The sequence below is a fragment of the Gallinula chloropus genome (assembly GCF_964237585.1).
Source record: "Gallinula chloropus genome assembly, chromosome: 2".
NCBI lineage: Eukaryota > Metazoa > Chordata > Aves > Gruiformes > Rallidae > Gallinula > Gallinula chloropus.
In genome coordinates, this window is record NC_140086.1 from 121,243,513 (window position 1) to 121,387,691 (window position 144,179).

Here is a 144,179-nt window from a genome sequence, read left to right on the forward strand (position 1 = left end):
TAGCATACAATGCATTACTGGTTTATTGAAAGTCAATGGTATCTGAAAAGTCGTTCAGATTACACTAAACCAAAAAAATGGCCCGTTCGAGCTAGCTGCTTTGCAGTTCTGTAAGTGGGGTGTAAGCAGTAACATCTTCCAGAAAAACATGTGCACCACTGAGGAACACGTGCTGATACACTGAATAACTGGAGGAAGAGAGGATTATAGTTGATGACAGCACACAGAACATACTCTCTTAAAATATCCATAAGCTATTTTACATTCAGAATTCCAAAACAAATAAGACATCTATTTTGTATTTGATTTGTTCTGGCACAGATCTGGGTAAACTAGAGTGCAGGGCTACCCAATATGAAGTTATTAAAAGAAAATTATACTCACAGCCTAGTTGTTGGCAAGCACTCAAAAGCAGCCAAAGAAAGTGTCATGAGTTTTATTTTATGGTGAATATCTGACATTTTCATTACTATACACTGATAAGAGATGCATACTGATGTTCCAAATGTCTATAAAAAGCAAAAATGAACATAACCACACCAAAAAAATTACAATAATTGAGAAAGTGCTCTTCCTTTTACATATCAGTTTTAAGTTCCTAAGGGGTTGCCAGCAGAAAAATATTTTGGGGAGAAAAATTGAGTTTTATATTTAAGAACTTTGTCCTGCTAAAGCAGACAAAAGGTACACCTACCACAAGACTGCAGAGTAGCAAAAGGAAATGCTGATTAGGGAAAACATACATAACCTGTCAGTTTCTCCCAGCATACTCACACAGGGCCTACAAACATTGTGTTAGGGGTGCTAGAAGGCACTTACTGACCTACTCCTTTTCTAAGTTATCATTTTATGTATGACAACAATTCCTTTTTGAACCTACTTACCCTACCTGACTCTACAATCTTCAGTAAATTTCAAAAGTTCAATGCCCGCTGCATAAAGCAACACTTTATCTGTTTTAAATTCACCCCCTCTACAGCTCCAGTTTCCTTTTATCCACTGCCTTCATGAGCATAGAAGCTTCAATCATATTTCTGCACCTTCTTATTTCCAAATTGAACCTACAGCTTTGGTTACACAATTTGTTCTCACACAACTGCTGTAGACACACACACATGATCTATCTGAAATTATGCAAAGCTTTCATTTTTAAGTATACATTGTATTCAAATTTTCTTTTTAATAGAATCTTTTAATCCACTTCTAAAATACAGTTTAACTTTTCAACCTTTGACTTGACAGTTAAAAAAATCTCCACAGTATCTAAATAATTACCATACTGTTCTTATGTCTGTTAATACCTATATTATGTGTAAAATGAATTTCCAACTACATTTAGGCGTTAATAATTACAGCAACTCATATCTGAAAATATTGTAGCAGCCATTTGTGTGTAACAAATATTTTCCCCACCTGAAAGGAATAACTGTTCACATGTATTGTTGCAGCCCAAGCTCTGGAACAGTGACTAACCAGGAATTCAACATGACAGCTTTAAACAAAGCCACATAAATCATGCATCATGCACTATCTTTTCACAGTATTGGAACAAAATGTGTCAAGCCACCCTAAAAGTAACAGAAATGGGATCAGAATACACCTTCAAAGGTAGTCTATTTGGGAGACTTATCCACATCTTTCTTACCATCAACTACTACATGGAATGCATTAGGAGGAAGAAATACTTATCTTACTTGAAAGCTCTCTAAAGATGGAACAATTATAACATCTATATTGACTTCCTCTGAATTTTGTGATCAACCTCTTTATCAGAGAGCAAGCGAAATTGGATACATTTAACAAATTTAGTTTCCCATTTCACTGATATTCCTGCAGTGGCAGAACACACTAGCTTTTTTCTGTTTGGATTTTTTTCTTTATCGATTTGCCTATTATAATTTAAAACCACAAAAAAAACCCCACAGATTTAAAGCTCAGAAGATATTTCAGTGATCAAATTTTCAACTGTGATTGTCTTTGTAGTTATTCAGAAGTTCTTACCATGGATTAGAAAGGCCTGCCAATACTAAAATCCAATGGCACAAATATCAGAGTTGTGCAAATTTGCTCTTTTAGGGATCATCTTAATATCATCTGACCCCAGAATAAATAATGGCTGTAGAAATTCATTGTAAAGAACTTCCATTGGAATAGCATGCAAGAAGCATGTTGTATAATTTCTACATTCTTAAGATTGTTATAAAAGCAGAATTCACAAAAAGAATTAGAAAGCTTTCCTGCTCCACAGTAAAGGTCTATGCATTCTTGTCAATGCTACAATTGGCAAGCAAGAGCTAACCTTTGCTCCAAGGAGTGCCGCAGCTGCTTAGAATCAATGCAAACAGGCTTGGAAACTAAGCCAGGGCATATGACTGTCTGTGAGCACTATAAAAAGCAGTGCTGTAGGCGCTGCTTGGGAGAGGGTAGTGCTTGGTGTGAGGTTCTCCAGAGAAACGGACAGAAGAGTTGTCTGTGAGAGAGCGTCAGACAAAGGTTTGGAAGAGTTCAACATATTCATTTGTGGGCAAGATAATGGTATGGTTTCTGAGAGAGTAAAATGAATAGAAAGCCCCAAGGAACAGAAGGCTTTGAAAAACACAGAGGTAGGGTGGAGAGGTCAGGTCAAGTTTTGGGCTGTTGAAAGAATAAGACTGCCTTGCATGTTTCTATTATTTCTGTATACCTAAAAACAAGTCTTAGATCATCAGAAAAGTCATCTTTGCTCAAAGGCAGCTGGTACTAGAAACCGGAAATCTTTAACAAAGACTTCTTGCAAAACAGTAATGAAGTTAAATAGGTAACAAACAGAAAGTACAACCCAATAAAAAAAAAAAAAAATCACTTGTGATATAACTGAGCACAGGTTGAACAGTGATTGAGATGATATTAAAAAGATTTTTTACAACTCATTTTTCATATTAAAGCAGATGAGAAAAAGAGCACATGTAATGTATTTCTGCCCATAATACAAAGTTAGCATGTGAATGTCTCAAGAAAAAGAGGAGGTGACCAAAAAATTAAGATTATAAAACCTTTTCCCAGACCTATTTCCTAGAGGAAGCTCTGGACAGAAATATCTACTTCCAGTTTTATGAAGTTCAGACTCTTCAGTACAAGATCTGTCAGAAATCAAACATTTATCAAATCATGGATGAAAAGAAAAAACCCAAACCTACCGCAAATTCTCCTCCTTCCCCTATACTTTCTTAATGTATTTCACTAAATGTTATACAAGAGTATCAATAGAGAAACAGTCCAACAGTGGGAAAGCAAGTTCTTAAGATCCTTAGCTACAAAAGTAGCTAAATTTTCAATTCTAGAACCTCATAAGCAAAAGATGAGCACTTAGAGATTAAGCTTTTTAATTTTATTTCAGTGTTAGTCAGAAAAAGGTAACAGAATTTTAACTGCTTTTATCGTATTAGCATTCTGAATTTCAAAACCCTTGCAACTAAGAAGAATGTTCATGATCAGACCGTGTTCTCTTCCCTTAGCTGGAAGGCACCCAGAACACGTTGTCCTGACAGTCAGCAGCTCTCTCTGCCTCATACACTTCGACTTAGTTCAGAGGATTCCACTGAAGACAGTACTGATAGCTTTCTGAATGCCCTGAAATCAAAACCTACCATATTCCGAGCTACAACTTCTGAACGTCTCTACCTTGTATTTCTACATTTTTAACAGAGTAACAGTTTGTTACCGGAAATAACAAGACTCATACAATGTAAAGACTTACTTTAAGAAGGCTTATGAATAAAATGACACAAGATGCTAGGCTACTTATCCATAAGTCATTAACCTATACAGTAATTTAAATGAAGAGCTATGTAAGACAGTAAAAGTATTTCACAAGGAAAGAAAACATAATTAGCCATAAAAATTCTGTCTATAGAGTCAAGTCAACAAGAACAATTTACTACAGAAAGCTGTAATAGCACACTAGAATTTTCTGGGGCTATCGTTCGCTCTTACCATCATCTTCTACTGTAATCCTTGAAGTTAGCAGTGGCTTTAATTAACAACACAATTGACAGGCAAATTAAGCCAAAGCTAACTACTACCTTGATGATAAAAGTATTACTTACTCAGCTTATGAATTTCATAATACTAATAATTACATGTGTGTCTTCATCATACTGAAAATATCTGACTATTTCCCCTGGCCCGTTTGTGCTGTATCCTAATTGTCCTGCAGAAGAAAACTGAATGCACACATGAAGTAGGTAAGGAAAAAAAAGGAAAAATACATAAGTACCAATTAAAAGAAGAAATGCATAATCTGCTTGATTTCACTTGATTCCAAACTTAAGCCAGTAGCAAAATGCAGGTGATAGTCTAAGGTTCCTTCCTCCACCCCTAATTCCTTTAATAATCCAAAACCTGTTTCTCTAAAAACTCTATTAGAAGTTTGTAAATTGCTGTATTTGGAGTGGCAGTGTGTAAGGCCTTGAAGTTAATGCCTTTTGCTTGACTACGTTCTTTCAGAACAGGGTTTCCTTCATAAAAAGGACTGACCATTCTGAAGTACAGTGTTTACCAACAGATTAGTTCTGGACTCTTCCCGTTTCTTTTCACTTCTCATTCACACACATATTTACCTCCTGGCAACACTGAACAGCAGTAAAAATATGACATCTAAGAATCTTTTCAAGTCATTTGTAGAATTGGACAAAGCTTCAAACTGAGAGCTCTTTCTAGCCTATTTTGATACAAGCCTGATAGAAGTATGTACTTTAGCTACACAAAAATAATAGTGAAATTTCTTGAACATAAATAGGGGAAAATTTTGGTTTAAATCTCAAAACAGAGAAAGTAGAAATTTCTACAAATAATATTTATCTAATTTTATCTACCTAAATTATAAAAGTTCAACACACGAAACAATTTAGCATTTCAAAATCTATAGATATTAAGGGGGCAACAAAAGAAATTTAGCTCAGCTGAACTCAGTGGGAGGCTTGCCATTGATTTTTCAACAAAATACCCAACTACATAAACTATAGACTATAGATTCAAACTTCAGTGTTTGTGGGGGGGTTTTTAGCCTCTTTGGTACTTTCTTCCTAATAGGAGTTATTTTTTTCACCTGCCAAAGCATCTATTTTCTGCAAGGATTCACCATTTCCACCAAGGTGAGCCCCAAGGCAACAATTTGAGAGCTAAGGAAGATATACGGCTACACTGTGATGTAAAACATTCTCCAGCTCCCAGATCCTCTGAGGAGCTTCACGCCTACCCGGCTAGGAGCTGCTCCGCACCGGGGCGAACTGCTGCTTTCAGAGGGGACACGAAGGGGCCGCGGTCGCTGGCGTATTTCAGCAGCACTCACCACCTCCAGAACCACCATACCGGAGCGGCAAAGGGGCGCGGACGGGGCCGCAAGGCGCCTGACGGGGAGCCGGGTGAGTCGCGGCGTGGCGACCGTCTCCTTTCCGCGGCCGACGCCCTCATGCCGCCTACCTCACAGACAAACCGGGCACCACCAGCTCGCCTCCACCCGTGGGCGGCCAGCAGAGCCTCTGAACGACCCGGTCCCACCGCCGCCTCAGCGAGCCGTCCTTCACAAGCGCCGCCTCAGCTGAGCGCAGCCCGGGCTGAAGGGACTCGGCGCAGCGACGGGCCTCGTGCTGCGGACGGAATTTCCCGCCAAACGCCGCGGCAGGCGCGTGCTGGGCTGGGCGGTCGCTCCGCCGGCACGAACGGGGCTCGGCAGTATCGCCCCCCCGCCCGTCTCACGGACCCAAGCTCTCGAGCTTCCTCCCAGTCTCTGGGGGGATTCTTTAAGCTGTTAATAGGCCCGTTGCTACCGTAAATCAGCGCCCATCCGTCAGTGGCAGCAGCTGGAGCACACGGAGCTGTGTTGGCAGGTTATGAGGAGGGGAAAAAGTGGTAGAAGTCTGTGAGGCATGAGGCAGCCCACAACACCAACCAACAGCCCAGAGCTTCTCAGCTTTTTAACTCAGCTTCATCATCTTCTCTGGCAGCTGGGTAACAAAGTTATCAGGCAGAAACACTTCTCTTCCACCGCAGAACCCACTGGAGCCCAAGTCACCAAGCCCTACCTTGCAAACTCCTTCTCACATCCTTTTTTTCCCAAAACCTTTAGAAATTATTACTAATACATGCTGTAAGGTTCAAATGAAAGACACTGTCTTTTGCTACACTGCATGTAAAATGTTTATTTTTATTCCCACCTTGGTTCATTTAAAGTATCACCCATGGCTGTCCCTCATGAAGTACTGAACTCGAATGAGGGTTTTTTCAGTTGTGGTTTTCTTAAGGGACTAAGACCTTGGAACTAACTGTGGGAAATGCACCACCTTTGAAAGAAGATAAAAGGCGGGCCTTGCTTTTTTTCTTAGTCTTTCTCTGCTATGTTACCCAGTTATGTGTCTGCATTTCAATGCTTAACAAAAATCCTAAGTAACGAAGTACAAACATATCCTAAATTGCTTCCTAAGAGACACCTATCATATATATATGTGTGTGTGGTGTCAAATACTTCCTTCTATATCCTTCATGAAGAGGTCATGTAAAAATAGCCAGGACAGGGCAAGCTCCACCTGCCTGAACACCAAAAACATGAAGATTTACCTTCTAGCATGTTCTGCTGTCTCCCAAGATAGCCAGATAAATATATATATATATATATATATTGTCCTAGTCAGCCTACAAAGTGTAATGATTTTGGCAAGGGGTGCATAGCAGAGTTTTGCAGGGAGCATTACTGCTTGGCTATTTTTTTTCAGTATCTAATAAGGCCTTGGTTTTGTTACAAATCAATAAACAATGGACTGCAGAAATACTGCTGTAAAGTGTTTTGGGTTGTTTTTTTTTTTTCCTTTTCTACCTCCACAGCTAGGAACTAACCTTGAACAAAGCCATACTGGTTGAAGTTCTGATTCTGCTTACCACACTCCATGGGTGTAGAGCTACGTTCCCATCTTTTTCTCCAGAAGACATAGCCTGCAGAGAGGAAAAGTGCACTTCACTCTTATGGTGCTTGAAGGATTAACAGAGTAGCTTCCTGGTTTTGCATAGGTCTGTGTATATGTTATTTCTCTCTGAAAGGCTTTAGTTCATTTTGTTATGAATTTCTGTTGTGAGTATCCTGAAGGCCCTTGATGAGTTAATGAAACATAGTATTGTGGAAATACCTTCAGTCTAATTGGTGTTTGAAGAAAAAGTATACTGTGACTTTGAAAACTGTATTCAGTGCTTCAGTTTGAGTGATATATCTTGAAAAATAAATGAGTGACTCTTGTAGAATAGTCTATGCTTAACAGAATGCCTATAACTAAAATTCAGCAATTGCCCTTTGTATTTCAATGTTACTTGTCCTTTATCAGCAATCTACAGAAATACGTGGCAAGTTGAGCTGCATATATCAGTATTTAGTGCTGCAAAGTTTTTATGATATTGCAGCTATGTGTCCTACTTTGACTGGCAGAGAAGGATTGCAAAGAGAGTGTAAAGAGTGCTAAAGCATTACTTTTGTGCAGAACATGTTTTATGATCTTTGTGCTGCTTTTGTACAATGTCAAGTACAGGAAAGGATCTGAGGAGAGTGACTATCACTTATTTTCATGTTTGCAAGGATTTGCACTGTATGATGGGAGAGTAAAACCTATGATTACTCACATTTATTTTGGAGGCTTAGATAATCTGAACGAATAGATGGGAGTGTTTAAAACGGCTTTTGCATCTGCCAAAGTGAATCTAGCTTAATATGTTTTATAGCATGCTGATTTTTGTGTCACATTCATTTTATTCTAATTATATGCAATAAAAATTTTGTATCATTCTAATTACACATTATTTAAATCACACATAATAGGAACAGTCAAGAGAATTCAACACAGTACAGGGAGTAAACATACTTCTAATGCATCAGTTTTATTTAGTTGTCATCTGGGGCCTAAACATTTCTGAACCTTATAACTTCTATTTACAGTTTTCTAGAGGAAAATCTGATGTGGTTTGGTTTAGCATGGCTTATACTAAACAACTGGTTTAACATAGCTTATACTAAACAACTACATTTTATTGCTGATCAGTGTTTTTCCCATTAAAAATAAATTAACTTTTATGGTTTGTAGTAAAATGCACAGTCTTTCCGTGAATCTGAAAAACAAGCTATGGCATCAGTTTCTTTAAGGGACATACCTCTCAGTTGGGTCATCAAACTGGAATGCAGTTAGCATTGAGAAGTTACTGGTCTCAATTAAAGATACACCTATTGACACTGCATGTGCTGGAATGAGGATGTCAAACAAGTAGAGAGAAATGCCTCGCTAGTTAGGTAACTGCTTGGTAGCACTTGCAAGACCTGTGTAAGCTGGACATCTTACAAAAAGCTATATAACAAAATGATGGTATTTTAGGAAAAAAATCTATCAATCTAATGTTAGGTTTAATTCTTTTGGGTTTGTTTATTCAGCGGAAACATTGTATGCCTACATGCAGTTGATCTAAGTTTTTACACTTTATGATTCATGCTGGAAGAGACCTCGAGAGGCTGTGGATGCCCCATCCCTGGAGGTGTTCAAAGCCAAATTGGACGGGGCCCTGGGCAGCCTTGTGTAGATCCAGGCCTGGAGGTTGGTGGCCCTGCCTGGGACAGGGGTGGTGGAACTCTACGATCCTTGGGGTCCCTTCCAATCCAGACCATTCTATGATTCTATGATTCTGTGATTTGCTTTTTAATCCATACCCTATTCCAGTACTTTTTGTATAAACGGCGTGAAAATAAATGTTTTATGTCTTCAGAATTTAAGGTATCTCTTTTTTTTCAGAGAAGATAACTGACACCATAAGATGTTTTCCACTTACAAATTCAATATTAAAAAAAAAAAAAAGGCTTGACATTAATTCTAATTTTAATATTACTGTCTTTAGCTGATTTTAGATGTGTATCACTAGGTTTTGCTATATTGGCCATTGCTTGGGACATTTTTTTAAACTGTTCTGCATACATGACTGCAACTTTAATTTTTAGTGTATAAAAATGATAACAGTATTTACATAAATTGTGGACATATTCCATAAGCCAAATCCCTATATGGTTTTCTTATGCATTTCATAATGGAAAAAAATCAATGCTAATTTATGTAATAGAGCCTCTGTTCTGTAACTTAACAGTATACAAACACATTTGTATCCAGGCTATATTCGTTTTCATGAAGCGGTATTAACTTGGAAATGGTATTTTTGGACTTTAAAAGAATGACACTGTTTCGTAGTAAAAAGGATTTTAAATACAGCTGAGAACAGAGCTCTCTACTACTTTGGCTCAGAAAAGAAGTAGCAATATCTAACTTAAACTGGTTAAAGTCTTAGTAATGGTAGTATGCTGAAAACCAAAGTAATTTTGAGGTCTATGAACATGATTAATGGAGATCTTGTGGTTTTGGGGTTTTTGGGGGTTTTTTTTTGGGGGGGGGGGAGGTTGTGTGTGTTTGTTCTTTTTTCAAATGAGATTCTTGTCCAAATAACAATTCCCTACTCACAGCAGATTGTGAGGTCCTGTTTCCATTTGGTCTTTAAGTATTTAAAGAGAACACAATATTGCAATATTCTTCCATATATAGATCAATTTGGCATGCTAATACGCTTCCCTTGCTCCAGCTGACTTTGTGACACGGCTGCAAAAGGCCCTTTGGGACTCATAGGGAGAGCTCTCATCACATAAAAGCAAACCGCTTGTTTATTTAGCTGGAAAGGAAACTCCTGTTAAATTAAGTCTCGAACAGTACAGCTGCTCTCCCCTGTAGACCGGCCTACATTAGACTTGTTGAGTCAGCTTGTTTTTATCCCTAGAACAGAGGTCCTGAACTGTGCTTTAGATTCACTGTTGCCTCACTGTGAACTTGGCTGAGGAAAAAAAAAAAAGGCTGGTTTTGTAAGATGAGGTTACACACGGAGATCTTGCGTGTCCCCCCACTCCATGCAGCAACAGACTACCTCACCCCTGCCTTTGCGCTTCTCTGTGCTTGTTGCAGGGGGGAAAAGGGTATGGATGACAAATGTTACGCTGTGGCTCGCTAGCCCCTTCAGTCAGGCACTGGTGTAAGCTGTGGCTTCACCAGCCCCTTCAGTCAGGCACTGATGTAAGCTGTGGCTTCACCAGCCCCTTCAGTCAGGCACTGGTGTAAGCTGTGGCTTCACCAGCCCTTCAGTCAGGCACTGGTGTAAGCTGTGGCTTCACCAGCCCCTTCAGTCAGGCACTGGTGTAAGCTGTGGCTTCACCAGCCCTTCAGTCAGGCACTGGTTTAAGCTGTGGCTTCACCAGCCCTTCAGTCAGGCACTGGTGTAAGCTGTGGCTTCACCAGCCCTTCAGTCACGCACTGGTGTAAGCTGTGGCTTCACCAGCCCTTCAGTCAGGCACTGGTGTAAGCTGTGGCTTCACCAGCCCTTCAGTCACGCACTGGTGTAAGCTGTGGCTTCACCAGCCCTTCAGTCACGCACTGGTGTAAGCTGTGGCTTCACCAGCCCTTCAGTCAGGCACTGGTTTAAGCTGTGGCTTCACCAGCCCTTCAGTCACACACTGGTGTAAGCTGTGGCTTCACCAGCCCTTCAGTCACGCACTGGTGTAAGCTGTGGCTTCACCAGCCCTTCAGTCAGGCACTGGTGTAAGCTGTGGCTTCACCAGCCCTTCAGTCAGGCACTGGTGTAAGCTGTGGCTTCACCAGCCCTTCAGTCACACACTGGTGTAAGCTTCCCCAGAAGCCAGGAATAATTTCAAGAATCTAACACGGGGAAACAAAGTAAAACAGCCTTTCTGCTCAGGACGGCCCAGAGCCAGCTTTTCCCACCGTCCGTGCTTGTTGACTGGGGTCAGCTCCCCCGTGGAAGGCACAGCTCTCTACTGCCTTCACGCCGTCTGGTTTCGCATTCAGTTGGGGGATTCAGTAGGCCGCAGGAAGGGAGAAGGGGCTTTATACCGCCGCTTTCTAGCGCGCATGGCCGGCACCGACGGGCGGGAGATCCGCACTCTCGTCAGGGGAGCGTGTTGGCGGCGGAAACACCGACCTCGAGCACTGTGTGTATCTGCCCACCCCTCCGAACTGCTGTGCCGTGCCGGCTGTCGCTTCGCATCCCGGTTACGAGGCGGGAGGAAGCTACTCGGGAGTAACAGCCATTCCCGCGGGCGGAGCCGGACCTCGGCCTGCGCCCTGGTAGGGGAGCGGCGCTTCCCAAAGTGCTCCGCTCCGATCCCGCCCGCTTGCATGCCGGGATTGGTAGTCCGTCCGTCCGTCCGCCCGCCCGCCCCCGGTCAGGCGGTGGGGCTACCGCTCTCCTTCCGGGAGCAACGGCTGCCCGTTGGAGGGGGAGACGGGCTGGAGGACCGAGCTCTGTGTCACGTGAGCCGCTTGTTGACTTCGAGAGGTGGGGCTGGGGCCGGCGCCACGGGAGTTTCCTGCCGTGACGGAGGCCGATACCGGCACCATGGCCGGGCCGGCTGGGCGGAAACGATGGGAGTCTGAGGGGGCCTGAGCGGGTACCGCGACGGCCAGCGCTGCCTCTCCGCTGGGGTGGCCGCCCGTTACTGACGCGCCTGGCCCGAGCGGGGCCTGGAGAGGTTGGTCCCGGCGGGGCGGTTCGGGGGCTGCCGGGGGCATGTCGCCTGTGAGTGGCCTCGGTCCTGCGGCCTGCCTCTAGCAAGGGCTCCCCGGGTTTCCTGGGGAGCTTTGCACCCCGTTGCCCGCTGGAGAAGGAGCGGTTCTCCCTGAGGACAGAGGCGGTTCTGGCCCATCGTCCTCGTAGAAGGAGCTGGGTGACAGAGTCTTGTGCGATGTCTCTCTGCCTGCTTTTGCTTTCCAGGCAAAGCGTTACCGGGTAAAGAGGGGCATCTCTGTTAAGGGTAGGTGAGCATAGTTCACAGATTCTGCTAACGAGTTGGTTAAAATAGCTAGAAAGCTGCACCTAATTAATCTGAAAACCTGGGTGAGTTCTTAAAGCACCAATTTGAGTGTTAATAGCGGGGTGTCTGGTAAAGGAAATGAGCAAAGTAGGATTACTGGCACAAGATGTGAGAACAGAAACATGGCGAAATGCTGGAGCTGACTCGAATACTGGTATTGCAGGCCGTGTTGGTTTGGAAGGAAGTAGTACAGATGAGCATTGAGGTAGCCCTTCATGGTAGTGATGCTTTCAACTTTTAAGACATTAGAGCTTTAAATCCTGGTGTCTTACCTGGTAGGGAGATTACCCTGATCTTACATAAATCTGTCCCCCAGCAATGTGCGAGTGGGAGTGGGTTGAGCTGTAATCTGCTCCAGTGAGTAGCTCTAGGTGCTTTTGCAGTACTTGAGGAATCCTGTCGTTTCCTTGCTGTGTGTATGCAGTAAAATCGGCATGCTGGGAGGCAGCTCCGGAAAAAGCCGAGTGAGGGAAGAGTGGCCGTCATAGCAGTTCGAGTTTGCTCTTGGCTCCAAAGGTCAGGGGCTCTTCTGAGGCAGCATTTTCTGAGGAGTGCTATTATGGACTATGGGAAATGTCTGATTTAGTGAACTTACATCTGTGATCAGATGCTGCTGCTACCAGTTATCTATTAGCATGTGCATCCTGAAATTTATATTCTAGAAACCAAAAGAAATCTAAGCTACGACTATGTTTTGGGTTTTGAATAGCTGGTACTTTATAAAAGTGATAGAAGTTATCTACTTAAGTTATCTACCTAAGTAGATTACTGCTCTGAATTCTAAGCACAACTTTTGAGTTGGCAACTCTGAAATCAGAAGGCAGAAAACACTGGTTGAGTGAGCTCTACATCAGATTATAAAGGGATTATAGCTATTTTCTCTCCCAGTATAAAAGCGACCATTGCCAGAATACTGGCTAGGTTATTTTTTACATTGAAAATCAAATAGTAGAAAGCTCTTTAAAAAAAGCAAGGTGACATCTTTGTGGAGCAAAAAATGAGTAGCAAATAAATTTTAAATTTCAGCAAATATTCTGGTTCAATTTTCAGTATTTCTTTGCTTTCCATATGATAGTTAAAAGGTGGGAAAAGCGTGAAAATTATCAGGTCAAATATGTGAACAAGCTGTATTTAGTACACTCAGGGTCGAGAAATAGAGTAACTACATGTCATAATGTGGGAAAAACTGTACCTGAAGTTGCCAATCTAGTCACATTTGATCTCAAGTTATCAATAGATGCATTGGATTGGGGACTGTGTGTTATGACTGGAAAATGTTAAATGTGGGATGTCTGCTTAGGAAGGTGAAAACTGCCCAGGAAAAAGCTCAGACCTGACACTGCATGCTATTGTTACCTGAGTTCTTTACAACAGATTTTGAAGAAAGTAAGTGAGAAGGTGAAAGTAAGTGGGATAAAATGCAGCATGGACTTGCCTGTTCATATACGTCGTCATTCTTCCACAGGTATTTTCTAAGCAGAGGAAGTGTAGATAAGAGAGTCCATACTCAATAAAACAGTTACAGTGCCGATGAGATGTGGTTTGTGAAAATGGCGATGACAGGATTATAACAGGAGTCAGGCTGGCGACTAGCTTGGTCAGTGGTGGGGTCTCCTGAGGGGGATGTGCAGCCTTTCCATACATATGTGATTTACTCACCGTCAACTTTGCAAGCAGCCTTATGTTTTTGCTGTATGTTTATGCTATAGTTGCAATAATTAGCTAGCATTAGATAATATTTTATGTGAAGTTCTTAGAGTATTAAATGGAAGATGCTACTAAAATTTGACAGTACTTCTGGGGAGAAGAAATGAAGCTCGAGAAGGGAAGTGAAGCATAAGTAACTTGAACTTTCCAAGTCATCCACTCATAGACTGCTAATAGGACCTTGTGTTCAAATGGCCAGGTTTATCTGAAAAAGAGATGTATACCTGAAGATAGAATCATAGAATCGCAGAGCGGCCCATGTTGTTAAGGAATTGGAAAGACCATCTGGTCCAACCTCTGTAGAACAGGGAGCCTAGGTGAGATTATCTAGCACCCTCTCCAGTTGTGTCTTGAAAACCTCCATATGTTATGCTGGTGCAGGATGACCAAGGGCCACCAATGTGACTCCATTTAACTCCCCTTTTAATAGCTGTAACAGATGAGGTATGTTTCCAGTTGAATTAAAAGCTAATGTAGTTATGCAAGGCTTTCATAACATCTTATAACTCAGCTTTGTGAACTTGGCGAACATTAATTAATCTGGCAGTTTAGCTGTGTGGGAGGAAACTTACTACTGGGAGGTAGGATCTACTGTTTGTTTTACAAAAGAGGATTTAAAGAAACCCAAAACAAATCCTCTTAGGTTTCATAAACAGTTATTCTTTATAAGCGTTTTGAAATGCGAAGGAATAATCACTAAAAAAGTGTCTGTTAAAATAATATTCAATGTTAGCGTGAGAACATACAGGTTTTTCAGTGACCTTTGGGTATATGCACTCATATTTGATGCTAGAAAGGTTTAACAGCCAGAAGCCATCTTGCTTCTACTTGTGCTTCTTTGGCAGCATTGCTTCTAAGTTAGCAATAGCAATTAGTTTCAACATTAAATGTAATAGTTTCATAAACAGGATTATATGACGCTGAGAGGAAGCTATTTAATTGATTCCAACTTTCGGAGTTTCCCCTCTCCTTTTCTGATAGTTGTCTCAGAGGAAAGTGGCTGTTGTGACAGCTTCCACAAAAAAGCCAAATTGAATATATTATGTTGAGGATGCATAGGGTTTGCAAACTAGTGAAGAAGATCCGTGAGTTACAAAACTGTCCAGAGAAAGTAAAATTTACCAAGAACTGTTGTCATAAAATGGCCTTTTTACTCCTTTTCTAGTTCTTTTCTAGTAAATTATTTATTGTAAAAAGCTTGAGACTAAAAAAAAGAACCTCCCTGTTGTACCTAAGGAGATCTTGCTTGGCTCCTCCAGCTTACCCAGATGCTGATGTTTGGTGAACTACAGTTGTTTGGTTTGTGAGCTTAGAGATGGTAACTTTCCATTTCCTGGAGGCAGCAAAATGAAGGCGCTTTGGAGGTCTGATGTAGCTGATGTGCTGACGTGTTTCTGAAAGATCAGCAACTATGCTGAGGCTGCAGGGCCGTGCCCTTGTGCACATGGAGTCTCAGGGAGCGCTTTGGGGCTGTGTACTCAGTCTGTACAAAAGAATGTGCAGTGGCCAAAGCCACGTAGATGCATGTATGCAGATTTTTTGCTCTAAAAAGGGAACAAGTATCTGTAAAAAGCACTGTCTCCCTCTGTGGAACAGACTTCATGACTGGAAGCAAAGAGAACCTAAGATTTTGGAGAAATACAAAATGATAGATGCTTAAAAAGAAACTGGAAGTCTCTTGTTTTAGCATCATGTGTCACATACCCCATATATTATGTGGAGTTTTTGATGCTGACTGCAGGAGTTCTCTTATTTTTTGTTGCTGTACTGGAGTGTCTTTTTAAAAAAGAAAGGGGGGAAAAAAAAGCAGTACAACTTTTCTGAAATTCTGGTGAGGTCTGCAACACACTTATTCAGGATTCCTGTGGATCAAAGGCATGCCTTGAATTTAATGTTTTATTTTTATGTCTGTGTGCATACATCCACCCTTCTGTGTAAGGCAAGGTAATCCCATGCAAAAACTATACACTTATTATTAGCAGCTGGAGACTGTTCATACTACCATTATGAACACAGACCCCTCAGGTCTGGAAGGTAAATGAAGTAAAATGGTTCTGACTCTCAATAGCCTTGAAAAAAAAATATATCAGGATAGTACCATTTTGAATTTATTTTCATTTGGCGGTATTTTGAAAACCGTTCTCTTTCAAATCAAAAGGCAGTGCTAAGTGGGGAAAATGTTATGTGATCCTGCCTTTACTGTCTCTCAATTCAAGAATAAGAGAAGTCTGTTTGTTATTAGAGCTTCTGCATCCTGTGTTCCTCATATGTAAAGTTTTATATTTAACTACCTCCCATGGTGTTAATGACTGATATTTGTAAAGCTCTATGAAAAGAAAAGCTGTAGTTCTGCCAAGAATTAGTAAGAAATGGGAAAACATTCTTACTCTCAAGATATTTAATACATTAAATTAAAGCTGTTCTGTAACCTACATTAAGTGTCAATGAAATACAGGAGTGGTTTCTAGAAGCCATTCTCTCCTACAGTATGTGAAAGAAAACTGCTGTAATCTCATCAATATCATACACAGTAGTGGGGTTTTTTAATTATTTAATGCAAGCATCAATGCTATTCCATTATTGTATTTATTTTTTTAGAAGTAAAGATTAATGCCTTTTTAAATAGGCTGGTTTATGTGCAAATCATAACAAAGTAACATGCTTCTTTGTCACAGCAAAATTATTAGGGAGACCTTTCTTGGGATGTATTAAGTGGGACGGTAAAGCCTTTAGATAGGCTGAGATGAGCATCAGTTGTCTTTGTAGACATTAACTTGCCTGTATATTGCTCTAAATATTTTAGTGGGAAATCTTTCGCTTTACTTGGTTGATCTAGTACAGATTATCATATGAACTGCAACTGCAGGGAGATTAAAATTCACCCAGGCCCTTGAGTGCCTGCTCTGGGGTGTCTGCAGCAGCGCATAGGGGTGTGGCGGCCTGAACTGGAGAAGCCAGACAGAATAAAACACAGGCAGAGAGCTCTGCGCTTGGACTCGGCCATCGCTGCCAGCCTGCAAGCCCTTCTGGGGCTGACAGCTCTGAGGGGTGTTGACTTGTGGGATGCTGTGTCAGACAGTGCTTCTTTGATTGGTCTGTACAGGTCATTTTTTAAGAATGAGGTAATATAATACTGGAGAAACTAAATTTTGATTCCTTAAAGAGTAAAATTAAAGGCTGCAGCTGTAGTCAGGGATTTCTTACAGATATAGCTGGATTTTTTTAAGACTTTTGTCTTCTGAGAGTTTTTATCATGATACATTCTGATAGAGCTTCTTATGGAGAAAAAGGATGCTCACAAATACTTTTTTCTCCTTCCTCTTCTTTTTTCTTCTTTTTCCTGACAGCAAAACGAAGGGGGGAAACCGCATTTCAGCGTGACCTTTATAGAACTGTTCATCTCACACAGTGTAACTGCCTGGTTTTATTCCCCAAAGAGCTTATATCTTTTATTGGCCCTTTTAATTGTCTTAGCAGGTGCTGGAGAAGTAGCTTTGCATTTATTTTTTTTTTCCTCTGGAAATGCTTGAGAAAGTTTGTTGCAGCCTAATTGGGCTTTTTGTGTTCTTTCTTTTTTAGGTTGTGTTGGCTTATTTACGTATATCTAGCAATGCTGCTTTAACTTTTCTAATGTGACTTTTTCTTCCTGCTCATCTAATGCATACTGCAGTTAGCAGTGTCTATATTGTAAATTTGTTTTTGAGTTATCATGCACCTATCCAATACAGAACTCAGCACTTTGTTTTCTTAGGAAATATCTATCATATAGTTCTGTAGACTATATGTAGACTTCTGTGAGATCAGAAGTCTTAAAAATGTAATAAAAGGAATATTTAGTAAGCACAGGCAACAGACTAATGTTTACTAATAGAATTAACTACTAAAATGACTATGTATCAACTCATACCTGAGATTTGATAAATGCTTTTTTTTTTCTTAAGTCTTCTCCTCTTTTAGAAATTAGTTACAAATTTTGCAGTATTTTTAAAAAAATTAACTGCGGTTTTGTAGAATTGCTATTATGGGGGGGGGGAAATGGGGAGCTATTTAGAATAAAATATATGAAGACATTTCCTTTTCAGATTGACTGACAGTTGCATCATGAAATCTCTTAGATTTCTGTGTGGTTGCTTATTTTGTGAAGAAAAGCTGCTTTCAGTTTCAGGAGTAGCGTTCCTTTCCAAAAGCAAAAACGTCCTGTAGGAGGTAGGGGAAAATCTCAAAATACCAACAACTTCTGGGTTTATGAGCATCTATTCTATCTATGGCTTTTTGAAGTGATCTTATACTAAATTTAAAGTAATGTAAATATTTTATGATTAATTTCCTTTGTGGGATGCTCTAAAAGTCTGAGTAAATCGGTGTTCAATGGCATTTAAATTTCAGTTTGTATAAATCTCTCAGCTTATTTGAAAGTGCTGTCAGTCTGAAGTCTCAGATTTTTTTTCCATGTTATTTGGTGTGTGGATATTATTAATAATTTATGGTAATACAGATAATTTAATTTATGTTAATAGAGATAATCCAGTACCTGAAAGGTGTCTGTAGGAAAGCTGCAGAAGAACTGTTCCCAAGGGCACATAGCAATAAGATGAGGGGTAATGGTTTTAAACTCGAAAAGAGGAGATTTAGGTTGGATATTAGGAAAAAGTTCTTCAATGAGAGGGTGGTGGATCACTGGAACAGGTTGCCCAGAGATGTAGTGGAGGCCCCATCCCTGGAGATATTCAAGGTCAGGCTTGATGGGGCTCTGAGCCATCTATCTAGTGAAGATGTCTCTGCTTACTGCAGGGGGGGAGTTGGACTAGATGACCTCTAAAGGTCCCTTCCCAGCCCAACACATTCTATGATACTATAATGAAAGTATGTACCATGGAAAAGACACCACAGTGTTCAGTTTTTAACCCCAGGCTGTTGCTCCCAGTGCAGAGATGCATGCTTAATGATAATTTTATATGTTTTTATTAATTGAAGCAAAAACTTTGAAAATTGCACAATTCCTTCCAAATATCACACTTACCTCATTAAGCCTCTGTAAGATGTGTTGCCACTTTCCCCTCTTAAGCGTTACATCATCAGATCTGTTCCTTGAAGGGATGAGCAAAGTGACTACTTTGGGCAGCTGTCTCAGGAGAAGTAGCTTTGTTTTCTGACAGTTTGTTGTCATTTAGTATCCAGTAAGATTAGTAAAAAAAGTGTGTATTTCTGAAATAGTTCTCTTGTGTGTAGAAATGTGGAAAAACATGTATTATGAGCCCCTTTGAATTATGTGGCATTATATGCTTGTCTTGTAAATAGCATCTGGTACTGGCTTAGAGAGCTGCATCAGAAGAGAGTTGAATAATCCTATAAACTGAATGAGATGTTTCAAGTTAAAAAAAAAAAAGTTAACTGTCCCCCTTTGGTAAATGCAGGTTAAGTGTGTACCTTGAATTGATAAAATAGTATTTGTGTGACCCAAGTCTTACTTATTTTGGAAGGTCTTGCCCTTTTGGAAGGAAGCTCATTAGGGCAGTTAGTTTTAGGTAGCAAAATACAGAGTAAATACTGTCTCCTCTGCTGATGCTGTTTCCTGTTTTCCCTTATTGCCATCTCCTGGTGGAATTGATGAGTGCAAGAAATAGAGTGTATGATGCTCAAGTTTAGGAGCTGTAGGAAAGGGAGGATAAAGATATATTTTATGTACAAGGTCAAGCAATCTGCTGCTTTCTTCAGGAGATAACGATAAGCTGTGACACTTTAATGACATCTGAGTCTAGTGTTCAGAGAAAAGGAGCTGTGTTGCCTTGAGAAGGCAAGCTCTTGGAATTTGATGAGATGGGTATGAAGACTTGCAGGGCCTTTGGTAAAATGGGGGAGGAAAAGATAGTATGCTGAGCTCATCTTAGAAGACAAAATGAGCAATTCCTTCAGTCAGTTAATGCCGTTTGAATGATGTAGTGCTTTTGGTCAAGGTCACCTTGTGCACAGTGATACTATTCTTAGAATGAAACGGAAGCAAAACCTTTTTTGCAAGGCTCTTTCTGCTGAAGTATGAGGCAGAGCAACAGGCAGGGCAAGCTTAGGCTGCCTGTTTCGTTAGAGTGCATCAGGCAGTAAACAAGGCATCTCTTCAGCTCCTTAAGCTAACCACTGAAAGGACTTCACTTTTGGTTTGTAGTTTTCTTGTCTTTCTGCACTGCTGCAGCTCCCTCGCTGTCTGTTTAGTATAAACGAGCTGTCACAGTTTTTTATCACGTTTTCTAACTGGCTGGGAGCAAACTGAGACAAACGTGCTAACAGCCCCATTGTTCAGCTGCAGCTGTACTGCATCCCGAGCAGCTTTTGCTGTGGGAGAAATTTGACCATGTCGATAAGCTCCTGGGCAGTTGATCCCTTTGCCTCTTAGTCTCAACAAGCAAATGGAAGTCTAGTTTGAATTTAAAGAGCAAACACACAGTAGAGGCAGCGACTGTGGGGGTGTGTGTCCCCCAATCGATTCCCGTCTTCCCTGGCATGTTCTACTCACTGGGTCAGTTTTCTGTTGAAATAGCTTTTTCCTGCAATACAAACTGTTTCATTTTGCTTACTTCTTTCCTTCCAGCATTTCTGTTGGTTCAAGGGGGAAAAAAATTAAAATTACTTTTGGAAGAAGTAGAATCATTAGGCTTTCTTAAGGGTGTGTGTGGGGGACATTAACAGATACTGTATAGTATTTGTTAGTATTGTAAATAAATACAAGGAGTTATGAATCTTCATAACTAAGAATGAGCTGTGTCTTTTATTTTTTGATTGGGTTTCATTTTTAGGGGGATTTTGTTTGTTTTAAAATCAACCCCCAAACTTGTTCCTGATAACCAGTATCATTAAGGAAAACTTGTTTGGGTTTTTCCTTTAAGGCCTGGAATTATGAACGTATAGTTTTTTCAAGGTGCTAATTTCTTACTGGATGTTTTGCTGTGCCTAAATGATGTGTGTTACAACAAAAACTTGACCCAGTGGTTATTTTGCATTTGTCATTCATGTGGATTTGCCTGGTATCTCAGGGCGATGCTTTCCTTACAGTCAGATTATTGTCTGTTTTCTCCATGCATGCTGAGGCAGATCATGTTATTGTTTTCATCCTCACCATATTTGCAGTTAAGAATTGCTATAATTGTTGTTCAGCAGGATGTCTTCTACTGTGACCAAGTAACAAAAAGCTACTCAGGCTGCCTCTTTAAGAGCTAATGCAATTGTACCTTCAGATTCCATTTTAAAGTTTGGGAAAAGTATAAATATTTGCATTCAGGAATGAAGAAAATTGGCTTTTGTGCTCAGGAATCACAGTAATTAGTCAGTTTCCTGGAACTACTCTCTTCTTACTGCACAGTGCTGACTTGCAGGAACTCTTAATAGGACGTTTTTTTGGAGTTCAAATATTTGGTAGCAGCCAAATTCTAAGACGGTGTTAAACCTTAATGAAAATTAATTTTCGGACTCATAAACTTGATACGTACTCAAATTATTTTTATTGAGTAACAGTGAAAGATGCTAAGTGTATTTATCAACGTATAATGGGGTTCAAGGTTTTCCTGCAAGATTAAGGCATTTCCTAATTATTCAGTCTGGCCATACTCAGACAGAAACATCCTCCAGCATTATTTTGGAAGGTTTTTCAGACTTAAAACTCGTGATGAATTTGTCTTTCTGAAAATTTCTCACTCATCTGTCTTTTTAACAGCTGTCATGGAGGAGTTGATAGAGGATGACATCTGTATTTTGAAACATGAAAAAGCAGACAACGCTCATAAGAGAGACGTGGAGATTCCTGTTTCATCTTACAGTGGAGATGAGTCTGTTGCCTCACACTTCGCACTTGTCACTGCATATGAAGATATCAAGAAACGGCTAAAGGAGGCAGAGAAGGAGAACTCCTTCTTAAAAAAAAGAGTGAGAATTTTAGAAGAGAAGGTAAGAAAAAAGTCGATTCACCAGCTTCTCCTGGCAGCTACTTTTTTACTCCTGTCTGCATGGCAGAGCAGATGGTTTAAGTATTTAAAATACGTACTTAAAATAATTTACCAACTTCTTTAAAACATACTGGTAAATTGTTCTGTTTGTTTCAGGTAACCTAGTTGTGTCATACTGGGATTTTTGATTCTTACTGGGCGCATATGTGGCGCAAAGCAGTAGTGCCCTGCAAAGACACTGGCTTTAATTCAGAAAATCATGCAGTTGCATTGGATGGTTACTGTATTTCATCTACCTCTTTATGGTGTTTATTAAGTTGGGCACATGTGACTTAATATTCTTGTATAGGGAGGTGCCAGGTCTACAGACTGACTAGGATTTGTGTATCAAAAGAATCTCTTGGGCTCAGCATACCGAAATGTATAAAGAAAACTTGGTTGTTAAGACTGCATGGCTAGGTGTAGCTAATTGCGGCCTCAAACGTGAAATACAAAATTGTAGGGCTCAGTGTAGAGGTGTTGACTGGCTATTTGTTAATGCAGTAATTCTAAAACGTAAAGGACTGTAGGAATTTGTTTTATGTGCAGTTTCTCATGGTCTTAGTCTAGTGAAGTTCATTAAAGCTGAAAATAACTGAAAAAATGGTGCAGGCTTTTCTCCCTCATTGAAAATCAGGTGTTGTCATGAAACCTATATCCATCATTCAGTATGGAGTGTCTTTGTGCTGCGGAAGGTCTGGATTTTGATAGACTGCTTTCCTATTAATATAAGATTGAAAGATCTGGCATGAGAGCAGAGACATTTATAAGGAGTTAGCCCTAAATATGTGCTGCTGTCTCTTAACAACTTACAAAGTAGGTATTGTGGCATTGTAATGAAGGGCTTGAGTCACTCTGCCATTTTTGAAACAGTCAGGAATACTTGGTTACTGGTTGGACAGGATTAACTTTTTGTTTGAAGCAAAACTTTCTCAGCACTTTCTCTATATAAGGTCCTGAGAACTGATGGGGGTAGGAATAGAGCTCTAGATTGAGTACTCTGAACTGTGCAGAGCACGACATCTTTTACATGGTTACTCGAGATCACAATGAACAGGACTTGACCTTGACAATCCTTTTTAGCCTCCTCCTGGCTTTTGTTTTGCCCTGGTTCAGCTTAACTGGTTTAAAGATGATGCTTTGTTTTCCATAGAGAAAAAATTTGGTTTAGTATGTGAGTACCAGAAAAATGTTTCTTTGAAAGAGGGGCATTGAGAAGGCCTAGACCATGAAGTAACGGAGATTTCAGTCTTTGTTAATGGCTAATTTCAAAGCATATGGAAACTTCCATAAAGTTTGGTGAGGCTTATGCTCTATTTAATTGGCTTTATTAGGGGCAGAAAAATGTAAAAGACAAAACTGAAAATAAGTAGTATGCATACTTTGAGGGTCAGTGTAAAAAGCAAAGGGCAGAAGCTTCTTGTCTTTACGGCTTGCCTTGCTCTCCCATACTTTCCTTGGAGCGAACACATGAAAGAGGAGATACTTAAGGTAGATGTATGACTGTTACCTTGTAGATTTTTGTGTGTGAGAAGATATATATAAATCTGTCACAAATCCCTGTACTAGGTATACTGAGTGGGTTTAAATGCCTCCATTTAAAGCAAGTGTATCGGATAAGCAGAATGAAAAGGATAATACGATGCTTAATCAAAACAAAAACCTTCTATGTGAACGAATGTCATTTGATGCAAGAGTTCTTGCTGTGGTCTTCAAAATACTGCATACATTTTACCTTTCCTCCCCTCCTTCGGACAATCTAGTTGGCAGTGCTTATTCCCTCTTGCTTTCCTCTCACAATGTTTGGTTTCCTCTGAACTTTCTGTATGTTGTGTCTTTGTGTGCTTAAAACTCTTTTTCCAAAAAGAAGTCTGCATCTTCAGAGCCTGGAAAAAGTGTGATTAAGGCATTATGAGTGTGAGTAATCACAAATCATGGGTGATTTTCAAATACTCATAGCAGTAAAGTAGTGAGCATTAAGTACGTTTAGAGTTTGCAGGCTTTGTAGACAGCCTTTGCTGAGCCTCTGTAAAAATTTTGGTCTGTGTCAATGTATTTGATTAATTTATTTTCAAAACTTGCTTTTTCTTTAAAAAACAAACAAACAAACAAACCAAAACTGTTACTGTTCCAGTCTGTACTATTGCACTTCTTTTTAAAATTTGCAGGTTTTTATAGAACATACAAAAACTTCTTATTTCTTATGTCCATTACGCTTTTAGCTGCTTGGCTCCCGACTGGAAGAGGAATGTGGTTCAGTTGGACGTGAACAAGTCAACAAGGCATACCAAGCCTATAGAGAGGCCTGCATTGAGAGGGATAATCTGAAAAGCAAACTGGATAAAATGGTATGTAATTACTTAAGTGCATGTTATGTAAGTGCTGCAGTTTAGTCAGTGTTTACTGTAGAATTACTTTTATTTGCAGAAGATTTGTGGGGTTTGCTTTATTACTCCTTTAGGGTTTTTTTAAGTATACATGGTGATACTTTATGTAGGGATAACGGTTTTAAGTTTCTCAGTTCTATCAGTGGGCTATGCTAATGCTAAAAAAAAAAACCACCCATTTTTTTAATGTTTTGGGTTTGTTGTTGGCTTTGGGGGTTGAGGTTTTTTTGAGGGTTGGGTTTTTAGTTGTTTTTTTTAAAAGTTGAATTGTCAAACATAATAGAAAAAACCTTGACAAATGGTTTTGGGTTGTTTCCCCTCTCTGCCCTCCCCCCCCAAATCCCAAAAATAGATTAAAGAAAATGCCGAATCCTTGAAAACTGTGAATGAACAGTTGCAGTCTAAAGAAGTAGAGCTGCTACAGCTAAGAACGGAAGTGGAAACTCAACAAGGTATGCATTTGGTTACTTCATCTCACTGTATGTTGACTACCCTTACTGGTTATATTATGATCTCGGGGCAAGAAGAGTTTATGGACTGGACCTCAGATTCTGTACAAGTGCAGTCACTGGAAGGGCACCTCTAAGTATGGCTGTGCTGGAGTTGGATTACTTTCAAAGATGACCTCAAGCCTGTAACGCACTATGTGAATTGCACAAGTTTTTAAACCTAGAAGAGCAGGTCACGTGTAGTACCAGTAGTATCGTTGAGGACATCGTGGTTTAAGGAGGTAAGAAGTGCAGTTTATAGAGAGAGCTCTGAAAATGTGGTCATTTCAAGCCTTATTTAGTAATCAATATTAATTGTAAGTTGGATCCGAGTATCTGGTTTAAGAAAAATCAGTGTAGCTTAAGGTTGTTTAATCTGTTAGGTCTGGAAGTGAGCATACTGTGCAGTTGAAGATTTGGGGGGTTTCCTCCTGTCATGTGCTTTCTTGCTGCCTGACAAGCCTCCAGCCACGATCTGAATCTCGGATTGTCTTAGGCTGCTTCCCTCTAGCAGCCATGGGAATTTGTTCCATCTAATAAGAAGACTTACAGAACTTGCAGACTTTACCCTCTTGTTTTGATTGTATCTTCTGTAGTTCCGTTTGGAACTTAATACTAAATTTTGGAAAAACTTACGGTAGATTATTATGTAATGATACACATTGAGGGGAGGGGGGGGTGTGTTTTCAAAGCATCTTAAGAAGCATGCAGGTTGGTGTATCTATCGTGCATGTTCACCATTAACAGATTTTTGCTTTTCCAGTGCCTTTTTATGCTGTTATTTCCTTTCTCCTTCTATAAAACTCCCAGTGCATTCCTGGAAAGTAGGGATGCATACTTTAAACTCACTAACTAGGGTAATTCTCTGCCAACAACTTTACCAGAACTACTGTATCTCTGTTGTCAGAGCATGCAGTTGCTTCAGAATGCACAGGATAACCTTTTTGTAGGGCATGGGCTGGCTGAGGTTAAACCTTACATACCCGGTTACGCTTCCTGAACTGAGACTGAAATCCGATGGCTTTGTTTGTCTTCTCACAGTGATGAAAAATCTGAGCTGTACTCAGTCCAGCTGGGAAATAGAGAAGCTGAACAGTTACCTGAAAGTGCGTAGTCTGGAACAGGATCTAGAAAAGCTCCAGCAGGAGTGCAACAGTCTCAGAAAGGAGTCACAAAAATCCAAGCAGAAGGTACTGTTGTTTTTAAGGGGTTTTTTGTCTTAATAGATACGACAGTGTTACAGCATTATTTTAGATGCCTTGTTCAAGCAAAATACAAGGTAAACAAAAAGATTTCAAGTATATAATGGAGAGAAAGATTAACACCCCAGTAAAATTAACCTTAAATGTTCTCATAGACTGGCCTGTACCTGGGAAATAGCACCCCTATATCAGAGGGTATGTCACAGCTGTTGCGCATAAAACAACAGAAACTCAAGCTCTGCAGTTTTCTAGAAGTAGTGGATCAGATTGGAGTGTCCTGTGCTGGTGTTTGTCTTGGGCTGGACTTCCTAGAAAGTTTTGGCAAACCTAGTTTGGTTTTGTGTGTGTTTGTGGGGTGTTGTTTGGGGGTTTTCTTCTTTGAAAACAGTAGAATGCTTATGTTAAAAGGTATGGTGACCCTTGTTTCAGGAGCTCTAGCACTTTTCTTTAGGGTAATTGCACACAGCTTGTCAGGAAAGGGGATTTTTTCTAACAAGGTTTCCAGAATCTTGTTAATACTCCCTCTAGCCTGGGGTAAGTGTCTGAGGGCCTCACTATGTAATGTAGATGTGGTTAGGGTCTCAAAAAGGAAATTAAGGTAGCATAACAGCAATAAAACCCACAAAGCCCTTCTTTTGGGTTTAGTCTGTTTTTTCCACTAGGTGGGGATAAAGCCCGTTACCTGGAAGGCATGTGAGGTGTTAGGTTCCCTTACTGTTGGCTCCTGGTTTCACTTGGGAAGTCTTCAGGAGAGAGAGAAATTGTCAGGTGAAATACAGGGAACTGAGACCAGTGGGCAATGACAAGTCAGCTTTGTTTACATCCCAGTTCGTTTCTTTGTTATGACTGTTTTTAATTACATTAGTTAGCACGTTCAGATGTTTTCTACCTTAGGCAAGTATACCTTCTGGGGCTTTTTCTATTTTTAGCTATTCAGGTTTTGCGTTGTGGTTGATGTAGTGTGCATGTCACACTGACAACTTGCTTGAAACGTATATAGAGTATCGCAGTATGGCTCGTGTGAGCGGAAATAGGAAGGGATGTGAACGGGAACTCGTGACTGAGGAGGGTCTAATAGAAACACAGCTAATGAAGAGCGCCCAGTGTTTGATTTGTTAAAAGGTCCTGTTATCTGGAGCAAGGCTTCAGTCTTTCAGACAAGGGATGAATTTCTGTGCTACCATGAAAGTAACTTGTGGAAGTAAATCTATACTGAAACATAGTAAAGGTCCTTGTATACTGGGTCAGGGAAAGAGAACGCAGGTTATTTTTTTTCATATTTTTAACAGAAGTCAAAAGCCTTTCTCAATTTTTGCTTTTCAAAGAATCAAAAATTCCAAGAGATCAGGTGTTAGAGAGAGTATGGTGCTGGCTAAGCAATGCTTTCATGTAAGTAGGTAGTTTCAGCATTCTACATGGAAACGCGTAGTAGAAGCCTTTATGTCCATTTTGAAAACCACTGCAGCCAACACAGATGAGTACAGCTTTACTTCTGAATTTTAGTATTAGCAAATGTTATTTCACTGTGGTATTTTGAGAGAGAGAAGGAACAAACATGTTATTTCAGATTATCTATCTTCCACTCACTGTGTTACACAGGACCAGGCTCAAGAGGAAGATCCATTAAATGGAGACCTCCTTCAAAGACAAGACATCCAGAGGTATGAATTAGCAAGATTATTGTTGGTTTGTTCTTTTTTTAATCTTTGTCATGTTGATGGTCCAGGATGATGATGCTATGAAAACACATCTTCAGATTCACGTACAGAAAATGAAAGTTAAATTATCTTGCATTTAAAAATCAAAAACGAGCTCTTTAATGGACTTGAGGAGGTAGTAGATAAATTTTCAAGGCTCATCCTAGCTATATTTTAAACTAGATTTTAATTTTACTTTTTTTAAAATACTGAGGAGCCATTGTGTGACCAATTCAAAAACAAATAGTAATTTTCCAGAAGAATGCTAAAATATCAGAAAGCGTTTGTGATTGTTTTGCAGCCATAAAAATAGTGCTTATGATATAAAATTCTGTGTTACCCTGTTGTATGTGTGCCGTATTAGCAAGTGTATATATACCCTTTAATTCCTTATGTAAAAGAACAATTAATGAATGCATGGAAGTTCCCAACTGTTCCGTCTTGTGGATACTAACGGCATCTCTGACACCCGGTTCTGCCTCCTCGTGTACTTACACGATTTTCCACAAGAGGGAAGAGTGGCCCTTCAGAACGACAGACTGTTCTGGGTAATACTTTGCTGCTTGCTTGGCTACCGAAGAGATGGGAGAGGAAATCGGTCACTGAAAGAGAACAGTACTGCTAATTCTTTTCATATACTCTCTGGTGTAATGAGGAGAATACTGTGCACGCTGCACGCAAATTAGACTTTCACCTTTCACCTAGACGGGATAGCTCGCTAGCTAACACTTTTTCTTGTGGTTTCTGCTGGAGCTTTATAGTCAGGCTTGCACGCCTGAAAAAAGGTGTTATCTCAAGGTATAGCACTTAGCTCTTTGATCCTCCAGAGCAGATTTATCCCACAAAGTAACGTTCAGGTGGCAACCATGTGAATTAGCATATGTACTGTAGAGTGTTTATTGTAATGTGACATAAATAATCAATGTGTAATGTGTACCGAGTATGTGAGCCCATCAAAAATCTGTGGGAAAACACTTGAAAAACCTTCCTGCAGGAAACATTTGTGGTAGCAGGCAGTCCTGCTGTTTGCAGGAGATGGAGGCATGTGCAGTTAGCCAACTTCTTGGCTGCAAATCTGATCTTAAAAGTCTTGGTCTGCATGTCTACTTCACTGTAGATTTTCCCAGGCTGTTGTACTTAAGGTTTATATTCCGTGTCAGAAGGCAGTATGGTGTAAACTTCTGAACACCAGTAGCAAACTTCTGGGGAATTAGGCTTTGCAATGGGATTCTAGGTCAAGATCCACAAGAACAGTTACAATAATTTACATGTGATTTAAGTGGAATTCTGGTACTTGCATCCCTTTGCAGGGCACTTTTAGAAGCGCTCAGTGCACAGTAAGAAATCTGTCTGAGCACTTTCCTTCTAGTTGGTGACAGATGCTGAGCTGTCCTTACGTTTACCACTTGTGTTAAACATTGGAGAGTTTTGGTTTGATGTAACTAAAGTTTGGTCTTGGTTTTGAGACCAAAACACATAAATAAATGAAGTGCAGTTGCCACATCAGTGTAATTTTTAAATTATAATTTCTTAAAAGTTCAAAAGCAATCTGCAGTAAAAAGGCCATGGGTTTCTCTGGACTTCTGGAAATAATCAGCTCTGGGTATTGTAATGCACTATCTGTCAGTAGAGCTGAAACCCATACATTACCTGTTAAGCTATCAGCATCCTCTGGTCTGTATTGGAGTTTTTGAGGTTTTGAGTCTAGATGTTTGTATTCTGGAGTAATATTTTGGAAGAAAGCTTAATTTTTTTTGGTTTAAGGGAACTTGGAATTCTAAAGTTAATCTGCAAAACAGAGTAATGGCTCTTTCTCAGAGCGCTACTGAACTCATTCATGTCCAGTAAATTTCATGCAGGGCTGATCCAAATTGCTGGTTTAGAGGGATGGAAAATCTCAAAACTTCAGTGCTGGAACAGTGCTGCTGTGACTAAATACGTTGCTCCTATTTTACGCCATCTCAGAGAGTGAATTGGGTGGCTCTGTTTTACCCTAAGGCAGCGTATCAATCTAAATTAGACAACTTGAATAGGAAGCAGTATGCTGTGTGTTTCAGTTTGGTCTGGGGGGAGTGGACTCAGTTTGAACCTTGGGTATCTCAGTCTGAATTCAGTGTCACTAAGGGAACACTGTAAAGACCCAAACACTGATTTGGATTGAGTATTTAGAAGTCTGATCAATTAATGTTACTCAGATAATAAATGACCACACACACCACAATGTTACCAGAAGCCATTCAAAGTTAGTAATCCTACCTTGTTTGCAGTCCAGTGTCTGTTTAATCTATTTATTTTAGAAATACTTCTTTGAGATGAGTAATTTTATGGGAAGCTGGTTAGCTTCAAATAATGAGATCGGAGAATAGGCTTCATTATTTCTTTTCCATTCAGGGAACTTGAAATTACCAGTATTATCTAGTTTGTTAATATACAATCCAGTATATAATATGCAAGAGTGAAATGATACAGGGTCCCTCTGTTTAAGCTCATTACCAGCACTGCTCACTTCATTTTGAATTGTGGTACTCTAGCACCATTTGCAGTGGGTGGTAAGCCAGAATGATTTCTTAACAGTTAATGCTGGCTAAGCCTGTTAATAGGCACGAGGGTGCTTTAGAGGTGGCAGCTCTTTAACTTGTAAAAATTTTTGTTTTCAAAGCGTGCAGCAAGCATACTGGGAACTGAAGAGAGAAATGTCTAATTTGTGCCTAGTGACCGAGATGCAAGCTGAGGTTCTACGAAAACTGAAAACAAACCCAGCAGCAACCAAGAAAGGCAAGTCGGTGTTTGCACTAACAGGCCTCCCGAACACAAACCCTTGACTCAAGCTGTACCATTTTTAAAAAGAAACTAGCTATCATATCTTATCAGAATCTCATCGATTGAAGTTGATAAGCTAGACTATGTTATGGTTCCAGCCTACCCATTTTCTGCTTTTGCTTCTGTCTCATACTGGTCAACTTCACACATAAAGGTGTTGCTGATGTGTTTTTTCTCCAGTACTGTATTCTGTTCCCCTTGTGGCTTTTTTCTCAGTCAAGTGTTGCTTATGTGCACAAGGCTGAGGTGTTAAGTTTACTCGTATTTGACCTTTTACCACAACTACTTCGTATTGGGAGGGGGGGGGGGAATCTTTTTGCAAGCAGTCTTATTTTCCCAGTAAGAAGTCTTAATTGGGTAGCAGTTTTAAGTCAGGCACTTAATAGACTGAAATTCCCCTATGGTTGCATATTTCTTGATGCTGGTGTTCAGAAAAGTTGTCTTTTCTAGCAAAAAGATGACATTTTTCTGAATGTCAAAATCCTGGGGCAGCAAAACTGCCTCGTTTTCGCTGCTACGCTGCAAACAATTAAAGGGGAAGTAATTTCCAGAGAAAGCAGGTGTCCTTTCTGTGTTCAGTTCATCAGCTGGCTCTGCTGCTTCGTCCGCGCTTCTCTCCAGCCGCGTGCCTCAGGAGAGCGTGTTCTTGCTGCGGTGGGGCCGGACTGTGGGTCCGGCTGTTTATCGCAGTGTTCATTTCCTTTGTTTCCTGCTTACCTCAGTTGTGGTGTTTACTGTGTTCAGAATACAGAAGGTGCCAGTGAAAGACGGTGAACTTGGATACAATCAATGCACTGGTGAGAACCTCCGATGTCCCTGTCCAGTTACAAGATCAAGACACTTTGTTTCTAAACAGCTTTGATTGGCTCGGTGAGGTAATGACAGGATTCACCTCCAGGTCAATCACTGCCTTTGTCTGTGGCCAGCAGTGATTAATGATCACTCCGTGGTACTCAAAACACATTTTGTAGGCTTAGTCGTGTCATTTAAGGTGAGTCCCTGTTCCTACATTCGAAGACACGTTTGTCAGAAACTGGGAGCTGAGTCAGTTCTTAATCCTCCAGTCTGTGCAGGGTGGATGTGATGTGTAGTGAGTGCCTTTCCATCCTTACCTTTAACACAGAGTTCCCTGGCTTTGCCACAAGTACTGATTTTTCTCCTATTTGAAGGGTCTGATTTTCTGCAGTTGCTCATGTAGTTGTACACCCACAACTACAAAAGGCATTACTGATCGATTGATTGACTGGGAAACAGGCTTTACTCTGTAGGCTTTTCCTCAGTCACTTTTCAGACGTGTGTGAAAGTGGACAGACTGGGCAGAAGCAAAAACCACATTTATTTTTTCAGTTTTATCTGCCTGTCAGCCACACTTGGGAGTGCAGCACAGATACTTCTGTGCTTGGATTTAATTGGAAAATCTTGGCTTGTATAAAATATGGGTAGGATTGACTTAAAACTTCCACTTCCTATACCTGAAGTGCTGTTTTACCATCGTGAGAGCTGTGTGCAGTCTGCAGAACACGCTGTATGCATTGTTCTGTGTGTGCTGGTAACAGTACCAGTTAATGTGCAGATTCTACTGACCTGTCACATATGGATGGGGATATTTTCAACAAACCTCTCTCTGCCTTTTTTTCTTTTCCTTCTCCATTTTCAGTGGTTCCCATTTTTCTTAACTTTCTAAAGGTCTGGAGACCTCCAATTGCTTTTTACACCTGTCAGCACAAAGAGGCCAAATCTGGTGCGTGCGTTAGCATGTCTTTCAGATATTGATGCCTGTGTGCTTGGAAAGTGCTTTTGGCTGACATTGTGAATTGGGTGCCTGCCCAATTAATTTAATTTCATTTATAGTGACAAACAAAAGTTGTATTCTTTGACCAAGACACCAGCTCCTTTCTGTCCCTTAAGAACTAAAGTTACAAATCACCATTTCTACTCAAGATTCATGGCCATTACAGGAAACTTCCTGCAAGATGTGAGTTTCTTTAACTGCAGGAATCATTAATCTGCTCCCATTCCATGTTACATACACTATCGCTACCCTCCCAAAAAAAAGACCTGGTAGTATTTGGGCACCAGCTCAGGTGTGTGCTGAGGGTGCAGCTCTCTCAGTTCGGGTAGATGCTGTTCTGTTTCTAAGTCCTCCCGTTCCTCGCGTGGTTGAGCACTCCCCTGGGGTTTCACATGCCTCAACGCTGCAGTCTGTCGCTTGACTTTCAGAAGTCAGGCGACAGCAGAGCACACAGAACCTGTGAATACTGTGTGTCTCCCTCTTGCTGCTTCATGGACAGTGAGAATTTGGGTTCTTGGCAGCCTGAGAACACAACTTGTTAACGGGATCAGTAGAGTAGGAAGAAGTGCGCTCTGTGGATGCAGCGCGCTGAACCCGGGCGGTTTCTCCAAGCACCTGAAAATCCTCTTGGTTTCGGCATTCGTTCCAGTCCTCATCTCTGCTCAGGTGGGAGCTGGGAGGTTCCCTTGGTGTCAGGTGTGTGTTAGACATCACCATTTCAGGGTCTCTGGTTCACCTCACGACATCAGACTGTGAGGAGCTTAGTCCATTCAGTTTGTAACTTCACTTACCAAAGTAAAATAGGGTCTGAAAATGTGCAGCTTGAAAGCACGGGGTTTGATGTCCCCGCTGCGCTGTAGTACGTTTGGAGCGTGTGAGAAATGTGCCAGATAACATAGTTTTGAAATCTTTTTTATCTTCTTTCTTCAGCTGCCTCTACTGCACCAGTGCAGTGTGATGACTTCGACATTTCAAAGCTGGGTCTGACCTCGCGGGTATTCTATAAAAAACTCTTGCAACATGGTAACGTACTCTGCGATGCTGCGTCTGCCCCGCTGCCCAGAGATGTAAAAACCCCGTCTGAAAGGGTGACTCTGCAAGCATGGACAGATGAGAGACCCATTCTACCTGACAGCAAAACGTTTCAGGAACACCACTCTTACGGAAAGAGCTCTCTGGAAGATAATTCCTGGGTATTCCCAAGTCCTCCAAAGCTTAATGAGAACATGTTTTGGGAAATGAAAAATAAAGCAACTTTGTTAAACTGTCCAGCAGATTACCTGGATCAGTGTAATCAAAACTGTCTGCACAAGAGTTAAACCATTTTCTACAGTGAACTGAGGCGTTTTTAGAATGGTTCTGGATAGGCACCTTAACACTCAAACTTTTCAAGAGGGAAAACAAATTGCCTGAAATGTTCATTCCTTATTTTGAATTCTGATTCCCAAACAAAAAGTCTTCCTCTGCTGTAAATCAGGAGCAAGTTCCTTGAAGGTAAAGCTGTGCATGTATAAAGTAAGTAGACAGGAATGTAGCACGGGGCCTGGCCAGGCTGGTACTGCAAGGGGCATACATTTGCAAAAGATGATGCTGAAAAGGGAGGTCTCAGAATAAAAATGAAGTAATCCAGTGCTGTATTTGTTGGCTGTTTGTGTGTTAGCAGGAAAATACTGGCTGTCCTGTGTTAAAACTCGCACCAGCTCGGAGCTTGCTTTTTGATGATGGTTTTGGGGTTTTTTTTTGGAGTAACACACGAAGTGAAGAATTGGATTCTCCCTCTCTTCCTCTCTTCAATTAACTTCCTGATCGCTCTGGCTTAGAAGTGCATTTTTAGGTATATTTTTAACTAGGAAACGTGAGATTTTTATTTTTCGTTAGAATCTTTATTTGTATTAGATAAGAAGAAAGGCTAAAATCACGTCTAGGCTGTCCTGTTTAGAGTGCCCCACTTTGGGGCTTGTGGCGAGTTACCGAGGGTTGGGTTGTAAGTAACGCCCGAGCGCTGCGACTCCTGACGTGCAGCTCGTTTCCCTCAGTCCCAGCCGTAGTGACCAGGCTTCACTCTGCGGGCAGCAGCGCCCGGCCACAGGACCCCCCTGTCCGCGGTGCGGCTCCCCTCACCGTGCCACCTTTGCACAGCGCCAGAACCCTGACGTCGTATTTGTGTGGTGGTGAAGGCTACTAACCTCTCTTTAATTAAACAAAGCCTTAATTTAATCGACTAGGTGTTTGTAGCAGTGTTGATATACTTCAGAAGTATTTCTGTGGTATCTTTAGTATGCCACTCAGAACTAGAGTTACTTGAATTGCCACTGCCTGCTTTATGGCTTTATGGAGTATGGGTGTCCGTGTCTTTTTTCCTTCTCCTAAGGCCAAGAACTGTTTCTAGACAAATACAATTTAAGGCTTTATTTTTTTTTCTTTTCTTTAAAATGCTTTGCTTCATATCTGGTGTAACGCAGCAGGGTTGGTTAAGTGAAATATCTTTACTCAACACCCTGAAGAGAAATGCTTTGTACTTTAGATCTGTGATACCTAACTTGTAGCGGGGTGGGAAGATGACACTGTTGTTCATAGGTGGGTGGGCGAGCTATTCAACTGCGCAGGTCCAGCCTAAGATCGGTGTAATAAAAATTAATTTCTCAGCTTTTTAGTAGAAAATTACCTTAAAATTGCTTGCAGATACATGAGGAAGCTCTGACTGCAGCACAGCAGTAGTAACAACGGGCTGTAAAGGTGTTACCACAGTGCTACACGCTATGTGTGGTTCCAGACGCTTCCTTCCCTGTGCAGTAAGTACTTCGTATGATGCCCCTCATCTTCTCCTCTTCCAGTTTGTCTGTCAAAGCTGGAAAAATGCCTTCCAGCTGATACCTTCTACTGAATTAGTGAACAGCACAGGCAAATCATGTTTCCCATTCACCAGATACTGGTTTTATCTGTTATCTTGCTCACGTATACTGGCTTGTCTGTGATTAATGGAAATGGTGTCAGATGCTGGAATTTATTCTGACCAATGAACAGAGCTGACTCAGGGGAGCACAATCTCTTGGAAAGTAATAGAACAAAACCCAATATGCATAAAACAAATCCAAGTCGCTAGGCTTTAGCTGATAGAACCAACTACCTGTGTAATAAGGAGGCAGCAGCAACCATTTCTCATGTGGCTGCATAAGCTCGATGGTATCTAGTTGGAATGTAGCTCACTTTTGGGGGTTCGCCACCTCAATGTTTGTTTCAGAGGGGTTTTCATTAAGTAATGTATTATCCAACAGACATGGTGATTAATGCTTTGATGTGTGCAATGAAGGAATTTACTGTGTAAGATTGGAAATAAATTTATTTTTGTTTGAAATGGGTTTCACTTACAAATCTCCTTTTGTTATTGGCACAATTTTATTTTTTTTAACTCAGTTTTAATTTCTTAATTGCAGAGAAAGGTCATCTCAAATACAACCCACTCATTGGAGGTTCATCCCCCGCTCCACTCAAGGGGAACAAATGCCCAGACAGCGGCTGTAGCCTGCTTAGATGTATTCTGGGAAAAACATTCCCTTAGGTGATGAAACCTGAAGGGCTTTGTTACGTTAAGCTATGGCATGTTCCTGTGGTTTAACTGCTGCTGTCAGAAGGTTCCTGGTCAGCCTATCCTGTCCAGAGGAACAAGGAAGCTTCTCTGTGCAGTGTCCCAGAATTTCCAGGCATTGCCTTTGGCTTTTGGTTAATCTTCTCGGTGCTGGAGAAGGGAGCAAAGATGTTTGCTGAGGGGAGAACCTGAGAAGAACCTCTGGAAGTGGGGAGAGGAGTGCAGGGTAACACAGAGGTTTCTGTGGGCAGCACTTCCCAGCCACTTGCTCGTTGCTGTGGCCAGAGCTTAACATGCAAAGGCAGGGCCCAGCTGTGAGCTCTCTTGGGAGCAAGCTGCCTGGTGAAGCAGCTGTTGGGCTGGAGCACACAATCAAATCCGGACTCGGGCTGGAAAAGCCATTTAAATCCATGTCACGAGTGGCTTACGGTGCTTTTTCCATTTTCAGCAGCAAAACTTTTCATCGCAGGAACAGCAAATGAGAGGCAGGAGGAGCTGTATGGAAGGGGCTGGTGTGTGCACACAGGTGTGGTTGCTGTGTAGCAAGGACTTCAGGTATGTTAAATGACACCCCAAAAGCATTCACGTGAACGCAAACTTTGAACACTTCAGAACGTCCCCCCAGCCCCCTGCTGTGCCAGCTCTGAACTGAAGCACACACCAATTCTGTTTAACAGAAAGGGAAGGTGGCTTTTGGGGCAGGAGGCGGCTCCTGCTTTGCCCATTCAAGGGAGTACAGAGCAAGCTCATGACTATGTTTGGATGCCTGGAGAGTTGCTCCAACACCTCCTATGTAAAAATAGAGCGAACAGGGGAAGTCAAGGTCTAAGATCTTTTTAATCTGATCATTTTAAGTCTCCCTGCTTGTTCTGTGGATTTACAATGGATTAGCTTCCTCTTTGGTGAAGCAAGCAAGCTCCCACATCAGCTGTGATGTGCTGTCTACCTTCTACAGCTGGAGAAAGACAAGAGCAGTACCAGGTATAGGGCATAGCCCCAGGAAGACAGTACCCATTCCCAGTAACTGAAGAGAGGCCTGCAGCAGTATAAAGTAACCTATACAAGTGCTGGCTCGCAGATGTAATTTTACTTCAGACCCCACTGAGAGATTCCTACACTCAGACATCTGTATTTTAATGATGCTGTGGCCTGGTAAAGAGGGAAGAGCTCCAGGACCTGAGTGATGCACCTCTCCTTTGTGCCGCTGTTCAGCCAGGCCCTGTGAAGAACAGAAGTCCCAGAGCAGTAAGGTGCTTTGTGGTTGTTATCTGGAGTTCGAATACAAAGAGGCATCTGAGGTGGTGGACTGTTTTGGGGTTTAGGGGCTTTTGCCCCTTCCTGTTGGGGGAGGTGGGGGGAGTGGTGTGCTACTTGCACCTGTGTGAACATAGGACTGTGGGCAAACACATTGCTTTAGTGCCAATAGTTAAAGGCAAACCCCTCACTTCAACTGACCTACTGTTGAACTGTTTATTTTAAATCTCTTCTGTCGCAAACAGGCTGTGAACCAAGATCAGTAGCCAGCACAATTGATACCCTTACAGATTAAAACAGGAGAGACAAAGTGGTTCAACCATCAAGTAACACCTAAATCGTGTCAGATGACAGCATTCTGGTATGGCCGCTTGTTCCAGCGGAGAAGTGTGAAAGAAACAGCCAGGTGGTCACCGATACCAACCCCATCTTCATGGAACATTGCACCTGCACTAGCTCATCTGTAGAGAACAGCTACCAGAGGAGGAGTAAGGCTGTACTACATCTGAGGCAGAATGGGTTTCTGGCTTACCCATTAATCGCCGGGTGATGCCTCGGAGCACAAGGGGAGGTGTTTCCGCTCACCTTCGCCACCCCTGTGCTTTACAAACCGCAACTCATCTGGCCACAGTTCTCATTTTACTTTGTGAGGGCAAACTAATAAGCATGACACCTCTCCCCTCCTTCCTTTTAGATCTCACAGCTCTAAGGGGCTTCTCTCAGGAGTCTGAAGAGAGCTTTACTACCCTGAAAGAGTGCGGTCTCAAGTGGAAAACGTGGGTGTCCTGGGCACTTGCCAAGTTCCCCTAAGTGCTATGACGAGGCAAAGGTTGGCCCCTGTGCTGCAGAAACTCTGACAAACACCTTGCTGTGCCTGGCGAGGGTGCTAGGTGACAAATCCCTCTTCTGGCTTTCAGACCACAGTCCATCGCTGGCAACCAGTACTGCCACAGGGTGGATGGTTTTAAATTGAAGGGAGGTGTGTGTTAGAAACCAGTGGGCACTCACACAAATAGTAACTCTGCTGAGCTGGCAGCACTGCCACCCCCAGGCCTTGGCTGAGCAAGTTGTTGAGCTGGTCCCTGCCTTTAATATAAAAGGATTGCTTCATAGGCTAATTTGAGAACACTGGACACACACCTAGAGTAATTCTACCAGTTGTCTACTCTACAGAGAAGAAGAATGTGTAAGAATCCCACAGAATTATTTCTTCTTATTTTTCTCATTTTGAAAGAGCTGGGGACCATTATTTAAGAGTTGCAATCCCTGATTTGGAGTGGGAGGGCCAGATGAAGTACTGGTCAGCTCCCTTCCTCACCTGCTCGAGCTGGCTACTCTCCCTAAGTAGGGGCAGCTTCACATTTTGGTTTGGTGGGAGGTGGGGGGAGCCAGGCCTCCAGAACCTCTCTCCTCATTCACCAATAACTTCTGACAGAAGAGAAATGCTTTTTAGAAAACATTCAAGGTGGAGCAAAACCACTTCCAGTTCACTGCTGAAGGACAGCTTAAGGCTCTGTCAATACTATTGATGCATTCTTACATTGATTAGGATCTAGGGCTGCTTCCTGTGAACCTGAGTAGGAAGGAGAGGTTGCAGCTGAGACAAAAAGAAAACCCAAAACACTTCACTAGCATGACTCTGTCACTTCAGAGTGCTCCTTTTGTTTAAACTTCAAATACAAGATATCAATGCAATTAAAATACAGGATACAGCACAAAGCATCATGAAAGGGAAAGGTGTGAAATGAAGAGTTCAACACTCGGAAACACCAAATTAAGGTCAGGGGTGTGTTACAGGGGAAGCTGGTGCCAGAGCCCAGGGCAGAGCTGAGCTCCGAGTGCCACAGTAAACAGAAGAAGAGCGGCAATAACCCGGTTCTTTGTTACACACCCAACAGCACAAGCCAAGAGAAATGAAGGGCTGCCAGTGTAATTCTACATGCAAATCCAGGCTTGACAGGCTGAGCTTGGTTATCAGGACAGGGTCATACCTGCAGGTTAAACTGGGTTCTGTTCACCAAGCAGCACTAAACCCTTCCCAGCTGTACAGGTCAGCGCACCAGGGTTCCCCCTCAGCTGCTGGAGGTACCTCATGCCAAGGCAGGAGAGGAGAATCCCATTGCTGGAGCTGGTGTCTCTTCACCACCTGTGGTGTGAGACCAAGTAAGACCCAGGTGAGCTCTCAGTAGGGCACCTACCACTGGCAAAGAGAATGCTCACCCCAGCCTCCAGTGGAAGTGCCTTTGACAGAAGTTACCCACGCCCTGGCTTCTCACTTTCCAGAGGCTGAAAATGTAGGGGGTTTTTGCTGTGGGATAACAGAACCCTCACTGTCACTGGAAAACACATCACCACCCCATCAAACCTTAAGTTTTCTTTTCTTTAAATACATACAGGGACCTAAGTAATTTTCCACTAACTGATTTGGAAGAGTTTTGTTTTCCAAAACGCTTGAACAGAGGAGCCAAGAGGAAGTACACACATAGGAAACTCTTCCACAGAAGCTATTTTAAGGTGGTTAGTTCTGAAGCCAAGTGCTGCAGTTTGCCTAAGGAGGCAGAACGCTGTGCATCTCCTCAGGTTTCCATTCACAAGCACCCTCCAGCCCTCCTGCTGTGTAATACCAGAAGCCACATTCGTATCGATCACTCCAGCACGAGGCACAGATCTAAGAGCAAGGGCTGACCTGTGATACCAACTTCAGTACTTGACAGACACGTGGCTTGAAGTCCGATCTGAATCTCCTACTTGAATGGCCATATCACAGTACTGGTTTTGCAGGGAAACAGCACTAAAAATAAGCAAGTGGCTTTCTGCATGTTCCGGTGGAAGAGTGATACATCCTACTAGCTACTCAGGCAAGAATCTTTTTTACTAAAAAAGTGTTCAAGTTACCATGTGAGTAAGACTCGGAAGCACAGCCTTTCCTCGTCCTTTGAAAAGTGCTTCCACAGATACTCCCCAAAACTGTAATACAGTTTCCCAGGCTGGCTCTGGTGAAGCCAGTTCTGCGTTTCGGAGTTCTACAATTACATGGCTTTAACTACCAGTACACAAAAGATCCCCTTTTTAAGTAGGGACTTGCTTACACTTTGTTTCTGCAAGAAGTGACCTGCATCTTACATACCTCAGATAGATAGTTACTCACCTTCTACCTGCAATAGTTGTGCAAGTGTGGTCACTCGCTCACTCCCAAAGTGTGGAAGCTTATACAATCCTCTTCATTCTGAAAGAGGAAAGCAGGGGAGTGCACAGCTCTCAGTGATTTTGCCTTCAACATTGCCTTCTCCCACTGTCAGGGGAGGTCTACATCAGGTGCCTCCTTCTTCTAGAGTCAAAACAGCAGTCTGGGCCACAGATGGACACGGGGCATCCATCTCTTCTGCCAACAGACTCAAACATGAGTCACTTGTAGGCAAAAATACTATCAGTGCTCACATGACTCAACATTTCCATGAAAAAGATGAATTGAATTGGGCCAAGCAGCTCTCCTCTTCTGCATTTGGACCCTTCCCTTCTAGTACAACCATCAAAGCATCTCCACATACCTGCCGCACATAACTAGACACCAGCTTTGAAATCCAAAAGGCTGTTTGTAAACTGGTAGCAACATCTCAAGTCCTTACAGAGAACAGACCTTTGCAAATTCTCTTCCAAACTGTGACAGCATGCTGTACATCTTTAACTACAGAAAATAAAACTTACTTTTGTGTTCAGAGATTATTTTATTCTCCGTTCATCTCACTTCGTGTATTTCAGTTTAATTCCACACAGAAGGGTACAGATGAGTTAAGTCTGTTTAAGGCAAGTGCAAGTTGAATATAAAATCTGAAAAGCTAATTTTAAGTTTGAACTATACATTTGAAGTGTGCCTCTGTGTTTTTTTCTTAATCCCAGTTTTTCTGTATTCTTCCCTCTGCTTCAAGTATTCTGCTTTGCATTCTTCGTAGAATAACGGATCCGAGTAGCTACGAGACAGACAAAGACATAACACTGGTTTTCATCTTAGAATAAGGAGCAGGTATTACATGAGTAATAACTCATAACCGATCTTCCTGTCTCACCCAAGGAAACTCTGCCTGTCTCAATAATAAAATACCTTTTTATAAAGTACATAATGGTTAAAGTTCTTTGTACACTCTAAATACCGAGCTGGTCTGCACTCTCCTACTGCTGTCTCTCAAGGCACAGTGCTTTGCAAGCCTCTGCAGCAAAGCCCTGAAGAGGAAAGGTAGGAAGAGGGAAAAACCCTTTTTTATTTCAGTTCAGCTAGATAATTTTGTTATTATTTCCAGTCAGCTTCCTCAGCAGGGGAAGGTGCTGGAGCAGACTTACATTTATGCACCCAAGCAACAGGGAACAGGTACGTGCCTTGAACAGTAACCATCCAGGGCCCTGACCACTCCCTTCAATTCTTTTTTCCTCATAACTCAAGGTAGAGTTATTCAAGCACCAAGTGGATTTTTCAGCGCTGTGTATGTGGTTTGGGTGCTGGTTTTGGTTGGTTGGTTTTAAAGAGGCAAAATGTAATGCATGGAGGAACAGAGGAATGAAACAGAGTAACTGCAGCAAGTTCTCACTGCTGTGGTGCCTGAACTCCTTCCTGGCTGATCAAGTGCTTCCATCGCATCCCAAACCTGAGAATACCTGTCACTACTTAAAGGCATTTAATCTGCATCTCTGGTTTTACAGGGCAGGACACACATTCCACCAAAAACCAAACCAACCCTTTTCTCTCCCTGCCCCAGTCAAGCTCAGTAAATCTCCACCCCTTGCCCTGGGAAATTCAAGAACCCAACACTTCAGCCTGTCGGCCCTGGGGATAAACAAGGACTTCAAATAGAGACCTTTCGAGCCACCATGGCATCAAGTTGACCTGTCCACTATCTAACAACGTCCTGCTGCTGTTGCTATTGCTGCTCACAGCAGCTGGACGCTTTCAGGGCAGAGACCAAATCTCAAAAACATAGTTCAGGAAGCAAAAATGGAAACAAGCTTCTCCTGTCTCAGTAACAGAGCTCTGCTGCTCAGCCCCATCCCCTGCACACCTAATTCAGCACAGTGAGTGCAGGCTGCATGTTGTCTGGACTGAAAGTCCAGATCTGTTGCCATTTAAACCAAGAAGAGATTATTTATAGCCCTGGGAGAGTTTGATTAAGGAAATAAAAGCTTGTCAGGCGGGGCCCCGACCAGCGTGGGTTTTTTCTGAAGCAAAGATGTAATCTTCAGAAAATACATCAAAGCCACCAACCTTGCAAAACCCCTTTGAGAAGATTTAAGATTTCTACTCATTTCCAGATTAGCAGAGGCCAAGCAACAAACAAACAAAAAAACCCTCATGAGGGACTTACTAGCCAACCAGACAGTCTTTCAGTGCTGTGTTCTCTTGCCGACACTTCGCCACCATGAGAAGACCAGTTTCTTGACAACATTTAGTAAAAGCTGGGGAAAAAGAAAGAAAACAACCCACAAACTACATTAAAGCTAGAAAAAGGACACTTGGTAATGTGTATAAAAAAATATAAAAACCATCACAGAGCAGAGCTGCTAATAGTACTGCTATAACCATAACTGTTTGAAAGGTCTTTGCCACTTGTTTAACAGCAAGATTTTAACTGGATTCCCCCCTCATACCATACACTACACTGACACACACACCCTGCTGTCGCTAATACCAACACATTCTCTGAAGTTACTCTTACAGCAAACATCTGATCCTTGTGCCCAGTTTTCATCCTGGCTACTCTGGGCTATCACAGCAAAACAAAAGGAAGCAGGAAAAATCAGGTGAGCCAGGGCTGTTTGTGTTTTCTCTACAACGAAAGCTCCTGGAATTGCTGAAGCACGTTCGTACCTACAAATTCAGAGAGCAAAGCTGTTGCCAGGATCTACTGTCCCAAAGAAATGCCACTGGCATCCATCTCCTGTGAAGGTTCCCTTGGGACAGGTGGTAAGAAACTGTGAGGTTGCAACTCTTTCCTGGCATTCCCAACAATCCCTCCTGGGAATGCAAGGAGAAAGCCAGGAGGAGCCAATCAGCTGGGAGTGTCAGGCTGCACTCCAAGGCACTGCAGCACACCAAGAAGGACTGCTATCTTCTCAGTGTCTTCTCTGCACTGTGTAGTGGCCCGTAGCTGCAGAAACTCCAGACTGAAGAGCAAAGTCCAACACTGTCCACAAAAATACCTTTGATCATCTGCATTTCTGGGATCATGATCTCTGGCATTTAAGACCAAGGGAACATAAGAGGGAGGAGAGACAGTGCTCTGGGTCCTCCCAAGAGGAATGGTCTTCCTTCTGCTCAGCAGAGTGAAAGTACCCAGTCTGCCTTAAGGGTCTTGAGATTTAAAAACAAGTCAGTGAGATACTGAAAAAAATCCCAGCACTGGGGGCTGGAGGGGAAGCAAAGTCATGGTTAAGGGTGGAAACCATTATCTGGAGTAACTAACATTATTATCCTGTTGTTGCCAGCACCTCATATAGATTCTTCACTAAAAAGCAAACCAGCTAAGATGTAGCTGCAGTTCCCATCAGGAGATTTCAAACTGGTTTGTGATAAGGGGTCTGAGTTAGTAACCATCTGTGTTTAACAGGCAGAAAGAGAGAGAGACCACGCACTGAAGTGAGAGCACACACACCAGTTGCCCAAGATCAGCTGGTAACCAGGTCAAGGAAAAAGTCAAAACTCCCATGTCCCCTTCCAAGAAATCCACCCATTTCTCCTCTTCCGAGCTCTTCCTGGAAGTGACTTAATACCCAACAAATCTAAGCTGCCATAGTCTTGAACTTCCTTTAGTAAAACCTACAGTCAATCCAGGAACATCAAAACTTCACGGTGTGACATCATACACAGGGTAAATCACATTATCTGTACTCCATGTATATGTACCTTGGGTATGTTTACATACATTCAGCAAGTGCACAGTAAGTATCATATGTATATACATATGCCCAATGCATTGCTTGTAGTCTGTTTAGCCCAAAAGCTTGTTCAGGTACTCACAGTGCAACCTTCCACTTCTTGCACACAGCCACCAGCTATGCAGTATTTACAGACATGGAAGGGTTTGCATCGCTTCCGTTCTTTAAGCTTACTGCACAGATGTACCTTCTGAAGTCATGCTGGGCATCAAAAAGACACTTCAAACGCCTCTCAGTTACTGACCACGTAACTGATACAGGCACGACCGTTAAACACACCAACTGCAGGGTACCACCAGTACCTGTCCTTGGATGTTTTCAAGACATGCAGCTGAAGTTGCAGCTTCGCCTACTAAGTAACTGGTGATCCTGCACGATGATGCAACTTCCATTACATTACAGCTTAAATGACAAGCAAAGAGAAATTTGTGCCTACAAAAGCACCAATGATGTTCTTTGTCCTCAGCAAACAGCCACTGAAACGGGTATTAAGCAGACCTCAGTGAGACAAAAACAACTCTAGCACCCTGGACACCACTAACAAGAGCACAAGGAGAAAGCGATCCAACAGCTGCAAGCAAGCCCTAGGTGAGGCTGATTTGCTTGCTCATGGCTATATTAATTAGGCTTTTAATAAAATTACTTATCCCCACACAAAAAAAAATTATAAATCACCATTTGCTGAAGGTGCTGGAGACTGTCCTAAAGTGTCCTTGCACTGCCAAAGGCACATGCAAAGAACTAACGTCTTACCCGCTTTCAACACATTAGTGATGAACACTTAAAACCTGCTCTGACCCAGCACCTCCCGTTCACCACACCCCACTGCCAAATGTACCAGCTTAAAGTATGCAAAAAGGGGGTTTAAATTAAGCAGTTCATTGCTACTTGGGAAGACACCATAACCTCTGCTCAAAGGTAATGGCAACCTCGGGTAACGGTAACCTCTGGAAACACCCTTTGGGTATGTGCTTTTCTTTAGACCTAAAACCATCCAAATGTACAAGCCCGACTTTGAGGGTACTTCTGAAGAGCTGAAGTTTCCAAAGCAGCATAAACTCACAACACAAGTGCAGTTAGACGATCAAAATGTTTCTCTGGCTTTTAAAGGCATATCTGATGTTTCTGCTCCTCTTCTCTCTCTCCTGGACCATTCACACTTAATGCCCCCACATCAACATCTCAGAAAAAAAACATACCTATTACTGCATTTGTAAAAATGCCCTTTTTTTTTCTGGGAAAACATCAGAAGCTTTTGAAAGCTTAAGGCTTGCCTAGTGACCAGCTTGATTCCTGCTCTCTCCAGGCACCTCTCCTGAAGTGCTGCGCTGAGATTTTTTTTTTGTAGCAGTCATTCCTTCTGGAAACTGTGAAGTAAAAAAACCAAAACCCACTGAAGACAACAGGAGGTCCCTCTCACTTGTTAGCTCACCAGTCTTGACTGGTTCGAGGTGCGATGTCCCAGTGAACACAACCTGAACTGCAACTGCAAGCACTCCCCAGCTTGGGAGGGCCCCGGCCACGCTATGCAGCCAGGTACTAAACCCCTTGCAGACATCCAGCTTTAATGTTGCTGAAGCTTAAGAGCAGAAGGGGGGAAATGGGCAGGTTAAAGCGTATCAGGTATCCTTATATAAGCACACCAAAGTTGATGATCCCTCTCTCCTCTTACTTCCAGCACTTTAAAATCCCTTTGACAGTCACGTAAGGACCGCAGCACAAGGCAGAGTTGGTTGCAAACACTTACTGGAAACCTAACAGGAGTCTGGAGAACCTTGGTTCATTTTTAATTATGCTCTGTCTTGCTCACCTGTCACAAAGCAAAGCATCGCAGTGTGGAGCAGCACAGAGCGTCAGAACTACCAGCGTGGAGAACAGCACCCAGTAGTTCCAGATAGAAACTCAAACCAACCTTGACAGTCACCACTCATCCCTCACTCGAGCAAGATCTGCAGAGGAAGATCCCACAGGAGCAGACACACAGGATCTGATTACAGCCCCACTGCAGTTTAACACTTCAGCAGCTCCGAGCAGCAATCAGAACGTGAGGGAAGCAGGTCTCACACTCAAAGGAACCAGCTTCCTGGTGCTGCACATGACACAAAGAACACTTGCTCTTTCAGAACAGAACTGATACTTTAGAAGTCTTGCCTCTCATCCAATCTCCACTCCTGTGGCAAATGCCTTTAGTACCTTTACAAGCTCATGGGCTGATACAATGTCTTCTTTCTCTTCCCAAGCAGAAAGCTACCAACTAGATGCAAATTTGGGCCAGTCTGCAAATTCGGGCCAGTCTGCAAATTCAATTTAGATTGTAACACAACAGAAAGCAATGTTTCAAGCAAACAATAAAGGTCATCCCTAGTATTTACAAATATATGCTAAATAAGAGACAGAGCTCAACACAACAGGAGTGAAAATGCCTTGTTGGGGGGAAGAGGGGGTGGGGAGCTCACCCTCCATAAAATGAACCCTGATGAGGCTTTGCCAGGAGAGGTACACATGTCTGTCACTGAATCCTCTATGCACAGATAAGGGCAGATCCTGAGCTGTGTCAGAGCTGCAGGTGTCTACTGGTTACCAAGGAAACCGATTAAGGACCCTTCTTTCACCCTCAGCAGTTACGGTTCATGACATCATACCTGACATAGATGAGTCCCACAGGCTCCCCCGTGCCACAGGCTGTGCCTAAGTGGATCCACAGGTACAGATCCAAAAAGGAAAGACTTTATGGAAAAAGTAGTAGTGCCCTGCACTAAAAATAACCAGAAAGTTGCTTGGTTTGGGCATTTTTTTGTGGATTTAATAAAGCAAGCAGATTATATTTGTAGAAGAAATATTAAAAACTATGAGATACTCAATTACTTCTTTGGGCAAGCCTAAAGACTTCTCACGTGCAAGCAAGAGAAGAACAAGAAGTGCTTGGGACCAACCTCTAGGCAACCTGCACAGCACCTGCACTGATATAAACACACCAAGGCATCATCATCATCATCATCTTCAGCCTATCAACCCCACGTAGCGGGAAGGCTACTTCCCCAAGTTCAGTTTTTGCAGATTCAGATTATAAACAACATTGGGCACTTCCCTACTGAGTCATACTGCAAAGCACTGTGCAATTCATCTAACATCAGAGCTGCAGTTTTATCAATCATAATTATGTTTCTACTTTGCAGACGGTCTTGTACACAAAATAAATGAAATATTCCCCATTATCAAGATAAATTGATCCTCTCAGGTCTGGCTCTAGTTTATTTAAAGACTTTACAATTTTACTACTTAAGAGAAAGTCCTACAGAGGTGTTATCTCACCATTTATATTTTCTCAACACTTATGATACTGCAATCACACTCTTAAAATAAAAAAAAAAAATTAAAAAAAAAAAAGCTTGTATCATGATCTGGACCAGGCTTATGTTCTGCTATTCCTGGGGCAGGGTTTTTTTTATTTACACAAAAGAAGAAACAGTTTTGTCCAATGTCTGGGGCTTTCCTTGAGCTCTACCACTGTGCAGAGGAGGAATGCTCAAGTAACAGTGGGGACTTGGGGGGCAAGGGTGGAAGAGGAGGGAACCAGTCCCTTTGGAATGTAAGCAAGGATGAGATTTTGAAAAACCTCTGTTTGCAAAACGTGTTCGAAAACACTCAAGTGACAGAAAACATCACCAGGAACATTTTATGGCAAAGTTATTACGCTTTTAATTTAGTCCTAAATTGTGATTTATTAGCTTGTTACTTGGAAGATCACTCAGTATGCACAAGGCAGATTACTGGTGCAGCTAATGAGCCACAGGAAGTAGTAGGATGAAGATGAAAAGATTGTTCTACATTGTGGAGTAGGAGCTGTTTGGTATTTCTGACACAGTACAAAAGAAAGCTGCTCTGTAGATTGATCATGGTTCAGTTAACATCACTGAATATCTAATACCTCCAACTCAATTAATTCTCACCTGATTAAGATCAGTCTGATATTCAAACTAAATCATCTCTCCAGTCAAGTAGAAATCAATATTTCTGATTTTACTTTTAAATTACAATAACAAATAAAATACATGCGTCGTCAGTATGCCAGGAGGAGCTTTCCCATTCTAGTCTACTATGGCATGCATAACACAGCTGATTAAAGCATTATTCTAATTTGAGCAACAATATATATAAGACAGATTAATTTGAATAGAGGGAGATAGCATGAAATAATTAAATGCATCTTATATAGGGCAAAGAGAAAATTGACATAAAATAACCTTGATTCTTTCAAGTGAACCTCTGTTATCAGATCAAATACTTTGTCTCCACAAATAATCATGTGCTGTAACATAAAAATAATCATATACTTTCCACCTTCCTGCGATCACCACCCCCAAAAAGCTGCTCCACTTCAGCTTTTGTAGCTCCAGTGTATTGCTGGGGTCACCAGACCTGGGGCAGAACATAGGATGGTCTGGGTTGGAAGGGACCCCAGGGATCATAGAGCTCCAACCCTCCTGCCACAGGCAGGGACACCAACCTCCAGCCTGGATCTACACAAGTCTGCCCAGGGCCCCATCCAACCTGGCCTTGAACACCTCCAGGGATGGGGCATCCACCACCTCTCTGGGCAGCCTGTTCCAGCACCTCACCACTCTCTCTGTAAAAAACTTCCCCCTAAGATCTAATTTAACCCTTCCTTCCTTTAGTTTTAATCCATTCCCTCTTGTCCTGCCATTGTCTACCCTTTTAAAAAGTTGATTCCCCTCCTGTTTGTATGTTCCCTTCAGGTACTGGAAAGCTGCAATGGAAGGCTGCAGATCATCAATATGGAGTAGCACCCAGCACAGGACTGGGGAGGAGAGACAATTCCAGGAATCCAAGAATTTTAGGGAAGATCTCCCCTCCTGCCCAATCTTTTCCAGGGCACTCTCAGCACAGAAAACCTGCTTTATCCTAAAGTATGCAACACAAACAAAGGCTCCTCCAGTAGACTACAATGTCTCTTGTACTCCAGTATGAAATCCTGAAACACTGTTCATCTTGTGATTGAACACAGAGCAGGAGAGAATCATCAGGAAGGCAAGCAGCGCAACTGCTCTCTGCAGAGCAAAAGTATTTCCCCCCCAAATGAGAGCTGTTTTTCCCTAGCACATGGCCTTGTTATCAATATCCCTGAAACAAACCCAAAGACTTTGCATTAGGGTGATTTTCAGTTAGAGGCAACACCACAGTGAATCAAAGGGCCCACGTGTGCTGTACACTGTCCTTCTCAGAAGCCAGTAACAGCTGCTTCAGAAAAAGGTGCTGGAAAGACTTCTTTATGCAAAGTCCCTTCCTAAGCCCCAACAACCATAAGCTTGGCTTCCACCTTGAAGCATGAAGTTCTCACATGCCTTTCAAAACCCTTATGATCGCTTGCACAGTAGGTCTAAACCAACAAGAAGCCTCCAAGAGAAGAGGAAGGAAGAGGAAAAAAGCACACCAATACCAGAAAGGCATACGTTAGCCTTCACTTCTACAGCATCTATCTGTCCCATCCTGCTGAAGTGCCAACTCTGGCAATTGTCATTATTTGTGTTCTACCACAGCAACTGTCTGAAACCCTCCTGCAAAAGTTCATTGGCCTCAAAGTATTCCTGGGCTGGATGTGGAACCGGCCGAAACAGTAGTGGGGAAAGGCACCCTGCGCACACCAAAAGTGTCTGGGGGGGTTGGTTAAGGGTGGTTTGGGGGTTTTGTTCCTTGGGGAGGGGGAGGGGGGGTGTGTGTGTCTGTTCAGAACAACGCAGTTGGTTTCTCTGCAAACGCCACCCACCTTCACTTAGAAGCAACAGTCCCCCAAAGTCTTCATCACTTCAACGCAGAAACATTACAAGTTTCTGCTTTTGGAGAGAGCAATTCTTTTCTGAAATTAAGGCTTGGAAGGGGCTTTTCAAATGAATATAGGAAGCCAGTGGCTATTTAAACTTCCTGTTTCAAAAGTTATGAAGAAAAAAAACTTGTTTTTTCCGTTGGTGTTTGTTAAGTTATTTTTAGAAGCCACAATACCACACCAGATACACGTGTAAGGGATGTAGGGATTCTCCAACATCACTCAATTCAAAACAGAAGTCATTACTCGGTGCTGATCCACTTTTTATTACAGAAACCTTGATGGGGTTTCTGTTATTTTCAAACCCAGCAATCATTAAAACCCAAATTCCTGGGAATTTAAGAAGCTAGCATCAAAGAATGAGAAATAAATCCAAGAAAGCATAAATGATGAAGATGCAATCCCATTCCCATACGATGCAGAGGCTTGCACTGGGTGAACCCCTCTCACTCATTACACATGCTCTGCAGGCTAAAATCTACTCCCACTTGGGCAGAGAATTATGGATGTTTGTCAGGGGTATATCCAGGAACTCCAAGGAACACAGCAGGGAAGTCTATCTCTGTCTGTCCCAGTTAACCCATATTTGTCCACAGTAGATATCTGGACATTTTCTTCCTAATTCCACAGTGAGCACTAAGAGATAGTGAATGACACACTAAAGGAGCAAGCTTAAGGAAGAGAAATATTAGTCTTTTAAATAACAAAACACAACCCCTCTCCCCAAAAAACCACCACACAGCCAAACACAGTAAATCAAATCAACCCAATCAATACAAGTAAAAAACCCAGTCAAATACTTAAAACTGTTGATAAAAACATACCAAATTAAAGTATCAGTGGTTAAAAAAACCCCAGAGCTCTGAAAAAAATATACACGTGTAACCTCACAGAGTTTTCAGCAGCAAGGACAGATCAGCTCTCCTCATTCTCCCCTTTCTGTATCAGTCTGCACACAAGATGTGACCGAAATGACTTTTGGGGGATGAGTAGTGGAAAGATTAAAGTTAGTTTTCAGTTCAATATGAATTCTGAAAGCACACGTGAAACCTGATTAGGGAAAATGTTTTCCTCAGTAACCACAGAACCAGAAAAGTGTCTTTTTTAAAAAACATACACCTTAAAACGTCTCGTAGTACTTTCCCAACTGATGCTGACAAAATGCTGTGGTATACACAATTTATTAGTGAAATGGCTTTACCCAATGGAATTTCAACAGCCCTTGGACTTCAACAATAAACAGAGCTTTGTCACAGATGATGCAGAGAAGTATCTACTTACTAGCTTTAGTATACTGGGTACAAGCTTGACCTGATCTGATGTCCCAACCTGGATCTCCACCTTTGTCAGCATTTTTTGGATGCATGTGTATAAACACACATCTGTTTGTGTGTGTCATTTGCCCCAAACACACAGAAACATAGTCCACTCTCACATCTGTGAAGTACACTCCAGCAACCCAGCTCTTTAAGAGCTAAGGGACAAGTCTATTGACTCTAAGACACCCAGAGCACAGCAGTACAAAGAAGAGGGTTATGTCCTCAGAAGACAGAAATAGCAAGGGCCTAACTAACATATACAAGACTTTACAGTGACTGTACTTTGTTAGGCCAGGCAGATTTAAGTGCTCAAAGATAAGAAGTTGCTGGGCTATTCAGGCAGATTTGACAGAGAAAAGCAGATCTCCTTTCCTTCCTATTGAATTTACAGGGGAAAAAATCCTTTTAAGCAAAGTAAACACATTGCTTTCACACAGAATCACAAGGTTGGAAAAGACCTTTAAGATCATCAAGTCCAACAGTTCCCATCCTATGCTAAACCATATCCCTAAGTACTTCATCTACCCTTTTATCAAAGACATCCAGGGTCAGTTACTCAACCCACTCCCTGGGCAGCCTGTTCCAGGCCCTGACAGCTCTTTCAGTGAAAATCTTTTCCTAACATCTAACCTGAACCTGCCCTGGCACAGCTTTGTGCCATTTCCCCTTGTCCTGTCTCCTGTCACCTGGCTGAAGAGACCATCGCCCACCTCTCTACAACCTCCCTTCAGGTAGCTGAAGGTGGTAAGGTCTCCCCTCAGCCTCCTCTTCTCCAGGCTAAACATCCCCAGCTCCCTCAATTTACTTGGGTAAATCATGATTTGTCTAGAGATACTTGCTTTAGGAATGTCCTTGTCACGTCCAAGCACTGCCTGCTAGGTCAGGTTGCAGGTAAAGCCCACCCAGTGAGCACAGCCACCTCGTTAAACCGCTTTGGAACAGCTCCTTCCTTTAAGACTGACTTGATCTCATTTTCTTCCCACCCTGCAGTAAGTATCCCTGACATCAAGCGTTACCGTACCAGGCGCTGGAAGAGGCAGAACTGGAACAAATGCAAGTTCCCCCATGGCTACTGCCTGTCACTGCCCGGTTCCATATAAACAAGCACATCCAGCCTGAGCTGCGCAGAGCAGCCTTGCTGCTGCTTATCCTCCCTCCTCCTCCTTGGGGAGCTGCTGAGCCACTCCGGGACAGCTGAGAAGTTAGCATAACAGATGATTAAAAGAAACATCCCCCTCCCTCTGTCCCACCGTGACTGACTCCTCAGCTGAACTCCAAAGTATATAAAAAAAATAAATCTTTCTATAAAAAGAGAGCGATTCACCGAGAGGCAGAAGCAGCAGTAATGTCCTTCTACCACAGGGTGGAGATAGAGCAGGTCATTTATGTACTCCTGAAGAGGCAATTACACAGCTATTCCACCACGCCACCAGCTCGAATTTACAGCATGGTGCTTCAGGGGTACTTGTTCTCCCCTCAGTTCACTTTCCAAAAGTATGGTTATAACTCAAAGTTTCGATTTTTATATTTTTTTAAACTTAGTACTAGTAATAGTAGTCCTTCCTTTGAATGAAACAAATTACCCTCTAAGCACAAGTGAAACTGATTTCAAGGTTCCAGCTGGAAGGTGAGGGTGGGATGGGGCAGTATTTCAGGCTTTACTGGCACTCCAACAAGGATACAATATTAAATATTAATATACTTAAGATCTTTTAAGTAAAGAAGTGGCTTTCCCTTACAGGTCATCCCATATTCCTTCCCACCATCGTTCCAACATCTCCACAACCAGTTACCACGTCCTTACCTTAGTTTGTGGTGTATGTTTAGTGTCTCTCTTTTTTTTTTTAAAAAAAAATTACTAGTCTTCAGCATATGCTGGCTGGGAGTTGTGGGAACAGCATCTGCTGAATGAGGTACTATGCAGCATTTGTAAGGACAACAGAACCAGAAGTGCAGTTTTTCAGAGGGGAAAAAAAACCAAACCAACAAACCACATTGTGCTATGTCTATATTCTGTACTGAAGAGTAACTTGACCCTTCACAACGGTGGCTGGCCACAGTGTGATACAGACAGTCAGAATTTCAGACCTCCCTATTCATTTTGTGATTCTGAAGAGATGACTTTTAGCTACGTGACAAGAATAGACACCACCAAAGCTCAGCAAGGTCTGGAAGCTTGGTAGTAACTGTGCAGCACTTATCTACCATCTTGTGTAAGTTGTTTTAAATAAATGACTGTGATAACCATGTACTTAAGAAGGGACTGAACACGAGCCGAGCAAGTAATCCAGCCACCGTACTCTTCCTGTAACCCTGAAACTGTTACGCAAAAGCTCCTTCCAATGGCACAGCACTGAAACTCGGTATTTTGCTCAGGTCCTGGAAAACTCTGTGAGCTACGAGCTCCACATGCTGCCCTGCAGAACCAGAGCAATCAATTAGGATGCTCCCCTTGATCAGGAACTCCCCCTGTGCCACACACCCTCCCCAAGCTACTATACACACCTGCTTCAAACTTTTCTAGAGACATTAAACAGAGCAGAAGAGGCCAAGGCTATTCAGAACAATGCAAGAGCAGCTGCTTACTACAACTTTACTTATGGAGCAGTTCTGTTCTGGACCAAAAGCCTGCATAAAGATTGCAATTTGCTCAGGGGCTTTTACTCACTCAAGAGGGAAACTGGTCATGGAAGGGGCCGGGGGGGGAGGGAAATATCCTAAAAACAACCAACCCACCCTCCCTCCCCTCTCCTCTAACCTACCATGTCTTCGGTCTGATGCACAGCTTCCAGGAACCGTCTGCTGCCCGGGCAGCCGGGGCATGGACACCGAGCACCAGAGAGCAGGAGGCAGAACTGATGACAGAGCTCTGCCGATCAAGCCACAGGTTTTGACAAGGAAGCACCAGGCTGAAGCTATGATGTCACACCCAAGCAAACAGCAGGTAACAACCAAACAGATGCTTCTGTGGTGCTACTGGCTGTCAGAACCAAACAGTACCAGGCCAAAGCATTAGACATGTATAAGGGGCTGTAATAACAGCCCTGATTCTGTAGAGAAATTACAAGATGAGGCTATTTCTCCACAGCAAGGATTACAATTTTGAAGACAGTAATACAAAATACTTTTAGGCAGAGGATTCACGAACATGTCTTTGACAAATCCCCAAAGCAAAACCAATATGCACCAGGACCTCCATCAGCTATGAAAGTCCCTCAAAAAAAACAAACCCCAAAACAACTATTCTTCAGTGTAAAGCTTAATGGGCAAATGGCACAAAAATCTGTGTAACACCATAGACTTCACTGGCACAAATCCATACTTAGCTTGGTATAACGAAGCCTCAGGCACAGTGCTCTAACAGTGGACTGTGCTCCTCAAGCTGCAGGCACATAAACACTGAAGTTCAGCAAGAGGTTCTTGTTTAACTGCATCTGTTCCACCTGCCCCAAGCATTCACTTCTGATGCAATACGATTCTGGAGAAACACAGTCTCAGCACTGTTACAAAAGAAACAGCAAAAAGAATTGCATAAATCTGGTTTCCATATTTAGAAAAACAACTGCACTTTAGAAAATATATTTAGCAATTCTTCAAACATTAGCAATGCTACTAGTACAAAACCATTGGCAAAGGAGACATCAGAAGTTTGGATGAGGAGAAATATTTATGTGGCTTGAGTTTAGAAGTCATTTTAGTCACGTCTTCCCACTGCGTGAGGATATGTCCTATGAGGTATCATGTGCTACCCAAACAACCAACTACTCATTTTTTGTCAACTGCTGTCTATAGGAGGAGACAAAGTTTGTTTCTAAGAAGTTCAGTCACAGGATCCACAAACGAGGCTGCTGTGGGGCAAGATGTGACAGAAGCCCCCTGCCCAGTAGCCAGCACCAGCTGAGGACACTAAGAACCCAGAGCAGCATTCAGTGGCTAGGACACAAGCAGAAACTGACCGAGGCTCTTACAGCTGCCACTTCCACAGCTGCCTCAGCAGCACCACTGCATCACCACATAACCTTTTGTGTTCCACGTCTACTCAGAACCAAAAGCTCTTTGGGGTGTATCCCAGCTCCCATGTAAGGCTCTTTCCTGGTTGAGACCTCTTGGTGCTGTGACCGGATGACTGTGAGCACCTTCTCCACTGCTACACTGAAATCACAAGAACATAATCAGGCTAATAGCTGTTCCTCTGCTTTCTGGGTTCTGAAGAAAACAAGCTTCACTCACTGAATGCAGATGTACACATGCCTCCACCACCACAGATTTGTCAGTATGTAAGTTTTTCCAAAGACTTCTCTCACCTTTATTCTGAAAGAAAAAAAAAAAAACCCAAAAAAACAAAACCACACCACCCAAAAGCTAGCATATGCTGTATTAATGTAAAACCCCTAGAGGGCAACTAAGCTTCAATTTCAACCTGCATAAATATTCAGCTCCTTAACTAGTTTACAGATTATGTAAACTATTTCCTTCAACCTTGGGTTTTTTCCCCTCATTTAAAAGAAATGAATCCTTTTCATTCTCAAATCACATTACTGCTGCCTATTTAGTGTAAGTTAATCACCACTGCCCAACCAGAGACTGAGTTCTCAACCCAACAAAGCTCAAACGTGTGCAAAAGAGAACAATAAAGAAAACACATGCAAGGGCCTCACTTAAACAAAGACAGAAAACAAGCATATGAAAGTCTGAAATCACTTTCTTTGCATTGAAGACTATTAACAATACATCTTGTTTATTATTCAGCTTAGTATTAATTTATTGCATGGCATCTGTTCTCTTGTACAGCAGGCTGGTTGCAGGTCTCAGATTTATGAATTTAAGTTTATGCTGTTGGGACTGTTCACCTGTTTTCCCCTACATACTATGATTTCAGCTTTATATATATCATAAGTATATTCAGGAACAGAAATAAAAAAGCAGTGGAACAGGAAATAATGTCAAACTACTCCAATTTTGGAAAATAACTTCATTTATTTTTGATCTTCAACTAGAGTTTGGAACTGCTGCTACTGGTGACAGAAGGGAAAAAAAAACAAAGGGTGGGGGAAATTTGGGCCATTAAAGGCCAAAGCCCTTCAATTGATTCCAGGTGTTCTCTCCATTTTTTAAAATGGGTAACTACTATGTCCAGCTGAGTCTTCTTTGTATTGAAGTAACAACCATCAACTGATCTTCCACTAGTTTCCTCTAAACATTCGTGGGAGCTGAAAGGTACTTTCTACCCTGCCAGTCCCCATCTGCACAGAATCTGCAGACACATTCATGTCATTAGAGGAGGCACTAACAAATTAATGTGGAAGCAACCTGAGATAGCAAAAAAAAAAAAAACCCTGAAAGGAACCCTTAGCAAATGCTCACAAGGCCCAAGATTTTCTACATGGCTTCTGCAGGAGATCCAATACCCTTACCAAAAATCACACCTTAGCCATCCTTGCTTTATGCACACCAACACAATGCCATATGCATTGACCATGATGGTTCTCTTCCATACATGGTATTATCTTTGTTGATGTGTGAACAGAGGCCAAAGATGACTACCAGCAGAATTAATTTTACCTAATTTTAGCCACATAAAAGTTGATTCTGGCAGTACTTTGCTGTCCTTCTTGTTGCCTTGGCACAAAACAGAGAGAGATACAGAGAGAGAGTGAGAGCAAGATACTTGCAGAATACAGTTAAGTCCCACTTCAGAGATTTAAACAGGATGACTGGTTTAGACTAGACGTGATTTCCCAATGACTAGAGCTGGGATGAAATATCTCCCACCCTATGACTCAATAATTCTTCGTTAAGGAGGAGTTCAGGGAGCAGACACAAGTCTCCAAGGCTAACGCTCCACTCTATTCCCTGAGCAGTGCAGAACAGTATGAGGTAACTGCTGCACCCCTGGAGTTCTGAAAGACTGAACAAGGGGAAAGGGCTAGTTGCTGTCTCTTAATCAGATATATACCTTCTAATTACTTGAATTATAACAAGCTTTAGGTTGTCATTCTGACTTTTTGCTACAAGTTCAGCCAAGATTTAAGAGACTTGAGCACTGGAGAACTGTTAGTACAAACCCTGCCCAAGCAATAACGTTACCACTGCATCTCCTTATACTGACACCCACAGCACACAGCAGAACCTGAACTTCATAGCACCAATCCTGTCATCAAACTTAATACACTGACTGTATTAAATCAGAAACTGGGGAATTCACTTGCTTCATATAAAGCAATTATAGTCACTGTTACAATTACCCTTTTTGTGACATGCATCTAGGTGGAGCTGAAATATGGTAATGCAAACAGAAAGTTACCTTTAAGTACTTTTAGCACAGTAACTGAGTTGATTTTTTTCTCCTCCTTTGAGTGACTACATTAGCCTTCAGGCAAGTCAGGCCATTGCAACTCAAACCCTAGGGCAATGACCCCTGCTTATGTCTCAGCGTGAAGATATGTTTGTGAAGTACAAACCATGGGTAAGACCATGAGATCAGAATTGCCTGTGAAATGCTGCATGCATTTCCTACGCTCAACTAGTTATCAGTCTGAATATAACTTCATTCCCTACTCATGACAACCCAGCAGTTATTCACAGAGGCAGTATTATATTTTTGCATTTAAAGAAACCAACCTGTAATCCTACCTTTTATTAACAGCAGCAGTAATGAGATATTAAAGACAAGTAAATTTATATTTGAATATGTAAGTAGTTACCTAGAAGAGTAACTAGCCTTTTTAATTTAGAAAAAAAAAATACTCACATGCTCTATTTTCCTGAATCGATATTTAAATGGCAAGAACAGAAGAGAAAAAGATTAGACCTGAACTAGTGGTCTGAATTGCTTGTCTGTTGGGACAATGCAGCTAAAACAAAAGTTGCCAGCTCAGTTAAATATCTTTCTCTACAGAAGTAGAAAACCTATTTTTTGGGGATGTAATTTATATAAATATTCTCTGTCCAACAATGAATGGTTCTCAAAAGTTTAAGCACACTTAGTAACCAGTACTTACATTAATTTGATGGCAGAGTGAAGAGGATGAATTCCCCAAACAGCACTCTGTTTTAAAACTGCTGAAGTTTCATGCTTACTCAGCAGATAAAGCATATGAAAAGGAATTTCCAGAATACCTTTGCTGAAGCAAAAGGATTCTTTTCCACACCATTCTTACACCTCACGAAGGATTTAAAATTTTCTCAAGCTGCTCTAAATGTATAAATAAAAATAATTATCACATACACATGTATATAAGAGGAAGACACCTCTGTTACAAAATGAAAGCCAAACAATCATTATTACCGCTACGCTACAGTCATGAAGCACCATCAGATGTAGCACGTAGCTAATATAAAATACTTGAAACACAGGAGATTGGATGGAAGTCATTGAAGACACCACAGAAGCTCGAAGCTCCTGTTATTAGTACCCTGTTAAACACTAATTTGTTAGTTAATTACCAATTAATTAGGAATTAAATCTTTGGTTGTACAACCCTAATCAGTATAAATTCTTTTAAATTCCTCTTTTCCATTGGAAAGCAATGGAAAGTTTCTGTGCATTACCTAGACATACACTGAAGCTCACGTTAAGGCAATAATGCAGAGCAGTGCCTTAAAATAATGTAAGAATGTAAACACTGTGGCCTGGCAGAATTTTATCCTGAACTTCCCAGGAGGCAGAAGGAATATGCCCTGTTGAACCCCTGCAGCCTATGTGCTTGCCCTGCTGCACTGAGTCACTGTCAACATGCCATGCTTCTCCAACCGTGTGGGTTTTTGCTTTCAGATGTCCCTCTCAATAAAGGGCTCTGCAAACTGAGAAGGAAAAGAAGGGGTTTCCTGCACACCCAAACTGTGCAAGCTGCGTTGCTGAGATAGGGAACAGGATGACTCAGAAGCCAGGCAGCATCTTCTCCAAATTACTATTCTGTAGCCATACCTAGCACGGGTATCACTGACAAATCAATGCTTGTGCAAAAACCTGTAAAGCAGGGTTTTTCCCTATTTAGGAGCTCAATTTCTTCTGCAGTGTTTAGGCTACACTTTTGTTGTGCTTTTCAAACAACGAACAGAAAGCACACTGAATATTGGAGAGTTCATGGACAAAGAAGAAACATTAAAAAACCCCACTGTGGAAACACAAAGCGAAGAAACAAGAGGAAGAAAACAGGACAGATGAGGAATGACAAAGATTATTTACACCAGAAAAAATAAAGAGTACTTTTCATCATTTGCCTTATGAATTATTTTGACTGGACTGTCAGATTCACTGTGGAAAATTACCACCCCAAAGGCAGAAAAGAATGTATTCGGCAACAAAGTATAATATTTGAAGTTGCAGACTGTGGTCACTCTTATTTACTAGATATAATTTTGTTCAACCTGAAAGCAATATTTATCCCTGTAAATTTAGACATAATTTTTTATGTTGTGATTTTAAGGTTACTGGGGTTTTTATTTGCCATGCTCCTCTCAAAACAGCTCTGGAATCTCAGGGTCTCAAGTACCCAGAAAAGCTTTCCTAGGATGGTTACTGAACAAGTTTGGTTGGGTTTTCCCCTCCCCCCCCTTCTTTTCTTTTTCCCCCTTTTTGCCTTTTTTACATAAAATGTTGCCCTTTTTCTTCCATTCAAAGTTCTGCTTTTATCCAGACCACTACCAGGAATCTGCCCAATGTCTGAGAACATAAATAGCTTGATATAGAAAGAAAAGTTAGCTTAGACATTTAAAAGAAACCCAACCCCCAAACTTTGAAAACAAAACAAAACACTCTTTCAACAGTAACAAATAACTAAGCATTGGAACAGCCTGTCTATAGGAACTGTAACATTAATCAGATTACAGGAGAAGCGCAGGCACACCAGATATGGCCACAAGATGATGGCTCAAAGTGTCTTCTAGAAGTCCTTTCCAGCCCTGCATTCTCCTTATGCTTGATAAATATTATCTCCAATGCAGAGCTAATTTTCTAGAGCACTCAGGCTTGACAATCTCTTTATAAAACCAAAGCTAATGCTATGCAAGCATAGTTGGACCAGTCTAGTTTAACATCAAGTCCTGCTTTCAGCTTTCTCCTATGTGCTTCCACAGGATACATTTCATGTATTTTCCACATATTCAGTGATAGCATTCAGAAGGCCTTTTTGCCAACACAAACTGTCTCCATAAAATTACATTTTAAAGTTTAGACTGACAGTCTTCCAGACACCACGTGAGATTACGTCCCACACACACTTTTTCACCAACTGCATGAGTGTTCCATTACAGCAAAGTACAACAGGTATTTCTGTCACCAAGACAAGATCTGTATCAATCCTGTGTGCAACTGCAACAATGATTTTATACTTGTAAAGAATATTTAGGTTGCATCACTTTATATCTAGGTTACATTGAAGGGGCAGAGGGGAAAGAGGAATCTCCCCTTGAGAGGGGAGACATGAAGATAGAAGCCTATAAAGTGCAAGACATTACATGGGATAAAAGGCATACAAGGAAATCCTGAAGTGGACTATTAGAGGCAAAAAAGGCATTTCAGACTTAAAGAAACTTTTCTTTAAATTCATCTTAGCAGAAAAGGTAAGAAGACACATCCCTTAATGCCATAATTAAAGTAAAAAATTCCCTAAAGCTACTTCAATTCCTTCCCGATGCAAGATATCAAGAGAAAAATCATTGAAGGGAAGTTTTCACACACTAGTGTTCCACACTACCTTCTTCAAAACTCCTAAGTTACTTTCCTACTTGTTATCCCAACATGATTACCTTCTATCCATTATGTGATTCCTTTAAATCTTTACAAGCATTCTTGTATCAAGAATACAGCAGCTACATTGTTTTTCTTACTCCCTGATCATAAATTTACAGCCTCATCCATACCTCCAATGCTCTGTACAGCTCTACTATTCCTTCACCATCCCCTTTTACATCCTCTCATCTGCACTGCAGCTCTTGATTCCTCATGCAAAATACTTCTCACCTTCTGTCATATGCTTACACTTCATTTGAAGGTATCTATCCTGATCTTAGGCAGCACACGTTTCAGGCACTCTCTTCTGCAAGGTTCCTTTCTTCTTATTTTTGAGGGTGATAAACTGTTAAAAATAAAATTCCGAGGGATGACAATAGAGCAGAAGTGATTTATGACCTTTTATTAGTGTAGTCTTTACTCCCTTCTCTAGCATCAGACCTGTAAGTACAACACCCTTCAGAGCACAGATCTCCCTACTTTTTTTTCCATACAGGACCATGGAGACAACTACTGGGAAACAACTGTAACAGCAACAAAACTAAATTTGTGGTTGGGAAAAAGGGAGATTATTTTTTGTTGATGGTACTAAGAGAGCCTAAACAATAATGTCTAAGAAGTGTTTTTATTCAGCAACAATGTTTATTCTTTAAAAAAAAAATTTGTTTGCTGCCAGTGTTGTTGCCACAGGATCCATTAACTTCTGTCTGGAAGAGTAAGTGCAGGAGGCACAACTCACTCAAGCCAAGCAATCTTAAAACTGCTGTTCCATACATAAAGAGACATTTTAAAGGTTTTCATCTCAAAACAGGATGTAAAACTTGGGATTTCATTAAACACACACCGATGCTTCCAGAACACCCAAAAGCATGAACAACATTTATGCCACCATACACTTGTTTGCCAAACTATTTCAATTGGCATTCCCAGTAGCCTGACCAGGCCTGCAATTCCTGCTCTTTCTTCTGACCAGCTCTGCTGACTTGAACTATTCCAAACACAGACACATACAACAGGTGTAGCTCTCCAGTCCCCAGGGTTACATGAACCTGCAACTGTTATTCTGATTCCCATTTAGCTCAACTGGAATTAAGACTTCATTTCAGTTTGTGTGATTTGGATGAGCAAAGACCAATTAGAGAACACATGACTTTCCAACTTCATGTGTTTTCTAAAAAATGGTGGACAGAAGTCTTCCCCTATTACCTTACTCTGAATATCACATATTTTTTACAAGGTCAATACACTGTTTGTAGGCTATCTGAAAGCTCACTATTTATTGCACTTGTGAATACACAGTAGCAACTTTTTGACCAAACTAAGATCTATTTTCTGGTATCTACACAACACATTCTGACTTCAGCAGTTGAAAAATAACCTATTTTCTGTGTGAAAGTAACCCTGGGGTAATATTCATAATTCATATACAATATAAATATTTATTCACATGCAAAGAGAATATAGCATGACCTCTTAAAAGTATTAGCTGTATTTACACAAAGCACTAACCGTGTTATTATTGCATGTAGTATCTACAGGGGATTTATAATCCAAAACTGCAAAGCAACTCCTTAATGCATCAGTAAGACCATGCAGTTAAAGTAACAGCTACCAAGCTGCATGTACTGCCACAAACAAGGCATTGCTACATGCAACTACGCTGCAGTAACACCATCCTGTAATACTCCCAATACATAAACTATGGGATCTGTAGATTATCACCCCCATCAATGAACGGGTGCAAAACCACCTGACAATCCCAAGTATGGCAGTAAGAATGACTTCACACAGAAGAATCAAAATGTCACCTGGCAAAGACAACTAGGAGAATCAGCAAATACTGTATATAACACTTAGGAAAAGATACAAACATCAGTATCAGTAAGAAGCAGCAACAATCAGAGTCCTAGGCTCACCCCTTTTGTTGGAAGGAGAACTTGACCATGTCTCCTCTATCCACCAGCTGCTGCTCTTATGGACACTCACAAAGTATTTCTATAAAGACTGACCAAAATACCATGAAATATCCCAGGAAAAAGTAGCTATGGTCAAGTTTGTATTTCTCTATTTTCACAGCTCACACCAAATCAACCTCACCAGGACACTAAGATGTGGAACCAGCTATTCAGACTAGCAATATAGAGTTTACCAGTGGAGAACTGAAAACAGCTGGAGCATGGAAGGCAATCTTATCCTCAAAGCACTCAACACCAGACATGACCCAAAGAGATTCAGTTCTTCAAAAGTCACAGGATATACTTTTAATGTGTCCTTCCTGAAAGAAGTAGGTCTGAAGAAAGGATATCAAAGAAAAGTCCTCACTGGGCAAAAGAAATTCCAGGTACAGAAGTCGCACAGAGAGAGAAGCAGTGATCCAGTTTCAATCAGGAAGTAGTGATATGACTGAAGGGTGGAAACAACTGATGATCTTGGATCTTCATATCAAGTTCAACACTTCCAAGTATCCAAAAAAAGGCATGAAAGGACAAAGACAACTGTTTTTCTCCTTTATGTACAGTTACAGTACTTTAACACTGCAGATGTTAAAGCACTCTCAATCCACTGCCTGTAAGAACAGTCTTCCTTCTAAAACTGGATCACTGACTTCACTCTACACTGACTGCATCTCACCTCAAAACCTGCAAAAGCAGCGATCCCATTGTTTAACCTTCGGCTGAGAGTTTGGTCAGTGATCTTGTCGTGGATGTTACTACTATGCCCTACAATAACCCAAATCCATGCAGGCATCCTGTACTTAAACCAGCATTTGTTAAATCATGTAATTAATCTATGCTAAGCTAATGTATTTATACTAGAGAGGGAGGACAATGTGATATTCAGGATCTTAACTGGAAACTAGTAAAACCTCTTAACTTGGGAAAACCAAACTGTAAGACTGGACAGGTGTCCAATCAAGGGTGTCATCTGTGAACTCTGAACTACCAATCTCACTGTAATATCTACACTTAAAAATCTCTACCAGGTAAGAGAATCAAAACTAAGACAGTGCTTGAAGGATATGGCAACCTGGCTGAAATTGATATTCATTAGAGTACTCTTTGCATGAATAGGAGCATTTGGACTCTGTGGTCTTTATCAGAGCCCCAGCTGGTAATGGTTGAAGGTTAATGCCTTACCCCATTCTGTTCAATTTTCTGTCCTAATTAGTCCTCCAAATCTATAGCTGTGAGCACCAAGTGTCTGTGCTCAAAAGAAACTAATTAATGCTAGCAAATTAGATCAAGTCCAAAGATCCAACAGCCAAACTCTTAAATGCTCCTTGTTAATAGGAAGTGTAGCTGTCAATAACTGCTGTTGGTGGCTATAATGAGGCCTCTTTCTTTCATTGAAAGTGATTTCATTTCTCTTTGTCCCTGTAAAAGCTGTTCCATTCCCTAATAAAAAAATAAAAACCCCCTCACAACTAAGTTGCAGTGGTAAAGCTAGCAGTCTGACCCAGTTCTTGTCATCAGCTGGGTTGAAATGACATGGAAGGGCGGAGAGAAGAAAAAAAAATAATCTAATCGGCTAAGTTCCCTCCCCAAACGTATTCTTCCAAGTCCTAACACTAGTTAGGATACTTAAATTTCCACCACGAGGCAAGACAACATGGTCTCATATTTCTTTTCTGTAAAATCCCCTAAATTAGCTTAGAGTAGTTAATGCTCTAAGTATCATTAAAAAAAGACCATGAGATCTAGGATCTCATTTCTTCAAACTGTAATTTACATATAGCTGTTCTCTCTGCTCAGTTTCTTGAAGCAAAGCTCAATATACCATAATCCCTCTAGAGATTGTATTAATTCACATAGTTAAATGTGATGAGAGTAAGTGTTCATTGCAAATATATGGAGCTGAATCATTTTTCTGAAATAAAAGCTGCTGTGCACAAACAAGAACTTCATGTAAAACAATAGCATTTTGCTCTTGAGAAATACTAACCAGGGAAAAACACCTGGTACTACATATAGCTGTACACTATCAAAACATCTCAAAGAATGTAAATAACTGACAACTGTACAACATGTACAAGAGAAATAGCTTCATATATAGTCATGGAGACACACACAATATGACTAAAATGCATTTCAATATTCAGATAATAAAGATGGCAACAGATGATAACATTTTTCTCCCCTTCTCCACCTGCAGATCAGTCACTGGATTGAGCCTACATTGAACGTATAAGGCAGCATTTTCTTTTCATTCTCATAACAGAGGGCCATTCCAATCAAAATCTGTCAATTAGAAGATCACTATATTTCTAGATATTACTAAAATATGTGCTTTAAAAAAAAATGTTAAGGACTGTATTTTCACAGCAAGGCAAAGCAGATGGGCAAACTTAGTTATAAATGGTGGGTTTAGTTTTAATCTGCTTCAAGAAAATAAGACTCAGCAAAAATTTTTAATGTGAGCTGTCAGGTAATTCCCCACTACTGTCAGTCTCAGCATCTGCCAGCATCAACCTCAGAACTATGACTATAGGTGCCAACGGGTTAATCTTCCCACCAACATCCAGCAAGGGTTCACATCAATTAACAGACCCCGGCCTGCAGTACAAAGGAAAGTGAGCAACACCACTGAGTAACATCAAGCTGAAATTTGCAAAGTATTTCACACATTTCATCATCTGCATTTCTGATAAGAAAGTATAAATAACAAGAATTTTTCCTTTTCCTCTTCCAAAGGAATATCTAAGGGTGTGCTTGGGCATTTAAATGTGCAGCATCACGTGTAGTTCCATCAGAAATCTCTTTGGGTTTATGGGCCTTGATGTGTCAGGTGTAAGGGTCATGGTCTAGAGCAGGTGGCCCCTACGGGGACAGAGGTAATGGCCATGACAGGACTGTTGAGTAACTGCACATTATCAAAACTCTGGTTGACACTGGTCATGCTCTACTGTAGAGAAGCCTGCAGTAGTGTTGCATCCCATCATCTTCACTAAGTATCAACATGAGCCCTGAGGAGGAGAGGGCTAATGGGGAAACTGGAGAATGGGAGGAGGGTGGCTGCCTGGAAATGTCCTTTTCCAGCCACACTTTCCACACCATTTTTTAAAGCCTTTGCCAAATATCTTAAGAGGGTTTTTCAGCAACATAGATACAGTTGCCCTAATTACCCACTTCCTGTGGCCAAAAGAACGAACATAACTGTTTCCTCCAGAGATGGTCCCCAATTCAGCACAGGTAGACACATTCCCCTTTTGCCTCCCTCCCATTAAAAAAAATGGCAACAGAACAACTTGTCATCTTGGCCAAATGAGTAATCTCCCACAAGCTTCAAATGAGAAATGGGCACATTCTTATTTGCGGAGTCAAAGGCAGGATCAGATCAGGTCTTCAATCATCCAAATTGTTTCCTATTTCACCACCTCCCTAATGGCAGATCCAGGCTGATTTGAACTATCTATCCCTGCAGACACTCTGAAAAGCACACAGCTCAGTTTCCTCCATGAGCCCACGAGCCTTGTAAATAAGTCATAATTACAGAAAACATCTGCAAGTCACTCTTGGTGACCTTTAAAGGCCCAAATCCAGACCAAGTATGAGTATCAGTAGTAGACAACAAAATTTAGAAGACAGAAGTTTAGAACTAAACTCTCTTGTCTCCAGAGCAAGTTTTTCTCTGGGAACTCAAATATTGTGGGGAGAGTTGCTTTACAATACAACAAACAGACAAAGCAAACAAGTATGTCATAACTGACTCAATGATCCAGCACTTTCTTTTTGAACTTAAGACACCCTTCTCAGAGTCCAAACCTGCAACCTGTCAAAATTACTCAGCTGCTTCTGGTTTTATTTTCCAAGCCAAGTTACCCAAAATCAAACTGAACTGAGTTGACTATCGTTAAAGTACTGCTGTTTGTGTATTCCTGTCTTCAACAGTTCTTCTCTACCTAAACCAATGAGGGTAAAAACATCAGAATCAGTGACTCTGAACAACAGAATAGTTGCTCTTAAGGAACAGAACAAATGTTTCTGTAGATTCATCAAGATCAACAAAGGCTCTTGCAAATTTTTTGGACGTGTCCCTTGTTTAAGAGCACAGAGGTTTCATAGAAAGCACAGCAAATGAAAACTACAGGAGTTTTGGTAAGCTAAAGTTAAACCTTCAGATGAAAAAGGCTAACTTCAGGTTCCTGAAATTTGCTTTGATTTTGCTTTAAAGAAGCTTAATCAAGCATAAAGAAAAAAGGAAGACTTTAAGATTTTAAAAGGAAAACCACTTACTTGCTTTAGAAATTATTTCATAAAAACAATGGATGAGTCAATGGCAAATAAACATTCCTTCTTCAGCTACTTCAGTTTGAAAAAGTATTATTTCAAACTCACCCATGCTACTATTTGTACAAATATAACAAAATTTCCTGTACAATAATGGAAAATTAACTACTGTTTTGCAGAAAGCACTTTACCCTCTTAAAGTTACAAATATATCCATTTTCACTGAATTAGTACTGCAATATCTTAAACACACAGAAATTCTTCTGAAACTAAGATGTACTAAGTTATTAAGAAACACGCAGCACACACAAAAACTATACTGGAACAATCTGAAAAGAAGTCAAAGTAAATTCCAATCATGAAAAAAATGAAACATGACCAGGCAAAATACTTCACTGTTCTTGAAAATTATGAGATGGACACATGTTTGTGATTATTTCATCCCTAAACTACTCTGGCACACTAACACCCAAGCACAGCAATAGGTCACTGATTTAACCATGCTAGGGTAGCAGGATCACCTCTTGAGTTAACAAACCTTTTATTTTTTATTTATCTTTTAACCCTTGGGGTTTCTTTTCCCTAGATGGCTCCTGAACACGTGCTGGACAGGCTGTCACTACTTGCATTATTAGCTCTGATAAGCACACAGCTCTAGGTGGTATAGCTGCAGGCTAAGGTAACGGGCTGTATACAGATGGACCCCCGTGCTCATGCAGAGCACTATTGAATGTATAGGGGCTCCCCATAGGGACACACACAAACCTAGCGTGCTCAAGTAAATTGTCAAAGGCCCATACTTGTAGAATCGCTTTGTTTCCTGTATTACCAATGCATTTACCCACAATTTCCTCAAGGACAAAATTAAACAAAGGTGTATTAATAGTTGTTCAGACAAAATTAACACAAAGCAGAGAAATCCTATGCTAAGAGCAAGTGAAGTGAGTCGCTTATGCCACTTAGTGTCAAAAGCACAATTGCACCCACACATGTGCACTCTGTGGCACACACACCAAATCACTGGAGTCTTGATTACTTAATTACAAAGATTAGATTCATAACTTATAGTTGTTTATAGCATAAAGACCATGGCCTATTTACTCTGATTAACACCTACATCCCTGTGTACTAACATGACAGATTTACTCCAGGAATAATTTCACAACAGATTTAAGAGATGATAAATTCTCCTGTTCACAAAGCAGCCCAAGCTTCATTTCCCATCGTTTGGTCTCTGCTGCCCACCCAGTTAAAAAGGTATACAACAAAATAGCTGAATTGATGCTACCACCTTTTTTTAATAGGGATGTGAATGTAGGCTTAGCTTGTCTATTTGATCAGAAAATTTTCATCAGAAATATTCAGTTTCACCTCTAACTTCTGCACAATTTAATCAAAGCTGACAGATGAATGTTTTTTTTTGTGAGCCACTAAGGGAGATATGTACCAGAGAAGGTATATTCTCCATGAGAAATAGCTTCTTTAACACAAACCAATGTTCTGTAGAAAAACTGTGCAAAAGTAACCACTGATAGAGCAGCTGCTTTGACTGGAATAAAAAAGGGATCCCCGGGTAAGATAGCAACACCTACAGAACTCCTTCACTGCATCACTCGCAGGTGAGCTACTGCAGCAATGAACTGGGAGCCAGGAGTGCACAAAGTGCCACAGGATGACACCGATGCAGTTAACGCTATAAAAATGAGCCCTTCAAGTAGCGGAATCTTTACCAGAGTTTGTAACGAGTTTGGGAATGACTGTGAAAATCTCTTACACCACACAGAGGTTTGCAGGTTACCCTGTGGCAAAGTGCTTAAAAGAGCTGCCAAATGTATGCGTTTTTCTTTTTGTAAGAGACAAGCACTCCAGCTGTGCAGACCTTTCGGGCAGTGACAGGCGGCGGCAAGTAGTTTGCTACCTGGCAGATATTCCCAAAAAGTAAACACAGTTAATGCGTCTCCTCAAGGTGAAAGTGAGATTTGACAGAAAGGGAGAAAGAAACTGCTTTTCAAAAGAAACTCATGCTACGGAGAGAGCATTTTGATAACTGATGCTTGGATATGTTCCCCTCGACATGTGATGTTTGTTTCATTTTGCTTTTGTTGCTGAACACAATGTAAATACATCACCTATAAAACCTCTCATATCTGTACACTTTAAGAGTATAGGAACAGAATTTTCTAATCAAATTAAAAGTCTTGTGAATCAGTTTCTGTGGGTTTTAAACCTATAATTAGTTTGGAAGAACGACTGATTGACATCAGGGAGGGTGGTCATTTACTAGCCCAATTTCAAGAAAAAACTTTGTATCGTTGGTGGATGGGATTTAAAAGTGAGTATCATGGTTTAGTAAGTGCAGGCAATGCTGCCCTCCTTCTGTTGGGGTCTACACATCTTTGTGAGGTATGCTTTTTGTCTATGACACCCATTAAAACCAAGAATGGAAATAAACTGAACTTAGAACCAGATTTTCGAACTGCTGTATCAGAAAGTGTTATACAAAGATTATTAAAAATAATTACAATATTTTATCATATAGCTCTCAAAAATATTAATAGTAATATTTTTAGACCAAAAAGGGGTTTGTACCATTGATAAAAACATAAAAATCTTGTAAAGTACTGTTTATTTCATCTTGATCTCATAATTTTTAGCTTCTGCTTTTGTGTTTTATAATGTACATCATATATAATGATAACACGTATATAATTTATAAATTGATATACACACATGGGGATTGCACACTAAGAGCTTGTTTAATGATGGGGTGCACAATCATAAAAGTTTACAGAGCACAGATCAAGATGACAAGAGCCAAGTGCCCTCTACTGAAAGCATGCTACTTGTATAAAGCAATTTTGTGGCCTCCATTTTTTTTGTTTTTCTTTCCTTTTCTGCATCCCTCTTACAGCAACATTCTCAGCTGTGAGTAAGCCTGGGAGTAAGTAGCTCCATCTTTCTGGTACTTCAAAAAGTTACTGATTTCTTCCAGGAATATATTAACATTTGGGTTTCAGAAGAAAGTGGTGATACCCAGCTTTGAAGAGTTATTGTCCATTACACTCCAAAAGAAAATGAAAACATGCAAATTGGACTGCATCACCCTATTTCAATGTCTGTCTAGTAACACGTGTGTTTATGTGTGTGTGTGATAAAACACTGGGGCAGGGAAAGGATGCAGTTAGCTGAGAATATCTGAATAAATTTATCATAATGAGGGAGCCCCTACCTGAAGGCAGTGAGGCAATTCCATTTATCTAATATACCAAATATCACATACAGAAATACAGTAACGCTTGTGTTGCTCTGTCATCACTTAGTCTAGGCTGAGATGTGGAAAGTTTTACATTAGTCATACTAAATTCCAGTGTCCTCAAGAACAAGTCATTTTGGAAAATAGTTCACATCACCAAGCAGCCAGAGCAACGCGTCAGATTTATACACTTTACTACTGGTTTCACAGTGAGCAGATAAGCAGATCATACATATTAATTCTGACTACTTGACTTCAAAACCAAGGATTAAATTCAGGGCACAAATGTGAATACATCTGATCTCCCAATGAATATTTGACTCTTACCTCGCACTTCATCTGAACACCGCTCCTTGGCTCGATCCCTCATTATTTGTGGAATCAAAACATCTTTTTCTACATGTCTCAGCTTAGAATTTTCTGCAAGAGTGAAAAAAAAATTTCTTACCTATAGATCAGAGAAAGTCAGTCTACAGAAATAACACAGCATTGTTGATATAACATATGCTAGTAGAGTAAAACTATCACAGACAAGCAGTGTAAAGTACTATAGAAGAACCACACAGATCAAAAGACAAGAAAAACTGGTCAGATACAAATGTGAGTAATGTCCTGGACACTTCTCTTCCAATCAATGTGCACAAGGAACCAAAAATAAGGGAGAAAATTCCAGCAGCACATTGTAATTTCAGCCTTGCTAAATAAAGGGCTGCCTAAAGACTACACAAAGGTTGAGAATTACTTCTATTTCAGGACAGTAGCATTTTTTTTTTTTCTGTGCATATTATCTGTTCAAAGCTGGATTTTTTGCTCATGGTCACAAAACTGAAAAATATAGCATATATTAGAGCACCATTAAGAATCTCTTCAGTGCAGAGCCAAGGAGTTTTTTCATTGAGAAATTCAACTTAACATGAACAAATGCTGCTGCCCAAATTCTGCACTTAAAAGTACAGTTGCAGTTTACTTTCTGTTGTCTCAAAACAGAGTTGAGTACAGCTAGAGACTTTGTATAGTTAAACACAAACCATTTAGAAAAAAAATTACTCCGTTTCCAAATCCACTTCAAAATAAAGGGATGAGAATTCATCAAGCACAGCTTTTAACTTCTTAGTTTCTGAACTAAAAACCCTTTAAGGGATCTTTGTTCAGAACATTGCGTAGTCCAGTCATACCAAATACCTGGTCTTCCTCCTCAAATACTTTATTTATTCACCTTTTGATGTTGATGATATGCTTCAGAATAGCATCAGCTGTGATGCTCACATGATGAAAATTCTCTCAGATAAACTGTTATTATAAGTGAAAATAATTTGATTTTTTAATTGCTTATTAAAAAGAATCTAGAGGAAAGAAATTAAAAGTGCAATGTATTAAAATAAAGGAAAGAAGCAGAATTTAAGTTACCTACTGCTTTCAAACACTATTTTTCAGAGTATCTTCAGTTACTTCTAGACCAAGAGGCAACAGAGACAAACATTTCTCTAGCAATTTTTCAGTCATCATCTTTCAAAGTCTACTAATGCTATGAGGTTGTGTTATGAGGTTACACAGTATCGAATATGTGATATTACTAGGGGAATCTCACAACAAAACAGAGGATTACAATGAGCAATATACAGAATCTCAACTAAAGACTTAAATTTCTCCTCAAAAATTTATTGGGATTTCTACAGCAGAAAAAAAAAACCAAAGTGTTTTCTGCAAATACAACAAAAATACCACATACATGCAACTTAAGATTTGCTTCTATGCTTTTCATGACTGAGATAAACCAGTTGCAATTAAACATGCTTTGTTTTAACTTTCTCCAGCGTATCTGTGCAATTATCATACCAGCATTTATTGCTACAGACATCAAAAAGCTGTCATAAAACTTTTAAACTTTTTTTTTTAAAAAACAAAGGACAAATCAGTTCATCTGAATGACATGGCAGGAAACATCACCACCACACTCTGTGCCTCAGCTCTATGTAGGAGCTTCAGTCAAAGCAAGCTGCCTCTGCAGCAGTCCTGCCCCCTGACACTTGTTTCCCCCTGCCCACACAGATGCACTCTGCAGCCCAGCTGTAAACTGAAAGGGGAAGTTAATTTGGTTTAAAGGTAAATTAATTTCTTGTCAGGCAACTTTTCAACTAGACACATCACAAACTGGGTTGAAGAATTTAACTGCAAAAAGTGGCCCATGAGAGGGTACTGCATGAGACGAGGGCAAGAAGGAAGACTGAACATCTCAAGGGCACCACTGGCACAAGCTACAGCCTAAGCTGCCCCCCTTTTAGTTTAAATTTAAACACTGCTGCTTAGAGCAGGCCGAAACTAAACTGACCTAGCATGTGGACACAGATAAGCAAGTTGGTTGCTAGTTGTCACCAAAAGGGAAGTATTAATACTCCCCCCACCGCCCTCATTCACCCCATATTAGCACTATTACACACTTCGCCACACAGCGTGACCAGTTCAAAACAGAAAATTAAATACATGCAAAAAAGTGCTTCGTTTTCGTAACTAGATCTCCGGATCAGAGTTCTACTAATTACTTCATTTAACTTCTAGACCCCAGCATACATGGAAACATAGCAGGTAGCATAGTTTTTAGGGCCTAGGATAGACAGCTGGGCTTTTCCCCCACTGGCAGAAATGGCTGGAAGCATCCACAGTCTTCACAGCAACAAAGTACTGGGTCTCCAACCCAAGGATCAACCACCCACTGACAAAGTGGGATTGGAAAGCAATTGAAGATGCACCTCCTAGCCCAGGACAGTCAAAAACAATTTCTGGGTTCTTAAGCTACCAATTTGCTGTTTGATTATTCAAATGCAAGGGGGTATATAAGACTGGTAACAAGAAGTAACTGTACTGGTGTTAACACCAGCTCACACAGAACCATGACAGAGTTCTGGTCTAGGCAAACTCCCTCATTTTAGTCCCACACTGCCAAACCTGCAGAGGCTAAAAGTGGAGGAAGGAGAGCACATCAGGACACTGGGCAGTGTCCGGTACAAGGAATTAGGAGACCTGTAACAGTAACTCAAAGGTAATTATTCAACAGCATAAAGGAAACAGGAATAAAGACCGCTGATAATCTCATCTACAGATTTTACAAGAAAGCTTGTCGATAGGTATCAGGTTTTAAACCACGAACAGCACAAGCAATTCAAAACATCGTATGTCTAGGTTAGGTTTAGGCATGTGGGTGCAACCATCTCTCCAAATAGCTCAAACACAGATGTTCAGTTTGGGCATTACCGTATCTACTCACGAGTTTCAGCTGTAATGCCTTTAGTATTTCAATATTCTCTCTTGAGTCCAAACTATCCATTGTGCTACAACTATGGTGATTTTCCCTCAAGGATTTTAAAACACTATATTCAGTGTAGTGGTGGTATTCCTAGCATTTATACAAAACATTAAAGAAAAATAAGGCACGAGTATTAATACCAGATACCAGCTAGAAAAAAAATGTTTACATGTAGAATAACTGCATTTCTCATACTGATCCATAAGCACTTGCAAGATCAAGATCAATCCAACCTAATCAGCTTGCAACATATATGGCAAGAACTTTCAAAGAAACAACACCTCAGAAACAAGCCTTCATCAAAAAACATGAGACAGCCATGATGTGTAACCATCAATTCCTTTTGCCTTTTTTCAACTGTATTAGTTTCTAGAATAAGTATTTTTTCTTGTTTGAAAGTTCACTATTCTGCACTAAGAAAGATAATTCGTATTCTAATACCAGGTTTGCTGCATACCAGTCCCTACAGAAGAATCCATATTAAAACACACCTACTATTCTTTTATTTTCAAAACGTCAAAAAAATTATCCCCAGACAAGTGAGAAATTATGTTTTCCTACGGTTTGTCTTCTGCATTTGAAAGCAGACACCTTTGTACCCTCCCTCATCCTTCACACACTTTGCCTAGTCTTCTGGTTAGGCTGTTTGAGGGCCTTTGGTCCTCAGGTTCCAGAGGGCCAGGCAAATGCTAGCAACACCTTTTCCTTCACCCCTAACAGTCAAAACTCAGGCACGTTTGTTGGAGTAACTCAATAGTCTAGGATCCTACCTTCACATTACATTCTGTTGAATTTTCCTAGTAGCATCAAACATGACAAGGGACAGATGGATTAACACCAGCTAACTGAGTACAGGTTTCTAACAGTAGATTTAATACAACTAACAGTAAAAAGCCCAGTATTTTCTAAAAAGATGCACAGAAGTTAAGCCAGAAATAAAACCAAATGCAGGCTTGCAGGTGTCACAGCACCTAAGCCACCAGCTCCCCAAAAATGAAACAGCCAAGGAATGAAACAGCCAAGGAATCTGTGTGGTGAAACTATACTGAGCGTTTCCTAAAGACCAGATCAACACACTCCAGAATGCTGCCACTTCTAATGGCAAAAGGGAACAGAAAGGATAACAAGTAAATACTGATGGTAAAAATTTGCAGTTCCAAGAAAAAAAACACACCACAAAAGGGGAGAAAACAAAAGGGCAAGAAGGGAATACCTCTGTGGAAGGAGAAATTGTTTTCAGTACCACCTCAGCCCAGCGTAAAGAATCAAAGGGATGAGACACAAATTACTCAACAGTAAGAACACATTTAAACTTTTTCTTCTTCTTTACAAATAACACCTGTGGATTTTGGTAAATCTCAATGCCTGAAATGGTTCTCTGGTTGCACACCATATGCAGGGCACAAGACTACAATTGTAGTAGTTTTCTGAGGTTGATCAAAACCCTCAGCTGCAACAGCTATTTATGGCCAAGGAAGGTCAAGGAGTCCAGCCACTTGGTCTAACAGTTTTCACTATTTTAGTTAAAATGACCAGAAAAGTCAGGAAATGAATCAATAGGAACAAGAGCATCACAACCACTACAATACCACAGAATGCACATTAAATTTACTGCATCTGAAAGCTGGAAAAACAAATGACAAATACTCTCTTGGCTTCCTAGCCTATGCCCACAGAATCCGGAAAGGCCTTGAAAAAGAGGACCATGGTGTAGACCTGTCTGTAGGCAGCAGACCTTTAAGAGGACAAGAAAAGACAGACATACAAAGACGCTGTACAGTCCTAATAACAAAAGAGTCTGTAGCAGCTTGTCATATTAATTTAGAAGACTACTACAAAAAGAGGACACCAAGACAAAAGCTTTCCTAGAAAGGTATCCTGAGAAAAGCCGTATCATCTTCCCTCTTCATTCAACACGGTGCAAAAGAGAGAGTAAGTTACCAGCTATGCCTGGCCGGTAGTTTCCAGCTCTGCTTTCACCTCTCTCATGAAATCAGGTAGCAGGGACACAGATTACTAAGAAAAATTGAAAACTTGGTCTTCCCAGATATTTACAGAAGCCTCGTATCTTCTGCATCCACAAGGAAGAAAGTCAAGTGATTCCAGTTAAAGTTTTTGAAACATGCATTTCTCATTACATAATCTGCAGTTCGGATTCTCTTCATTCAGCTCATCTATGCAGATTTTTAACAACAGCTCAAAGCAGTACTTTTAACATTGTAGCCATTTCAGTAAGAGTGTATATATGAAGAACAGAGAAAGCTTTAGTAAGCTTTTAACATTTTCATTAACAACTGGTATACCTCATGTTTTTCTACAAGTCCCAGTTATATCAACTTAGACATCAGTTATGTTATTCACAAGCAAAAATGCTGTAGAACGTTCAGTCAAGATTCAAGAATCCAAGGTAAAAAATAACCAACACATCAGTCTTCAAAATATTTTAAAACAACCACTTTCATTATTTTGGGGCTTTGGTTCAGAAACGTGAGACATAAAAGAGACTTTTAAAAAAGAAATATACACCTCACTACTTTTTTCCTACCAGCTGCCATCAAAGAAAAGCAGTTAGCAGTGAAGAGATTTTAAGATACTTTAGGTTTTGAAGCTAAAAAATAGAACTTAAAAAGTAGTAATGAAAACCTCAGTATCAGAAACAGAGTCATTACAGGGAAAGGGAAGAAAAACAGAAATAAACAGGCTGCAGAATTCCCATTCTTTAACTTATACCACATTTAAAGATCTCCACTCTAAAGAACTGTAACACAGCTCCTTCCCTGGAAGGATCAGTCTCACTTTCAACTGTGATGAGCCTACTAAACTTCAGTTTACCAGCCGTTCTCTCATTTTTTCCATATGCAGACGTATAGTATAAACAACACAGTTCAGATGGGCTGGAGATTTAATAACAAGTTTACAGCTAAGTTACTCAAATGCATTAATTTGGGGGACTCAGTTATTTTTCGTGTCGCTTGGTAAAACTGTTTCCGAGCTGTAAGTACTCCGTCTTATTCCGAAGTTTGGTTTTCAAGCACTTGCCTATGAACTAATTATAAAACTACCCTGAAAAATTACACTTTTAATAATAACAGAAGTAGCAGCCCAGTGTTAATTGCATGCTTATTGGCAAACATTCCTTTCAACTATCTATTGGCTCTAGAGGTTAATTTTTTTTTTTTCAAAAGCCGTTTCAGATTTATTTTAGCATCCTTGCAATAGTGTTTTGAATAAGCAAAGATAATTATAGCTTGCTACTCCTCCAGGAAAAGAATGCATTCAGCTCAAAATTTTCATCTCCTTCATTCTGCCTACCTTATAACCCCTTTGTATTAAATAAAAGTTGCCAATCTTACATTAATTCGTGCAAAATCATTTGCGCATATGTGCATCTTAAAAAGTTATCAAAAAACTGTATCATTGAATATATTATCAACTACTTAAAACCCCTTGAAAACACCGAGTCACACATCAGAACAAATTAATTTAGAGACAGACCCACTCAAGTCATGGGAGGAAAAAAAAAAAACATATGTTACCAAAATCCAAGGGGGTTTTCTACAACCATAATTTTACATGCGATGCAATTAATACTTTAAGTACCTAATCCTACAGCCTGTGAGGAGGATTCTGTGCCCTTACTGCCATGAGGTTCAAGGTGCCAAACTGACAAATGATTTCAGCATACTGCTTTGTAACCTTGAGACCAGAAAAAGCAATTCAGGATCCTGTTAAAGGTATCAATCAAAAACATCCAGCGTGAACTGACTGATGAGAGACCAGGACCAAACACCTTCATGCACAGGGAAGACGCTACAGAGTTCGATAATTTCATTTGCACACAGGTGTTTGCATGCGAACCAGTCTTAAGTACTTCGCACTCTACTAAGGTTTTAAAGTATAAAAGGACAACATAAAGTGACAGAAGTGTTACAATCCAAGTGAAAGAACTTGTGTGATAACATGAAACCCTGACTTAAAAGCAAAAGAAAGCTTCTCTCCCCAGCAACTGTTTCTTCTTCATTAAACATATGTGAATATATTTATTTGTATTTTAAAAATTGCAGATTTTGAGATCTTTCATCTAATACTGACATCATTTTAAATTAAGATGGAGTACACAGGGATGACAACACCAGGGAAAATTTCCAAAGCTTTAACTTCTCACCATTCTATCATCACCTCAAAGTCAATTTTCACCTTTTTCACTGGCTGAATTTGTTATCTTACATTTTGCTCTGGGGCTTGTGCTCTTGCAATATGGCAGCACTGGATTATGAGAATACTGACAAGCCTGTTTGCTAAAAATGAACAATGGCTATATTACAGCAGATCTGTAATACCCAGAAAGAAAAGGAAAAGCAGACTCGACAACGCACACTTATTTGTTAATTACATGCAGACTGCAAATGCTTGTACATCTAGTGAGTAATAAGTAAAGCCAAGCCTGAAGTTGCTTGTGAAGATTTCTGACACAAGGGAGACTTTTTTTACACTCCTGATCACACAGCAAAGTCAGTTACAGGGCCCAAAGAATTAATTACAGAGCAGGGCTTAATATTTACCACTGAAAATAATGCAGGTTCATTAACACCTATCCTGAACTACTGCTCAAGTACGACAGACCTGACAGTTAGGAAAACTTAGGGTGTGAGCTACTCAGAAGGGGAACACCGCACCTCAAATCCCTTCTGACAGCAGTGGATGAGGATTCTAGCAAAACACACACAACACAAAGTCAGTAACAACTAGAGCTGTGGACTGGAAGGTCTAAAAAGCACAGCCACCCTTAATTCCCCCCACTGTCAAGCTTCTAGAAGTGTCACTTGGTAAAAGCCTCAGCACAACTTTTTGTCCCTTTAGCAAAGACAACATGTGTTTCTGCAACCAAATACAGATTTGGGGCTTTTCCTGGGACAGGGAAAATACAGCAATAGAACATATACAATTAGATGTCTACACAGAAGGAAGCCCAAACTTTTGAGCATCTCTTGTCTGAAAATGATCCCAAATATACAACCTCTATTTCTTCTATGGCCTTTCTACCCAACAGTGGCTGTCATCCAAGAATTTGCTGCTTACTTCCACCTGGACTAAGAAACAGAGAAAGGTCTGCAAAAATCATACACAGTATTTTAAGTATATAAACCGAACAGATGACAGAAAATAAGAGATAAACAGTGACCTTAAGAACTGTGCAATCACTTACATCAGAATCAAGAGATGAGTAACAAAAAAACCTACATAAATCGAGCAAAGTACCCAGCATTTGGATGAAGGAGGGACAAAGGAAAATCTAACCACCAATGAAACCCCCCCAGTTGTTTCAAGAGGAGATGCTAACCACCTAAGATTTCCCACCATGATGGCACTACACACTCCTCAGCTAATTTTCAGAAATTCTGTGATAAGGCATAAAGAAAAACTATGTGAATCACAAACAAAAGTTTCATTATTAAGAATATGCCCAAAATCACTGAGGTCTTGAATATTTGGCTGTTTAACCACTCCTTTCAAGATAAAATTCACACCTTTCCTTCCAAGTACCAAACACCACACGCAAATTAAGAGCAAGACTTTTGAATAATGGGACCATTATTCCTGCCTTTTTATTTTAACTGTAAGGATTCAGAGACAAGAAAAACCAATGCTTACCTTTGTTTTCTGAACCTCTATATTTAACTATCAGTGTGTATGAAATAAACGAAGATCTTAAAAACTAACACAATAGACCCGATGATCTCTTGAGATCCCTTCCAACCCCTACAATTCTATGATTCTATGATTCTATGATCAAAACACCAATGTTTTCAGAAGTTGCAGAGTGCGAGGTACTCTGAGGAAGAGAAGGCTGAAATCCTTTTGGTTACATTAACAGAAGGATTGCCAATATTACTCTGGATTTTAAACTAACGAATCCTTTCAAACCCCACAGTATTACAAAACTCACTGGAGTGACCCAGTGCATATTTTATTTTTCAGTTCTTTTCCCAGATCAGTTCTCTAAAAATGCCATGTCAAACAACTTCAGAAATCACAATTATCTTCTTCCTTCATGTTCCCAACATAGGTCAAAGGCACGAGGAGTATCAAAACGGTAATTCTCACTCATCTCCCTGATGATGGTGGCAACTTACGTTCTTGATTACAAATACTATCTCAAAGAAGTTTCATTAAAAGCTGTTCTTCCTTTTACTTACATATTTTTCACTTTAAATTCAACATTGTTTTATCTCCCATTATTTTTCCTTTCCTGCTTTTGAAGCTGTAATTTCATTCTTCTCAGTATATTCTTCTAGCTCAGTTTTAGTTGTCTGTTTGCAAGGGCATGTGGAGATACGACGAGGGGCAACGGCTTTAAACAAGAGCAGGGTAGGTTTAGGTTAGACATTAGGAGGAAGTTCTAATGGCACAGGTTGCCCAGAGATGTGGTGGAGGCCCTATCCCTGGACACATTCAAGGTCAGGACTGACAAAGCTCTGAGCAACCTTATCTAGTTAGAGGTGTCCCTGCTTAATGAGGAGGGGGTCAGACTAGATGACCTTTAAAGGTCCCTTCCAACCTAACGCATTCTGTGATAACTGCCCATGCCACAAAGTCACAACCATCCTGCAAGCCCAGTTCTCTCCTTCCACTGGTACACTGCTGCTTTATTTAACATTCTAGATTTCCCATACAACCATAAGAAACAGACATTTTAAGTAGCTTTGGAAAATTACAAAATCAGTCTTCGACCTCTCTGCTTTTAATCACCCAAAAATGTCTGAGTACCTGTATTGCATGTCTTAGCTACTGGCAATCATTGTACCCCCTTTATACATTCATGAATCTTCAGCTAAGGATCCAGACATCACCATCTGAAAATGACAAATATAACCAAGTGCACATTAAAAATAAAATGAGCTTTCTTAGAGTCCATTACCTCTGTTAATGAAAACAACACCTTATGGTTTTGGAAGCGCTGCATACAAAACAATTTTGATGCTGGGCTGCAGCACATTCATCCTGAAGGAGGACAGAACAAAACAGTGTAACAAACTTTTGTCCACAGACCTATCTAGAAATTTATTTACTTGATGCAATCACCTAATGACACTGCCAGAGTTCCCTTTCAAACTGTCACTGTCAAAAAAACTCCCATACAAATCACGACATAACTCACATGTTCTACTTTCTGAGCTTCAGAGGATTCCTTATCCTACCACCTAGCAAAGCCATGAGAATATTTAGTCATTTGCAGACCTAAAATGAAGCATCACTCACACTTAATTTACTTAACTATGATTCTCCCTACTTTTTATCATATGTGAGCCAAGAAGCAGTTAACAATGATAACATTAAAAACTACCACACTGAGGTATCCGAGTTAACACCTTACTGACACAAACACGGTAGCTCACACCTCTTGCAGCTATTGTTCCAGTTTCTCTAGAACCTCACATAGACATCTCTGCTTTTAGTTCATGTTCTGAGGTTTTCAACAGACATAAGAGCCAGGGACTGATGGTGGGGAGGAGGTAAGCCAAGATACTGCATAACGAGGTAGCAGATTCAGAGAAGTGTCTGTAAGCAATGCCACTGCTCAGCAGGTGAATCTCAGTGTAGGTATCACGTAGCACGCACCCAAAGTACACCCTCAGTAGGCCTACCACAGCTAACACTACCTGGATTAGGAGGGGTATATAATGTCATTTTCGACATAAATTGGTAAGCAGAACCCTGACAAACCTCAGCAGTTGGAGCTGTCATTCTTGCTATATGCTAAATGCAGAAAAGCTTGACTTAAGCTAGTGTAATAACTAGACTTTTTCCAAAGGACAACCAGGAAACAAGATGGCACTGTAGATGAACAGCCACCACCTGAAACGCAGCAGTAAATTTTATAGCTTTTTCTTAAATAACATGTCAATGCTTCAATGATATGGTCAATAAAACCAGCACATGATTACTCTACGGCTGCCTTGTTTGCAGGCCTGGAGAGCCAGACACAGGACAGGTCTCAAGTAGAAATCGAAAGCTTGGCCTTGACCAACATCCTTCAGCTCCTTAAGGTGGTGGCCACAAGCCATATGGACCAAGGTGCACAGTCGCAACTGCTGGGTCTCTCCACAGGCTACAGGTGCCTCGACACCTTGTGTTTGCTGAAGCACACCAACGCCTTGCTGGGTTCTCTAGCCTTCCAACACCAACGTGCCCTGCAGAAGGCACCTGCCTCAGGGAACCGGGTGGGTGAGTGAAAAAGGTGTGGGTGCATGGACACGGGCCCAATTCACTCCTGGGGTCACCCAGCTGTAACTGCTCGGACAAGCTGGGTAACACGAAGCCGAGGGGCGCATAACCACAGCATTTTCCCTCCACACTTGTTCCCCGGACAAGGAGCCCACAGCAGGCCGGCTGGCAGCGAGGCCCCGCGGGCACCTCGAGGCCCCGCAGCATCCCGCTGCCGCGGAGGAGAGGCCGCGCCCCGCGTCTTGCCATCGGGTGTCACGACCGCAGCCGGAGGGACGGCGGGAGGACGCGGCGAGGAAAGCGCTGCACGGCGGGCGCCGGGAGCCCGCTGCGGGCGGCGCGGCAGCCCCAGCCCGCCGAGGCTCACGGAGAGCGAGCCGAGCCCCTCAGGGCGCCCCTTCCCAGCACCCGGCGCGGCGCAACCCGCTCTCCTCGCCGGGGTGCGCGAAGGGGGCAGCGGAAAAAAGGCGCCGGGGATTTCCCACAGGAAGCCCTGGCGGGGTGGGCGGGCGGCGGCACCCGCGGGCCGAGGCGGCGGCGGGAAGAGGGCGGCGGGAGGGCGCTCCGCCGCCGCCGCCCCCCCCCTCCTCCTCCTCCTCCTCCCCCTCGCTGCACGTGCGAACCGCCGCGCGCCGCCCGCCCGCCAGGCAGCCAGCGCGTGCGGCAGCCGCCCCTACCTGCTGCGCCAGGGGGAGGCTCCATCGGCGGCTCCACGCCACGGCGGCAGCTGCGCACACTGCGCAGCGACCTCGCGTACTATCGCGCAGGCGCGCAGCAGCCGAGCTCCGCTCCCTCCTCCCTTCACCGGGCAGAGATCAGGGACGGGCGCGCAATAGGAGAAGGGCATTGAAAGCAGATCGGGGAGACTAAAGCGCATGCGCTAGCTGCGCCGCGGGGAGAGTGCAGGCGCCTGAGAGCATGCGCGGTGGGGTGGCTGTGAGGTGGTCCCGCACTGCTGTCTTCCCGCCTTTGGGCCTGAGGTGTCCTGGCAGGTCCGGGTACGGAGAGCATCGACTTCCCCAGTAAGCTGGTTTGTCTCATGCAAACTTCTGCGTGGGTGTAGCCCATGACAGGACTGCAGGCCAAGGTGTCACAGCTTATGTCCAAGGGAGGCCTTGAGGTGTCTTGTGGTTACTGCACAAGCGCCTGAAGTGGAAAATAAGAGTTATAGTGGTATCTGGTTTTACTGATGAGTTTCTTTGTGCCCTGTAAAAAGGGCTTTCAGTGTATGGGCAAAAGGCTCTCTCACCTGTCTCTAGAAGTCACATTCCTACAACAAGTGGTCAGCTGACAGAGGAATCAGGAAATCCAGTGTCCCACCACAAACCCAGGCAAAATATCATGGAAATTCCTCTTTGGCATAGTGGTCAGCCTAGTGAAATGGAGTTGGGCTGCTCTATACCTCAATTACTTAGAAGATTACATCTTTTTTGTAGCTGTGCAGGTGAGCATCAAGGGTTCCAAATATCTCCCATTTTATATTGGGTCAAAGTCCTGTTGGTTTTTTCAAGCATTGCATATGTAAGAGAAGGGCCTTGCCGTGTAAAACATTGCAGAATAAGTGCTAGTAATCAAAAGGTCAAACACACTTTTGATGTGCTGTAGAGGAATGAAAATGGGCTATTGGCTGCCTGGTTATAAAAAAATGCAAGTTTTAAGGCAAAATTTTAAAAACAGTGCAGCTGCTCATTGAAACCTTATGCAAATTAGGAGGTCTATAGAAGAATGCAAAGTGCTTTTTTGAATAGTGTTACTAGAAGTTTGATACTGTTAAAAATTACTATCTGGGTGTCGTTACGGTCTGCCTGTGTAAATAACACATTGAGACATATATGAAGTACACTTCAGCTGCAAAGTGGTGGTATCTGATGGTGTCTTTTATTTATAAGTCTGTAGTATATTTAACTGACCAGTCTTTCTTCACTTATTAGTGACATGAGGTAAGGTTGACCACTTCCAGAAACAAAACACAGAATACTGAAATAAATTACCATATAGTAGCCTCTTACATGAGCCTGCAAAACTTCTAAAATACCTCTGATACCCTGCATTGTTACATGTCATGGTTAAATCCTAGCCTGCAACTAAGTACCATGCAGCTTCTTGCTCACTGCACCACCAATCCCACCCCCAGCAGGATAGCGGCAAGAGAATTAGAAGGGTAAAAGTGAGAAAACTCACAGGTTGAGATAAGAACAGTTTGGTCATTGAAACAAAATAAAATAGTAATAACAATAATATAATACTAAATTGTAATGGAAAGGAAAATAACAGAAATAAAATACAAGTAATGCAAATTAAAACAATTGTTCATCCCTCACTGACTGATGCCCAGTCCATCCCCAAGTACTGCCCCCCACCCTGCCCTAACCTTCCCCCTAGTTTTATTGCTTGGCATGCCAGCACATGGTATGTAATATCTCTTTGTTCACTTGGGGTCAGCTGCCTCAGCAGTGTCCCCTCCCAACTTCTTGTGTATCCCCAGCCCACTCACTGGCTGGACAGTATGAGAAGCTGAAAAGGCCTTGGCTGTGTGAGCACTGCTCAGCAGTAACCAAAATATCCCTGTAATACCAACACTGTTTTCAGCACAAATCCAAACCAGCCCCATACCAGCTACTATGGAAAAGAAAGAATTACCCAGCCAAAACCAGCACAGTAGTTTCTGTTCAGTGGAAGGGTGAGCCTGAAACATTGCATTCTCAGGGAAGTGAGAAGCCCAGGAGTCTTCCCGACTCCAGAGGCCAGATAAGCCTCATATGCCTCTGAAAGATAAAATAAGCAGTCTAGAAAAAAATCAGCAGGAAGAATGTTGATCACAATTACCATGCTATTTACTCTCAAAAATATTTTTTATTAAACTAAGAGTTTGAGTTTCAAGTCCACATTTTTTCCCCAGTTTTGTATATTTTTTCCCCTATGTGAAAATTCGTTTCTCATATTTGAAAATGGATTGTTACAACTTAGGGCTGCACTAAGATCTAAGTTCTTCGTGCTGATACATTCACAGAAATTAGTAGAGCGTGATGTAGGCAAAATCTTCCACGTGAATGCTTTTGGCCTTACTGATCTAGAGCATTAAGTGGCTCTATGCCTTCTTTTTAATCCACAAGTTTGATCTCTTTCCTTAAAGTAAAATGAGGATATTACAGTTATTTTCTGTAACTAAAAACTATACTGCATCAGTTAATGTTTTTACACTGATTTAAAAAAAAATTGAACAGGGTTATAAACAGCTTATTAATTTATTTGTACTTGTTTCACTCAGGGTGTTTGGACTATGCCACTCTTGCAGTGAACAGAAGAGAGAATTTAAAAAAAAAAAGATACCAGCCAATCTGTGAAGAGTTGCATATGTGCAAAGAGGAAATATATGAAAACACATGATACAAAATGGAGCTTTCCCCATGACAACCAAAAAGGACACTTACAACAGTAAGTTGAAAATAATTAAGAAAAAGGAATAATGGAAGTTAATAATTTTTGCTGCTCTTAACCTCTTGCCTACTAGTATTTACATATGCCCTGCAGAATCAGAACTGTGAAGATTTATTTAAGATTAAGATCTTTGAACTGAAATGTGTGCTGTCTGTATTGTTGTGTTAATTTGATCATTTTCAGGGACAGGATACTAGGATAGACTGAACTAGTATTTCTGTTCTTTGATGAAGACAATAAATCAAAAAGAAGACTCCAAAATTTTGTAAGCCAGGGGAGTTGTCCTCCTGCTTCTTCCAGTGACAGGCCTGGAAAGCAGAAACAGGATTCTTCTGCAAGTCTGACTTTCATGTGTGACAAACAAGAATGACGAATGCTAAGAACTGCAAGGGAGTAAGAGACATCTTGGGGAAATAAAAACAATTGCAAGGGAAAAATATTGATTAAACAACCTTGTTCTGGAGCTTTGAGGGACAAAATAGTTTTTGAGGGAGTATGCAGATGTGGGTCTGATAATAGCCTCATGCTATTTGGGGCTATTAGAAAGTATTGGAAATGAAAAAGCATCAAATAGAGTGTTAACTCAGCAGATAAGTAAATGAAACTGTCATTATGTGGAGCAGGAATAGCATAAGTAAGCCAGTAAGACAGACACTGTCCACAAAGGACAGTTTTATCTTTTATTAAGATAAATAGCTGGTGTCTGACTTGGAAGTCAGTGCAGTGAGCCCAAGAGGTAGTACAATGGCTGACTCAGTGGCACAAGAATAGGATTTTCTTATACCGTTTTGAATGAATATAAGCAGAATAATATTCACAACCAGAACAAAGGAGATTACTGTGTTAGACATGTGAAATCTTAACAGCCATATCAAGAAATTTAGTAGCACAGATAAAAAAAGCTATGCACTTTGTATATACCTTTTCTGGATGTTTTTATATGCAGTCTAGATGTAAATAACATTATCAACCCATATATAGAGAAAAGACAGATTTCAATGCAATAGATTATTTCAGGCGGAGGGGACCTACAATGATCATCTAGTCCAACTGTCTGACCACTTCAGGGCTGACCAAGTTAATTTATGTTGTTGAGGGCATTGTCAGAATGCCTCTTAAACACTGAGGGGCTTGGGGCATCAACCACCTTCCTAGGAAGCCTGTTCCAGTGTCTGACTACCCTCTCAGTAAAGAAGTTTCTTTATGTCCAGTTTTAACCTTCTCTGGTGCAGCTTTGAACCATTCCCACATACCCTGTCACTGGATATCAGGGAGAAGAGATCAGCACCTTCCTCTCTACTTGTCCTCCTCAGGAAGTTGTAGAGAGTGATTGGGTCACCCCTCATCCTCCTTCTCTCCAAACCAGACAATTTCAGTGTCCTCAGCTGCTCCTCACAGGACATTCCTTGCAGCCCTCTCACCAGCTTTGTTGCCCTCTGGATGCATTAAAGGACCTTTACATCCTTCTTAAATTGTAGGGCCCAGGGCTGCACCCAGCACTCCAGGTGAGGCTGCACCAACGCTGAATACAGCAGGATAATCACCTCTTGTGTCCAGCTGGTTACGCTGTGTTTGACGCACCCCAGGTTGTGGTTCACCCTCCTGGCTGCCAGGGCAGGCTGCTGACTCACACTGAGCCTGCTGCCCACCAGCACCCCCAGATCCCTTTCCGCAGGGCAGCTCTCCAGCAACTCCTCTCTCAATGTGTACTCATGACCAGCATTACTCCATCCTAGGTGCACAATCTGGCATTTGGACTTGTTACATTTCATGCCATTAATCATTGTCCATTGCCCCAATCTATCTGTTTCCCTCAGGAGAGTCAAGTGCACCTCCCAGTTGGGTATTGTCAGCAAATTTGCTAATGGTGCGTTCAACTCCTGCATCCGGGTTGCTGGTCAATGTATTAAGCAGGAGTGGCCCTAGAACTGAACCAGGAACACTGATGGTGAATGGGCCCAGCCAGATGTAGCCCCACTCACTACAACACTTCGAGCTCTGCCCTTCAGCCAATTCTTCACCCAGTGCACCATGAGCCTACTCATCTGGCAATTGGACAACTTGCCCAGAAGGAAGGACTCTGTGAGGCACAGTATCAAAAGCCTTTCTAAAATCCAAAAAATCTACATCTACCACCTTCCCTTCATCCACTAGGTGGGTGACCTTTTAGAAGGATATCAAATTAGTTAAACAGGACTTTCCCCTTGTGAGCCCACAGTGACTGTGCCTGATGATTGCATTGTTCTTTACTTACTTCTTACTTACTTCATTCATGTGGAAGTTCCTGTTATATGAACAACACCTTTAGGAGCATTCAAGGGCATAAAGGGATGTTTTCATTAAAAAAGGGGGAAAAAGAGAGAGAAAAAAAAAAAAAAGGTGCAAAGTGAGTCTCCCTTAAACATGAGGTCTAAGTTGCATCTTATCCCAGGAGAGAGTTTTGAAATGACATCTGGAGTATGTAATTTGTGTTTAGTCAAAACTTTTTTAATATGAATCTTGCACATGTTCTGCAGCCCTGCCAAGTTTTGCTGCAAAGCGTGGGGATTTTGCTGTGTAGCACTTCAATACGAGTTAGTACCACATGCTTCATTTAACTGGCATACTTACCCAGAATATTTGCTTAATTGGGATATCTCCTGTGGCACTGATGTAAGACCAGTAGTACTTAATACACACAACTGTTACTTAACGGGGCCTTAATGGGACAGTGGCTACTGCTTCCTGCCATTTGCCCCTGGTTATTCAGCACTGCTTGTGTCATCTGTCTGTTACAGTCTCTTGGAAGTTGTCTATACAAAGAAAATTTTCCCTGCAATTAATTCCCTGAGGGTAAAAGTCTGGGTTCTCTGGTGAAAATAGACTGGTGATGGTGGTCACAGGTTTGTGCATTGATTATTACATTAGACAAAATCTGGTAATTTCCCTTAGCATCTGGAAGGATGCTTTAAGTAGTATTTTTCTTATAAAATTAAAAAGAAAATACAGTTGTAAGTAGCATTGGATTGCAGTTGTTTCTGTGTATCTAAGATTCATATTGTCATTTGATTAGTTAATCGCCCATTTTCAAAAGTGTGAACATATTTTCACACTTCAACCAAGACAGTGTTAACAATGAAACTATAGATAGCAATAGAGATTAATTATCTATCGCACAAGTCTCCGCACCTTGTTCGTACCAGATAAAGAGAGCCTATCTGTCTTCACACAGGTGTGATTTAAAAAAAAAACCAACAAAACTCCAAACAATAGCCTTGGTCAAATGAGTTCAAAGGAATATTTTCAAATGGCACCTCTTCAACATGTTCACTGTTGACATTTTTGATCTTGTTATAAAACATAGCTTCCAGTAAAAGGCTGTGATTCTTTGCTAAGCTTACCCGTGTGTGAAATACATTCACTCATAGGTGAGAGATGGGGGGCGGGGGGGGGGAACTTTAAATGAGAATTAGCATTCAGAATCAAAGCAACATTTCCTTCTCTTCTTAAGGGACAATAATTTTACTGAAGCCACTGTCAAGTTGTTCAGGGCCTTATTTGCAACTGACATCTGAGATTTTCACATGGAGGTATGTTTTCCAAAGGAGGGAAATGATGAAGGGGGAGTTTGTAATGACTCTTTGTTGTGCAGGTTGCAACATTTTATATTTATCCCCCCCCCCCTCTAAAATGAACCCCATCCATATGTCTGTTTTCTAAAAGTTTAAGGATTGAAGGTCTTTGCAGCAGAATTTGCTATTGTAGGAAAAGGAAGCACTGAGCATGTTGAACTATTTCTGTCCTGTCCTATAATTTTGCTTTTTCTAATGAGTGCATACTAGTAGTTTGCAAACCCTCTGAACTGATGCGAGGCACTGGCAAACATCTTCACAGTGCAAGCACTAGTGCTATGTTGCCTTGGCTTCTCTAGTGGTCTCAAAGAACTGCGGCTGGTGTGTCACTAGGTGGCAAGCTCTATGATGGCAGTGCCTATGTCGAGTCCTATAGCCTGTCTCTTACATTCACCAAGAATGAACCCTGTCCTTTTGTGGGCCAGGCCTTTCCACTCATTTTTCAGGGAAGTTGGAAGCAACCAATCATGGTGACTACCATAATTTGTTTGTTGTCTTTCTAGCAAGAAATCACTGAAGTAGTGTCTAGGGAGCTGGCCATCTGCACAACTAGAAAAATTGCATCAAATAATAATTAGGCTTGCCAGACACTACTAGATCTGATTGGCAGAATGAAAAACACTTTGTCTTCCTTTTACAAAGTCCTCGCAGAGCAACACAATCTTTCACTGGCTTTTGTTTCCTTAAAGCATCCTCTTTCATCTCAATGGATTCAGATGTATCCTGCTGCACTATGTACCAGATGTAGGTGACTTGACCAGCATCAAGATTTTCAAATAACAATAGTTACTACTTCTCAGGCTATGGTCAGAATGTTTTCTTGTCTGAATACATTCACAATTATGAGATGACTCTCACTTGCATTGGAAGTTTTATTTGGAAGCTTATTTCAGTCATTACCAAATCTTTAGATTTTCATTTTTCCCTCTTTCTGGCTCTGCACGCAGTCACAAGTTTTCTTTCTTTTTATGATTTTCTTTTAAAAGCTATTAGCCATTTTCCTGCTTTGTCCTTTCCCATTTTTTTTTGTTTCCACACAGAGAAGGGCCAGTCCCTGATCATAGATGTTTAAAAGGAAATTGTTCAATGTTCGATGTGGCTTCTAGGCTACAGTAACCACAGTGTCCTCTGGGAATGTGAGCTGGCACTAGAGCCATCCCGCTGTCTCTCCATTAGTACTAGCTTGGACCTATCCTAATCATACCCTGGTCTGGTTTTAATTTGCTTGGGGTTTTTTGTGCCACAATAGAGTTCTGAAGTTCTGAGGTAGTTTCAAATCCTTAATGGATACAGGTGTTATGGCTCTGTCCTTGGTGTCAGGAGTTATTAAAAGTATAGAAGAAGAAACAGAGTAAAGCCATCAATGAGTGAAACACTCTATGTGGTCAGTCCTGTTTCAGCACTAGTCTTGTTTGAACATACTCTTTTTATATAGTAAATCTCTGCTTAGAGACACAAATCATCTTACCTGCTGGTTGATTCTCTTAAAATCATTGTTTGTTTCTTTAGTTCTGGAAATATTTGCTTCACAGTGGAAACGTGACCCTGTAATGTAGGATCACCATTCTGCCTTGAAATTCAACTGTAGTAGTTGTTGTTTTCATGTCTAAACCTCAAAAAGATTTATAGATAGGGAAACAACAATACAAAGAGCTTAGGCAGTTTTCTGGACTCTTTGGTAGAATACCAGTGGTAGAGATCTGAAGACCAAGCTCTTTGATTTGTTTTCCATTGAGATGACATAAGATCATAACACTACTATTGTTTGGGAAGTTAGGCCTAAGTACATTCCATACTTTTCCATTTGGATTGGTGTCATTGGAAATGGTAAGGTCTGAGTCATTGGGACAGAAGATAAAGGTGATCAAACAGAAGCTACTTATTAATGTAGGAAGATGCAGAACTGAATGAGAACAAATGTCATTGCTGAATGTGATCTTCATACTGACTAAAAATATTTCAATCAGCAGATGACTTCTCCTTTCTTGTATCAAATATTTAGTTTCTAGTAAATCCTCATACCTATTCGTACCCAAATTTACAGTAGGGTAGTGTTATATAATGATCTATGATGCTGTATTTGCTTACCTCCTTAGTTTACATTGTTGAGAAGCCTACAGTTGTCTGTCTCCTCCATAAAATATAAAACCTAATCTGAGATAGTGAGATTTATGTTCCTTAAAACTTACAATAATTCATTTACTACATTTTCACTTGTTTCAAAGTCAAGTTTAACACTGACCTGATAAACAGGATGTGAATAGAAGAGGATGCTTTTCCTACCTTGACAGATATGATCAAACCTTGTTGTTTTATGAAAGCATTTCTCCTCCCTTTAGATTTTAGGTGTATAATGGTGACACAGCAGTAATAATGCTGATTATGTAGCTTCTTCATATTGACTAGTCTGAAAAATTCAATCTGATTTTAAATTTAACACTACTCTGCTAGGGACCCTCAACTGACAAGCAATGATTCTGTGGTTTTACTTACTGAGGTATGGATGCTATCAAGAGATAGTATTTACATTCGTGAAACTCCATAACCTGGAGTTCAGTAAGAGGAAAAAAGTCTTACATGCTTCTTTATGTTCATCTGTTGCTCTGGAAATCAACTTCTTAATTCACAGTATCTTACCTATGTTAGTGCAGCTCAGCACTTGCCTGCTCTAAGTACAGGAGTCTTATGGCTGATGGCAGTGGAATCATTGCGTCACATAGTTTTGAGCCAAGAAATAAATTCTCATTGTAGTTGCAAACAAATGTGATTTCAACCCCCATATCCCTTTTTGATCTTTTTTGTGTTGCTGAGTATTGTTTTATAGGTGCTGTGCTGTCATCTACTAACGTACATTTCAGTGTTAAGGGAGCATTCAATATGGGGAAGGGGGCTCTGATTTGAAAACTCAGCTCTCAACATGTATTGTGCAGCAATGTGATCCTGGTATGTTCCTAATTATCTAATTTACTGGGATATTTATGTCCTCAAGTAATACAGGTTTGTGCAGTTCCAGTTCTGATGGCTGGTTGGTGGGCGTGCAGCAAGGGTTAGTTGCTGTTGATGTGGCAAACCAGATCGTCATCTGTAGAATCCTGAGACATTTTTCATACATGTTGTACATGGAATCCAAATGAAAACTCAAAATGTTTTCCCATTGATTAAAGTTGTGTTTGGAAGGTCATAAGAGCTTCATGACTTCTACATTCAAATTCTATGCTGCAAAGCATTTCATTAATCATCTCCTTTGCTTTACAACAAATGTTCAACCTTTATTTGCAACCAAAACATATATGAGGATGTGTAATGTAACGAAGCTTGGTACAAAAATAGATACTCAGCAGAAACCCTTGACTAATTTTATAAGATCTTGGAAGTGCTAGACAGTTCTGAAATTTCAGTGACAATGGTAACAATTTTAAGTTAGGGCAATCTGAAACTAGGAGTTGAATACAGATACTATGATTCAGGTCTTCATACTCAAATCTCTGCTCTCCAATTACATTTTAAGTGTTTAAACTGTGGCTTATATTTCTCACCTTTCCCTAACAAGCTGCAATTTGCAATTATGGATTTTACATAAACATTTTTATTATTTATCTATCTCTGGCATTAGTCAGATCATTGTGCATTATTAATATCAGTATCAGGGTCTGTTTCTTCAGGCTTTATCTGTGTATCAGTTCCAAAACATCTCATAGTATAAACAATTGAAACAGCGTAACAGGCAGAACTGAGTGAGAGCAAAGAGAGAAGACATTAAAAATGTTGTATTTGGTATTAACACATATCTTTCATTTTTATACATATATAATATGTGGAAACATTATATGTACTTTATGTATGTGTATTTAATTCCCTTTCCTACCTATCCGATACAATTAGGAAGGAGCATAGCACCACAGATGACATGGTTGAGCAGTGATGTGTAACAGAAAGTGTAACTAAGGTTTAACTTTCTGTCATGTTTTTACAAAGCTAAGGCTACGAGTTAATCAGCTCAGAAAAGCAGGGATTTTTGGTCAGGCTAGTTTGAATTAATTGTTTCTTGGAATTTTTTTAGCCCACTTTTTATAACACCTTTTATTTAATTTTTGTGACTAATTCACATTTTAGAGAATAGTCAGTGCCCTAAACTTTCAGTAAGGTTCAAAACATCTCTGAAATTTCCCAGAACTTTACAACAATATTATGGGAGAGCAAATTTGACATTTCTGGTAAGTCAAAGATTTGAAACAAACAGAAAATCATTGTTTTAAAAATGAACAGTTGCATGAATTAGCACTGAGAAGTGGAAAGGCATAGAACACAATTTAAACGCTCATCCTCCCCATCTTTCTGTGTTTTACTTTGGATGAAAATTTGGAAATGTGTCTAAATTCACTGCAGAGAATAAATCAACTTTTTTTTGTTTTCCCTGAGCATTTTGTTCTACAACACAAACACGTAAATCTCCCTTAGTATTCTAATTTGTATTCAGTTAAAGTACCAAAAAGCTGATTGCAGTGTGTAATGTTATTCCCATGCTTGGATAAGCTGTAGAAAGGGGAAGCTGACGTTTGAATTTCATCATCGTCTGATAGGGAGCAGCAGAATACGAGTAACAGCAAGATTTTAGCCCCTGTGTTCTAAAAAGCTAGTAAATTTGGAGTTTTAGCCAATTTCACTTGGTTATGCTAAATACTGTTGCTGACATCCATAGAAATAGAAGTTCTGTTTATTCTGACAACCTGTTCTCCTTGTTTAGAGAAGAATGTTTTAAGATGTGGAAATCTGCATAGGTTGTTATTTATTTCCTCAGCTAGGAAATCAGCAAAATGGAGGCAGCCAAGTTAGCTGGAGAAATCATAGCACCTTCAGAGAATCACACCTGATCTGCACCAGTAGTGACAGATGTACCCATGCAAATCAGACGTGTGGCTGGACCGGAGTTTCTGCAGATGCACTTTTACAGTCCCTTCATATTCATCTCTTTCTTCCTCAGCCATTTAGCCATTGACTTGCTTTCTACCATAAAAAGCAATCTGTAATGTCAAGTCACTAAAAGCACTGCCCACGCGTGGATGGATGCTGCCATTCTGAAGGGCTGAAATGCATTGGTACTTCTGCAGCAGTGACAGTAGCTGTTAATACCATAACTGAAAGTAAAGAAATACCTTTGTAATTCAGCTTTCATATTCTTTGATTTGACTCGAAATTAAGTCTTGTTAGTCAAAACAGTAGGAAGAAATTTGAATTTTCATTTTTTTAAGCTCATGTATGGTTTTACACAAACAGGAACACAAGTTATTTTTTTAAAAAATTGAAGCCATTTGCAGTATCTTTTAAGCTTATAGGGCAGAATGATGTTTAAGAATGTCTCACATTGTAGATTTCATTCTGGAATACAATTACTCATATGTAAGAGACTTAGAATATAACCCTAACTAGACCCATCTGGCATAAGAGCAAGCAAAGTAGCCCTAGGAAGTTGTAGCCAGTTGTGGTGGCAGTTTATGCTCCATTCACGTTCTTATCATGTCTTCAACAAAAACAGAAATGTAAAGTATTGTTCCAAAGAAAATATTACAGTACCTAACTTCGTATACTTAAGATAATTTTGTACAATTTACCATTAAACTAAAACGACTGTCCAAATGATTATTAGGAAATACTGAATGCAATTTGCATTGAGTTCAGTCTTACATAGCCCAAGTTCTGCCTGAGCTAATGCTCAACTAGAACATGGCAACTGCACAGACAATTGTTTCAATGTAAGGAGAACATACATGGGCTTTTATATTGACATTCTATTCATCAAGCCATGTTCCTCTTTGAGCCTGAAGAATTCAAAATGTCCATTTCAGGATGTTTTCCTCATAATGCCATTCCCTTCATATAGCAAAACTCCCCCAGTGTACCACCATCTGCAGATTCTGAGCACCAACCACGTTAGGTACCTGCAGGCTTCCAGCTGAGGAGCTCTGGTTCCTTGATGGAGTGACACACAGTCTCCAGGGTTAAGGCCATGGAAGACACCTTGGGGAGACCACCTGCTGGTGGTGAACCAACAGTAGGAGGTTGAGAACCAGCTGCAGGCAGAGCCACTCGCCAGCCTGCCTGCTGGAGGTACAGGGCTACGGCAGCACAAAGCCAGAGTGGGGGAAAGCAGCAGAATCTCTGCATTGTGGCTCTTGCCAGGTTAGGGAATGTCTAAGGGAGCAGCTGTTGGATATGCAGTGACAGTTACCACGACCACCATGGCTTTGCTGGCTGACAGCATGTTTCCCAAAGGGGGGTAAAGCATGGGCTACTCTAATCAGATGTTCATTCGAAGAAAAATGAACTTTCTGTCATTCAAGTCCTTGTGGGTACTGCAAAGAGAACAAAAGAATACAGTCATTAAAAAAAAGTCACTGGCTACTGACCTACCTGTCAATAAGCGTTAAAGAAATGCCATGCTACTGCTGAGAAACTATTACATTTGCTTTAAAGAGCAAACAATCATGTTGGGAAACAAGAGATGGTTTTAGTTTTTATTGGAAAGGAGAGAGTGAAGGAAAAAGCGTCCACAACAGACACTTGCATTAACAAGGGAGAAAATGTGCTGCAGAAGCAGGGAGAGAACAGGGGGGGGAAAGGGTAGTTTTTCATTCCAGGAGTGGTTTGGATATAGTATATTCCTCACAGTTCACACCAGCAATTAATCAGACTTTGGAAAATGGCAATAAACCCTATGAAAGGATGAACATATTGTCACAATAGCAGTTGTTTTCAAGGGGTGCATTCAGTCTGACTCAGGGAGGAGCTGGAGTCTGCAGTGAATGCAGAGTAGCAAGTACTAACATACTTTAGGTCTTTGATTTCCAGCTTCTCACTGGTGTGCTACTGTAAAACGATTTGTCTAGGAAGCACCTGTAAGGCCTTTCTCAGAAGATATGCACACACAGGTTCCATTTCTGCAGGCTGAAAATTCATATCCTGTTTCAGAAAAGAGAAAGAGCTTTGCGGTCTCACTTCGGCTTTTACTGTGTTTGATGTGCATAATAAATACCCACCCTTTTTCCTCCTAGCTTTTCACACAGTGTCACTCAGAAGGCTACTGTAATTCTGTAGATTTTGGCAAGGTGGTTTTGTCATAAACTCTGCTTAACATTTTTTTCATTCAATTTCTCTCTCCTCTGTCATTTACTTCAGGCCACTTCTGCAGCAGAAAGAAACTCAGGTGTGGTGTATATAAACATGAATAACATTTGCTTAAAGTAAGTGGGGGCTTAGTTCTGTCCATTTTGTAGTCATGTATGAAGCTTCTACATTTTTCCCTCTATTTTGGTGCCTAGTTGGAAGGCCATATAGACTTTTGGGCCTTTGGGAGAGATTCTTCCTGCTTTTCATTTGAAAGCGGGTCACTGCTCTTATTGATTTCTGGGCTACCAGACATTATATACGTCGATGTCAAGTTTTAGGTTTCTTCTTGTGTTGAGAGTGGTGATGAAGAACCCAGTATTTGGGTTGTATGGGGGCACACCTAGGTCATCCTACCATTATTATTGCCAAAGAATGAGAAATGCTCTCCTGCTTTTAACTAATGAGTCTCAACATGTTCAAATATATTTAGATAGTTCGTATAATTACATTGTGGGGTGGGTTTTTTTTTGCATTTCCAGCAAAACTCAATAAAGGACTTTTTAAAAATATGTTTATTTTACTATTTTGTTAGAATTAAGCTTATTCCTGGAGTATTAGTGTTACCCGTTTTAGAGAAAAATGTTGAAATTAAGAGAGGGATTATTTTGTGGAAAAATCATTACAATGATGAAGGAAATATGTGAAAATATTATGGTGTGTAGGAACTAAATGGTGTTTTATTTAAGATTTCCATTTAATTTCCAGTCTGAAGTTCAGGTAGAAGAGGAACTACTTCAACAAATACATGTAGATATTGAGAGAAGAATGAACACTTTATTAACTTACTGTGCTTGGCTTTGAATTGGCTGTGGTTTTGGACTATAGGAGCAAACTTTCTCCACTTGTACCTTATCATGGTCCAGAGATCATTTTTACCAATAGAAATGGGGTAAAGTGACCAATCAGGCACTGTTCTTTATGTGGTTGCATTGACACTTTTTTCATCTTAAGGTACCTTTCTGGACTGCTTGGGAAGGAGCTCTGAGAATGTTTTAAAAACCAGCATGGTAAACTCTGTCTCACTTTAGCAGCTGACATCTTTAGATTATTCTTGTCCCACTTAAACAGGATCAGACTTTATTTACCTTGTGCCTGTGACCTACAGTAACCAGTGGTCTATTCTTCACAGACACAGGCTTTGAAAAATATTCCCTAAATAAATTAAGTGTCCCTAAATGCTCTCTGTGCTTGATCTGTGGAGCTTTCCTGAGGCAAATGTCTTTAGGGTTTTCTGAAAATCAGAACACTGCAGTCTGTTTTTAAACATACTTTGCTTTTATACTATATTATCTGGTAACTACAGCTGCCATTTTTGTATGTCATCTTTTGATACACCTGTTCCATATGTGCCAAGGGATTTTCCTTCTTCTGACAAAGGTCACTATGAAGATGGGGCCTGTAAAATTGTGAGCCTAGAGGACAAGAAAGAAAGGAATAGAGGAGACATGTTCTGAAGAAAAAAAGAAAAACAATAACTGTGACTTCTAAGTTGCAGGACATTACATAGCTCTTGAGATAACTAAAAGCGTTGTTAGCAATCACTTTGAAGAAATCATGTGGAACCTATACCCCAGCAATAATCACAGTTGCCAGACAGCCCTTGTTGTTGGGTGTGGGAGCATTGATTTTCTAGCCATCCCAGTCTAACAAGGCAGTGTATTAGGCCCTCTGCTCAACTGTAGGGGAGGACAGTTGCTGTCCTGATCCAAGAATTAGTGTTCAGTTGTTTTCTTAGGCTGTTAAATGTCTCCTGCAAGTCTTACTCTTTATTGCTAAAATGTCTTACTTTGTGAGAGCAGTGATATGTTTAGTGTGGTTTACAAAAAGAACCTCTGACACGCAAAATCTATTGCCCCCACTAGATTGATAAGATTTACCAGCAATTAATCAAAACTCTGTGACATGCCAAGGCCGGTGTATTCATAAAGATGAATAAGTTAAGTGATGTGTTGCTTGAATATGTCATACTGTCAGTGCTTTTAAGACCCCCCCTTTACACTTCAGCACCTCAGGGTTCTCTGCCAGAATGACTGGGCAACCATTCCATTTCTCTCCCTCCCCCTGTAGCATCCCATAGATGCTGTAAACCCAGCACACACCAAGAACAGAAGTATTTGTTCTAACTGCTCTGTCAGTCTGCCAGACTAACACACAATAGGAAATTATAGAATGGAGAGGAGTGATTTTAAGACTTTCTACTTCCCTGAGAGGAGAGCTAGTAACCCACAGTGCTTTGGGTAAGCATTCCAGGAGACTGTGGACTGGCCTGAGGAGTAAGGGACACTTAGATAAGTACTCAGATAAAGGTTCTGCCTTTTGCTCTTAAACCTCTTAATGTGAATAGCATGCTGTATTGTTAAGGAAAGAAAATATTTCATGCATTCTAGTGAGTTTATAATGACTGTGACTGTCTGTCAGCATAAATGCACTGATAATTTTTTCTAGTTTAACCCTACTTTGGTGAAAGTTTCAGTTTGACTCATTATTACTCACTGAAAGACTTAAAGGGATGGAAACAGAGTTATGAGAGATGTTATGTAATCTCATAAGTAATTTTGTGCTTGCAGTGTATACTACAACTTTATTTTTTAGTTTTAATTTCTTTATAGTTATATGGTAAAAGTATCTGAGCTTCCTCTCATAGTTTCATTTTAAATCATGACAAAAATGAGTGAGTTACATGAAGTTGATTAGCAAAGCTTGTGAAAAAAGCTTTTGGTAAGAGAGTAGCTTAGGACATATTTTATGGGTTTGTCCAGAGGTAGCATGTTTTTGCAAAAAGATAATTAGGAGAATTAGGCAAATTCTAAGTAAAACAGACAATTTGTGTTGAGTGGCAGCATAGGAAAAAATTATGTCTGATGAAAGGTGGCACAATTTCTCTTCTTACTAAGTTGTCTTTTAATTGTATGAAACATTTTGGGGTGTATGTTGCTTCAAGAAAAAATGTAGGAGGCTGAGAGATTTTTCTTTGGTACAGGGGAGAGAGGCAGAGAAAGAGGAAGGAAAGAATTCTAAAGACATTAGTGGAAAATAGTATTTTATATCATAAAATCAGTAATATGTGAACTTCCTGCTCTGAATAAGCACACAATATTTTAATAGGTTTGCAATTTCAAATGTTTTAATTAGAATTAAAGTGACCTTTTATATATTTCTGGTTATGCCTGGTCTTATTTTTTTACATGAAATATTTAATTTATATGTGCTGGCTACCTGAACTTTGGAAAGCATACTCAGAATACAGTGACAATGACTTTGTGAGCCTTTCTGAAATTTCATAATCTCTGTGCCCTTTGAATAATATAACTTATCTCATTTTTTGAATACTTGCCTGTTTTCCTAAAATACTGAATAGCCTGTGTCAATTTCTGGTCTTCAATGCAACAACAGCACCCTGCTTTGGGACCACCGATTAGTCATGCAGTAGGGAGAAGAATTTGTTGCTGTGTGTTTGCTCTTCTGTTGCAGTTCCTTCATATTCTCCATGATTTGTTTGGCAGCAGAGGTCTCATCTAATGGGTCACTTAAAAGAATAATGTACTAGAGTTTGTAGAGGAAATAACTCCTAATTTGAAGATCTTAACTGTTCCAAGATGAGTCCCCAACAGTTGGTTGCCTTACACCCTAATGCCCAACAGAAAAAGAATCTGTGCTACAGATAGTCACCACATCAGAAATAATTTGAGACTGCAAGAAAGAGAAAAATAAAAATAACTGAAGCTCCAGACAAATTGGCAGGCTGGGCTGTGTAAATAAAATGGCCAGCTAATTGTATTCCCTGGTGAATCCAGTCCAAATGGACCAGACAGGTTGAGTGCATAATAGAACACATGCACCACAGTTTGAAAATCTCTGGGAATACTGAGCTGTCTTGTGCCACCCCTGATGGAGCTGAAATTGTAGTGAACAGAATGCTGGAACCATGTTGTATTATCAGAGGACGTGGAACCACTTATTTGAACTAAACACTTAGTGCTGTCATGCTGGTGTGACAGAAAATGGCACTAAAGCACAGCTGAGTGGCTATTTTTGTCTGGATAAATACTCCAGTTTGTCAAGCTCTGTCTTCAGATCTGCTAAAGCACAAAGGTAGAGTTCAAAATTAGACGTTAACAACTTTGCTTTATGTTAGCTCAGGAAGAAGTATCACCTCCTGGATTTTTTCCTTTGCTGTGTGCAATTCCATATGTCTAACAAATCAGAGTAACAGGTCTCAGGTTATTCAAAGAAGATACTTAAGCTTCTGTTTCATACTGTATTCCATAAAAGCAAAGTCTGTATAAATTTACTTGATACTTTATTTCAGTTCATCATTTTCTGGCCTTGCTGGTGGTGGATGTTTTCTCCAGTTTACAAAGCATCCCTTGTAAGAGATGGTCTTCACTATATAAATATGCTTAGAATTCCCACTGATAGAATTCTTTTTACTGTACTAGGATGCTTAGGGTATTTGCTTGTGTGTCCCAAAACTCACAGCAAAATATATATATTGAAAAAAAATTTGGAGGTTACAGATATAAAGCTTAGAATCTTACTGAGCCACCAGGGTTTCTGTTCTTGAACTAAAAGTCTAAATTTGATACTTGCTTAATAATTCTTGGGGGGCTTTTTGTCATTAAACCTGGCTAAATTTGGGGTTGAGATGGTAAGGGGAAAATCATAAATTTAGGGTTCTGATTTCTCTGAAGCTTTTTCTACAGATATGCAAAGATGGACTGTTATGCCAAGACTCTGAAGCTGGGGAATGCTCTGTAGCAAACTGAAGGGGATCCGTGTGAGGCCACTGTCTAGTGTTGGGGTGAAGAGCCAAGAAAGAGTAGATAGTTGGTAGAGAAGTATGTCAGGCAAATCCCAAGGCACCCCAGTGGCATAGCTGCCAGGGTATAGAGCTGAAGAGGGAGCCGCAGTATATGGGCTACTTTTAGGGAAAGGTTGTGCTTCTGTGCAGGAAACATCCTGGCTTTCTGGCAGGGCTGCCTGAGTGGAAATTGTTTTGTTTGATCAATACTCAGAACTGTAATTTTAAACTGAGGTAGTACATGAAGTTAGAGAAAGGACTCAGTGATAATGCCTTTAGTGGTGTGTTCTTGCGAGGCTTGCAATAGAATGCTGCCGAGTTGCCTTGAAGCCAAAAGCACTGTGCCCTGGGAGAGCAATGGGAAAAGGTGAAAACAACATTTTGCCTCTATAGTCCCCTAAAGGCAGAGCTCTCGAACTTTCAGTACCCTCTTCCTGCGAATGAAAAGAAAGTGGTTTGGTCAGTGAAGAGTAGTTCTCTCTTCCCCTTTGCTTTCTTTTCCTTTGAACTTTGCTGTACCTGAAACTGATCCGTCTCTTGTAAATAGTGGTATCCAAGATACCGAAGTTAGTTAAGTATTGCTTTAAAAATATGGCTTATTCAAATCCTTTTGCCCTTACAATTTTAAGAACTTTTATAACCCATTTTTTAACTCTTCATAACACACATACTAATTTTCAAGTGCTGTGTCTGAATTTTGAGGTCTAAGCATATTAAGAGGTAGAATATCTTCGAAAACATTTTGTGTCTGAATGAGGCATATATTGTACAACCAGATAGTGCATGAATATCTCTGCTAAAATTTTGACCTCTAGTGAGACTTGAGATGACTTCTGGAAAATCTCCTCCTGCTCATTGTCTAGTAAATGTATTGCCTGTCAGAAATTAAATAGAAGTTTGAAATCAATAGTTTTGATATATTAGCATACTATCAGGCATCCAGGATAGAAAGTTTTTCGTTAGTTGTTTTTCCTTGGTTTCACTGATAATAGGATTAATAGCTAAGGCCAAGATCTGCCAAGTATTTTTGGTTAAATCCTCTAGTCATAATTATGGATTTTAAAATATATTAGTGCTATGGTTTAACTCAGCAGGCAGCTAAAACAACCACTCAGCCCTTTGTTCACTCCCTTCCCTACCTCCCAGTGGAGAGAATTAAAAAAAAAAAAAGTAAAACTTTTTGGTTCAGATAAAAACAGTTTAATAGACAGAAAAGTAAGATGATTATAACAATACTGAGATTAAAACAACAATAATAATTTTTAAAAATTTACAAAAAAGCAACACAGCACAATTGCTTGCCACCTGCTGAGTGATGGCCTGCTAGTTCCCAAGCCACAGCACCCTGCTGTCCAACTTTCCCCGGATTATATACTGAGCATGATGTCAATCATGCATTATGGAATATCTCTTTGGCCAATCTGGGTCCTGGCTCCCAGCTCTTGTGCACCTCCTGTGGAAGGCTCATGCCTCCTTGCTGGCAGGGCCTGAAAAGGTAAAAACATGGCTCTTGCAAAACTGAAACATCAGTGTGTTACCAACATCACTTTTATACTAAATCCACACCACAGCACTATACCAGCTGCTAGGAAGAAAATTAACTCTACCCCTGCTCAAACCAGGAAAATTAACTGGATATCTACCACAGTTCTTGAATATAACTATTCAGTGCAACACTGTTGGCCACTTTAGTATCTGGGTAATGTACATACACAGAGTCATCACAGGGGTAACATCATTTTGTCATGGCATTGCTCATGACGTTGCTGTAAAGACCCTGAGAACCTGGATTAAAGATAGGAAGGGAGCAACAAGGAACAGTGATGGAGAATCAAAATAGTTTGTGTTCATTTTAGTTGTTGGTATTTTTTCATGAAAATAATTGGAATTTTGTAAGTCATATGCAATTTGACACTAACAATGCCTGTTTTATAATGATAGTTATAAATAACTTGATATGTTTAGCTTATTAGAAGAAGTTGATTAAGACAAGGATTTGTCCTCATCAGCATGCAGATAATATTGAGAAAAAATATGTGATGATTCATGCATATGCACTCATTGGAGAAATATGTTACAAGATTCAGAGGCTAGAAACCAAAGCAAGATGAAAATGAGCATCATGGTCCAGTTTTTAACAAGCTAAGTAATGGGTTCAGTATCAGTCACCCTTCCATCAAAATGTTTATTCTTCTTCTGCTCCAACAGAAACTGTAGTCATTTTTGTTCAGGAAATCTGCCACGGGACTCATAATGATTCCTTTAAAGTATATACACAAATACAGAAGAGAGTGAAATGTGTGTATAACCTGTAACAGATTCATTACCAATCTAAATCAAGAGGCCTTGACAGCACTGCTAGAAGCAGTAGTGGAACTGCAAGAATGCCTAACAATAGACAATATCTAACTGCAGTACTGTCTCAAAATATAGAATTTTCATTGTACTTAGGCAAAGCATACTTTCTTTAACATAATATCTTTAGCAGTTATCCAGGTTAGTACAAAAATTATTTCTATACAGCCATAGCAGAGATTCTGTTGTGCTGTGTGCACTAGTCTTGTCACAGTAGAAATATGCTTACATCTAGAATGACCCAATGTTCCTGTAGCTTTGAGATATAGGAAGCCATACAGTTTGAAGTTCTTGGTCAGAGTCTGCTTTGAGGTTAACTTTTTCTAGAAAGCATCAAAATAAATAAAACCCATCTGTTTTCTGAAAAAAAAAAAAAAAAGCCCGAAACCAAACCCTGCCCTAGAAAAAAATACTTTGTTTTCACTGTGTATTGGTAAAAGTTTGTTGCCTTATTGTTTTCAAACAGCACTTTGCAATTTTCGGAGATTTTACTGTTTTCAGACCTGTTCAAGACTGATGGCATTTTAGTTGGTGAATGCATCTAAGGAATCTAAACAAATATGTCTTACCATTTTACTTTTTCTGGCATGTTTTTTCCAAGAGCCAGAAAGATACTGAAATAAACTGAACTTTTTCTGCCTGTGGGATATATTCACCCCTAGTTGTGCACACACCTTCATTTGGTGCATGTCAGAAAACACCATGAAAATCAGAGTGCAAGACCCTCATCAATTTAGCTTTGCTTCTTCTGATCAGGTCAAAAGGGAGTGGTGTAAGCTTATAGCATATGCATACCTAAAAAAGCAGATCGAGGAACACTGATTTCATTATGGATATTTGTCCTGTTGTCCTGACCTGTACTCTGAATATCCAGATAATAGCTTTGTTTTTCATTTATTCTGATATAGCAGTTATTTTTCTTGAGATCCAAATACTATTATTTTAAGGCAATTGACTTGTAGATATTTATTTAAGCTTTTGGTTTTGCTTTCAAACAAGAAATAGACTCCTCTGCTACTAGGCTGCATGTTGTAACACCAACAGATACCATGTCAAAATTCCTGTATGTTCCTCAGGATAAACCCAAAGCAAATGTAAACTTCATTATGTATTGTGCTCTGTGCACCATTTTACATAGCTTTTCCACAGGCTAGACAGACTTTTCCAGATGAATTTGTTGAGACGGTTCGCTCTTGAATTACATGATGCCAACCTAGAAAATTGACAGGAAGCAATTATTCAGATTCTTCTAAATTTTTAATTTTTAAAGCACATTGTTATGTATTTCTCTACTAGGTAGGGTAAAGCATCTTCCTGGCAATACTGGAATGCCCTGAGGATCCCCAAAAGCTTTTTAAAGAATATTTTATTTACTGTGAGGAGGACTTGAGATAACCCTTTTAGGTGTTTGCAAGATTTGTAAAGTATGGAGAGAACAGATTGGCAGTGGATGCCTTCATCTCAGACTTTGTTGCATAAGGTTTACTGTGTATGGTTTCAGGCTACTGACAATACTTTGAGCTTTAAGAGTGCCTTTGTAACATTAGTGTTGATGACACGGGAGCTAGTATGCATGGCTGAGTCTGAGTCCTGGCAATGCTGATCCACCCAAAACTCAGAAGTAGGTTTTTTGTCTTTCCTGCTGCTCTGTGGCTCCAAACGTTCTTGTTGTGTGTACTAAATCCAAATAAAGAGGTGCTGGACAAAGCCTTACTGTGCTGCTGGTTTGGAAAGATGCCAAAAATATAGTTTGGTTTTGTCTTTTTGGTATTTGATGGGACAGACAGAACTTGTGCCAAAACGCTTCTTGTTTATTGTTTATTTGCAAGCAAAAATAAACTTGCTTTCATTTTATATCAAGAGGAAAGTTGTCTTACTAGTGTCTAGCCCTTGGTAGTAGGGAGAAGATCTCTGTGAGGAAGAGGCTGGCAGAACAGCTATCTTGAGTTGGCACAAGAAATGGGATTGAATCTTTGCAAGTGTATAATGGGAAATTAAAAGGTTTTTAACTTTAAGAGGAGTGAGCTCCAGAACAACCTCTTTAAAATATTAATGGAGAGAGCAAACTGAGTTGATTTAAATATGACATTTCATCAGTTCATGAACAGCGTTACAGGGCCCAGCTGCCTTCAACAGCAGGAGTCTGACATGAGTCATGAGTAACATAGAAAGACACTTTTGAGATATGTATGTTACCAGTTAGAGTTCAGATTCTGCCCCATCTGTTTTCTTCAAAATCTTCTGGTTTGGGGATCCAATTTCATCTGAGCTAACTAAATGGTAGACCCACAACATTTGTGATCCCTGTATAAATACATTTTCACATAAGAAGTTCTGCACAGTAGGTCTGTCAGCACAGAGCAGGTTTCTTTCTCTGGTTAGTATGAAAACCCATAATCAAGGGGGTAAGTTGCTGGTTAAGAATATTTGTCCAAGCAACAAAAACACAGTCATTTTGTTCAAACACCATTCCAAACCATCAGACATGCTTCTATTTCTGGTATTTGAAGAAAGATTTTGTGAAAAATACGGGTTTTCAGTAACAACTTAATATTGATCTCCTTTTTGTGAATGAGTAATGAAGTTTATTCTGCCTTACGAAAGTATGGATTCATTCAGTTTAATCACAGGGTGATAGAACTGTTCTTTGGAAAATACCTATGGAGGTCACCTAGTCCAGCATCCTGCTCAAAGGCAATGCTAGAGCAGGTCAGCTGTGATTGTGTCAACTTCAGTCTTGAAAACTTCCAAGCATAGAGATGCATAGCTTTTCTGAGTAGCCTGTTCCAGAGCTACATTGCCCTGCTAGTAAAGAAGTCTTTTCTAATGTCCATCATCAACATGCACAGGTACAAGTTAGGATTGAGAAAACTGCCTCTCATGCTTTTTGTTTCTGTCTGGTTACTTTAAAAAGAAGGAAGGACTAATTTCCCATGTGAAAGTGATCATTAGCCTTTAAAATGCCTACTGCCAGGAAAAGTAAGTTACCACTAATAGGAAAGTAAGTTACCTACCAATGAAAAGGAAAAAATTAAAAATAATTCAATATATCTAATCTATGCAATTCATTGCTAAATGAAATGTAATTGTGCAATGTAACCAAATAGGTTTTAAAAATATTAGTTGCATCCAATTATGCTTATTCTATCAGGTTGTAGATAAAATAATGTCATTCATGGTATGTTTTTCTTAGCACATTAAGTTGAGATTATTGAGGAAAGGAGGAGCTAGAAATCCCTTCTATCTCTTCACTTCACTTTAGCCTGAGCAAGAATTAGTTTCTAATTTTCCCACAGATGTAGGAAATCCACAGCTAGGGGGTTGAGAGAAAATGTCAAGTTGTAACTGGACATATAAAAGGAAGTATGAAAAAATCTGAAATAAAAAGGAGAAGTACACTTCCCTTTACAAAAAAGAAAGTGGTTTACTCAATAAAATATACTGCTTCTAGATGTCTTAAGCATTCAGTATGGTGAATTACTAACAGAAACAGATGTAATTCTTTAAACAGTGCAGGCCACAAACTCTAAATTTGATAGTTCCGTTGTGAGTGTGGATTACATAATGCATTTGCATTAGCTGAGACAGTTCTGTAAATGAGGAGAGACCACAGGAAGGTATCTGACTACGTACAGAGATAAAACAGTGAGATTTAATCACTTCAGACTTGCAGTTTGTAGTAGTTTGCAAGCTGATGAATTGTCCTACACATTTTGATATATAGGATGCCAGCAGATTAATTGGTTTCATAATATGCAAAATGAGGAAGAGTGATCCTATTTAGATAACAAATGCCTGAACTCTTTGTCCAAAATTCAAACTAAATTAAATAATTTTTAAGGTTCAAAAGCATATAGTTATCATTCTTAAATGATACATGCTGTTTTATTTTCACTGTAATTCTGTCTAGAAATAAATAAAGCAAGTGGCAAGGAAGGTGGTTGTTCTGACAAAAGCAGCAGAACAGGTGATCTTTCTGGAATGTCTCCTTCTGTTCAGTTTTGCAGATTCAGAAAGGCCTTACAGTGTGAGTAAAATTCACAGAAGTATTCCAGTTGTATAAATGTTTAACTGAACCACATACCAATCAAAATTAGTTTAACTTGGATAACTTTAAAAATATTAAAAGTTAGACGTATAACCGAAAATTAAATAATCAAAGCTTTATGTGTATGGTGCTTCTTTTATAGTAAAAAACAGATAATCCTACAACATTTGTGAAAATTACTGCAAGCTTTAGATTTTATTTCAGAGTGAATATAAAATCAAGACAGTCAACACAAGACAAATTTAGTCATCTCCAAGTCTATAAAAGGATACTTAACTTACTTTTCATAGCAGTTCATACTGGGACCAGTGTTCTTCAGTATCTTTGTCAATGACATAGATAGTGGGATTAGTTTAAAGCTATTACCCCTTGTCCTGTCACTATGCTCCTTGATAAAAAATCCAGCTCCATCTTTCCTGTAGCCCCCCTTTAGGTACTGGGATGCAAAAGAGCAAACAAATACTAGGAAATTAAGACATGATATTCAAGGTGCAAGCAGGTTTTTTTTTGGTTTTAAGGAAGAATTTGGAAAAAAAAGAATATAAATCCACTGACTTTATGAGTAAAGGATTTTTTTTTCTTGCTGTCCTTTGAAACTTTCACAAATGAGTTTCAGAACCACTACAGATTCAGATTTCTATATTTCCGCAGGTGATCTTTGAGGTCCCTTCCAACCCATATCATTCTATGATTCCATGCTGAAATACCATATAGAGTTTTAAGGTTTGTCAGGACTTCCAATACATGCTTCTTTCAGTTTGAAAAAGAATACCAAAGAAATTCTTCTTCCTGGATGTTTTAATAAAGACTGACACCAGATTTAGCTATGATATGAGTAGTTTTGGCCTTTATTCTACAGTAATTCATATTCAAGTTTGATTTTTGTTCAGATGTATTATTTCACTGCTTATTTTTTCAAATATGAGTATTTGCCCATTAACTTCATAAATATAGTCTTTCTTATTCACACACTTATGTATTAATACCATCAACGTATTCCTTCTCAGCAGATGATGGCAAACATATCTTTCATTTCCAAATTACTCTCTGCAATAGATTTCTTTAATTATAACTTTTAAAGAAGCTCTTGGTAGTAACAATAACCAGCAGAATAAAACATTCCTCTTCTTTAGCTTTGAAATTTTCTCTCAGCTGGCTTACATGTACCATGAGTCAGATATTAAAAATAATAAAAAAAAAGATGTGCAAGTTCTTTGACTCTGGCTATACAGCATATAATTGAAGTAAAGAACATCATCTCCTTTGTTCACCAGGGTTTTTTATTATTATTATTTTTCTCTGGTCTTCTACTTTTCTGCTCCTCAAATAAGGCTAATTACAAAGGGAAAAAGTTGAAACTGGTGGAGAGAGATCCTTTAAAGCCATTCCTTTTGCAGAATGGAACAAAAGAAAGTACCAAGGGCATGGATAGGCCTTGAAAAAAAGAAAAGAGAAAAACCATCTAATGAGGATGTTGAGATAAGTGCTTGTGAAGAAAACTGGCAAAAAAGGGCTTTTAGTCTAAAATCCATAAATAAGTGGGCATTAGATGGGTACTAGAACATTTTTAACAAGAGAGGCCACCAAACTGTATCTTCCTATGCAAGAGCTACAACCCTAAAAACTCTTCTTCTTAACAAGATAAGGGTTTTTCTCTTTGAAATATTAATTTGAAAAAGAAATACTTGAAAATTAAGGAGTATTATTCATGTCTGTGAATCCATTATAGAGGAAGACACCATCAAAGCTGCTTTAGATATAATTATGAATGCTGTAGACTTTCTAAAGGTCAAAGATCCTAAACAGTATGAAGAAATTGTTCACAATATATGAGGGTTCAGAAAGGATTTGACCTCCAGTCTCTCTTTGGGTCTTCTAGGCTGAGCTAAAGAAGAAGCATGTACAGCGTCAACTAGAGAAGAGTTTAAGAATCAAATCATTTGCCCATCCTCCAAACCTATTTCTTAATACTCCTGGGTAATTGGGCACTCAGACGTGCTTGATATCCATAGATGTGCAGGTCAGGTGTTTGAGACTCAGTCTAATTACCAGAGAATGACTGCCAGCTAAGCATTGTCCATTTCAGCTCTCACTACTGCTCTTGTAACACATAAAGGAGAAAAACAAATCTGAAAGGGAGAGAAGATAAAAGGACAGAGAAAAATAAACTACAGGACCTGATCCAAAGACTGTAGAAGTTAATGGAAAGTCCTATTAGCTTCGGTGAGGTTTAGATTAATCCCCATTTTCAACAAGACTGGCAGTTCTTTATCCCATCATGCATTAGATGTCTTTTCACCCATGTGTACCAGAAAGTTTGCATTTAGTACCAGTGACCTGATTTTTGAACATGTTCTCACAGATTTGGTATTTATGAATCAGTCAGGGTATTATTTATTATAACTTTGTATTTTCAGAAGTTTCTCTTAATACGAAGTTTTAAGGGCTTTGAGAAAATATTACAGTACAACAACAGTAGTCCCCAAAATATAATAATAAAAGTAGCTTGTAAATCTGAAAATCTGATGTTTGCACTGCTGGAGGTGCATTTTGATTGTGAATAAGAAAAGGAACAAAATACTTGGTATAGATTTATGAATAAAGTGTTACTTAAACCTATGACACACTTTACAGTGCTCCTTTCTTCTTCACCTGGCACATGTTCTGTGCCGCAGATGGACCAGCAAAATACACATGTATCCAGTGATCAGGTGTTTGAAGATGATTGCCAGCTAGCTGCTTTTGGTGTGACAGAGGATTCACCCACAGGTGTCCTACACACAGGAGAGTAATCTTTTGGCAGAAACTTTTCCCAGCAGGCTACCTGTGTGGCTGATAGCCATTGGCCCTTTTACGTGACTTGCTGCATCTTTTCCCAAATTCTGGGTCAATGGTGAACAGATGCAGAGGGATAATACCAAATTATTTGATATATCTCCTGCAATAATTTAGATTTTTTAATTACAGTTTACAATTTGATTTACTCAACAGTGAAGCTGAATTAATATGGATGTGGGGCAGTTTTATTTGTATCAGTGATTTTCTTTGTATCAGGGTTTTTCCTAGACCATTGTTTGTACGTTTTATGACTTTTTGAGAGCATAGATGTGATAGATAATATCTTCTGCATAAGGATTAATAAACCAGCAACATCTGTGTAAGAGATGGTAGGAGTATTTTTGTGCTAGATTCAAGGAAGAGAGATTAATAATCTTTACTTGTGAGACATTCTTTTATTTTGCTTTATATGGCACACTCAATATCAATGAAGCATCAGAAGTAATTCCATAATTAAATTCGGTTGATACTTGCTTTTAAAGCAAAATTATAATCCTTCTGTTTCACACATTAAAGATTGAGTTCAGTCTCTGAATAACACAGTAACTCTTCGGAGGACACTTGAATTTTCTTTATCACATTTTAAGAAAAATATTTACTGACTGCAGCAGAGGAAATATGCATAAATGATCTCTTATTGACATTTTGCACATTTTTCTCACATATCTTTGAGTTTAATTAGCTAAATAACCACAGTTCCCACAAACTGCAGACTTCATAGTCTCAAATACTGTCTTAAATGTAAGTTTCTTTTGAACTATGAAAATTGTGCATGCAGAGCTATTTCTCTTATCCTTGTAACCTACATGAGCTTGACCAAAGCTAGTCAGTGGAGCTACTGAGAAATAAGAATTATTTCTCTTTTCCATGAGGGAAATAGAAACTCCTCTCTCAGCTTTTTTTTCCTCAAGATGTTATCAAAGTTATGTTGTTAGATTGAATCCTGCCTCAACAATCTATATGCATGTGCTGCAGACAGTAGAATCCCTAGGTGAATGCTGTTTATCTGAGGCAAATGGGAAAAACATGGATTGAGTGGATGATGCTGATTGATGTTGAGGAATAATTGAGTGGGGAAACTGCTAACTGTTGTACCTCGATTAAATGCTATCCAATTAAGAAAAGGAAAAAAAAAAAGGTATGTTGATAATAAACTAAGTAATTGAGTTCCTCATTTCTTCTATAATTTGTGTGGGCCCAAATTGGGGTTTTGTGCAAATTGTGTAAAATTCTTCTTCAGTTGAAACACTGTATGTGATTCTGTATTTCTTGACAAAAGGGATTACTGAACTGGGATCAGTTTTTATTTTGTACCCCCTTTCTTTCTAAGGTAATGGAATAATTTAAAAAAAAGTTATTCCTATCTTTTTACTAGTGGATATTCATTTCCTTTAAGAAGTCTTTAATTAGGAATATTAGTAATGTGACTTTTCTGAAGTGTAGAAATGGAGCTGTTAGTTGTGCAACAAAGACATTCTGAAATAAATATGTAGTCAACTACCTGAGCATTTCTTAGTCAACTTTAAATGGGCTTTTTCTGAAGTTGTGCGTGCTGATGATTGTGATCTATCCACTGTGGTGTATGTTGTGTTTACACGTATTGTATCATCACTTCATGTGAACAAATTTCTGGTCTAGTATAAATCATGGTCATAGAGCATGTCAAAGAGATAAAAACACATTGTGTTTTTTCTTAGATGGCTGTTGTCATTAAAGGAAGCAGCAAACGGAATTGTATTATCTGCTTAATATTTGAGACTATTCAGGATATATGGAAAACTACCTAACTTACTTTCTGATGGTTTCCAATTAAGATAAAAAGAAAAAAAAACCAAACCTGTTAATTTTTTTAATCTTATTTTCCTAGTCATAATCACTTAGCTCCCTAAAAATAAACAAAAATGACTCATGATAGCAATAGTAGATTTTTTTTCAATTTAGGTGTTATAAAATTTTGGCTGGAAAAATTGCATATAATGAATTACTAATCTCTGATTTTTAAATGTGGGACTTCTTCCTCATATTTGTATGTATTTCCTTGAAAGTGCCAAACATAGCCACTTCCATCATCTCTACTCACCTCAGCAAAACCCTTCCCTAGTTCACCTTAAGAGACTGTACTCTGAAGCAGCCCTTCTACTGCAGTAAAGCAGTGTCATCCATATTTGCATTACTACAGCTCGGTGCCTATATGTTTTTAAAAGGATGTCTCCCTTAGGTTTCCATTGTATGCTCTTTTGGAATTTCACCCAAACAAGGTAAAAAAGGACATTATGGATTACAATTTCTGTGTTTCTGTGCTGAAAAAAATGTAGAAAGTGGGATTGCATTTCATATGCTCTTGTTTATTAATTTTTGTGGTTTTGATAGTGCTGCCTTATTTTGGCCTCTTGCAATACCTCTATTTTAGGGTCTGTTGGTGTGATTTTGTGCAAAATAATGAAGCTGTTCTGGATTCTATATTATAGAATAGAGAATACCTTTCCCTAGATATATTTTGGAGCACTAAACTTTTACTTTGATATTCTGGGCTAACGCTTCCCTGTCTCAGGTATGTTGCTTTCATTATATTTCAGCTGTGTGGCACTGAATAGTTTTTTTCACCTGCATAGGGGAAGGCTGTGGATGTGGTCTACTTGGACTTCAGTAAAGCCTTTGACACTGCTTCTCACAGCATTCTGAGTGAGAACTGGCTGCCACTGGCCTGGACAGGTGGACCCTCAGCTGGGTTAAAATCTGGCTGGATGGCTGGTCCCAAAGGGTGGTGGTAAATGGAACAAAATCCAGCTGGAGGTCGGTCACGAGTGGCGTCCCCCAGGGCTCAGTCTTGGGTCGTCTTTATCAATGACCTTGATGAAGGGATTGGATGCTCCTTGAGTAAGTTTGCAGATGACACTAAACTGGGAGGAAACATTGGTCTGCCTGAGGGTAGGGAGGCTCTTCAGAGGGATCTGAAGAGGCTGGACCGATGGGCTGAGACCAATGGGATGAGGTTTAATAATGCCAAATGTAGAGTGCTGCACATGGGACATAACAACCCCATGCAGTGCTACAGGTTTGGAGGAGACTGGCTGGAGAGCTGTCAGGTAGAGAAGGACCTGGGGGTGTTGATTGACTGCCTACTGAATATGAGCCAGCAGTGTGCTCAGGTGGCCAGGAAGGCCAATGGCATCTTGGCTTGTATGAAACACATTGTGGCCATTAGGTCTAGGGAAGTGATTGTGCCCCTGTACTCGGCATTGGTGAGGCCACACTTCAAATACTGTGTCCAGTTCTGGGCTCCTCACCGTAAGAAGGACATTGAGGTCCTTGAGCATGTCCAGAGTAGGGCAACCAGGCTGGTGAAGGGGCTGGAGGGAAAATCCTGTGAGGAGTGGCTGAAGGAGCTGAGGATGTTTAGCCTGGAGAAGAGGAGGCTGAGGGGAGACCTTATCACTGCCTACAACTACCTGAAGGGAGGTTGTAGAGAGGTGGGCAATGGTCTCTTCAGCCAGGTGACAGGAGACAGGACAAGGGGAAATGGCACAAAGCTGTGCCAGGGCAGCTTCAGATTAGATGTTAGGAAAAAATTTTCACTGAAAGAGTTGTCAGGGCCTGGAACAGGCTGCCCAGGGAGGGGGTTGAGTAACCGACCCTGGATGTGTTTGAAAAAAGGGTAGATGAGCTACTTAGGGATATGGTTTTAGTATAGGATGGGAACGGTTGGACCTGATGATCTTAAAGGTCTTTTCCAACCTTGTAATTATGTCATTCTGTGAAATTACACAATTTTTTTTGTATACTCAGGTGAAGTGAAGTTTCAGTGTCTAGTTGAAGAAAAACAATGCCAAATAATCTCCGATTTTAAGGCTCCTAGTTCAGTAGAAGCAATCTCCTCAGTTTATGCTTATGCACATTTGACTACATTTCCTTTGATAAAGGCACAGATCAGCAAGATACATTACTTACTTAGAAAATGTATATGGCAGATATGAATGCAGTGAATGCACTGAATATCACAGCATAGTAAGCTGAAGGGTACACTGGGGATGTCTAAGAAAAAAAAAAAAACACTGACAGGTTACTTTCAATAAACACATGCAAATAATAAATGAATTATTCTGGTCTCTGAACTTTTTGTAAGCAAACAGACCTGCTCATCTTTTCAGTTGAATTATGAATATATCTTCGTGACAGTGGGTTCCTACCCACTGCATGTGACTTTTAGAAAACAGATTTGTGCTTCTTCGAGTGCCCAAGGTCCATTGTTTTGCCATAATATGTGCTTTGCTTTATCTTACTGCTTGCTGAAGATTAACACTTCTGTGATGTTTGGAAAGCTTCCTGCTCATTCTTGTTTTCACATCATTTAATTATGAAAAGGTGAAAAACAGAAAAACTGATAAAAAAGATACATTGGATTTGCTTTAAAGAAATATTAGTCTAGGTTCAATAATAATATCTGTATGGAACATGGTGACAGCAATCAGTGCATTTGGATGCTTGTCACACAGAGAAATTTCAAAACTTGTGATACAGACTCTGTTCTCCCCTATATGTAAATGTCAGCTGGGGCTGCTGTGGAATGATAGTACCTAGCATGAGAAGCCTTTTGTTCTCACTTTTACCGGGAGGGAAAGTGATGTCTGTAAAAGCTCCTGCTTTGAAAAGGAGCTGTTACTGTACTGCCTTGTTATCACACCTGCTCACGTCACAAGTGCTGGAACCTCTCTGACATCTTTCTCAGAGTAAACATGGGGCAGCTGGTTCAGGAGGAACCAGGGGATGTACCCTACTGCAGAGGGCATTTCCTACTGTATACTGATTATCTGACACAAAGTAGCCTTCTGTGATTAGACAATCCAGGCGAGATGAATTGTTAAGGGAGTAATCTTTTTATTATAAGAAGGGAATGGACAACTTCTATTTTATTAACCATTCATATAAGCAGGCTGGACTACAAATTACCATCTTTACCCATCTCAAAACCAGAGCAAACTTACCTACTTCAAAGCAGAAGACTGTATCTTTTAATTACGACACCGAGCAGCTCTGTAATTGGAAATGGACCTCTAAAAACGTAGTAGAACTCATCAGATATGTGTGTGCTGTGAAAAAACTGGTGCCAGAAAATGAATAATTTCCAAAAATAGTTCACTTCCAGAAACAAATTTATCATCAGATATTAGTAGAAAAGTGTTATTATCTCCTGTTTTACCCTAGGGAAAAAAAAAAAGTATTTTGGAAGTACAGTTGTAAAAAAAAATGTTAATTCTGTTAAAAACCTACTGGACATGAAAATATGCTGTTGTTGGACTACCAGGCTTGAAGTATCTAACTGATGTTGCTATCTGGGAGTCTCAAATACCACTCTGAGAAGCATTGTGAAAAAGAAACACTTTTACTTAATCCATTCATTAAGTAACACACAGAGACTTAACAGTGAAACAGAGACTCAACACTGAGCATCGTGATACATTCTCATTGGGCCTTTAGAGTATTGCAACTTAAATGGTTTATAAATTACTACAAAGCATTAAGATAGAGTATTTAAATAGCGCAGTCATTTGGGTAGAAGAGTATTCATATGAGAAAATAAATACCAGTTTGTGGTAGGTCTAACATTGTCTAATATTCTGAATTTATATTAATTGAATGAATATAGTCTCCTTAAGTGGAAGCTTGATGACAGACAAAATTAATTAAAACCCTTTCATGTCCAACTTTAAATTGCTTCTTCTGTCCCTTGCTTCTCTCCCCCAGTTAGCTACTAGCTGTCTTTGCTTTTACAATTCATGGATGAACTGTAGAAAAATTACATGGACTATAATTCATTTTTAGTGGGGATTCTTGTTGTGGAAAATGTGCAGGATATATGACATTAAAATGTATGCTGAAGCTGCTGTTTAAACCTGGATGCCTATTTCTTCAACAAGGAAAAACGATGATATACAGTTGAATGGATGAGTGACAGAAGTGGTCTTGCTGGAGGCTTGGTTTGATTCTTGGCCGTAAGCCACTTAATGGAACTCAGTTATGGAAGTAAACAGAAGTTCTCTGAGGATAGAAACCAGACTATGTTTAATACTGCACTTGGTGCTCTCACAGTAGCTCAGTTAGCAAGTTCACATAAGTTGATTCCATATCCCATAAGTCTCATTTCCTATAAGTTTCAGATCCCACAAACTCATGTTCTGTTTTTTATTTGGTGAAAAACAGCTGTCTCCCAGACAAAAAAGCTTCAACTGCAATTGCAGGGCAAATGTGATCATTACTCAGACCTTTGTAGTTCACTTAATACTTGAAGAGGCGTGTCGGTAAATCTGTTGTAGGTCCTCTGAGGCCCATTGTACAAGTCTCAGGAGTCTATCTAGATGTACACAAATGTGGAAGTATCCTCCTTGCTGGGACTGTTCCTAAATCTAGCACGATTAAAAAAGAAAGGAATGCTGGGTCCTGTAACTCCAGGGATGTCAACTGTATGGCAGGGGAGCCAAATTACCCTGCGGCCTCTTACTCACATCCCAGACTTCATCAGCTCTGTCATGCAAGGTGCTTGTGCAGGGAGTTCCATCCTGACTGAGCCAATCAAGACCTGACGTGCAGGGAAACTCTCACAGAGTGTTCTGGGAGGTCAAAAGATGTGTGAAATGCACAAGAATCACTTTGTGTTTAATCCTGGAAAGGCCAGTGGAAAAGCAGATAAGCCCAGGAAGCCTGTTAAAGCGAGTTAAATGCAACAAGCATCAGTTGTGAATGAATGTGGGATGGCAATGGGGACACAATTGCCTTTAGCCATTTGGCTTTGGGAGCTTGAACCTGGCAACCAAGAGCACATAGTCATGCCCATAAAATGCACCAAAAAGATGTGAGATTGCTAGACACCCATTTCTTGGTGGTGCAATGGATTTGCTGGGACAGATTCATTGTCTCCACAAAATCTAAACATATAGTGTGTTAACAATTATAAAAATATATTTGGAGATGAGTCTGCTTCTTTCCATTATTTTTTGCTAAAATCATCTAAACTGTATAGCCTATATAATAGCTGGTAAGACATCAGCAGGTTTGATAAATGTCTTTATGTAATGTAAGCAGAATTTTTAGCCCTATGTTTCACATATTAGTTTGTGTTAAAGGACTGCGATAAATACCAGGAAATAATAGGAAAGCAGAAATGAAGGAACAAGCTCAAGCTGAGGGTGGCAAAGTGAAATGAAGAGGAAGGCTATGCAGCTTTCCTTCTACCAGTATGGCAAGGCTTTAGTCATGATTGTGGTTGAGTCTGCTTCTGAAAAAAGTTGGATGAGATGAGGTACTCAGAGCTAGGGCTGCTTTACTTCATGTAACTGATTATGCTGCTAAATTTGCAAATAGTTGAGTAAACAACATTTGTGGAAACAAACTGTATTCCTAGACATGTGCTGTTGGACCAAAGGTATCATATGGAGAGCTACACAGCAGAAACAAGGGGAATAGAAACTATTTTTCTGAATGGCATTTGACTTGAGGGTCTAGGAGGCATAGATCCTAGGTGTAGCACTATATAATGAAGACGTATCTTCCTAGTATACAGAGCTGCATTTGTCTACAGATACTAAAAATATTTACAAAATGTGTAGGATAGATTTTTGAAGTGTTTAGTTCAAGAGTTTACAAACATTACAAGGCCAAAAGTAGATGGACATTTATATACTATATAAGTTCCACTTGCAGTCAGTGGATCACCATGTAAATTAGGCCAACAAATTTAGCTGAACTTTCATGGTTATGTTTATATGACCAAAGGCTTGACAATATCACCATGCTGGCATAGTAGATTTTCACTGACCATCCAGATATGGCTACTTGGAAAAGAGAATGATCTGCATCAACATTACACAATACTGAAGGACAGAAAGTGAAAGAAATGCCCTGTTCAATGGGTCTGAAGAACTTTTTCTTTTAAATCTTACCATGTATTAATTATGTATGACATTTCAGGGAATGAGAGTTGTTTCTAGCCTATGGCAATGAGCTAGTGAAATGAGACATTACTGAGACAGAAAATAAAAATGTGTCAGCATATCAAATTACACAGACATTGGTAGCACAGATGCATTTGCTGGTTTGGAAAGGTATGTTTGATATTGTGAAATTAAAGCTCTGCACATTGCTTTTAGATAGCTATACTGCATTTCTTTAAAAATAACAATACTTAAGGAGCTGGGTGAAAAGAAGTGGAATTCTTATCTTGCAGCATCACTACAAAGAGAAACAATAAATAAAATATTTTCTCTTAAACTATTCTGTAGCTAATAAAAATGATGATAGAACTACTGAAAATGCATTCCAAAACCAAGGTAAAGCTTAGCAACCTCCTTCTCATTAAAAAAAAAAAAGAAAAAGAAAAAATAGTAAAAGCTTATTAAGGATTTGTACACTGTGTGTAAATATTTTACTTTTTTTTCCCCTTCTTTGGAAGAATATCTTTCTCTAGTAGTGCACATAACTACAATATTCAAAAGGATTGTCTTCCTTCACATAGGGAAAGTAAGGATCCTCAACTCTCTGGGGAGCAGTTATTGTTTTAATTTAATAATGCTGTATTTCATAGTATGTTGGTACATACCGTATTAGCTGTATTTTTGCAGTATGTTTGGTTGTTCTTTTTCATATGTTTTGATCCCAAGGAAAGAGAAGATGTCTTTCTCACAGCCAAAGACAAGCTGTTGAAATGGCTGCCAGCAGAACTGTGGTGTTAAAAAAAAAAAAAAAGCCAAAAAAAAAGAAAACCCACCAAAAAAAGGGAAATGGTTGAGCCAGTAGGAGTTCTTCTAACATTCCTTCTATCATACCCACTTGGGTGCCTGTCTCCCTGTCCCAAAGCATGAGCTTCATGAAGATTAATACAGCTATGTTACCAATGTCATCTGAAAAAGATTTCCTTCTAGCTACTCCTGATATTTTAAGGACATAATATTTCCCTTCTTCTTCTGTGTTGCTATGATGTCCATTGTCTTCTTTTGTGTGGGGGAATTTGGATGGGAATTCCTCAAAGTCTCAGGACTCACTGCTGCACAGTGCAAGATGATCCATCCTAAGCCTGTGTAAACTTCCTCATCTGTGCTGATATGCATTGTTGTTAAGGATTTGCAGTCCGGCCCGTCTCAAGGTTAAATCAGTTAGATACTGGATTTAGTTAGATGCTGGACTTAACATTACAGTTTAATCAAAATGTAAAAAAGAATCAGACTTTATCTTAGCAAGCAAAAATTTAAAGTGGGAGCAGCAATTTCCACAATACATGCAAACTGTGGCTAAACATCAGTGTCCATCTGCATGCCTCCCGGTGCTTTGTTTTCACTACCGCCACTGCTGGGAGATCTCTGGCTTGTGCTGCCCACGTTCAGCACTGCCAGACCTTCCATATTCAATATTCATATAGAAGGCTTTGAAGTTTGTAGGGAAATACTAATAAATTTCATCTGTATTGACTTATATTTAGATTTTTTAGCATTTGTTCGCATTTGTTTTTAAATATTTTTTTAAATGTGTTTACTGCAGATTTTAATTATTTTAACAGTTTTCAAAGTACTTCACATTTGTTTTGAGAAAGTAGTGTATACTGTATTGTGGTATTTATAATGATTCAGTACTGAGACCACATGCTTTACAGGAACTATAAGTGCTTTTAATTTCAATGACTGATAGTACTTTACACTCAGCTAACCTTTACTGAGGTTTCTCTGTTCTTCTGTTCTATAATGCTAATGCACTTCCAGTCAATTATATCCATACTGAAGTATTCTGTACTCTTCTTCATAGTTTTTACCATTGTATCTATGTGCCATCCATCAGTGTGTTAAGCAGTGTGCAGATGACTAATGTCTGGTGTGTTTGTTCTTGGACTCCAGAGAGGCAGCAGTGTGCTCAGTAAAGTGGCTTTATTTTGAAAAGACTACATTTAGGAAGCTCAAAAACTCTTAACTTGAACAGGCAGGCATGAGGTTTCTGATGATCTGTAGTTCTCAAGAAGTGGTGAAATGAACAAGCACTCCAAAATCTGTATCTTCTGTCCTGATTGCAGAAAGTTCCCCTGATCCAAGCAGAAAATGATTGTCAGTCATCACCTTCATCTCTGTGGGTTAGTCCATCTTTCATATTGATACTCTTTGTGTCAGCAAATGAGTGCCCTAAACTTTGGCAGTCATTTGCAAACCAGAACAAGGGATGGAGGACAGGTTATATGCACCTGATACACAGTTGCTGAGCGGATATACGGCAGTGTTTTGTATTGGTTATGTCATGCATGGTTTATATTATTGCTATAGCAATCAAACAGCCCCACGACAGATGTAATTTTGGAGAGCAGACCATGGTTTTTCAGGATGGAGAAGTCACCAAGCTGACTGAAGATACCATTCAAGCAACTGCTATGCAAAAAGTTGGTGATAGCTTGCTAAACTGCACACCAAGCTTGCCAACTATAGAATGCAGGTCATGAATTGTGGGGCTGTACAGTTAGTGGTTTCTTTACAGTAGAGATATTTACAACTTATTTATCTAAAAAATTGATTAATTACAGAAGTATTCTGCTTTGTCCATATTTGAACGGCCCAGTTGAATGACAGGAACTGTGGTGATGGAGGAAGTAATAGTAAGAACAGCAATCTGTTCAATAGCTATAAAATCTTAACAAGAGGTTATTTTTGAGAGAACTTGGACACATGCTGAAGTTAACTGACAGCAAATGAAACTTAGTGAAGTTATTACTGTTAAAAGTGAAACTAATGGTAAAACATGCTGCTAGTTCTTTAAAACAACGGCAAAAAATCTCACTTCCATCTTTAGCCAATATAAAATAAAAAATAATTGTAATAAAAATTACAACACTTTAGGCTTTTATACTCCATTCATCTCTGTCATATGGCATTATTACTGTGTTCTCTATTACATGTAATAAACAAAAAATGGAACCTGCTCCTTACAGAAGCTAGGAAAATATCTCTGAGGGTTGTTTCTTGACAGTGAAAAAGGCAAAAATGACTCTGGCTTATTTCATCTTCCTAGTCCTTTATGTCTACAAGGACATGCATTTACTTCATTCTTGTTACCATGTCATCTTCCTCTTCAGTCCCTGTTAATGTCTTCTTCTGGTCTTATCCTGCTGTGACTGAGCATTACAAAGTTTTTCACGCCTCTATGCGTAAGTCCATCAACCAATTAGTTTTCAGAGCACATGGTACATATAGATGGCATGGCAGTGGGTTCAGACCTAGGTCAGCATTACTCCAAGCTTTCAGTCAATATGAAAAAAGTATAGGTCTACATTAACAGTTGTATCGATTTAGAGAGTGGATTTTTCATTGTTGTTTCTTTTTCAAACCTACTTCCAGCTGTGATCACTGCTGTTATTCTGATTTTTGCCTCAACATTCATCACAGAATTTCTCACTATGACAAACACTGATTTTAAACAAGCACCTGAAATATATCAAAGTATAGGTCTTGTATCAACCCTTTATAGGTATTTGTTGCACATCTGGCATACCTGTCTTTTAGAACATTCCAGTAAAGTATCCAATTTTAAATCTAATCAGCTTATGTTTTTGTTTGAAAAAGTTTGGAATATTTGTTGGTGAGGATTTCCATGGTGAGTCTTGGCTCAAAAATATACCTTTCTCATAAACTAATGTAGGATACAATGAGTAATATATTCTAATTGAACTAAAGAGTCAGGTTTTCAAAGTCCAAATTAAAATAACCAGGCATCACATATTGTTGATTGTGTTTAGTGTAGATGGAAACAAATGTGAGTTAAATAGTGAGACGTCCTGGATTAGAATGTTCTAATGAACATAATGAATCATTGTATAAATACAGCAGGGCTTTGGGATCAAGTGTATCTCAGCAGAAAAAAAAGGAAACTGTTTTTCTGAAATACATAGTGTCTCTTTTTTTTCCTCCATTGCTATCTGCTAATCTGGAGTTAGGAAAAAAACCCCAACTTTTCTGTTGGTTGCTTTGTTCTCATATTTTATAGTAAAGAGAAAGATTATACCTCCATATTTTATTTTTTTAATTTCTGCCGATGCATAAATTTGGCTTGATCTCTCTCTGTCTTGTATTAGCTTAAATTTTTCTTGCATAATTTCTGTTTGTCATTATAACTAAAATGAGAAGTAGGCCTAATAGTTTAGAACAAATACAGCTTTATATTATTGTAAAGTTTTGAGATTAGAAAAGGAGATGGTACTAACTATTGTTGAAGTGACATAAACCTGGAAGCAGCTCCATTCAGCTGCAGTCTGAATGGAGATGAAGAGGGGTGTTTCCAATTAGAAGGTGCTCCTTAGGTGGGAACTACTGCTGCTTCATTCCTTTCATTTCTGCTCCCTCCATTCTTGTGCTCTGAGGTAAATGAGATAACAAGCTCCTCTATAATCAAAATAGTTGTGCTGATTTATATTAATTCTGAAAAAAATAATCCAGTAATTGGAATGTACAGATATCAAAGCTACCCAGGGTAGGTAAAAGTACTGTATTTGTTTATGATGTTGCTCTGTTTTTATCCATATGAGAACAAAGCTCTAATGATTAAACCAATGTCTAACTATCATTTAGTGGAGCCAGAAGTTTATCTTAGATTTAGAAACTATTTGGAAATCTGCTTTCTGTTTTCAATTACATATCTTTCAGTGCAATCAGTCTGTGGAGATCTGCATGATATGTATTTGTATGCTGAGACACAGTCCCTCTGAATTTAAATTAAAGACTACAAGGATCTGCTTTCAGGTGTTAGATAGTTCAATGAATCATGCATATATGTTTAAAGGATTATGTCTTTTTTTGTTGTTGTTCGTAAGAAAAACTGTTGCAAAATTGAGAAGCTCAATGAAACATATAACTTAGAATTCAGAGTATGATATATGTGAAACCATCAGAGCCTTTCCTTATCCAGAGAATTTCAAAATCTTTCTTAGTCCATACATAGAGATCTGGAAAGGAAGATGAAAGTGCTGTTACACCTTGTGAGATTCTCCTCATAAATCAGAGTTTAAAAACAAATAAAACCTAATTAGGTGCCCACAGATAATTTCAAAGTATCCTCAGCCCTCTGACATATCCGTATTTCTACAGCAGACAGCAGTAGAGATGTCTTTAAAGGAAATGATAAAACTAACCCCACAACTTTTCCGCCTCCAAATCTGTGCAGTGGCATGTCGTAACAAAGACTGGATGGGGTACTGCCTGCTTGCATAGAGCCAAAAGTGAGCACCCACAATCAGATGTACAGCCAAGAACTTCAAATATTTCTGGAAAGCCTTTTCAACCTCAATCACATTACTTTTACTATGCTGCTGTATGAATGAGTAGCTTCAGTTTGACGAGAAAGGAGCTTGAAAAAAATTTAAATTCTAAATAAATCCTTGACCCTCAGTATATACCAGATACATACCATGAGTTCAAAAGGACATTTACTAGGAATACGTAATTCCAGTGTGATTTAGTCTAGGTGAACCTGCTCTGGCAGGGGGGTTGGACTAGATGATCTTTCGGGACGAGATTATCTTTCCAACTCTTAATATAACATTATGTTTTTAGAAGTATCAGAGCTAATTTGAAATGTGTGTTGTATTACAGTACACTTATTCATCTGTTATATGGAGTTATAATATTAATTAGTTCTGATACTACTACATGAATGTTGATTATCAGTGGCTGTGCCAGAATGAGGTTGGTAAAATATTTTTTCATGTTAAAAAAATCAGCTACCCAGGAAGATTAAAATCTCAATGCATATTTCACCATCCAAACATTGTTTGATATTTTAGAAGTAATGATTACTGTGGGCAAGGCAAATGGAAGCTGCACCAGCAGTGTTGATTATGAGTCTGCCAGACTGACTAATTCAGTATAAAATATAAGTGCTTAACTTCAGACGTCAGTCAAAACTAAAAATAAAAGGCCTCATGTTTCTTCCTTTATTGCCAACTGTGTCCTGCTTTGCCTTAATTCCCAACTCCACTGAACTGGGTTACCACTTGTCCCCAGTCTGTGTGAACAAAGACAATTTGTTCTTTTCTGACAAAAAGAGGTGAATTTTACCCAAGTATCTACAAAAAAGCGCATGGAATTCTAAGCTAGATAGGGTACCATTGTGGGAAAGGTGGTGTAGAGCCAGTTCACTAAAGGCTTTTTTCTTTTTCTGTTGACTTTATTTGAACTATTGACCTTGCAAAAATATTCAGCTTTCTATGAGGGTTGGGTTTGGTTTTTTTTTTTTGAAGTGGCTTTTGGTGCCTGAGCTTTGAAACATGTATGATCAGACCCAGCTTATCTCTGAGGCTGCTGGGTTTTCTAACTCACTGCCGTGCTGGAAAACACACCAATCTTGGGAAATCAAGCTAATGTCTCTCAGCTGTGCAGAAAAAGTGTGAACAGCTCTGTCAAATGAGCTACCCCCATCTCCTTTTTTCAGGCAGCATCTTATACTCGAGCAGTCACTTCACATTTGCCATTTGAGCAGTTGTGATATAACTGCTGTTTCATTGCCTATAGGAGAGTTTCTGTGAGGAATCAGAAGCTGGTCTTTCAGCTATCCTGGCCAAAAAAAAAGGGGTTTTAGTCACAGGACTCTATTACTGGTGAATGAATAAAGAGTCCTGACAGGATTACAAGAGAATATGAGCACGTAGCTCTGGCCTAAAGGTTGCTAATTGACCAAGTGGTAATAGGAGGGGAAGTATTTTCCAGCCTGGAACCTCTTTACCCCCAGATAAGTATATTAAATGCCATCAGTTAACCCCTTGAGTGCAATGACCCAGTACTGCCAGGGACATGCCTCAGATGAGAGATCCTTCCACTTCCTAATCAGCAGTGATGGATAAAGTACAGTCATTGGGCCAGATGAGTCATAGTTCCATTCCTCTGGTGGAAAGATGTCACTGGGCATTTAAAAGGTTAAACACAAAATTTTAAGTGTACCACTACCATGGCTTAAAAAAACCCATGAAAATTACAGTGCAAAAGAGCAGCCAGGAAAGAAATCAGAACAATGTGAAGTTAAAAAAAAATAGTCCCAGGACTTTTGCTTTCCAATTGAGTTGCAGCTATTTTCTTTTATTTTTTTTTAAATTGGATTTTTACTGTTTTCTCCAGTTTCCCAAAGAATGAATGTGCTGAGCTATCTCCAGTGTAGTTCATTCCCATACTTGTATTCACATCATGGAGATTCAAAATTTCACTGAAAACTATCAAAACTATGATGCCAAGTGGGGATAAATTTATGAATGATAACTTAGATTTTGTGGAAAATTTCCAATCCTAGAAAATATATTTTCTCTACTTTTTTTTTTTCTGTGGCATCTTGCACTTCTGTTTTCAAGATGTTGTGTTCTAAATCAGTGGTTTTCTTGTGGTAAAAAGATATAAAGTCCCGTAGCAACATATGTAGGCAGAAAAAAAGACATTCAAGACTTCGTTCTTGCTGTCTTAAAAGATATTTAAAATCAAAATTCTCCATTCTGGGACAATGTCTGTTTGTCCACCAGAAGCCATCTTAGTTGCCTTGAGGCACCTAACATTGTTGCATTAATGGATAAAAAAATCACATTTCCCATTTCATATTTTGTTTCAGGATTTTTCTAGGTTTAGCATCAAGTCTGATAAACTTAGAAACAGTAACTTGTAAGCTATGGTGACAACTCTTGGATGTGAGATGTGTTACACAGAATTAATTAAAACCAACACTCCCCATCAGAACTATTAAGAGAGCCAAGTGCTGGCTCTTCAGGCCAGGCCAGAGACCAGGGCTTAAAGGCAAGAATTCTCCTGAGATTTGTAGCCATGAGACACTGTGGGCTCTGTGTGTTGCCTTTGAGTATGAGCTGGTACATCGATGGATACAGCACAGTCTTTTACAAAGGAACACCGACATTCGTAAGGAGGAACAGGCTATTTCTCAACCTGTTTCTATGCACCCACGTTGTTTCCAGCATCCACACTGTACGACTGCAACCTGAGCTGAGGCTTCCTATAAATACTAGTTGCCAATTTGGCAGGTGGTATTCTAGGAGAGATCCCTCTGTCATGTGCCATCTGTGTACACTTCAGGCTTATACTAAAAGGCAGCATGAACCTGAAGTTTTCTTCTATGAGGAAAGTTTGGACTCTGAGTCCTTACCCAAACCCTGGAGGAGCTACATTGCCCCGTTTCCTGCCTGTGATCTTTCTGGTGTCTTATAATTCCATATACACCCTCCTAAGAAGTTTTAGATTGCCTGGAAACAGCTGAGGAGCATGGCAGCTGGGAATTCACACTTGACAGCTGCAGGTCAGTTGACACATTGTGTAGATGTGCACCCATCCTTTACGAAATGGAGCACAGGTACCACCTACAAGGGTGATTGTGCTTGTGTTTCACTGCCTGCTTTGCTAACAAGGTACTTTTTACAAGTGCATGTAGATCAGATACATAGTTCCCTGCCATACAGCTGTTTGCAGTCTTGGAGACATACTAGTGATGCAAATTAATTATATAATATTAATAGCCATGTTAATGGTAAAACCTTAAGAAGATGCATCTTGTATTTAGAATGCTAATAATATGCACATTAATCCTGTATTTAAAGTCTTTTTTATTAGGAAGAAATCACCACTGTAAATAGAACTGGTTCGACTGCTAGGGTGGGTATTTTCAAGGAGGAATATAATTATCCACCTTCTGAAATTCAAGCTTTAAACAGAACCAGTCCTAGGTTTGTCTTGCATACTTTGACTCCAGAGCTGCCCAAGAGCTGTGTTCTGCCTTCCACAGTGTGCATGCACTACCAACAAGGTCCCTTTCTTCCATGAGACATCAGAGCAGGCCAGTCGGAAGTCATACTTTTTATATTTGTTTTAATTGGGTTTGGTTTCTGCATTATAATAAATTTAATCAGATTATGGTCACTTGACCCCCCAGGGGCTCAAGTCTAATTTGCTCTTACTGCCTGATCATTGGTTAACTAGATCTAGACATGAACCATTCCTGGCAGGGTTCTCTACACATTAGTTTAAGAAGCCATCATTGTTGTATCCGTCACCCTTGCCTTCATTCAATCACACCTCTAAGGTTTCCCAATTATAGAAGAGGTAGAAACTCCCCATATCAAATTGCCTTTTGCCATGTATGCCATCTTTATCCCATCACGTAGTACACATCATTCTGAACTCCCTTGTTTCTCGGGGGGGTAGTGAGGTTTGTGCCATTCCATGGGCCAGCAGAATTTGTGTGCGTGTACTGTACCTTCCTGTAACTGCAGAGCTCTTTGTCCATTCACTCCTTTGAAGTTTATTAACCAAACTCACAGCTGTACATCAAGAAATAGGGTAAATAGATAATCTACAAATATTCAGACCTAGTTTTTACATCTGTTTTAGCCTTATTTTCTGAGGAAACAAGAATTCCACGGTTTCCCAGGGCATATGTATATATGCTTGTCTCCCTTCCCCACACCTATTGCCCATCTTCAATCAAATCTGACAGAGAGGTCTCACACTGTAAAGTTCACCAAGTTGCCTGAAACAGGGCATCTTGAGCAATGTGATAGACTGTGATCTACAAGTCAAAGATCACAGTGTAAATTCAACTAAGATTAGATCCCAGAGAATCCACACAAGGGAAGCTATTTAAAAAGACCTTTCACAGCAGCAGATTCAATTACTGATAAAACAAAACTAACACAAAGCAGGAGACTTGAGTTCTACTTTTCATGGAATTACCCATTATTTTTTGTTTAATATATCTTACTATTCCAAATAGAACTGCGGGGGTGATCACTAAAGAGTATTATCACCAGCTTTACTATAGACTTCATTACATACAAAGTAGTTTAAAATGTGACCTAAAATGTGAAAGAATATTTCATCTGCTTTTTATCCTTCCTTGTTAAGAAGGAAATGTTTGACTACTGGGTCTAGTCCCTGCTAACCGTGGAGATCCCACTGTGTAATCCTTTTAAGTGACTGGCCAAGCTCCACATAGAGAGTAACAGTGTTTCTTGCCATGTCTCGTTCTACACTGGGCACACTTGCTGCTTTACAAGATCTACTTGATACAGTGAAAAACCACCATTTATTAAGGTGTAAAACTGTTTGGTTCATGTTTACTGCTAACACCTATTTTACCCAAACAATTCAAAGGGAAGTTAGCTGTGTAATGCTTTCCATATTTCATCTCTTCATTTCGGGGCTGAAGCTCAGTCACAGGAAATGATTAGCAAAACTGGAGTTGCAGGAATTCTTCCAAAGCACAAAACAAACACTCAAACAAATTAAGAACTGTATACATAAACATAATGTGTGACAAATGGAAGATGGAGTGCAGATTGCAAGAGTAAGGGGGAAGTAAAGGATTCACAATCAGTTAAGACATAATATGATGAAACTGTCATGGATCAATGCTTTGCTTGTTCCTAAATCCCTATATCCTTAAAAAAGTACAAGCTTTGTAAAACTATCTCTTACTTCCATTGCTCCTATTTTATGCTTTTGTGTCACACCAGATGAGTTTAATTTTTCTGACATATTTTATTGCTTCCTACACCAAATGTAATTAGCAAGCATGAAGTGCTTTGTTCTTTTGTTTTCTCGACTGAACAGTTGAAGAAAAAAAAATCCTGTTTCTCCTAGAACAGTCTGATTCCATTGACTTAATTAGTGTTATTCCTAATTTATGAGAGTGTTAATGTATTTATTTTCTAATAGAGTTTATAATAGATCTTAACACAGTAATTGTCATCTGCTGCAATTCATATGTCTGATTATGAAGTAAGAAGATAACTTTGCTATCCTACTGCTTCAGTCACTGGGACACCTATCTTACTGTTGTCTCTTCTTTTCAGTTATCTCCTATCACTAATTAGAAATCTACTAAACTCTTAGATTTCATTATCTCTCCCATCCAGCTGTTCTCCATTTCTCTCATTACTCTGGCCAGTTTGTTTCTGATTTTTCAGGTTGCAGTAAACACATTTCCAGGCATACACAACTGAAAACTATCTGAAGCATTGTATTCTGGTTAGCTTGTTAAGTCATGAGATCACAGGATCTTGTGACTTAACAAGCTAGCCAGAAGATAACATTTGTTATCTGTTCCCTTGGACACATAAATTCTCAAAGTAAGATTCAAGGTATTCCAGAATCAGTAGTTGTAGGTAGAAGGATAAAATAGCCCACATGACAAAATATAAAATGTAGTTAACCACTAAAATCCTACCTAGAAACTTTCAGAAGCCTCAGTAATGAGTTTCATAACATATAATAGAAGCCAAAAGACTCCTGGTCTTTTTTTCCCCTCTTCCTTTACAGAATGCAAAAAGGATTTCAAAACAATAAGGTCTCTTAAGATTGGACAGTTTCAAGCATGGAACATGGTTGTTGTAACCACCATGTCCCTCTAGATTATGAGTCTAAAAACCAGAACTCTAGAAAATGGGAATATGTTTTAGAGACACATCTTAGTCCCATGAGATAGTGAGTTTTTTCAGGTCTAAACAATGGACATAAAGGGAGGGGGGTCAGGGTGTCCCAGTGAGAGCTGGTTTAGGTTTCTTAAGTATTAAAATAATATAAATAACTCATTTAATTTCCATTCAATAACCAGTGCATGGGAAAATGTTTAGAAGATACCAGTATCCTACCAAGCTTGAGGAATTCTACAGTTGCTTTGGGCTGCTATCGAAGAAAGTTTAAAAAGGTTATGAAAGCTATTCCAAAACTCTAACCTTTATTTTAATTTTCAGATAAAAACATTAATTTGTGCAGTGAAGTCAATCTTAGCTCTACAAAGAAGTACTGTCAGTCTAAGACTCTTAGGATGCTCATTCATTCATTACTCCATCCAAAGCAAAACAAGAACAAAAAATGAAGAAGCTCCAGAGAAAATCGCGAGGAGTTGAGGGACTATTTATATCAGAAGGCCCAATCTCATAACCCCTTGCACACGTTTGGATTCTTAAACATGCAGGTAGACCTACAGGGTGATCACTTGCAGGGTTCTCCAAGTAACAGCGTTTGTCAAATGCATCATTTCTGTGACTCTTAATTCTTTGGGAAACTAATAAAAGTACATCGGCTACATTAGCAATATATTTCTTTCCCTTCCTTCAGCTTTATCAAGAGTTGTCGCGCATTATTGTTTGGTGACAGTGCTAGAAAAAAGTGAAGACAGAACTGACCTCTCATAGCATTTTTGTGACCATGGGGCTCACACAAGCAGCTTGGCATCTGCCGGCACATCTTTAGCGAGTTGGCAGCCCCAGCGCCCTTTGCAGGTTGCAATCAAACCTGCCTTCTACAGCAGCCTCTTTCTGGCTGATTAAGTTTAATGTAATTTTAATTAAAAACCACAGTGTCAAAGGGTTTAGCTGCTCGAGAAATGAGCACAGATTGTGGCACAGTGGCAGCAGTCACTTGGAAAATGGAAATGCATCCTGACAATATTGTGTAGGGGCCAGATAAACAAAGCTGCAGCTACTGTACCTTGCAAAAAGCTGGGAGAGACCATCACTGCAAGGAACCTTATTCAAAAATAAAGTATAGAGCAGTTCTTGTTCTTGTCTTTTAGCAATTTTAAAGTGCATCTCAACAACTGAGTATAGTAATAATTGCCAAGAATTCATTTCAGCCTTTCCTCACCATTTTTACATTTGTTAAGTGGGATGTATAAATGTAAATTGCAGATTTCGGTCCTTATTTATTTTGAACAGCAAAAGATTTGCTTCACGCAATAGACTAATACAACTTTTCTCCTTAGGCTATAAAGAAAATATCACTAGAGATTTTACCAGTGCTGAAAGGAGGTTCCAATTTAGGGTTTCTTTTTGTTTTTATCTGCTTCCAGCTTTTCTTGTCCCTTGAAGCAGATCACAAGGAGATTTTAATACTTTACATACTGCAGATATTGAGCAACATTTGGAGAATGACCAAAAAAATTACTTCACTGACAAAATGTTTCACCATATCTAGATTTAATTGCACCAGTACACACAGAGATATTTTTAATAGTGGTTTCCCAGAGAAGTATCTCTACTATTTTCCTTTCTTAGGTGCCGTATTTTCTTTTTTTTTTTTTTTTTTTTTTGGTAAAGAGAATTGCTTTGGATTTCAAACACCCTTGTCTTGGCAGAAGTTACTATTTTTTAAACCTGTCCTTTCAGTGCATGTGTTTGTGAAATGAAGACTTGAACCAAAGTCCACTGAGATCAGTGGAAAATCCCCAGTGACTTAGGCTTTGGATCAGGTCCTGAAAAGTATACATGCAAATAGGTAGGTATTGTGGTAACATTGTTTGCAGGAATTCCTTCCAGCAAGAAGCTTTTTTATTGTTTGTAAATGCTACTGCTGCTCGGGGGCCAGAACCCCAGGAGAATTCCACCTAGTGACGTCAATTCTGTAGAGGAGAACTTCCTCCGTCCCCTTTTAGGTTTGTGGGACATTTTCGAACAGATGGAGCCTATATAGGTGGGACGGGTTCCATCTGAACAGAAGGGTCACAAATGCACCGACTGAGAGGATAGACAGAGCTATGGGGGAGAGTTTAAAGGAGTGGACAGGGGGATGGGAAGTCTGTACAGAATCCAGCAGAGAGGAAGAAGCAGCTAAAATAAGCAGATGGGTAGACAAGGGGAAATAATATTAAGGACTGAAATGTGTAACACACCTACAGAAAAGGTTAAGAGAGAAAATCAGAAGACAGAACTTCAGATGCAGTACAGTCAGGAGACATAGAAGAGGTATGATTAACCAACACATACAAGAGGTCTGACAAAGAAAGTCTTTTTTTCAGAGTAGTAATATTCCAAGAGAAGGGTTGTCCTGAGCATCATATGGTGGATGTAGGTACTAGAACATAATTACAAGCATTGAAATTGCTTTTCTGTGTAGGGCGCAACATGATAGAAAGCTCAGTGAAGACCTGAATTAGGCCTCTAAACTAGAATTAACTGAGAGTTGAAGCACCTTGGTTGTGAATACATGGAAGTATGGATTCTCTGCCTCCGAAGTAAGGGAGAAAAAGGAAATCAGAATAACATCCCACCGCAAAGTCTGAAATGCAGACCACCCTGGAAGAAACAAACCAGGGGATGAACAGAAAAATATGACTGAATATAATCAAATTATATATGAGATAAACCCTGCAAACTTTTAAAAAAATATATTGCACTTCAGCAATAGAAATAAAGAAATGTTTCCTTTCCAGTTACACTTACACTGGATCTAGGTAGAAAAATACTGCAGTTCAGTTTATGAATGGTTTTAGATACTGGTTTAAATAGGACTTTATCCTACCCTTAACCTACCATCACCATTATCTAAATGAAAACTTGGATAAACGTTATGTACTTTTATTTGGTAGTGGTTATGGTGTGACGATAAGAATAACTAGTTAGCCTAATTTCACCAAGTGCCTCATTTCTCCCATAAAGCAGCTATGAAATCACAAGCTGTTTCAAATTAAGAACTGCTGCCATCCATTACACCTACTACTATTACTTTATGAATAAATATGCAGTATTTTGCTTCTTTCTAAAGAAATACTCTTAGTCCAAAGCATATATAATTTGCAATTACAGATTAAGTCTGGATTATGGAAATGTCATTTGAGTCCAGAATTAATACCTGGCTTTAGAACAGGCCCCAAAGCAGAGCGCTGCCAAGCATTTAAGAATAGTAAGATAACTTCCATTATTTGTAACACGTTGCTATGTATGCAAGAACCTTCTCCTCATGGTTATTTTCTCAGAAATCCTTAGGGTCCCAGAACCACTCAGCTTTACTTCTCAGTTCTCTCAGTGTTTGTGAACAAGGTTCTAGGGATATTCCATATGGAAACATGCAAGTGGTGCTTTTATGATCACCAAGGGGAGATGTTTCCCTGAAGCCTTTGTATGTTTTCAGGGAAAATCTGAGCATCTGCCTGAAGCCCATCTGAATCATATATGCAGTTCACTTTTACAACAAAATCTGACTGTGAATATAAAGGAAAATGCCCAAAGGGTTACACTGCACAACAGCAGGATACATACAGCATTTCACTGGCATGCACGTAATCCTTTTATTTTTGAATAAAGACTTAGATGTTTATCCATAATTGTACAAATAGCTAATTTTATGTGATGAAGCAATGAACTAATTAAGACCATAGTAATAATAGATATTTTAGAACTTCTGAAGTGTTAGAATATTTGACTTTGAAAGCATGCTGAAGAAAATGCTACTATTGCCGTGTTAAGAATGTTACGGTAAAAATAGAGCATAATCGGTTTCCTCCTTCATATGATTATGAAGGCTAAGCAAATATGAGATGTAACTGTTAATAAAGATTCCAAAAACCTGACAGAATGCACTGGTAAATATGTATTCTACAAAGTCCCTCAAATTTTATTAAAAGTATGTACCTAGTTCTATGTATTTCCAAAATGCTGTAGATGCTATATTGCACAGTATTGATATGTCCAGTCCTTCCAGTTCTGTTGCATGAGTAAAGCAAATATATGTTAAGCGTCTGACCAGCCATTTTTCATTCATTGTATCACATCAGTCACAGAGAATAAGCCTCAGTTAAACCAGTTGTGATGCAGTTCAGCTATTGAGATTTGTAGTAGAAGCGCACAGTATAATGCAAAGTAGGCACAGCTTTTCTCAGAGTTATACTGTTTCAATATTCCCCCAAAACTACTTGACCTGCCACCTGTGTTTATCTAAGCAAAACATTTTAGATTTGTGGAAAACATGATTGTATAAACAATAATTTACAGATTATTAATAAAGTGCTTTCCTTTTGGTGTTGATTCTTGCCGAAAGTTTTTTCTAAATTGTTTCCAGCTTTTTATAGCCTGTGAGGGGTTTTTTATGTGCTCCACTGACATGTAGGTAATGATATGGTATCAATACCAAATTCAAACACCAGCAATTAGAACTGGCAAACTTTGACCAACACATGCTACTTCTACAAAACTTCTTCATTGAAGAGCTTTGATTTCTTGTTTGGCAGGTTTTTTGTTGGTTGGTTTTTGGTTTGGTTTATTTTTTTACGTTTGCAGTTCTGCATTCTGACTGTTCATTTTCAGTATAGCAAACTATTTCAAATTTGTTTACAATGCTAAATGAGCAATTGTTTTAATATTATTTGTTTCACAGAGATCTCAGTAAGAGCAGGCTTGACAATATCTTCCCTTGTGTAATTAAAAAAAAATTGCAGGTGATTCCCTTCTACTGACAGTGTAGCAGTTTTCTCTGCTATGCTGTTTGCAAAGTGGGCATTGTATGACTGCTCCTATCTACCTGGTTTAGGTTTTTTAGGTTAGTTATGCAGCTTCCTTTCTGCCTTTCTACAACAATAACAAAAAGTTGGTAGATTAGTAGATTGAAAAAGTGTGTACTGTATACTATTTTTTCAGCCCTTCTAAATTAAATTTAATCCACTCAACATAGCAAAAGAGCCCTCAGGCATAATTCTACATACTACTTATTTGCAGTATTAAATATTCAGTATTTTTCCTTTTAAAAGCATATTTTTTACAATTGTAATAAACTTCCATGTTAAATCATATTCAGGTTTGCATTTAACCTTGTTTTTTTCCAGGTTGTCAAAACTAAGCTTTTCATACTCATCAGTCTGTCTGATATATAAAAACTGAGTAAATATGGAGGAAAATTTTTAAGTATTTCTTTCTATGTTGAGCTTACACTGAAGTGTTCTTTTTACATAATGTAGAAGAGGGAATAAATGGTCCTAGCAGTTGCATTAGTTCAATATACTCATGAATATTCACAATTCTAAGCCACTGGCTGTCTGTTTGGGTCAGTCTGAAATACATTTCATATATTCTGTTGACTGACAGTCACTCCAGTATTCATATTGGAATCACACAGACATTTAGAAGTGCAAAAAACTCAATCATAACATTAAGATTACAATGGCAACATAATATTGAATCTTAAATTGGAGTCATACTTGACCTTTATTTATGTGTACAGTGGCTAATTTCAGTGAGGATATTATGTATTAATATGAAAATTTGCCTTCTGACTTCCTCTAATTATCTCTCAGATCTCATACTAGTGGGACTTTTAGAGCAGTCTGTAGTGTGCTAATTACCATCTTTGAAACACAGGACTGCTAAGGATATGACATTCTACCTACACTTATTGCAGAACTCGTGTACACTGTCTATTTAGAATGAGCATCTACTATCTTTGGCAAGGATATGAAGGTTTAGTATATATCAGAGTAGTTTAATTGTACAGCATAAAGTACCTGGTGAAGTCCCAAATTAGCTCATTGCAAAATCTAATTGTCTAGATTCAGAATATATAAACAGATGTCTTTGATAAAGCTTTTTTAACTTTAGTGTGGCTACTTTCCCCTGCCCCCCTTACAATTTATTAAGAAATCCTTCCACTGGTCCATTGAATCAGAAATTAAATTGTATCATTAACTAATTATTCATTAATTTGATCACGTGGTTTCTAAACTTTAATGATACCGAGTTCCAGCTGTCAGGGTAACAGCAGTGGCCAGGGCAGTGCAAGCCAGCAGAGCAAGGGCCTATTTCACTGGTCCAAGCAATGGAGCAGGACAAATGCAGAAATGATGGCTAAGTCCAACCAAGAGTTGAGATGGCCAGACAAGTTCATTCTGACTTAGGACAAGCTCAAGCAATGAGTGAAGGCTCCAAGCTGAGCTTAAATAGAGCTCCTAAGCCATGGCTTAGGGTAGAGGCCCCAGTTGGGGGTACTAAACCTTTCTCATTTGCTCTTGCAGTTACTTGTAAAGGTGGAGATTTATCATGCAACAGTGCCTGTTGAAGATCATAAGGCTTAGAACATAGCTGGAGAGCAACACTGGAGGCCTCTAGTGAGCAAGGGTGGTATGATGTATTGTAGAAGTCTGGAGTCTGTAAGCATCAGGCATGGTGTACAGAGAATGCAGAAGTTTCAGGACACAGTAAAGGTGAAGATGTTTCTGATCAAACATCAGCCTGAGTAGGAAACTGATAACTGCTGCAAAGGATTGAAGTAGACTAAGGGCAGGGGAATCACCTATAGATTGTTGACCTGTGGCCTTCTAACCATCTGCAGCAAGGAGCAGAAAATAGTGTCATCCCACTAGAAAATTATTATGGAGATTTAAATCCTTCTTAGTACTGGCTTAAAGATTATGACCAATTTGTTTCCATAGTGCAAAATTGTGAAGATCAACAGAGACATTAACACCTTTGTAAATACATAAAGCCAAGCTCTCATTCACAAGTTCATACCCATTTTAACTTCCTGACCACAAAGGAAGTTGTGGAGAGGATACACTGGTACAGTATATTTTTTGGGGGTGGGTGAATGTTTTTTTGTCAAATTCTCCTTTTAGAGTAAAATGGCACCAGTGGAATCTTCTTTATGTGTCTAATTTTATACAGTAGCAAGCGTTGAACAATATCAATGCTGTATAAAATAAAGATGAACCTCTCTCCAAGGATCTTACATCCAAATTTCAGTCTGCAGTGTTGGCTCTTACACTATCCAGTTCAATTCATCCATCTCCTGCCATGATCTTGATGTGCTCTGAAATTGCACCAAAGTATAGCTGGTCGCAAATTTCACACTTACCACTTTAGACAAGTGAAAGGTCAAGGGCTTACAACAGTTGAGCAGCTCCTTATCAGTACCACAAAGCACAGACAGGCATGGAAGTGACTGCAGGTCAGATCAGCTGTAATTTATACTAACTATCTAAGTCCATACAGATTCATCCCACTACCCCCAGACAGCAGAATATGTATGTCTGAACCTTGCTCACTGCTCTCACTTCTCGTTTGCTCTGTGCAACACTGGAATCAAATACACACATGTGCTTTCATTTAGTGCCATCCTTTTGCTTTCAGAATAAACAAACATTACTTAGGCCTTTCAATGAAAAGTCTTTCCATATTCGGTGGGACCAGTTTAACTCCCAAGACAAATTCAGATTTTTTAACTAGCCAACCAGCCAAAGGACAAATAGGAAATGAAACTAGAAGTGTTGAGAATCTTGTTGAGAATGATGTTAGAGGGGAATATATAATGACATATTCAATACATTCTAAAATCTGGAAGAACGCATTACTTCTAGTCTACAGTAAGGAATTATAATCGGTATTGGTCTGGATATTATAGTATGTGAAAAAGAAAACCTACGAAGTGCTAATTGAATTCCCTTAAATCATATTACCAGGCCCCATTACAGCTGGCAACACTGAATTTATATATTTTCATTTACAGGAATCTAACAGTATAAAACTGCTATTTATTATTTTCATGTTCATGAGTCACAGGACGAGTTATGGATGCCTCACAGATAGGGCAAAAAAGCAAACTAGTGATTGATGATTTAGCTTTCATTCTTGAATGAAATAAAAACAGTGACAGAACCTAAAAATATTTTAAATATGTAACTTATGTATATCTACTTTACATCTCACAAAGGCGTCAGTTACAGATTCACAATCTCAGCCAAAAAAAATTAAGACCTGAAAAAAAATCCAAACTTTTGTTTTTTTTAATTTTAGAACTGGGATTGTTAACGTTCCAATTTTGAAAAGTAAATTATTTTCTGAATGAATTGTCATATTTTAAAAGGCATTTAAACATAGGATGATTACAGAATAATAAAAAAATAGAAATCCCTTTTTTGGTGTAACCATATTTTGGGTTGTTTTCCAAATCTAACATACAATTCAAACCACTGATTTTCTTCCTCACATTGTTCACCCAACAGTGCGCTTGAGCACACCAATTTTTCCCCAACTAACAGAATCTGTTTTGTGGATATAAAATATTTGATTTTGAATAGCCCGTTCTCACTGTTAGTGATCTACAAGAAATATATACTGTTATTCTAGCATAGATGTTTCTTTTTGTGCCAGCAGTTCTGTATTTATTATCAGACACTATAAAATATATGAAAACTTCTTTGCAATAGCTTTTAATTGTAAGATATACTGAATAAGTTGGAGTTACTGGGTTAATATGCAATACATCCAGTCTGTCCATTGCATAATACTTCAGAAGTCTGTTCAAACATAATATATATTTTTTTCTCTTGGACAAGAAAATGATTTTGAGATTTCTTCAAACATGATGTTGGCATAGGCTATAACACAGTATCTTTGGACTATTGCAATGCAAATCAGCAAGAATGAGTCTTGACCTTCTATGTCATCAGACATACCTGATGGAAGATCAGTTACAATATGGTGTAACTGGAAATAGATATATAAAAAAAAAAGCAGGAACCATCACCAAAAGTAAATCACAATCAGCTACTCATATGACACTGATCTTTGGAATTCCAGAAGTGGATCTTTGGAGCATAATTGCCCATCTTTCACATCAAAATGGTGGCATGAATATGTGTAGGAAAATATCACCTAGGAGAAAAGAGCAAGGATTTGCCACAGGTTGATGCTCCACTCAATGTGAACTTAACTAAAATTCAAATTGTGAAATAATAAATCTGACAGAAATTAAAAGTTTATTGTTTACCTCCCAGTGCGTGCAGTAACTTAAAGCCAAGCACCAACAAACAAATTGGCATCTGGCATTTTAGCCTGTGAGGTGTTAGCCATCTGGTCCCACAAAATAAAACATTTATTTGATTTGTCTTAAGTATCTAAGTTAAGCAATTACCAAAATGCAAAGGCATTAAGATTTTGCTTTCAGAATGTTGGAACACCTTTTCCTTGGAATTTCATCAACAGTATACATATTCATTACTATGTAATACTCTCTAAGTTAGATGAGGAAGTTTAAAATAAAAGTAGTCTCCAGAAATTCCCATATGGTTTTGAGTAACAGCTGCTGTAGCACAAGCCAAGCAGCACACTCAGCTTTATATAATACCCCCTACATTGTGCTTTCTGTTCCAGGGTAGGGCTCCTCTCACTCACTCCCCTCTCCGCGAGTATACTGGTCCCATCAGTTAGAATATCCAGAGGATATTGCTAATGGCTTCTGAAATACTCCTGGTGTCTCATAATTTCAAAAGCTTCTTTGAAGAGTTTATTGTTTGTCTTCAGCAACAGAATAATTTGAAGATACTACTGCTGTATCTGCCCTTCATACGACACTGAAGTGTTTGAATACCAACTTAATATTGGCAAAATACCTGAACCCTACCAAGGACACTTAATATTGCTCTATCCTGAGCACACCATTTGCCTAGGAACATTTCACCACTAAATGATAAGGGATTAAAACTAAAATCTATCGCCTCAATTTAGACTCTAAAATAGTAGCAATTTCTTCTTTGGTAAAATTTGGAAGTGGTTCTCTGTTCATCTTGCTCAGGGTTTTAGCTATGCATAGGAGGACATCAGTGGTACGCTTGCTTTCTAGCACCACAGGCTTTACTAGAGAGCAGAGCAAGGGCTTCTTACAATGCCTTTTCACAGTTTGAGATTCTATTGAAATGAAAGGTGACGGGATGCAGAGCAAATCAAACTACTTCCAGTTCTGTTGCCAGAACAAAAGTGCCTCAAAACTGAGGAATGATGATGGGTTGTAATTTACTATATAAAATTTATTCTCCAGGCTAAGTGAGCTTTTAACATTTTCGACAAAAGCCACAAGGTATCCCTTTCCAAGGGGGAAACCACCAAGTTTGCCAGTAGTAAATTAAAGTACTTCATTTTGGGGACTATTATCACACCAACAACATCACAGAATATAAGAAGGCATTGCTGAGAGGGGATGAGGCAACAAAACTAATACTTAAATAGAGACATTCAAGGGTAATAGAGAGATCAGTACATACTGAGGTTAGTTAGCAGTCTAGAACAATAAGGAAAAACTTGAAAGGCAAACAGATTGTACTTTTGAAGGCTTCTCTTTTGCAGTAAAGTTCAAAGTGCTGCCTCCACTGTATTCCCAGTAGTGCTTTAACTACATGCTTAGTTCTCAGTGTCACACATTAACCGCTTTCATAGTTTCCATCAGGGAGCAATAAGGCCTAGAGGGTCCCTAAGGGGCATGGAGCCAAAGGGAATAACGTAATCCACAGGGCAGAGGTCTCATAAGCCATAGTACTTGAGCAGGGCAGGCCCAGAGATAGTAACCAGGTCCAAGCAAGTACTGAAATCACCAAGTTCATGGTGATCACACAGGTCTGAGGTCAAGGGCAGGAAGTCAGTCTGCAGGTCAGAGTCAGGTCCAGCGGTTGCCATTGAGACCCCAGGTCAAACTGGGAAATCAGTCCACAGCAGCTGGGATCAACTGGACATGTTGCCAGACAGAGGCATAGCTGAGCTGAAAATTGGTGCTCCTCCATAGTAGCATAAGAGAGAAAGGCACGTGCAGAGCTGAGTTTAAATAGAGCTCCTGCACCTGTGAGTGTGGGTGGAAGCTCCAGCTAAGGTAGATCTGGGCCATCAAGGCCTAGATGTGCACTCAGGTACCCTGACCAAGTGCTGTATGCTACCTAAAATTTTGCTGCCTCCTGGGTTTATTGCATCTGCCCAATATTGTGGACTATTGCGTAAGGTCAAGAATATTTTAGCTGGTTTTGTCACAGTTGTGCTGTAGCTTGAGCATTTCTTAGTGAGATTCTGTTGGATTGTATTTATTAATTTCTTTCACACAGGAAGGCTTTTCCTTAAAACAAACAAACACATGCACCCCAAAAAACCCAATAAAATCTGCATCTGAAATGTGCTTTCTGTGCATTTATAAAGAATGCCTAGAAACATAATAGTCTGTTCCTCTGAATGATCAATAAAATGGTACATACTGGAAGGACAGGATGAGAAATAGACATGACCAGACAGAAGCAGTTGTAAGTATTGGACTCAAACACTAAAGGCAGGATTTAACTGTCTAAATGCAAGTATTTTCCATTTGAGGTGCCCTAGAGTATCCAAGATATCCACACATATGATCTTTGCCAACAGGCTTTAAACCAGGTATGTCAGGGGATGGTGATGACAGCTCGCAGATAAGTGAGGGAACAGAAATCGGGGCAGTAAATACATGGGACAGGGTGACAGGAGCAAGAGAGCCCTCAGGAAGGATAAGACAGGTTAAAAGAAGGTTTGCCTCAAGTGTTTGTGCATGAATGTACACAGTCTGGGAAGCAAACAGGAGAAGCTAGAGCTCATGAGAATAACTGAGATGTGGCAGGGGCTCTGCATTGTAAAGAACGTATGGCCTCTTTAGGAGAGACAAGCAGGGAAGACAAGGAAGGGGGTGCTATCTATGTGAGGGAGCAGCATGGGTGTATAGAGCTCTTTGTGGAACAGAAGACACGGTAACTGGTGGCTTCTGGGTTGTGATCAAAGGAGATACTGGTGAGAGCAACACTGCAGTGGGAATCCACCACAAATCATATGATAAATGTTAGGAAACACATGAAGTCTTCTTTAAGCAACTCAAGGAAGTCCCCAGATCACTGACCCTGGTTCTTAAGGATTGCCACCCTAACACTGGGACAGTCTGCTGAAAAGGACTTGGGCGTCTTGGTGGGCAGCATACTTAGAGGTGTCAACAGGAAAGCAGCCAATAGATAAAAAAATGATTATTCCCCTCTGTTTACCACTTGTGAGACTGCATCTAGAATACTGCCTTCAGTTTTGAGCTCCCCAGTACAAGGAAGATGCTGGTAAATTTGAGCAAGTCTAGCACAGACTTATCAAGATAGTCAGAAGGCTAGAAAAAATGTCCTGTCATGAGAACCTGAAGGAACTGTGCTTCTTTAGAGAGCAAGATTGTTTAGGGAAGGTGTGGAGCACCTAGTAGCAACTTTCTGATACCTAAGAGGAGGTTATTTGGAAGACAGAGCCAATTTCTTTACTAAGGAGCATGAGCAACAAGGGCCATAACTTGAAATAGGGAAGGTTATAGCTGTAAATAAGGGGAAAAAATGTTCCACTACGAGGATAATCAAGCATTGGAACAGGGGCCCGAAATAATTATGGGATCTCCATCCTTGGAGGTTTTCAAGACTTAACTGGAAAAAGCCCAGAGCAATCTCATCTGAATGTGGTGTTGACCCTGCTTTGAGCAGGGTGTTGGACTGGAGACCTCTTGAGGTTCCTTCCAGCTTGAAAGATATGCAGTTCTATTGTATTTAGGATATATATGGTTAGGAAATCACAGGAGACTCTAGCTCTTCTGGAATGATGGATATAGGCTACACAGAAAACCCAAGGGCATGTCAGATGGCTTTAAGGACTTTCATTTAGGCAGATGAAAGCCTATTTGACTTTGCAAAGTGGCCAGATGACTGTCATGGTTTAACCCAGCTGGCAGCTAAAGCAGCCACACAGCTGTTCACTCACTTCCCTGCCAGTGGGACAGGGGAGAGAATCAGAGAACAAACAAAAAAGTAAAAGTCATGGGTTTGTAGGACAGAAAAGGGAAAAAAACCCAAAAGAGAATATACAAAAGAAGTTTTACACAACACAATTTCTCACTAACCAAAACCAATGCTCAGCTAGTTCCCGAGTCACAATCCTGCCTCCTGGCTAGCTTCCCCAGTTATAAATGGAGCATGATGTCACATGTGTAGATTATTCCTTTGGTTAGTCAGGGTCAGCTGTCCCAGCTGTGTCCCCTCCCAGTTTCTCGCTATTCACTGGTGGGGTGGGATGAGAAACAGAAAGGGCCTTGGCTGTGTGTGAGCGCTGCTCAGCAGTAGCTAAAACACCCCTGTGTCATCAACGCTGCTTCCAGCACAAAGCCAAACCAGACCCATAGTAGCTGCTATGAAGAAAATTAACTCTATCCCAGCCAAAACCTGCACAGTGACACATGGATCTTCCCATCACAAGGGAAGCTTATGCAGAGGCGTATATGCCTATTTCCTTTTCCATCTCTTTTTACCTGTTTTTAGAATTAATTTCAGGGGAGTTTATTGTTACACTCTTTTGACCAGATGGAAAGAGCATTCTGTCAATTCCTAACAAAATTCTCTTTCCAAAATGCTATCCAAACTAGAGGCCATGTTTCAAGGTTGGATCAGCACAATCTTGAAGCAGTTCAAGATATATAGATTTATCTATTTATAATAGACATCACTGAAGCTAGAAACAGGGACAGGGGTAAAATTGAGTTAAGAATGTTCAATGAAATAAGTAATAATACAATTAAAAACTGTCTGAAAAGATATTATTTTGGACAGCTCACAACAAAACATTTATTCCTCTTCAAGTTAAATACTGATGGGCTTGTGGCCTGTGTTGTTCTATTGAGGGTGTGTGATACAGCTTCCCTGCCACAGGTCTAGTCAAGGTTGAGATTTCATGTTCACATACCAGTGTATACCAGTCAGATGGATTATTGCTTCCAACTGAATTTTTTTATTTATAAAACTGTAAGGGAAATAAAATGCAGAGCAGGAATTTTCAAACTTCAAGAACTTACTGCAGCTCAGAGCAGATTCAAGTTTTGTTTTCACTATCTATATATTAGGCTGTAGTGTTGCCTATTAAATTCAAGCCGAGCAGAAGAAAGGGCGAATTTGCATATCCATTTCCATTCAAGTTATGGACTTTTAAATCCATGTTGCTTGTGTCTATAGACTAATGAGTGCACCATTATGGAAGAGGCTTAGTATGTCACTGCACTTGGCATGTCCAGGTTTTTGCTCGGCATATAATATTTTGAGAGCCATTTTTTTCAAGCATAGCGTAATAGGCTTTAACTTTGCTAAGCTTTTCTGCCAGGCCTCCAGTGCCCTGCTGTTCTATTATATTGAACTTGTAAGCAGGACGCTCTGCCAGGCTCACCCAGATTACTGCTGCAATAAGGGCCCTGCTGAGTGACTAGTGTCATGATAAGTGCTAGGGAGGGAGTTCACCATCTTGGCATACTGTTCTCATCTTATTAAATTCAGCTTTGTGGAAGCAGGGAGTCTGCCTCTCGGCCTCACTGGCTCTGGCTCAGTCCAACTGCTACTGTCAGACAATATGAAAATAGGAACCACCACAGCTAATGGCAGGTGCTGCACCACCACAGCTGAGGAAAAGAGAGCTTTTTCTTTTTTTCATTTTTCTTTTTTTCTTTTTTCTTTTTCTTTTTTTTTTTTTAAAGGCACTCGTCTGGGTTGATTTGAAAACATTCAGCTTTTTAATATTATTATAGCACTCATACCCACGGATACTTGCTGAGCAACTGTTCTTTTTGAACATGTTTCTTCTGGCCACTTTATACAGCATCCTTTGTTCTTGTTTACTTACATTTGGGAAATAGAATGTAGCAAATAAGCCTTTGGAACAAGTCTGATACTGCTCAGATTTGGT

At 39.9% G+C, this 144,179-nt stretch overlaps 2 protein-coding genes across 2 annotated transcripts; one reads left to right on the forward strand and one right to left on the reverse strand.

Annotated features, from left to right (window-relative positions):
* Nucleotides 1-11,424: 11,424 nt before the first annotated feature.
* Nucleotides 11,425-35,350, forward strand: AZI2 (5-azacytidine induced 2). The gene is made up of 8 exons (XM_084280068.1): nucleotides 11,425-11,581; nucleotides 21,333-21,562; nucleotides 23,823-23,948; nucleotides 24,340-24,439; nucleotides 25,517-25,665; nucleotides 27,277-27,338; nucleotides 30,034-30,149; nucleotides 32,917-35,350. The coding sequence occupies exons 2-8, from the start codon at nucleotides 21,338-21,340 to the stop codon at nucleotides 33,303-33,305; spliced, it is 1,167 nt and encodes a 388-aa protein (XP_084136194.1). The 5' UTR covers nucleotides 11,425-11,581; nucleotides 21,333-21,337; the 3' UTR covers nucleotides 33,306-35,350.
* Nucleotides 35,351-40,543: 5,193 nt separating this feature from the next.
* CMC1 (C-X9-C motif containing 1) lies at nucleotides 40,544-82,460 on the reverse strand. Its single transcript, XM_084280347.1, has 4 exons — nucleotides 82,326-82,460; nucleotides 70,449-70,541; nucleotides 42,178-42,268; nucleotides 40,544-40,794 (listed from the first exon to the last, which is right to left on the reverse strand). Exons 1-4 carry the CDS (start codon nucleotides 82,348-82,350, stop codon nucleotides 40,680-40,682), a joined length of 324 nt encoding a protein of 107 aa, XP_084136473.1. The 5' UTR covers nucleotides 82,351-82,460; the 3' UTR covers nucleotides 40,544-40,679.
* Between the last annotated feature and the right edge of the window lie 61,719 nt (nucleotides 82,461-144,179).

Excerpts from the sequence above, each read along its gene's own strand:
- AZI2 (XM_084280068.1), top strand. The coding sequence starts at position 21,338 with ATGGAGGAGTTGATAGAGGATGACATCTGTATTTTGAAACATGAAAAA. Across the intron at positions 23,949-24,339 it reads AAAGCAAACTGGATAAAATG|ATTAAAGAAAATGCCGAATC; the intron begins GTATGTAATTAC and ends TCCCAAAAATAG. Across the intron at positions 27,339-30,033 it reads CAAAGACAAGACATCCAGAG|CGTGCAGCAAGCATACTGGG; the intron begins GTATGAATTAGC and ends TTGTTTTCAAAG.
- CMC1 (XM_084280347.1), bottom strand. The coding sequence starts at position 82,350 with ATGGAGCCTCCCCCTGGCGCAGCAG. Across the intron at positions 70,542-82,325 it reads GCCTCCCCCTGGCGCAGCAG|AAAATTCTAAGCTGAGACAT; the intron begins GTAGGGGCGGCT and ends TCACTCTTGCAG. Across the intron at positions 42,269-70,448 it reads GTGTTCAGATGAAGTGCGAG|CTTTTACTAAATGTTGTCAA; the intron begins GTAAGAGTCAAA and ends CTTTTTCCCCAG.